The sequence below is a fragment of the Cherax quadricarinatus genome, chromosome 35 (genome assembly GCF_038502225.1).
Source record: "Cherax quadricarinatus isolate ZL_2023a chromosome 35, ASM3850222v1, whole genome shotgun sequence".
Lineage (NCBI taxonomy): Eukaryota > Metazoa > Arthropoda > Malacostraca > Decapoda > Parastacidae > Cherax > Cherax quadricarinatus.
In genome coordinates this window covers 9,417,033-9,561,211 of record NC_091326.1, presented here as the reverse complement: position 1 = coordinate 9,561,211, position 144,179 = coordinate 9,417,033, and the positions used below count along the sequence as shown (strand labels likewise).

Here is a 144,179-nt window from a genome sequence, read left to right as displayed (position 1 = left end):
GGATTTGGAAGGATAAAACCATTGATTAAACCTTTCTGGTCTACCAGAATGGAAAGGAGTTAGAAGTTAATTGGTGAAGCCAGACTGTGAAGTGAGGTGGGTAGGGGAGTGTGTAATAAGGGGTTAACTGTAAGGGTTTTGTGAAGTTTAGGGAAAAGTGAGCAGTGAAGAGGGTTTTGAAGAGGAAATTTTACTAGTAATTCAGTGTGATTGCTAAAGCAGATACTAAGTGTACTAGGGGACTTGAAAAGAGAAATAAATATTATTGTATATGAGTAAAAGAGCGAAGAGTGAAAATGGCAGGCATTAGAGGGGTACAGGCTGCCATAATTATATTTATATTTCTTCTTCAATTCCATGAAGAAAGAAATCGGTCATGGGGGTTGGAAAAGGTGAATGGAGTAACAGCGCCCTGGACAGTAAAAGCCCAACAGTTGCCATCCTACCAGAAAAGTAAACCTCACTATCGCCGCAAGGTATGGCAACACCGCATACCCAAACAAAAGCAGTGGCACACAGCTTTTATTGTAGCGCTCTTAAGTGGTGTTATCCAAATTAATCCAGGACCTCAAACTATTGTGCAGAGGCAAAACAGACAGATAAATGACGGCGAAAATGACGGTCTAGTAGCTAGGAATGATAACCTTAACTCCATATGTAATGCATACATAGGTCAATGTGAGACAATACAGCCATTATTATCTCAATCACTACCAAACAGATGCATACACTGTACTAAAGTACGCATGAAAAACAGAAAAGGCACCTTATGTGCAGAGGCAAAACAGACAGATAAATGACGGCGATAATGACGGTCTAGTGCTAGGAATGATACAATCCATATGTAATGCATACATAGGTCAATGTGAGACAATACAGCCATTATCTCAATCACTACCAAACAGATGCATACACTGTACTAAAGTACGCATAAAAACAGAAAAGGCACCTTATGCATGATGGATGTATGTACAATTATAGCAACGGTGCCAAATTCATTTTGTGTGTAACAAATGCACTTTGGCACAGTTACCCTTTAGCAGTGATGACATTGATTTACTTAATTTTAATACAAATGACCCATTGCCATATATTGATGATTATGATTGTTTTATGAAAAGAGGCCTTCACTTTATTGGCAGAGATTAGGATTCTAGCTAACAAAATTAGGGCGGCAGTTATAACCATCTCTGAATCTTGGTTGGATGATACGGTGACTGACGACGAGGTCAAAATAGATGGTTACAATATAAAACGCTTAGATAGGAACAGAAAGGGTGGTGGAGTATGTGCCTACATTAGAAATGACTTAGCTTACAACCCAAGACCTGATTTAAATAACAATAAACTGGAGATTCTATGGTTTGAAGTGCTGCTTCCCAAGACCAAACCCATCTTAGTAGGAACTAGTTACCGCCCTCCTACCCAGGACCAGTTCTTAGAAGACTTTTCCAGAGTCTTGTCCGGAGTTGAAAACAATTGCGAGACAATAATACTGGGCGACTTCAATATCTGTTTTCAGCAGCAAAATAACGGGCTATGCAAAAGGTATAAGCAAATTCTAGGATTAAATAGCTACACCCAACTAATTAATACACCAACATGCTAGAACATATATACACTGCAATAGAGAAAAAAGAAGTCCCACTGGGGATCTTCATTGACTTACGTAAAGCTTTTGATACAGTTGACCATGACTTGCTCCACGTAAAATTGTCACACTATGGTATAAGAGGGCACTCCCTCAACTACCTCAAGTCATACCTCAGCAACAGAAGCCAATATGTGTGCGCAATATGTGTCAGCAAACAAAGGGGGACAGCAGAGGGCAGCAAGGGACTAGCTCCCTTAAGGTTTACTATATTAATAGCAGGAGTGTAAGGAATAAGATAGATGAGCTAATATTAATTGCAAGTGCAGGTAACATAGATATTATTGCTATAACAGAGACCTGGCTCAATCTGAAAGATAGAGAGATGCCCTCTGAATGTCACATACAAGGCTATAAATTATTCCACACTGACAGGGTCAACAGGAAAGGTGGTGGAGTAGCGATGTATGTCAGAGACAATTTAAATTGTTGTGTTAGACAAGATATTAAATTAGAAGCGTCAGCCACTGAATCTGTTTGGTTACAGCTTCTCGAGGGCCGAGAAAAACTAATTTTGGGTGTGATTTACAGGGCCCCAAATCTTGATAGGGAGTGCAGTAAACTTCTATGGGACGAAATTCGTAAGGCATCTACATACGAAAATGTTGTGCTAATGGGAGATTTCAACTATAGACAGATTGACTGGAGCAATTTGACAGGAAATTTAGAGTCAGGTGACTTTCTTGATACGATCCAGGATTGTTTTTTAAAACAGTTTGTGACAGAGCCAACTAGGAGAAATAACCTCCTTGACTTGGTTCTTGCCAGTAGGGAAACACTAATTAATAATCTTGAGGTTAATGATGAGCTTGGGGAAAGTGATCACAAATCACTCAGTTTTAATATATCATGGAATTCCCCTAATAATGGCAATCAAGTCTCCGTCCCTGACTTTCGCTTGGCTGATTTCATAGGACTGAAAAATTACTTAGGTGGGCTGAACTGGAATGACCTGACTAAGGGTCAGGTAGGTGGTGATGGTTGCCGATATGATGCTTTCCAGGGCATAGTTCTAGCTGCTCAGTCAAATTATGTTCCAAATAGGGAAATCAGATCAAACAAAAATGATCCTAAATGGATGAACAATAGATTAAAATATCTGATTGGTCAAAAGAGAGGCATATATAGGCAAATCAAAAGAGGAGAGGAGCAATTGAGAAATCGATATATTCAGTTAAAGAGAGAAATAAAAAAGGGAATTAGAAAAGCAAAAAGAGATTATGAGGTTAAAGTTGCAAGAGAATCGAAGACTAACCCAAAAGGATTCTTTCAGGTATACAGAAGTAAGATCAGGGACAAGATAGGCCCACTCAAAAGTTCCTCGGGTCAGCTCACTGACAGTGATAAGGAAATGTGTAGAATTTTTAACAAATACTTCCTCTCAGTTTTTACACAGGAGGATACCAGCGATATTCCAGTAATGATAAATTATGTAGAACAGGACGATAATAAACTGTGCACTATTAGGGTCACAAGTGACATGGTCCTTAGGCAAATAGATAAATTAAAACCTAACAAATCCCCAGGCCCTGATGAACTGTATGCAAGGGTTCTAAAGGAATGTAAAGAGGAGCTTAGCACACCTTTGGCTAATCTTTTCAACATATCACTACAAACTGTCATGGTGCCAGATAAGTGGAAAATGGCAAATGTGATACCTATTTTCAAAACAGGTGATAGGTCCTTAGCTTCGAACTATAGACCAATAAGCCTAACCTCCATAGTGGGAAAATTTATGGAATCAATAATTGCCGAGGCAGTTCGTAGCCACCTTGAAAAGCATAAATTAATCAACGAATCTCAGCATGGTTTTACAAAGGGGCGTTCCTGCCTTACGAATTTATTAACTTTTTTCACTAAGGTATTTGAGGAGGTAGATCATGGTAATGAATATGATATTGTGTATATGGACTTCAGTAAGGCTTTTGACAGGGTCCCACATCAGAGACTATTGAGGAAAATTAAAGCACATGGAATAGGAGGAGAAATTTTTTCCTGGATAGAGGCATGGTTGACAAATAGGCAGCAGAGAGTTTGCATAAATGGGGAGAAATCAGAGTGGGGAAGCGTCACGAGCGGTGTTCCACAGGGGTCAGTGTTGGGCCCCCTGCTGTTCACAATCTACATAAACGACATAGATGAGGGCATAAAGAGCGACATCGGCAAGTTTGCCGATGACACCAAAATAGGCCGTCGAATTCATTCTGACGAGGACATTCGAGCACTCCAGGAAGATTTGAATAGACTGATGCAGTGGTCGGAGAAGTGGCAGATGCAGTTTAATATAGACAAATGCAAAGTTCTAAATGTTGGACAGGACAATAACCATGCCACATATAAACTAAATAATGTAGATCTTAATATTACGGATTGCGAAAAAGATTTAGGAGTTCTGGTTAGCAGTAATCTGAAACCAAGACAACAGTGCATAAGTGTTCGCAATAAAGCTAATAGAATCCTTGGCTTCATATCAAGAAGCATAAATAATAGGAGTCCTCAGGTTGTTCTTCAACTCTATACATCCTTGGTTAGGCCTCATTTAGATTATGCTGCACAGTTTTGGTCACCGTATTACAGAATGGATATAAATTCTCTGGAAAATGTACAAAGGAGGATGACAAAGTTGATCCCATGTATCAGAAACCTTCCCTATGAGGATAGACTAGGGGCCCTGAAACTGCACTCTCTAGAAAGACGTAGAATTAGGGGGGATATGATTGAGGTGTATAAATGGATGTAAATAGTGTGCTGAAAATATCTAGCCTAGACAGGACTCGCAGCAATGGTTTTAAGTTGGAAAAATTCAGATTCAGGAAGGATATAGGAAAGTACTGGTTTGGTAATAGAGTTGTGGATGAGTGGAACAAACTCCCGAGTACAGTTATAGAGGCCAGAACGTTGTGTAGCTTTAAAAATAGGTTGGATAAATACATGAGTAGATGTGGGTGGGTGTGAGTTAGACCTGATAGCTTGTGCTACCAGGTCGGTTGCCGTGTTCCTCCCTTAAGTCAATGTGACCTGACCTGACTAGGTTGGGTGCATTGGCTTAAGCCGGTAGGAGACTTGGACCTGCCTCGCATGGGCCAGTAGGCCTTCTGCAGTGTTCCTTCGTTCTTATGTTCTTATGTTCTTAAATGGGGCAAACTCTTCTGCGCAACCAATTACAGTTGGTGTCCCACAGGGAAGTGTCCTTGGCCCTCTTCTCTTTCTCCTATACATAAATGACCTTCCAAATGCTTCGCAATTACTCAAACCCACACTATTTGCAGATGACACTACATACGTCTTCTCTCACCCGAGCCCAGTCACGCTAGCCAATACTGTAAATACCGAATTACAGAAAATATCTACCTGGATGAGGACTTACAAACTTACACTAAACATTGACAAAACCTACTTCATTCAGTTTGGTAACAGAGCTACAGATGTCCCTCTTAACATAATGATAAACGGATCACCTATCACAAAGCTAACAGAGGGAAAATTCTTAGGAATCCACCTTGATAATAGACTCAAATTTCATACACATATACAACAAATTTCTAAGAAAATTTCCAAGACTGTAGGCATACCATCGAAGATACGGTACTATGTTCCACAGTCAGCCCTCCTGGCCCTATATCACTCTTATTTACCCCTATCTCACCTATGGAATTTGTGCATGGGGCTCAACAACAACTAACCATCTCAGACCACTAATTACCCAACAAAAGGCTGCAGTTAGAATGATAACAAATTCTCACTACAGGCAGCACACTCCACCAATATTCAATACACTAAACCACTCATCATACAAAACATCCATACTTATTACTGCACCTATTACATACATAGAACACTTAACTCTGATATTAACCCTCCCCTCAAACATCTCCTTGCCAACCTCAACAGAACACATGACCATAACACAAGGCACAGATCACTCTTTGATGTTCCTCGTGTCCATCTCACACTATGCAAAAACTCAATGCACATAAAAGGCCCTAAAATCTGGAATTCATTACCTGTAAATATAAAAGAAACACTACCTGTTTATAAATTCAAGTCTCTTCTCAAAGATCACTTACTCACCCAAAACCAAATAAATACTGAATAACTGAACCTTATAAATTGTATATCTTAAATGTTTCTCACAATTATATCACATAAATGTTAAACCTAAAACCCAATCTAACTTTATTATTTTTTAAATACACTACCTAACAAAATACTCCATACGACTGAATGTACAACAATGCATGCAACCATATGACCTGTCTTTGTAATACTCATTTGTGCTTTATAGTTATCTGTTTACAATAATGTATTATCACTAATTTCATCATTGCTTAGTTAATTTTAAGCCAGCCCGAAATGCTATGCATAGTATAAGTGGCTTTGGCATGCTGCTCTTATCTGTATTTTTTGTACCTCTGTATGTATGCTCAAATTGTAAATAAATAAATAAATAAATAAATAAATAAATAAAGAAACCCGGATCACACAGTTCTCAGCCACCCTAATTGACCACATACTTTGTAACCGCGCTGAGAACATTAGTCAGTCAGGCGTCATTACCACAGGTCTTAGTGATCATTTCATCATTTACTGCACCAGGAAAATCACTAGGGATAGGATAGGCCTACACAGGACAATAAAAATGAGGTCAACTAGAAACTACAGTAAAGAAACACTGGTAAATAGGCTACACAATTGTGACTGGACAGAGATAACAAGTTGCACGGACGTAAACGGTGCCTGGGAAAAATTCAAAACAATGTTCACTACCATTCTTAATAATATTGCACCAGTTAAAGAGGTTAGGATTAAACGAAGAACTGAACCCTGGATGACTACTGAGATATTAGATAATATGAAATTCAGAGACCAGCTGCTAAAAAGATTTAAAGCAAACAGACAGGATATTGCAGCACTAAATGAATTCCAAAGGATGAGGAACAGAGTGCAGAGGCTTATAAAAGAAGCAAAGGCAAAGCGCTATTGCTCAAAAATTGAAGAGTATAAGCATAACCCCAGAAAGCTCTGGCAACAACTAAAACAGTTGGGGTATAGCCATAAGCCAGTAGATAGGTCTAACATAGTACTCACTATCGATAATGAGGTATGCCACGAAACATCTAAGGTGGCAAATTGCTTTAATTCCTACTACACATCTGTTGCATCAACACTAGTAAGTAAACTACCAGCTGCATCAAATACCTTTAACACAGACTCTGATAAGTTTCAAACATACTATACCAATAAAGGGGTAACCCCAAACAGTTGTTAACTAGTAAGTGTATCTCATGACTTCATTCAAAAAGAACTAAGCAGGTTAAACCCAACTAAGAGCACAGGCCCTGATAACATCCCGTCTAAGTTCCTAAAAGATGGTGCTTCTGAACTGTCAATTCCTATTGCTCACATAATAAATCTATCAATCACCACTAATACCGTACCGGAGGGGTTCAAGGAGGCCAGAGTTACTCCTATCTTCAAGAAAAATAATAGGTCTGATGTAAGCAACTATAGACCTGTTAGTATACTCAGTATAATATCTAAAATTCTGGAGAGGGCGGTGTATTCTCAAGTAGTTAAGTACCTTAATTAATGACAACAGCATTCTCCATAGCTATCAATCGGGCTTTAGAAGATCCTACTCAACCGATACCTCCCTTATTAATCTGATGGATTACCTGAGAACTGAAATGTCAAAAGGGAACCTCATAGGTATGGTAACCTTAGACCTGCAAAAGGCCTTCGATACTGTCAACCACAATATATTATGTAAGAAACTTCAAGCTATCGGTATAGGTTCTGTAGACTGGTTTAAGTCCTACCTTAGCAACAGGAGACAAATAGTCAAAATCAACAAAACGGAATCAGAACCCCTGCCGATAACATGTGGAGTTCCCCAAGGTAGTATTCTGGGTCCCTTACTATTCTTATGTTATGTCAATGATATGCCTATCAGTGTCAAGTGCAAACTCCTACTGTATGCAGATGACAGTGCTCTGTTAGTGACAGGTAAAGACCCACAAGATATTGCTAATGTTTTAACACTGGAACTGGAGTCCTGCAGCAAATGGTTAGTAGACAACAAACTATCATTACACCTAGGGAAAACTGAAGCCATTCTCTTTGGAACGAAACATAAACTGAGAAGGGTAAATAATTTTAATGTTCAGTGTAATGGGGAGTCCATCACTTTGGTTTCATCAGTAAAATATCTGGGAATCCCCTTTGACCCATGCATGTCAGGAGAATTGATAGGGAACAGTGTAGTAAAGAAAGCGAATGCCAGACTGAAGTTCCTGTATAGACAAGCACAGTGTCTACCTACTGAGGCTCGCAGGACCCTATGTCTAGCCCTTATACAATGCCATATGGATTACGCTTGCTCTTCATGGTACTCTGCCTTGACAAAAAAAACTGAAAGATAGACTGCAAATCACCCAGAACAAAATCGTAAGATTCATCCTGGGGCTGGGACCAAGAGAACATGTAGGCCAGGATGAATTACAGCAGTTGGATATGCTGAATGTTGAAGACAGAGTAAAACAACTGAAGCTAAATCATGTTTATAAAATTGCTCACGAACAGTGTCCAGAATATCTTGCTGTCAATTTTGTCAAGGTTGGGAACCAAAGCAATCATAGTACTAGGGGGAGAGAGCACAACTTTGTAGTACCCACAGTCAGTGGCCAGGCGTCAAACACCTTTTATTGTACAGCAATAAAGGAATGGAACAGACTACCCGCACATGCCAAAGCCAGTGATAGCATGAACCAGTTCAAGAAGACTGCCAAAAAGTGTCTGATGAATGAAGCTACAGAAAGGGAGGGGAATGATTTTCTATTTTTTAGCTAAAATACGTGTAAATTTTACCTTATCTCTAGTAATGACCCTCGTATTGTAGATAGTCTTAATGACCCTCGTGTAGTAGATAGTCTTTTTAGTATGATAATAAGATGTTATCTTCATTGTAGAATAATAAGAAAATATTATAACCTTTATAGTATAATAATAAGGTAAAAGGACCCCAATGGAAATAAGTCACTCTGTCTGACTTTTTTGGGTTATCCTAGGTTCTCTACACATATGCTGCTATGTATGATAATTCTATGTAACTGTATTTGTGTATACCTGAATAAATTTACTTACTTACTTACTTGGACTTCCAGCAAGCGTGCGTGAGCGTGTTAGACAGGAGTGAATGGAGACAAGTGGCTTTTAATACTTGACGTGCTGTTGGAGTGTAAGCAAGGTAACATTTATGAAGGGGTTCAGGTAAACCGGCAGGCCGGACTTGAGTCCTGGAGATGGGAAGTATAGAGTCTGCACTCTGAAGGAGGGGTGTTAATGTTGCAGTTTTATAACTTTTTTTATTATTCGCCGGTATTCTCCCGGCCCGGGCCTTTTCCAAGAGTGGTGACCCGGCCTTAGCTCCCTATCTGAGGAGTGTCTCGAGACCTAAGTCTCCCATGGGAGGAGGTACAAGTACCACCTCATCTTTGGGACCAAGTGTCCCCAGGCCTAGCCACAGTCCCCGCCCTCACGGGGCTCGTAGGGAGAAGCTAGGCCTCTCTGGTGTGCCATCTGCCCCGCCCCAAAGGAGCTCGTGGGGATGGCAGTGTTGTGGGCTGCAGGAGGTAGTAAGCTCAGGTTATACTCTTATGTTTTATATCTGTAGTGTAGGCGTCCCCCTGGCAAGACAGTGATGGAGTGAATGATGAAAGTTTTTCTTTTTCAGGTGAAGTCAATAGTCCTTGAAACTAGGGCTCAGGTGAAGTTAATAGTCCTTGAAACTATGAATCAGGTGAAGTCAATAGTCCTTGAAAATATTAATCAGGTGAAGTCAATAGTCCTTGAAACTAGGACTCAGGTGAAGTTAATAGTCCTTGAAACTATGAATCAGGTGAATTTAATAGTCCTTGAAACTATGAATCAGGTGAAGTCAATAGTCCTTGAAAATATTAATCAGGTGAAGTCAATAGTCCTTGAAACTAGGACTCAGGTGAAGTTAATAGTCCTTGAAACTATGAATCAGGTGAATTTAATAGTCCTTGAAACTATGAATCAGGTGAAGTCAATAGTCCTTGAAAATATTAATCAGGTGAAGTCAATAGTCCTTGAAACTAGGGCTCAGGTGAAGTTAATAGTCCTTGAAACTATGAATCAGAACCCCTCAAGGAAGGTTCCTTGATGTTGGTGAGGGGCTCTTGATTTAGGGAATTGGATCTGTGCTCCAGTTCCCCGAATTAAGCCTGAATGCCTTCCACATCCCCCCACCCAGGCGCTGTATAATCCTCCGGGTTTAGCGCTTCCCCTTGATTATAATAATAATAATATGAATCAGGTGAAGTCAATAGTCCTTGAAAATATTAATCAGGTGAAGTCAATAGTCCTTGAAACTAGGACTCAGGTGAAGTTAATAGTCCTTGAAACTATGAATCAGGTGAAGTCAATAGTCCTTGAAAATATTAATCAGGTGAAGTCAATAGCCCTTGAAACTAGGACTCAGGTGAAGTTAATAGTCCTTGAAACTATGAATCAGGTGAAGTCAATAGTCCTTGAAAATATTAATCAGGTGAAGTCAATAGTCCTTGAAACTAGGACTCAGGTGAAGTTAATAGTCCTTGAAACTATGAATCAGGTGAAGTCAATAGTCCTTGAAAATATTAATCAGGTGAAGTCAATAGTCCTTGAAACTAGGACTCAGGTGAAGTCAATAGGATTTAAACCACGATTCATGTAAAGTTAATAGTCCTTAAACGATGACACAAGTTGAATGACCTTAAACTTTAGAAACTAAAACTAGAAATAGTCAATATATTAACAGTTTGATTCTGATATCAAAATTTAAAAACAAATAAATGTGATTTTTACAAATGTCATTGTGGAGTGAATAAATGTTTTTTATCAATGTTGTTGTCAGTGTTGATGTGTAAGCGACTAGATCTTTCTTCATCGTCACACGGATTTGACTCACCTTTTTAGTGCCACATAAATTACCTGCGAGTTCTTTTTGACCATTAAGTACCATTTTTTAATTATTCGTTTATGTAGCAAGAGGCCTACGTGATTATATAACGTAAAGTGGTTGTTTTATATATTTTTTTTCTGATTTTACGAAGGTATTCGACTGGCGTGATGTCAAGTCGTATGTGAATAGTTAAAATATAGTTCACAATGGGAAATGTTTCAGAAATATATTGTTACTTTAAGAGTGTGTGAAGAAAGGGTTTAATTAACGTACCGAGGATGGTGTGCAGAAAGTAAAATATAGTTATGGGGGTTGTGCGTTGGGGGGCCTCCTTATTAACTAATTTTTTTTTTTTGCCTGTGACATATATACAGCTTTGTATGAGAGATTTTGTTAAAATTATAATAAATCAGCATTAATAGTATAGACTAAGGGCACCAGTGTCAAGTTATGCTTATATTAGGTTAATTTGTTAAATTTATAATATTGCGTTTTTTTTTTCCTTGTACTATAATGTTCTGTGACTAATTTGCAGTTTGCAGATTTAGAAAACTGTATAAATATAAACTGTAAACACAATAAGAGGAGGAAAAGGGTATGTTTATATTAGAATACAGTAATTCTGAACTATGTTAAGTTACTCTTAATGTTGGTAGCTGTCAGGAAATGATGACTGCCACTTGATATCCTCTCATTTTGATAGCTGTCATTGGCAGTTCTCATTTTGGTAGCTGTCCGTATATATTTTCTGATTTGATAGCTGTCAATATATATTATCTCATTTTGATAGCTTTTATGGGTTTATGCTTTCCTTCTGGTAGCTCTCATAAATATTTTCTCATTTAATAGGTACAAGGGGTATAAGTTTTTCATTTTGGTAGATAAATGAGAAGATATGTTGCTATCCCAGTATATCTCAATGAGTATGTGCCAAAATGTCAGTGTTGCTTGGTGCTGGCTTATTCTGATAATAATAATAATGGTAATATAATATCTTTATTTCTACAAGTACATGTACAAGGTATACAGGTCTAGCTGACATCAGTGACATACTACAGTACTACATAGAAAGCCGCTTGTTATGCAGAGCATTTCAGGCAAATTAGGTCAATTTTGTCCCAGGATGCAACCCACACTAGTCGACTAACATCCAGGTGCCCATTTATATAGGACCTCAATGGAAATAAGTCACTCTGACTTTTTTGGGTTATCCTAGGTTCTCTACACATATGCTGCTGTGTATGATAATCTATGTAACTGTATACCTGAATAAACTTGCTTACATTTTACTGATAGGGAACATAGACAACTGGTGTAAAGAAACATGCCCAATGTTACCCTCGCCGGGAATCGAACCTGGACCCTCACCGTGTGAAGCAAGAACTTTAGCCACCAGGCCATGGGGCAAAAATTTAGTATCATCTCATCCCTAATCTCAAAAACTTTTTCAAGAAAATAATTTGTGTTTAGAGTATAAATTTTAAAACTTGTACATATTAGAATTTTATTAAAAATTAAACACTTTTAATAAATATTTGTGTTTGTAAACCAATGTCTTCTATTTAAGAAACAAACTACATATTATTGTTGTATAAATTACTTGAAAAAATTATTGTAGGTTCATGAATTTCCTACTTGCAGGTCTTAGTGAGCAGTCATGAATCGTCTTTTTGGTCGTGGTAAACCCAAGGAACCCCCTCCAAATCTTCAGGATTGCATTGGAAATGTCGACAGTAGGGCAGACTCTATTGAAAAGAAAATTTCTAGATTGGATGCTGAACTCGTGAAGTACAAAGACCAGATGAAAAAGGTAATAGTGCAGTGTTTAACATTAATAATTTTTCTGCCCTAGGCAGCAATGCAAAGATCTGTCTGAACTGTATATTTTTTTAAATTCCTTAATGAATGTGCATGCTGTACTATATAATATTTGGAAAACATTACTTCCAGTTGTTAATTTGGGAAACTAATTTTAATTTTCTGCCTTTAAAAAATGGGGATGGGAGGTTATATATACGTATTTAGTTTTGACCAAATGTAGATCTGTGTTCTCTCACCCAGCTCTCCAAATATTAAAAAAAAAAAAAAAAAAAAAAATTTAATAAAGAGGACATTTTTTTACATAATGTTAAAAAAAAAAAATTTAGAACCAGTACTTACTGAGATATGAGACTGCAAAGTTGGCACTGGATGCTCACTTGATGGCAACATCAAGTCCTGCCGCTTGCCTGCACTCTAAAGGAGGGGTTCGGGATATTAGCAGTTTGGAGGGATATGTTGTGTATCTTTATACATATATGCTTCTAAACTGTTGTGTTCTGAGCACCTCTGCAAAAACGGTGATTATGTGTGAGTGAGGTGAAAGTGTTGAGTGATGAAAGTATTTTCTTTTTGGGGATTTTCTTTCTTTTTGGGTCCCCTGCCTCGGTGGGAGACGGCCTACTTGTTGAAAAAAAAAAAAAATAATTTTTATGTTCTTATAATTACAATTTATAATAGTTCTTGTGATTTCATAGCCAATATTTGTTCTGACATTAATATTAGGTACTGAAATAGTACATACTCAAACAGTCACAATCACACCGACAGGTGAACATTTTCATCTGCCCTGGTCATTTACTATTGTCTAGAAATATATACAAAGTATTTATAGGTCTCAGCAATGTTTTAAACATGCTGGAGTATATGTGAAACTTCTTGAAGCATGGTGTTTGGGACGAGTGTCACTAAACTGCTGACAGGGTAAGCAGTGGAGTGACACTTGATGATGACTGTTACACACAAACATTTATGTCTGTCTGTCTATGTCTGTATCTGTCTAGCCCTGCTTATCTGTCTGTCTGCCTGCCTGTGTGTGTATCTTACCGTCTGCTTGTCTTAGTCTTAGAGAGTGGCTCGTAAACCAACAGGCATTACACACGATGCAGTACTCTGATTCCTGATGAAGTGAAAATGCATATTACAAGCACTGTACAGCACTTTGCCTGGAATTTTTGGGTTATCCTAGGCAATTTACACTATGTATAATAACTGTACATTGGTACCTTGAATTTCGAACAGTTCCCAACTCGAACGGTTATGTAAGTGTATTTTTGTAAGTGTATATTTGGGGGTCTGAAACGGACTAATCTAATTTACATTATTCCTTAGGGGAACAAATTTGTTCGGTAATGGCACCCGAACAGCCTTCTGGGACAAATTAAGCCCGAAATTTGAGGTACCACTGTACTTATGTGTACATGTGAGAGAGACAGATATATAGACTGACAGAGATATAGACTGACAGAGATATAGACCAATGGAGATATAGACCAATGGAGATATAGACCAACGGAGATGTAGACCAACAGATACAGACAGAGAGACAGCATTGGTATTAAAAATGAAAGGATGTTGCACAAATGTTACACATGGGTTATTATCAAGGTTTTTCATATTTCTTCAACCACTTGTGGTCACATCCATCACTCCTCTTAAAAGGAAAGTGTTAATGTATACCTTACCTTTGGTATACTTTTGAAGAGTTTTGAGAGTTTATCTACTCTTTGAGCCCGGCCATGGGCCAGGCTCGTCTGGTGCTTGCCTGGTCAACCAGGCTGTTGCTTGCCTGGTCAACCAGGCTGTTGCTGCTGGAGGCCTGCTGCCCCACATATCCATCACAGCCTGGTTGATCTGACAACTGGTGAAGATACTTGTCCAGTTTCCTCTTGAAGGCTTCTACACTTGTTCCAGCAGTGTTTCTGATATCTTCTGGTAAGATGTTGAAAAGTCTGGGACCCTGGATGTTAATACAGTGTTCCCTTATTGTCCCCACTGCACCCCTGCTCCTCACTGGGTTTATTTTACACTTCCTCCCATATCTCACTCCAGTATGTTGTTATGGCAGTGTGCAGATTTGGGACCAAGCCCTCTAGTACCTTCCAGGTATATATTATCATGTACCTCTCTCTCCTCTGCTCCAATGAGTACATGTTCAAGACTTGCAGGTGTTCCCAGTAGTTTCGGTGCTTTACTGGCTCAATGTGAGCCATAAACGATCTCTGTATTTGTTCCAGCTCCGATATTTCTCCTGCCTTGAACGGGGCCGTCAGCACTGAGCAATATTCCAAGTGAGGGAGCACTAGCGATTTGAAGAGTGTCACCATCGGCATTATTTCCCTTGTTTTGAAAGTTCTCAATACCCACCCTGTCATCTTCCTGGCTGTCGTGATCTTTGTCTTGACGACATGACATTAGTGAATCCCTGGTGTTTGCCACGCTATTTGCTGTACCTGGCACTCAATTGAAATGGTGCTCCCACAAGGTAGTAAGTGGTCCCAGATTTTTTTAATACTGCACATACCGAGTGTTAATACCCATTCTATGCTGACCAGGCATCTCAGGCCAATCGTGCCAAATTTGGAGACGGGAAAAGTAAAATGTAGATCTACGTTTGGAGCATTAGCGGTAAGAACATAGATCTACGTTTGGACAGTTAAGGGGTTTAAATAACAGGAAATGTGACTGTTTTGCACATGCCTTGAGTCAGTATGATGTGCTGCATTATTCTGGTTGTGTTAGCACCTCAAGATTGTTTTCGTTTTACATTAATATAATCTGTAATTTTAAGATTTTGTCGAATTCTTGTATGTATTTTATTTTCCATGGGATATCTATTACCTGTAAGTCTGTAAATTATAACCCATTGCAAGAGCATTGTGAATTTTGTAGGTTTATGACTTATCCAGAGACAAGAAGCCTAAAAAGAAAAAAAGTCTGAATATACAAAACATAAAGAAGCAGTACAGCATTTTCACTTTAATCATAGTTCTCTTTCATATACTTTATATACATTCTTTGTATATGCAATACATTATGTGCATTTTGAATTATGAGGTCTGAACATTTCTGGCAGGACAGGGGTTGAATGAATGATGGTGAATGTTTCTTCTCTTTTTTGGGTTATCCTCCCTTGGTGGAAGATGGCCAGTGTTCTTAAAAAAAAAAAAAGATGCATGATTTAAATGCCATTTGGGATGGAATAGATGGAACTAAATTATCTATAATGTATTGATGGAAGCACTAAACTCAGAGGAGTCATAAAGTGCCTGTGAATGAGAAGTAGTCAGGAATGATCCAAGGAAAGGGAGGGCAGCTCCAGAGAAAGAGCTTTTCACCAGGATTAAAACACCCCTCCCATGAAGAGGATGGAATTGGAATAAATATTGAGTCTACAGTGACTGGAATATAAGTATCTTAAAGATACAAGTTTTAACCAGAAAAGTACCACAACTTCTTTTAACTCATCCACTCATTAATTGGTATACAGTATTTCAGGGGTGTGATATTCAGTTCTTTGTGAGAAAGGCATATCTTCCATGCAGCAATTGCTAAACTATTCATACAAAATATTACCATTTGGGTTAATAAAAACAGTTAATGCACTTGCAGAGTAACACTTGTTAATTTTGTCTGTGCTCAACTCGTACACATTTGTTTTTTCCAGTATTGAACTCTATCATGCACTGCATGATTTAATAATTCTATCTTGTAAGTAATTTTTATTAGTATTTGTCCTGCATTTCACTGAACCACAAGGTCTGCATCTCTAGGTCTGTTACTAAGTGGGCTTAATATTGTACCTCTTTGACAATTTAGTTATATCCTGCTTGTTCACCAGTATCCTCAACATGTGGATGTGTACAGTTTTCGGTAGTCATTTCACTGTAGCACAGTAAGTTGAAAACTTACATAAGCGCATGTCATTCAGAAGTGAAGCTCTCTCTCTCTGCTACTGCTTATAACAACAAAAGGCTTTAAAGTTCGTTATAATTTAATTTAGCTAAAATACAGGGTATCAGGGATTTCCAAGTTTATACACTAGAAGGATAAGAAGAAAGAATAGAGGTGCAATATGTCATTTTTCAAATATTGAATGTTTTTTATTTATTTATTTTTTTTTTTTTTTTTTTTTTTCAACAAGTCGGTCGTCTCCCACCGAGGCAGGGTGACCCCAAAAAAAGAAAGAAAATCCCCAAAAAGAAAATACTTTCATCATCATTCAACACTTTCACCACACACACACATTATCACTGCTTTTGCAGAGGTGCTCAGAATACAACAGTTTAGAAGCATATACGTATAGAGATACACAACATATCCCTCCAAACTGCCAATATCCCAAACCCTTCCTTTAAAGTGCAGGCATTGTACTTCCCATTTCCAGGACTCAAGTCCAACTATATGAAAATAACCGGTTTCCCTGAATCCCTTCACTAAATATTACCCTGCTCACACTCCAACAGATCGTCAGGTCCCAAGTATCATTCGTCTCCATTCACTCATATCTAACACGCTCATGCACGCTTGCTGGAAGTCCAAGCCCCTACCCACAAAACCTCCTTTACCCCCTCTTTCCAATCCTTTCGAGGACGACCCCTACCCCGCCTTCCTTCCCCTATAGATTTATATGCTTTCCATGTCATTCTACTTTGATCCATTCTCTCTAAATGACCAAACCACCTCAACAACCCCTCTTCTGCCCTCTGACTAATGCTTTTATTAACTCCACACCTTCTCCTAATTTCCACACTCCGAATTTTCTGCATAATATTTACACCACACATTGCCCTTAGACAGGACATCTCCACTACCTCCAACCGTCTCCTCGCTGCTGCATTTACCACCCAAGCTTCACATCCATATAAGAGTGTTAGTACTACCATACTTTCATACATTCCCTTCTTTGCCTCCATAGATAACGTTTTTTGACTCCACATATACCTCAACGCACCACTCACCTTTTTTCCCTCATCAATTCTATGATTAACCTCATCCTTCATAAATCCATCCGCCGACACGTCAACTCCCAAGTATCTGAAAACATTCACTTCTTCCATACTCCTCCTCCCCAATTTGATATCCAATTTTTCTTTATCTAAATCATTTGATACCCTCATCACCTTACTCTTTTCTATGTTCACTTTCAACTTTCTACCTTTACACACATTCTCAAACTCATCCACTAACCTTTGCAATTTTTCTTTAGAATCTCCCATAAGCACAGTATCATCAGCAAAAAGTAACTGTGTCAATTCCCATTTTGAATTTGATTCCCCATAATTTAATCCCACCCCTCTCCCGAACACCCTAGCATTTACTTCTTTTACAACCCCATCTATAAATATATTAAACAACCATGGTGACATTACACATCCCTGTCTAAGACCTACTTTTACCGGGAAGTATTCTCCCTCTCTTCTACACACCCTAACCTGAGCCTCACTATCCTCATAAAAGCTCTTTACAGCATTTAGTAACTTACCACCTATTCCATATACTTGCAACATCTGCCACATTGCTCCTCTATCCACTCTATCATATGCCTTTTCTAAATCCATAAATGCAATAAAAACTTCCCTACCTTTATCTAAATACTGTTCACATATATGCTTCAATGTAAACACTTGATCTACACATCCCCTACCCACTCTGAAGCCTCCTTGCTCGTCCGCAATTCTACATTCTGTCTTACCTCTAATTCTTTCAATTATAACCCTACCGTATACTTTTCCTGGTATACTCAGTAAACTTATTCCTCTATAATTTTTACAATCTCTTTTGTCCCCTTTCCCTTTATATAAAGGGACTATACATGCTCTCCGCCAATCCCTAGGTACCTTCCCCTGTTTCATACATTTATTAAACAAAAGTACCAACCACTCCAACACTATATCCCCCCCTGCTTTTAACATTTCTGTCATGATCCCATCAGTTCCAGCTGCTTTACCCCCTTTCATTCTACGTAATGCCTCACGTACCTCCACCACACTTACATTCTGCTCTTCTTCACTCCTAAAAGATGGTATACCTCCCTGGCCAGTGCATGAAATTACCGCCTCCCTTTCTTCCTTAACATTTAAAAGTTCCTCAAAATATTCTTGCCATCTACCTAATACCTCCCTCTCCCCATCTACTAACTCCCCTACTCTGTTTTTAACTGACAAATCCATACTTTCCCTAGGCTTTCTTAAGTTGTTTAACTCACTCCAAAATTTTTTCTTATTTTCATTAAAATTTCTTGACAGTGCCTCTCCCACTCTTTCATCTGCTCTCCTTTTGCACTCTCTCACCACTCTCTTCACCTTTCTTTTACTCTCCATATACTCTGCTCTTCTTATAACACTTCTGCTTCGTAAAAACCTCTCGTAAGCTACCTTTTTCTCTTTTATCACACCCTTTACTTCATCATTCCACCAATCACTCCTCTTTCCTCCTGCCCCCACCCTCCTATAACCACAAACTTCTGCCCCACATTCTAATACTGCATTTTTAAAACTATTCCAACCCTCTTCAACCCCCCCACTACTCATCTTTGCACTAGCCCACCTTTCTGCCAATAGTCGCTTATATCTCGCCCGAACTTCCTCCTCCCTTAGTTTATACACTTTCACCTCCCTCTTACTTGTTGTTGCCACCTTCCTCTTTTCCCATCTACCTCTTACTCTAACTGTAGCTACAACTAAATAATGATCCGATATATCAGTTGCCCCTCTATAAACATGTACATCCTGGAGCCTACCCATCAACCTTTTATCCACCAATACATAATCTAACAAACTACTTTCATTACATGCTACATCATACCTTGTATATTTATTTATCCTCTTTTTCATAAAATATGTATTACTTATTACCAAATTTCTTTCTACACATAATTGTGGTAGGGGACCTGAATGCTAAAGTAGGAGAAACTTTTAGAGAGGGTGTGGTAGATAAGTTTGGGGTGCCAGGTGTAAATGATAATGGGAGCCCTTTGATTGAACTTTGTATAGAAAGGGGTTTAGTTATAGGTAATACATATTTTAAGAAAAAGAGGATAAATAAGTATACACGATATGATGTAGGGCGAAATGACAGTAGTTTGTTGGATTATGTATTAGTAGATAAAAGACTGTTGAGTAGACTTCAGGATGTACATGTTTATCGAGGGGCCACAGATATATCAGATCACTTTCTAGTTGTAGCTACACTGAGAGTAAAAGGTAGATGGGATACAAGGAGAATAGAAGCATCAGGGAAGAGAGAGGTGAAGGTTTATAAACTAAAAGAGGAGGCAGTTAGGGTAAGATATAAACAGCTATTGGAGGATAGATGGGCTAATGAGAGCATAGGCAATGGGGTCGAAGAGGAATGGGGTAGGTTTAAAAATGTAGTGTTAGAGTGTTCAGCAGAAGTTTGTGGTTACAGGAAAGTGGGTGCAGGAGGGAAGAGGAGCGATTGGTGGAATGATGATGTAAAGAGAGTAGTAAGGGAGAAAAAGTTAGCATATGAGAAGTTTTTACAAAGTAGAAGTGATGCAAGGAGGGAAGAGTATATGGAGAAAAAGAGAGAGGTTAAGAGAGTGGTGAAGCAATGTAAAAAGAGAGCAAATGAGAGAGTGGGTGAGCTGTTATCAACAAATTTTGTTGAAAATAAGAAAAAGTTTTGGAGTGAGATTAACAAGTTAAGGAAGCCTAGAGAACAAATGGATTTGTCAGTTAAAAATAGGAGAGGAGAGTTATTAAATGGAGAGTTAGAGGTATTGGGAAGATGGAGGGAATATTTTGAGGAATTGTTAAATGTTGATGAAGATAGGGAAGCTGTGATTTCGTGTATAGGGCAAGGAGGAATAACATCTTGTAGGAGTGAGGAAGAGCCAGTTGTGAGTGTGGGGGAAGTTCGTGAGGCAGTAGGTAAAATGAAAGGGGGTAAGGCAGCCGGGATTGATGGGATAAAGATAGAAATGTTAAAAGCAGGTGGGGATATAGTTTTGGAGTGGTTGGTGCAATTATTTAATAAATGTATGGAAGAGGGTAAGGTACCTAGGGATTGGCAGAGAGCATGCATAGTTCCTTTGTATAAAGGCAAAGGGGATAAAAGAGAGTGCAAAAATTATAGGGGGATAAGTCTGTTGAGTGTACCTGGTAAAGTGTATGGTAGAGTTATAATTGAAAGAATTAAGAGTAAGACGGAGAATAGGATAGCAGATGAACAAGGAGGCTTTAGGAAAGGTAGGGGGTGTGTGGACCAGGTGTTTACAGTGAAACATATAAGTGAACAGTATTTAGATAAGGCTAAAGAGGTCTTTGTGGCATTTATGGATTTGGAAAAGGCGTATGACAGGGTGGATAGGGGGGCAATGTGGCAGATGTTGCAAGTGTATGGTGTAGGAGGTAGGTTACTGAAAGCAGTGAAGAGTTTTTACGAGGATAGTGAGGCTCAAGTTAGAGTATGTAGAAAAGAGGGAAATTTTTTCCCAGTAAAAGTAGGCCTTAGACAAGGATGTGTGATGTCACCGTGGTTGTTTAATATATTTATAGATGGGGTTGTAAGAGAAGTAAATGCGAGGGTCTTGGCAAGAGGCGTGGAGTTAAAAGATAAAGAATCACACACAGGGTGGGAGTTGTCACAGCTGCTCTTTGCTGATGACACTGTGCTCTTGGGAGATTCTGAAGAGAAGCTGCAGAGATTGGTGGATGAATTTGGTAGGGTGTGCAAAAGAAGAAAATTAAAGGTGAATACAGGAAAGAGTAAGGTTATGAGGATAACAAAAAGATTAGGTGATGAAAGATTGAATATCAGATTGGAGGGAGAGAGTATGGAGGAGGTGAACGTATTCAGATATTTGGGAGTGGACGTGTCAGCGGATGGGTCTATGAAAGATGAGGTGAATCATAGAATTGATGAGGGAAAAAGAGTGAGTGGTGCACTTAGGAGTCTGTGGAGACAGAGAACTTTGTCCTTGGAGGCAAAGAGGGGAATGTATGAGAGTATAGTTTTACCAACGCTCTTATATGGGTGTGAAGCATGGGTGATGAATGTTGCAGCGAGGAGAAGGCTGGAGGCAGTGGAGATGTCATGTCTGAGGGCAATGTGTGGTGTGAATATAATGCAGAGAATTCGTAGTTTGGAAGTTAGGAGGAGGTGCGGGATTACCAAAACTGTTGTCCAGAGGGCTGAGGAAGGGTTGTTGAGGTGGTTCGGACATGTAGAGAGAATGGAGCGAAACAGAATAACTTCAAGAGTGTATCAGTCTGTAGTGGAAGGAAGGCGGGGTAGGGGTCGGCCTAGGAAGGGTTGGAGGGAGGGGGTAAAGGAGGTTTTGTGTGCGAGGGGCTTGGACTTCCAGCAGGCATGCGTGAGCGTGTTTGATAGGAGTGAATGGAGACAAATGGTTTTTAATACTTGACGTGCTGTTGGAGTGTGAGCAAAGTAACATTTATGAAGGGATTCAGGGAAACCGGCAGGCCGGACTTGAGTCCTGGAGATGGGAAGTACAGTGCCTGCACTCTGAAGGAGGGGTGTTAATGTTGCAGTTTAAAAACTGTAGTGTAAAGCACCCTTCTGGCAAGACAGTGATGGAGTGAATGATGGTGAAAGTTTTTCTTTTTCGGGCCACCCTGCCTTGGTGGGAATCGGCCAGTGTGATAATAAAAAAAAAAAAAAAAAATATAGCTCAATTAAAGGTTCCCCATTTACATTTACCCCTGGCACCCCAAATTTACCTACTACTCCCTCCATAACATTTTTACCCACTTTAGCATTGAAATCCCCAACCACCATTACTCTCACACTTGATTCAAAACTCCCCACGCATTCACTCAACATTTCCCAGAATCTCTCTCTCTCCTCTACACTTCTCTCTTCTCCAGGTGCATACACGCTTACTATAACCCACTTTTCACTTCCAATCTTTATTTTACTCCACATAATCCTTGAATTTATACATTTGTAGTCCCTCTTTTCCTGCCATAGCTTATCCTTCAACATTATTGCTACTCCTTCTTTAGCTCTAACTCTATTTGAAACCCCTGACCTAATCCCATTTATTCCTCTCCATTGAAACTCTCCCACCCCCTTCAGCTTTGTTTCACTTAAAGCCAGGACATCCAGTTTCTTCTCATTTTTATATTTACTCAAAACAGATGCGAGAGGGTCCTGCTAAAAATGCAGTGAAACAAAAAGCATTACGTGTCTTAAAACAGAAGAAAATGTATGAACAGCAGGCATCAAATTTGCGAAACCAGAGCTTCAATATGGAGCAAGCCAATTACGCTACACAGACTCTTAAGGATACTAAAACAACTGTCAATGCCATGAAACTTGGAGTAAAGGAAATGAAAAAAGAATTTAAGAAGATTGATATTGATGAAATTGAAGATATTCAGGTAAGAAACATTATTTTTTATAGCTTTGTTTATGTATTGGAATATGTGATAGTTATAGCATATGTTGAAGAGATTTTTGGCTTGTAGTGAAAAATGTAAGAAAAATGTCATTAAAAATTGGAGAACATTATACTGTATGTTGATTAAATTTGTTTGTAGCTGATCAATTTCATTAGAGAATACTAAAGTGAAAATATTAGAGAACAAGCTTGTAAACACTAACCAAGATAGATATACTGTATTTTGATAAAAATAGATTATTTTCCTATGTTATAATTGCCTTCAGATGTATGATTGAATGGATTATGGTTATTCTCTGAATCCTTTTTAAGTTTGATGTTTTTTCCTTCTGGAAATTCATTCCTGAAAGGAGTGCCTAATTTAGAATCTTTCCCCGATTTTTTGTCTTCCTCAAAATGAAAATGTTTCAAGGAGCATTTAAGGTATTTACTGAATACAATAGCCGTTTCTGTTGGTTTGGTTTTCATAGAAAAGAAACTGTGTTTCTTCAACAAGAATGCACAAATGGTTCAATAAGAAAAACTAGAAAAGATACAGACATAGGTTGTAAAACAGAGAATGATATCAGAGTACTGTATTGAAAGATACAGTAGGATGAAGGTGTAGAAAATGTAGTTTTGATGATTGTTTTAATTTTTTTTTTTTTTAACACATTTGCTGTCTCCAACCAAGGTAGGGGTGACCCAAAAAAAAGAAGGAAACACTTCTGCTATTATTCATCACTTTCTTCAACATTCACACAATATCACTGTCTTTGCAGAGGTGCCCATATATGACAGTTTAGATGTTACTTTTTCCTCCCATGATAATGCTAACCTGGAAAGTCTTGGCCAGCTGGTCTACTTGCAGTGTTTTTATTGCTTTCATGTACATCATTCTTCTTTCTTTCAACACACCAGCCGTATCCCACCGAGGCGGGGTGGCCCAAAAGGAAAAACGAAAGTTTCTCCTTTTCTTTCTTTCTTTCTTTCAACACACCGGCCGTATCCCACCGAGGCGGGGTGGCCCAAAAGGAAAAAACGAAAGTTTACCCTTTTACATTTAGTAATATATACAGGAGAAGGGGTTACTAGCCCCTTGCTCCTGGCATTTTTAGTCGCCTCTTACAACACGCATGGCTTACGGAGGAAGAATTCTGTTCCACTTCCCCATGGAGATAAGAGGAAATAAACAAGAATAAGAACTAGAAAGAAAATAGAAGAAAACCCAGAGGGGTGTGTGTATATATATGCTTGTACACGGGGCCGGATTACCGCATAGGCAAACTAGGCATTTGCCTAGGGCCCCGCGCATTTGGGGGCCCCACGGTCCAAGGGGTTCAGGGGCTCATCCAAGACTGCGCACATGGTGCAAGTGCAGAGGGGTCCCTACCTAAAAAGTTCAAGTGTTTGGATTTTTAAAAATTAATCAGAACAAAAATAAATAATGAAATAAAATAAAATAAAAATAAATATACCAGTATACTGAGTATACCAGGAAAAGTATACGGTAGGGTTATAATTGAAAGAATTAGAGGTAAGACAGAATGTAGAATTGCGGACGAGCAAGGAGGTTTCAGAGTGGGTAGGGGATGTGTAGATCAAGTGTTTACATTGAAGCATATATGTGAACAGTATTTAGATAAAGGTAGGGAAGTTTTTATTGCATTTATGGATTTAGAAAAGGCATATGATAGAGTGGATAGAGGAGCAATGTGGCAGATGTTGCAAGTATATGGAATAGGTGGTAAGTTACTAAATGCTGTAAAGAGCTTTTATGAGGATAGTGAGGCTCAGGTTAGGGTGTGTAGAAGAGAGGGAGAATACTTCCCGGTAAAAGTAGGTCTTAGACAGGGATGTGTAATGTCACCATGGTTGTTTAATATATTTATAGATGGGGTTGTAAAAGAAGTAAATGCTAGGGTGTTCGGGAGAGGGGTGGGATTAAATTATGGGGAATCAAATTCAAAATGGGAATTGACACAGTTACTTTTTGCTGATGATACTGTGCTTATGGGAGATTCTAAAGAAAAATTGCAAAGGTTAGTGGATGAGTTTGAGAATGTGTGTAAAGGTAGAAAGTTGAAAGTGAACATAGAAAAGAGTAAGGTGATGAGGGTATCAAATGATTTAGATAAAGAAAAATTGGATATCAAATTGGGGAGGAGGAGTATGGAAGAAGTGAATGTTTTCAGATACTTGGGAGTTGACGTGTCGGCGGATGGATTTATGAAGGATGAGGTTAATCATAGAATTGATGAGGGAAAAAAGGTGAGTGGTGCGTTGAGGTATATGTGGAGTCAAAAAACGTTATCTATGGAGGCAAAGAAGGGAATGTATGAAAGTATAGTAGTACCAACACTCTTATATGGATGTGAAGCTTGGGTGGTAAATGCAGCAGCGAGGAGACGGTTGGAGGCAGTGGAGATGTCCTGTCTAAGGGCAATGTGTGGTGTAAATATTATGCAGAAAATTCGGAGTGTGGAAATTAGGAGAAGGTGTGGAGTTAATAAAAGCATTAGTCAGAGGGTAGAAGAGGGGTTGTTGAGGTGGTTTGGTCATTTAGAGAGAATGGATCAAAGTAGAATGACATGGAAAGCATATAAATCTATAGGGGAAGGAAAGAGGGGTAGGGGTCGTCCTCGAAAGGGTTGGAAAGAGAGGGTAAAGGAGGTTTTGTGGGTGAGGGGCTTGGACTTCCAGCAAGCGTGCATGAGCGTGTTAGATAGGAGTGAATGGAGACGAATGGTACTTGGGACCTGACGATCTGTTGGAGTGTGAGCAGGGTAATATTTAGTGAAGGGATTCAGGGAAACCGGTTATTTTCATATAGTCGGACTTGAGTCCTGGAAATGGGAAGTACAATGCCTGCACTTTAAAGGAGGGGTTTGGGATATTGGCAGTTTGGAGGGATATGTTGTGTATCTCTATACATATATGCTTCTAAACTGTTATATTCTGAGCACCTCTGCAAAAGCAGTGATAATGTGTGAGTGTGGTGAAAGTGTTGAATGATGATGAAAGTATTTTCTTTTTGGGGATTTTCTTTCTTTTTTTTTTTTTTTGGGTCACCCTGCCTCGGTGGGAGACGACCGACTTGTTGAAAAAAAAAAAAAAAAAAAAAAAATAAACCTAACCATAGATGTCACTACTTTAATAGCCTAATCTAGTAATACTATGCTGTCTTGAGTTTATTCTCTTTAAAATGCATGATTTAACAAGATAGTTATAATGGCTGTTGGTAAATGGTTTTGGTTGTCTTGATGTACTTTCCCTATTAAATTTAATCTAAATAGCCAGAATGTATTTAATTAGACCTTAAACAGGCTCACACCAACCCCCCACCCCCCCACCCCTAAGCTGGAAGGGGTCGCTTCGCTTACGCGTAACTCAAAGGGGCCCCGCCAATCTGAATAGCCTAGGGCCCAGAGACTTCTTAATCTGGCCCTGCTTGTACATGTATGTGTAGTGTGACCTAAGTGTAAGTAGAAGTAGCAAGACGTACCTGAAATCTTGCATGTTCACGAGACAGAAAAAAGGACACCGGCAATCCTACCATCGTGTAAAACAATTACAGGCTTTCGTTTTACACTCACTTGGCAGGACGGTAGTACCTCCCTGGGCAGTTGCTGTCTACCAACCTACTACCTAGGTTTCGTGTATATATTTTGGGTATAATTCATGCATTTTTTTGTATTATCATTTTATATTGTATACCACCCCTACAATACAGTTAACCCACAACCAAACCTAACTTTGCTATGCAGCTCAACACCATCTCGTCCATCTAAACCAATCCTACCACATCTAATAGACCAACTCATTGCAAAACCAAACTTGTGAATCTCTTTCAAAATAAATTAATTGTTCAATTTTACCAACAGGATGACATGGCAGATATGCTGGAACAGGCAGATGAAGTACAGGATGCTCTAGGTCGCAGCTATGGCATGCCTGATATTGATGAAGATGATCTGGCAGCAGAGTTGGATGCACTTGGTGATGAGGTTCTCCTGGATGAAGATTCATCATACTTAGACGATGCTATTAATATCCCGAATGCTCCAGAAAAAGAACCAGGAGCAGAAACTGTGAAAGATGGCATGCCAGTAGATGAATTTGGCCTACCACAAATGACCTCTTAGGACCAGCAAGAAAAAAATGCATAGAAGAATGTAATAGAAAAAATACACTGAAGAAAATGAAAGGTCAACAAATTATTTGTGATTAGCAATACATGGGGGGAAAACAAAATTCTGAATTTATAAAAGCTGGACAGTGAAAGTTATGTCATACAGTATATGATTTAATTATCGAAGCTGAGTGGCTAACCATTGCAAATTATTGTATACTCTGTGGACTTAATGTAAATGAAAAGCATTATTTTAAGTTACAGTTGCTAATGGTCAGCTTTTTGCATGGCAAGATTTGTATCAAATAGCTTTTATGCCAATTTAAATGCATCATATATGGGTTGAGCATTTAGTAATTTCAAAAGAGACCCTGAGTCTTTCCTCACCAAAGTAGAAGCCACCGTCATATTGCATGAATGGTATATAATGTTAACTACATTGTGATTGTTCCAGTTAATCTTTTTGAAACAACTGACAGTCTAAATTTGAAGTGTTTTGAGCAAATATAGGGAAACTCTTTTCAGAAAAACTACTGCAAATTACAAATTTAACAGTTGTATAATGTAATTAAAGCTCAGTTGAACTAGTTAATTGTCAGTACAACTAACTATTCTCTACGGTGTTGGTTAATTCCCATTAAATATAGTATAATTGCCTTGGTATTGCTGTGCTGCATTTATAGAAAATCTGCTCTTCTTTTTTCATTGATTTTAGGATGTATATATAGAAGGTTTTGGAATACACAGGAATATCTGGAGTAATATACATATACTTAATATTGGTGTATAATGTGGGAAGTCAACACCGTCTAAAGTTCTTCTACCAGAACTTATCAGAAAACAGTGATGTATTGAGAAATGTTGTATGTTCATTGTTTATAATGGTATGATACATTTTGATGGGAGCAAGGGGCTAGTAACCCCTTCTCCTGCTTACATTACTGAAGTTAAAAAGAGAAACTTTTGTTTTTCTTTTTGGGCCGCCCTGCCTCAGTGGGGTACAGCCGGTTTGCTGAAAGAAGACACATTTTTATTATTACAAGCACTTGTAATTACCTATTTGTTTTAATGTTTTTCTATGTTTATTTTGGGTATACTTGAATACTGTATTTTCTTTCTTGGAAGTACTTTGTCAAGTTAGCAGTTCCTATTTGAATTTTAGAGTTTATTCACACTACTCATATTTACAAATCTTTATTAAATACACTATATTAAATATAAAAATACATGTATCATAAATTGTTTATTATAATATTTTGTTCCTGTACCCAGAATGTAACTGGATTTATGGAACATTTCTTTTTATAAACATTCTGTAAACAAGGTTTTCTTAATTACTGGCCTAGTACACTAATCTGCAGTAGCAATTATAGTATATAATGCCCAGTAAGGTCTTTTTTTTAAGCTCGAGAGTGGCAATGGTGTTGTAAGAACAAATTTCTCACTACACTAGATTTCACTTTGCTCAGTCATGGCTTCAGACACATTTTTTAACATGCTTCACTTGATACTGAGAAATTTGCTATATGTAATAATAATTTGGTGATAAGCAAAAGTTACTTTGAATTTTTTGAAAGTGCAAAAGGGCAAGAGGTTTTGCTGGGCTTTCATTTATTGGCAGACAAATGGTGTTGATGCTGTTCCATGTATGAAAATAAATAATGCCTTATGACTTATCTGTATTACTTAGGTACATGTAGGTCTATATTGTATATGTTATATTTTTAAGGAAAATGTGTGTTTTATTTGTACTTGTGATATCTTAATGAATATGAATACTGTAATTTATGTGAATTATTAGATACAGAAGCCTGTATTATGAAGGTGGGTGGGGCATGGCAGTTCAGTGCATCATTGTTGGATTGTGATGTTACTGACCTGAAAAGACAGCTAGGTAGTGAGTGATGGTGAACATTTTATTTGTTTTCTTTAGGTCACTCTGCCTTGGTGAGGTACTTACATATGTACATACATACATATGTACATACATACATATTGTACACTGCTATTGTATGCTGTACCTTATAATAAAAGTAAGATTGAAATGTAAAGTGTATGCTACAAACATGGATACAAATATGAAAATGGTAGACAGTACTGACAGGTTGATAAGTAAGACATGTGCAACAGTTGGGTATTTGTATTCTTAAATGTTTTGTTTATACAGTAGGCTTCTTCAGTTGAGTACAGAAGAGTTAGCAGTAGAGTGGTGGAGACAGTGGGTGATGGACTGATTACATCATCACATCTTGACTGCTGCTAACTCCTCTGTACTAGACTGAAGAAACCTACTGTGTAGGTGAAACATTTTGGAATAAAGATACTTAACTGTTGCACATATCTTGCTTATCAAACATGGATATAAATGGTTCCCAGACCCCCACTGTAACTGCTACACAACAAATGGGTAAAAGTCCTGCAAGTTTGTCGCTGAACTTAAAAAAATCACGAATCAGTGGTTATGATAGGTTGGACCATGCTAGAAGTGCTTGAGTGCTAGGGGGCATAATATAAAACGTAAATTGGAATTGTAATGATCCACAACTCTGATGGAATGCGTTTATTGTTTAAAATCTCTTATTTGGTTATGGCACAGTGGTTAGCATACATGCATGGAAACCAGTAATGTGCTCAGAACTGTTAGTTCAGCTATTATGTGAAGAATACAGTTAGAATTTTGTGAAAAAAAAAAATTGAAATAGGAAAAGAACTTTGTGGACACCGTCTTCGTGTAACACAGTAAGATTATTGTACTGTTGACAAAGCACTAACCCGTAGAGTCAGACAGCACCTGGGAAATGGTAGGTAATCATATTTGATCCAAAAAAGGGGAGGGTAGCTGCAATTTCTAGGATCAAGAGCCCTTCACCAGCATCAAGGCAACCCCTTTCAATCATCCTTAGGTGAGAATATGTTTGGAAAAACCAGTTGCAGAAGACAGACCAGTCATTATTATTGCTATAAATGGCATATGTGAACTTGTTAGATCAGTAGGTACAAGTGATTTTAATTAAGATGTGTTGTAGTGTGAACAAGGCATCATATTTATAAAGGAAGGCATGAAAATGATTAGTCAGATTTAAGATGAAAAATGCAGAGCCTGGACTGAAGAAGTGATGTTGCAGCTGGAAGGGTCATTTGATTTTTGATGTATGTACATAGTTCTGGCAAGGCAGTTATTGAATGAATGATTGTAATAAAGTTAGTAGAATTGCCGACAATATGCAAAGTAAAAGGACACAAGTGCAACTAATGTGACATTTTATTGTGGCAACATTTTACTCTCCAGGATCTTTGTCAAGCCGTTACGGCTTGACAAAGCTGGAGAGCGAAACGTTGCCACAATAAAATGTCACATTAGTTGCACTTGTGTCCTTTTACTTTGAATGAATGATAGTGAATGTTTCTTATTTTGGCTTGCCCAACCTTGTGAAATGGCTGGAGGTAAAAAGAAAAAAAAACAGATACTAAATAATAAACAAAAAGTAAATACAGTAATACTTAACTACTTTTATGCATCATCACAAAGCCATTTCATTTGGAAATGAATGAGGCGAGAGAAGTCCCCAAGATGCTTTGTGACCTGATTTTCCTTTGGGTTGTGGAAATTTATGTTGACTTGGGTAGAGGTGATCTTAATTTTCTTTCCTAACCTATTGAAGTGAGGATCTGTTGTGATAAAAGCTCAGTTCTATAATTCAATTTTTCATGAAACTGTGCATAAATATGTGATTTGAAGATGGAACTGCAGTTATCAGTCCTTGCACATTGTTTATAAATACATTTATTTTCAGGGTTCCTCAGCTTCATCTATATAAAGTATCTACTCACTGCATAGGCAGATCTACACCCCCTTTCTCAGGTTGTCCTTGGACTGTTGTAACTCTTGATCTTTAATTATGATCTTTAATTATGCCCACTTGATAAGCTTTCAATTACAGTGGTACCTCGAATTTTGACCTTAATTCGTTCCAGAAGTGCCATTACTAAATGAATTTGTTCCCATAAGGAATAATGTAAGTTAGATTAGCCTGTTTCAGACCCCCAAAAATACACTTACCAAAGTACTTACAAAAATACACTTAAATAATTGTTCGAGTTGGGAGCTGTTCGAAATTCGAGGTACCACTGTACTTTATTTCTATGCTTATTACTAGATATGGCATTTAGATTGCATACAAAGATTTTCTAGCCCAAAAATAGTACTTTCAAACTCAATCTAAATGGTTATTGTAGCACAAAGTCTTTAAAATATTATAATACAGTACAGTACACATTTTGTGGTATTTCACCATATACAGTATATGTCTTGAATGACACTGCAGTACAGGATATGCTTTCAGAAGCATATATAGATACCAAGAACTTTTATCTGTTGGTCATGACTGCAGAAGCAGTTTATGTACTTGGGTATGTCTTTTTGTGCTCTTTTTATGATATTGCTAATCTGGTTTTCTAGAATGACAAAGAATGGAAGTAACCACCCAGAGAGGTACTTACACTTGGGTCACACTACTCTGGGTTTTCTTCTATTTTCTTATTAGTCCTTGTTCTTGTTTATTTCTGCTTATCTCCATTGGGAAGTGGAACAGAATTTTTCCTCCGTAAGCCATGCGTGTCATAAGAAGCGACTAAAATGCCGGGAGCAAGGGCTAGTAGCCCCTTCTCCTGTATACTACATTACTGTACTAAATTTAAAAAGAGAAAATTTTGTTTTTCTTTTTGGGCCACCCTTCCTCGATGAGATACGGCCAGTGCGTTGAAAGAAAGATGATTTTCTTTTTAGTCCCACCTTTGATGCAAACTCCCTCTGACTCTTTGACAACAACAGATTTATTACACAAACTGTGATGGTACTTCCTTTAGAATTCCTCACAGCCATATTTAACTCTACCTCTGTTATACTCTCCACCCTCACTAGTCTCTAATCAAGCAAATACACCCTGACCTGTAGTGCTGTATGACCCCTTGTGGGTTTAGCTCTAGGTTTTGATTATAGTAACTAATTTTTATTGTTTATTATTATTGGGATACATTAAATCCATAGGGGCATACAGCTCCTGGAGATGAGAGGCAATCAGGTTATGTCCAAGAAAAGGGAAGATAAGTCCAACTCTTTGGATTAAGAGCTCCTTGTCAGTATCAAGGATCCTTTGAGAAGTAGGCCACTCTAAAATGATAAGTCATTTCCTTATCTGTACCAAATTTGAACCAGAAGAGCTACTACAAAGATTAGTAATAATTTAATCCTTAAATATTCTACAAATAAATTTGAAAAAAAAATGGGGATAGTGGGTTTGTCATTGTTATTAAACTTTTTTTATCTCGATGCATACTATCCGGTTAGCCGGACTTGAGTCCTGGAAATGGGAAGTGCAATGCCTGCACTTTAAAGGAGGGGTTTGGGACTTTGGCAGTTTGGAGGGACTTCTAAACTGTTGTACCTGAGCGCCTCTGCAAAGACAGTGATTATGTATGAGTGAGGTGAAAGTGTTGAATGATGAAAGTATTTTGATTTTTGGGGATTTTCTTTCTTTTTGGGTCACCCTGCCTCGGTGGGAGACAACCGACGTGATAAAAAAAAAATACTATCACTGAAGAAAAGTTATTATCTGTATCTCTGGTTTGTCTTTTATGCTGTAAACTGTGTTTGTACTGTACATAACGGGCTCTTCATTCAAGGAATCAAACGTGACCTTCCATTCCTTGAATCAAATCTGATTGCTTCCCACTCCTCAAGTGCTGAATGACCCATAATAGTTTAGCACTCCCCCATGAATGTAATAATAATGCACCAAAACTAACTTAGCCCATAGTTTGGCACCATTGGTTTTGCTTTTAAGATATGTTTTAGTGAATCATCTTTGCTTGCACAACACAATAATGCTTTTTTCTGGTATGCCTGAAATTTTGTACTGTGTATGAACTGTCATTCTTCAGAAAAAGTAAAAATAAAGTATTTTGTACTGTGTATGAACTGTCATTCTTCAGAAAAAGTAAAAATAAAGTATGTAGATGAATAATTGTTCCTCATTCTTTAGATAGTTTAAGGTCCACTGTAGCACACCCTGTGCTCTGCATCCTATTGTAAAGTTGTTCTCAGTCTAACATTTTTATACCTGGAGGGTATTCTGAGTGTCCATGCCCCCACAGCCTGGTCCATGACCAGGCTTCACAGTGGATCAGGGCCTGATCAATCAGGCTGTTACCTCTGGCTGCATGCAATCCTACATACAACCCACAGTCCAGCTGGTCAGGTGCTGACTTCAGGTGTTTGTCCAACTCCTTCCTGAAGACAGCCAGGGGTCTGTTGGTGATCCACCTTATGTATGCTGGGAGGCAGTTGGGCCCTTGGCACTAACTGTGTTTTCTCTTAGCATACTCAAGGCACTCCCTGCTTTTCATTGGAGGGTTGTTGCACTGCCTGACAATTCTTTTGCTTTTGTAGAAAGTGATTTCCTTGTGCAGATTTAGGACTAGTTCCACTAGAATTTTCCAAGTATATAATATGGGGAAGTGGAACAGAATTATTTCCCTGTAAGTCATGCGTGTCATAAGAGGTGACTAAAATGCTGGGAGCAAGGGGTTAGTAACCCCTTTGCCTGTAAATATTACTAAATTTAGAAGGAGAAACTAACGTTTTTCTTTTTGGACCACCCTGCCTCGGTGGGATACAGCTGGTTTGTTGAAACAAGATCTTTCTTGCCTGTGTTCCAAGGAGTACAGGTCAAGGGATTTAACTGTTCCCAGTAATTTAGGTGCTTTATCATGCTTATACATTCTGTGAAAGTTCTCTGTACATTCTCCAGGTTTGCAATTTCACCTACCTTGAAAGGGGCTGTTAGTGTACAGCAATATTCCAGCCTAGAGAGATCAAGCGATTTGCATAGAATCATCATGGGCTTGGCATTCCTTGTTTTGAAGGTTCTCATTTTCCATCCTGTCATTATCCTAGCAGCTGTGGTAGACACATTGTTCTGATCATTTAAAGTGAGATCCTTTGACAATATCACTCCTAGATCCTTCACATTAGTTTTACGCTCTGTTGTGTGTTAGGAATTTGTTTTATACTCCGATTCAGTTTTAATTTTCTCGAGTTTTCTGTATCGGAGTAATTGAAATTTCTCTTCATTGAATTTCATATTGTTTTCAGTGGCCCATTTAAAGATTTGGTTGATGTCCATTTGGAGACTTGCAGTGTCTTCGATGGATGCCAGTGTCATGCAGATTTGAGTATCATCAGCAAAGGAAAACATTGTTGTGGCTTACATCTCTGTCTATGTCAGATATGACGATGAGGAACAGGAGGGGAGCAAGTACTGTGAGCTGTGGAACAGAGCTTTTCTCGTATACATTTTTTTTTTTTTTTTATCACACCGGCCGATTCCCACAAAGGCAGGGTGGCCCAAAAAAGAAAAACTTTCACCATCATTCACTCCATCACTGTCTTGCCAGAAGGGTGCTTTACACTACAGTTTTTAAACTGCAACATTAACACCCCTCCTTCAGAGTGCAGGCACTGTACTTCCCATCTCCAGAACTCAAGTCCGGCCTGCCGGTTTCCCTGAACCCCTTCATAAATGTTACTTTGCTCACACTCCAACAGCACATCAAGTATTAAAAACCATTTGTCTCCATTCACTCCTATCAAACACGCTCACGCATGCCTGCTGGAAGTCCAAGCCCCTTGCACACAAAACCTCCTTTACCCCCTCCCTCCAACCTTTCCTAGGCCGACCCCTACCCCGCCTTCCTTCCACTACAGACTGATACACTCTTGAAGTTATTCTGTTTTGCTCCATTCTCTCCACATGTCCGAATCACCTCAACAACCCTTCCTCAGCCCTCTGGACAAAAGTTTTGGTAATCCCGCACCTCCTTCTAACTTCCAAACTACGAATTCTCTGCATTACATTCACACCACACATTGCTCTCAGACATGACATCTCCACTGCCTCCAGCCTTCTCCTCACTGCAACATTCATCACCCATGCCACCCATGCTTCACACCCATATAAGAGCGTTGGTAAAACTATACTCTCATACATTCCTCTCTATATACATATACATATACAGTATATATATATATATATATATATATATATATATATATATATATATATATATATATATATATTTATATATATATATATATATATATATATATATATATTTTCATATAGTCGGACTTGAGTCCTGGAAATGGGAAGTACAATGCCTGCACTTTAAAGGAGGGGTTTGGGATATTGGCAGTTTGGAGGGATATGTTGTGTATCTCTATACGTATATGCTTCTAAACTGTTGTATTCTGAGCACCTCTGCAAAAGCAGTGATAATGTGTGAGTGTGGTGAAAGTGTTGAATGATGATGAAAGTATTTTCTTTTTGGGGATTTTCTTTCTTTTTTTTGGGTCACCCTGCCTCGGTGGGAGACCGCCGACTTGTTGAAAAAAAAAAAAAATTATATATATATATATATATATATATATATATATATATATATATATATATATATATATATATATATATATATATATATATATATATATATATATATATATATATATATATATATATATGTTGTGAGTGTGGGGGAAGTTCGTGAGGCAGTAGGTAAAATGAAAGGGGGTAAGGCAGCCGGGATTGATGGGACAAAGATAGAAATGTTAAAAGCAGGTGGGGATATAGTTTTGGAGTGGTTGGTGCAATTATTTAATAAATGTATGGAAGAGGGTAAGGTACCTAGGGATTGGCAGAGAGCATGCATAGTTCCTTTGTATAAAGGCAAAGGGGATAAAAGAGTATTTAGATGAGGCTAAAGAGGTCTTTGTGGCATTTATGGATTTGGAAAAGGCGTATGACAGGGTGGATAGGGGGGCAATGTGGCAGATGTTGCAAGTGTATGGTGTAGGAGGTAGGTTACTGAAAGCAGTGAAGAGTTTTTACGAGGATAGTGAGGCTCAAGTTAGAGTATGTAGGAAAGAGGGAAATTATTTCCCAGTAAAAGTAGGCCTTAGACAAGGATGTGTGATGTCACCGTGGTTCTTTAATATATTTATAGATGGGGTTGTAAGAGAAGTAAATGCGAGGGTCTTGGCAAGAGGCGTGGAGTTAAAAGATAAAGAATCACACACAAAGTGGGATTTGTCACAGCTGCTCTTTGCTGATGACACTGTGCTCTTGGGAGATTCTGAAGAGAAGTTGCAGAGATTGGTGGATGAATTTGGTAGGGTGTGCAAAAGAAGAAAATTAAAGGTGAATACAGGAAAGAGTAAGGTTATAAGGATAACAAAAAGATTAGGTGATGAAAGATTGAATATCAGATTGGAGGGAGAGAGTATGGAGGAGGTGAATGTATTCAGATATTTGGGAGTGGACGTGTCAGCGGATGGGTCTATGAAAGATGAGGTGAATCATAGAATTGATGAGGGGAAAAGAGTGAGTGGTGCACTTAGGAGTCTGTGGAGACAAAGAACTTTGTCCTTGGAGGCAAAGAGGGGAATGTATGAGAGTATAGTTTTACCAATGCTCTTATATGGGTGTGAAGCATGGGTGATGAATGTTGCAGCGAGAAGGCTGGAGGCAGTGGAGATGTCATGTCTGAGGGCAATGTGTGGTGTGAATATAATGCAGAGAATTCGTAGTTTGGAAGTTAGGAGGAGGTGCGGGATTACCAAAACTGTTGTCCAGAGGGCTGAGGAAGGGTTGTTGAGGTGGTTCGGACATGTAGAGAGAATGGAGCGAAACAGAATGACTTCAAGAGTGTATCAGTCTGTAGTGGAAGGAAGGCGGGGTAGGGGTCGGCCTAGGAAAGGTTGGAGAGAGGGGGTAAAGGAGGTTTTGTGTGCGAGGGGCTTGGACTTCCAGCAGGCATGCGTGAGCGTGTTTGATAGGAGTGAATGGAGACAAATGGTTTTTAATACTTGACGTGCTGTTGGAGTGTGAGCAAAGTAACATTTATGAAGGGGTTCAGGGAAACCGGCAGGCCGGACTTAAGTCCTGGAGATGGGAAGTACAGTGCCTGCACTCTGAAGGAGGGGTGTTAATGTTGCAGTTTAAAAACTGTAGTGTAAAGCACCCTTCTGGCAAGACAGTGATGGAGTGAATGATGGTGAAAGTTTTTCTTTTTCGGGCCACCCTGCCTTGGTGGGAATCGGCCAGTGTGATAATAAAATAAAATAAATATATACGTCGTGCCAAATATGTAAAACTGGTCAATTAGCAAGAACTCATTTAAAATTAAGTCCTTTCTGAAATTTTCTCTTATACGTTTAAATATATATTTTTTTCATTAATGTTAATGTAAAAAAATTTAATTTTGCACCAAAAGTATCTTAGAAAACTTACCTAACCTTATTATAACAAGTGCAAATTATTTTAGCCTAATCCAACTAAATATATTTTCGATTTGTTTACAGTAATTTAATACTACTAAACAAACTCAGTGAAATGTATTTTTTTCGTTAGGTTCAGAATTATTTGGGCGAAATTATTGCATACACAAATTTTCGCTTGTCTTATATGGCAAGATGAGCGTTGCTATTTAAGCCAAGATGGCAAGTTCTGCCTATTCGGCACGACATATATATATATATATATATATATATATATATATATATATATATATATATATATATATATATATATATATATATATATATATATATATATATATATATATATATATATATATATATATATATATATATATATATATATATATATATATATATATATATTATTATTATTATTATTATTATTATGAACACAATGGCCGATTCCCACCAAGGCAGGGTGGCCCAAAATTCCATCACTGTCTTGCCAGAAGGGTGCTTTACACTATAGTTTTTAAACTGCAACATTAACAACATTTATATATATATATATATATATATATATATATATATATATATATATATATATATATATATATATATATATATATATATATATATATATATATATATATATATATTTTCAACAAGTTGGCCGTCTCCCACCGAGGCAGGGTGACCCAAAAAAGAAAGAAAATCCCCAAAAAGAAAATACTTTCATCATCATTCAACACTTTCACCACACTCACACATTATCACTGCTTTTGCAGAGGTGCTCAGAACACAACAGTTTAGAAGCATATACGTATAAAGATACACAACATATCCCTCCAAACTGCCAATATCCCAAACCCCTCCTTTAAAGTGCAGGCATTGTGCTTCCCATTTCCAGGACTCAAGTCCGACTATAAGAAAATAACCGGTTTCCCTGAATCCCTTCACTAAATATTACCCTGCTCACACTCCAACAGATCGTCAGGTCCCAAGTACCATTCGTCTCCATTCACTCCTATCTAACACGCTCACGCACGCTTGCTGGAAGTCCAAGCCCCTCGCCCACAAAACCTCCTTTACCCCCTCTTTCCAACCCTTTCGAGGAAAACCCCTACCCCTCTTTCCTTCCCCTATAGATTTATATGCTTTCCATGTCATTCTACTTTGATCCATTCTCTCTAAATGACCAAACCACCTCAAGAACCCCTCTTCTGCCCTCTGACTAATGCTTTTATTAACTCCACACCTTCTCCTAATTTCCACACTCCGAATTTTCTGCATAATATTTACACCACACATTGCCCTTAGACAGGACATCTCCACTGCCTCCAACCGTCTCCTCGCTGCTGCATTTACCACCCAACCTTCACATCCATATAAGAGTGTTGGTACTACTATACTTTCATACATTCCCTTCTTTGCCTCCATAGATAACGTTTTTTGACTCCACATATACCTCAACGCACCACTCACCTTTTTTCCCTCATCAATTCTATGATTAACCTCATCCTTCATAAATCCATCTGCCGACACGTCAACTCCCAAGTATCTGAAAACATTCACTTCTTCCATACTCCTCCTCCCCAATTTGATATCCAATTTTTCTTTATCTAAATCATTTGATACCCTCATCACCTTACTCTTTTCTATGTTCACTTTCAACTTTCTACCTTTACACACATTCTCAAACTCATCCACTAACCTTTGCAATTTTTCTTTAGAATCTCCCATAAGCACAGTATCATCAGCAAAAAGTGTCAATTCCCATTTTAAATTTGATTCCCCATAATTTAATCCCACCCCTCTCCCGAACACCCTAGCATTTACTTCTTTTACAACCCCATCTATAAATATATTAAACAACCATGGTGACATTACACATCCCTGTCTAAGACCTACTTTTACCGGGAAGTAGTCTCCCTCTCTTCTACACACCCTAACCTGAGCCTCACTATCCTCATAAAAGCTCTTTACAGCATTTAGTAACTTACCACCTATTCCATAAACTTGCAACATCTGCCACATTGCTCCTCTATCCACTCTATCATATGCCTTTTCTAAATCCATAAATGCAATAAAAACTTCCCTACCTTTATCTAAATACTGTTCACATATATGCTTCAATGTAAACACTTGATCTACACATCCCCTACCCACTCTGAAGCCTCCTTGCTCATCCGCAATTCTACATTCTGTCTTACCTCTAATTCTTTCAATTATAACTCTACCGTATACTTTTCCTGGTATACTCAGTAAACTTATTCCTCTATAATTTTTACAATCTCTTTTGTCCCCCTTTCCCTTTATATAAAGGAACTATACACGCTCTCCGCCAATCCCTAGGTACCTTCCCCTCTTTCATACATTTATTAAACAAAAGTACCAACCACTCCAACACTATATCTCCCCCTGCTTTTAACATTTCTGTCATGATCCCATCAGTTCCAGCTGCTTTACCACCTTTCATTCTACGTAATGCCTCACGTACCTCCCCCACACTTACATTCTGCTCTTCTTCACTCCTAAAAGATGGTATACCTCCCTGGCCAGTGCATGAAATTACCGCCTCCCTTTCTTCCTCAACATTTAAAAGTTCCTCAAAATATTCTCGCCATCTACCTAATACCTCCCTCTCCCCATCTACTAACTCCCCTACTCTGTTTTTAACTGACAAATCCATACTTTCCCTAGGCTTTCTTAACTTGTTTAACTCACTCCAAAATTTTTTCTTATTTTCATTAAAATTTCTTGACAGTGCCTCTCCCACTCTTTCATCTGCTCTCCTTTTGCACTCTCTCACCACTCTCTTCACCTTTCTTTTACTCTCCATATACTCTGCTCTTCTTATAACACTTCTGCTTTGTAAAAACCTCTCGTAAGCTACCTTTTTCTCTTTTATCACACCCTTTACTTCATCATTCCACCAATCACTCCTCTTTCCTCCTGCCCCCACCCTCCTATAACCACAAACTTCTGCCCCACATTCTAATACTGCATTTTTAAAACTATTCCAACCCTCTTCAACCCCCCCACTACTCATCTTTGCACTAGCCCACCTTTCTGCCAATAGTCGCTTATATCTCGCCCGAACTTCCTCCTCCCTTAGTTTATACACTTTCACCTCCCTCTTACTTGTTGTTGCCACCTTCCTCTTTTCCCATCTACCTCTTACTCTAACTGTAGCTACAACTAAATAATGATCTGATATATCAGTTGCCCCTCTATAAACATGTACATCCTGGAGCCTACCCATCAACCTTTTATCCACCAATACATAATCTAACAAACTACTTTCATTACGTGCTACATCATACCTTGTATATTTATTTATCCTCTTTTTCATAAAATATGTATTACTTATTACCAAATTTCTTTCTACACATAGCTCAATTATAGGCACCCCAAATTTACCTACTACTCCCTCCATAACATTTTTACCCATTTTAGCATTGAAATCCCCAACCACCATTACTCTCACACTTGATTCAAAACTCCCCACGCATTCACTCAACATTTCCCAGAATCTCTCTCTCTCCTCTACACTTCTCTCTTCTCCAGGTGCATACACGCTTTCTATAACCCACTTTTCACATCCAATCTTTATTTTACTCCACATAATCCTTGAATTTATACATTTGTAGTCCCTCTTTTCGTGCCATAGCTTATCCTTCAACATTATTGCTACTCCTTCTTTAGCTCTAACTCTCTCTCTCTCTCTCTCTCTCTCTCTCTCTCTCTCTCTCTCTCTCTATATATATATATATATATATATATATATATATATATATATATATATATATATATATATATATTTATATATATATATATATATATATATATATATATATATATATATATATATATATATATATATATATATATATATATATATAAGGTACCACCTCTATAACTGGACTGGGGACCCTCATCCTCAGAGAAGACACTAAACGTATCTCAGGGAAAACTCAAGGTTCTCCCCAGAGCTGTTTGAATATTTTCTTCTCCTACCACCCCCAATAATTCATATTCAATGGGAAAATTTATTAATAGAATACATTTACAGGAAACACAAACATGAATACAATGGTACAATATGAAGATTATGGATTTCCTCCAGCTCCTCCAAGCCGGACGCGAGCCAAGTATGCAGCAAGCATTTCCCCTCTGGATGGCCACGCTGAGGCGCTGGAACATGAAAATGGCTGCCCTTGGGTCCCTGGTGGTGTCGATGAGTCTGGAACCCAATTCTTTGAGGAAACGTGTGGCATTTTTTCCCCTTGATCCCAAGGTCTCTGATCCCACTGGGACAAACTGATACTGTTGGCTTATGTCCCTGTACTTGCTGATCTTGTACTTCTCCCTGTGGTCGGCAGCTCCTCCTTGTCGCCCAACACTGTGACGGATATAGGTGTCAGTCACTGTGGACACACAGGTATAATCCCATGCTAAGAGCTTACCATTCTTCCAAGGATAGATGGTGATCCTGTTGGGGCAGTTTGCTGGGTTGTGGGTATTGTTGGCTGCTAGTGATTGGGCTCCCTCTCGACTGGGCATCCAGTTGTAGCAAGGGTTCTCTTTATAATGTCATTGACCTCATTGTGTCTTGCATGCCAGCCCTTTGTTTTGGAACAGTTGAGACCATGTAGACCATATTGGTCAGCTTGCACTTCGCCGCAGTTGCACGTATATTCCGTGTGAATTGGGGCAGTAAGGTGCAGAGGCGCGTTCCCATTGCCGATATGGGAACTGGAAGAAGTCCCTTGAGTGATGTGCACTCACAGCCTGGAGATGGGCAGTCTCCCTGTCTGATGTTACTGCCCTGAGCATGTTGGCAAGCACCTTTTTAGCATTCGGGCCATCCCAGCTTGACTGTGAGCCAGTGCTGCACTAGGGTTTGGTGCTGGAGCAGCAAGAGTCTCTCATTCAGCGATGGCACTGGCATATATATATATATATATATATATATATATATATATATATATATATATATATATATATATATATATATATATATATATATATATATATATATATATATATATATATATATATAACAACCGTATGACGGTGGGTAGGAGTTAAGTACCCTGCGACCCTTTATATTCATATTCCCCCAAAACTCTCGGTGTCAGAATTAGTTTGCAGCAGTGTCTTGTACAGAGAAGGCATCAGTTTGGCAGACGTAGATATCACTACTTAATAAACCGCTACCAGAGCAATAAAGACGTCTGTTATTCGGAAATTTCAATCCCCATTTACTATTCAGATCACTCTGTCTCTCCTGACTTAGTTCAGTATGAATGTGCTCTACGAGGATGACCTTACCAGGTGGGAACCTTAAGGCTAGTGAAGGACCTTGATGCAAGGAATTTGAACTATTTACTTGGATCCAAAATTGATTACCAATTCCCCAGATGTTACATTACATTACCCTATGGATATTATCTCCCTAATACTATTTTTTTTTTAATTTTGCTTACAAATAATTTATTTCCCCTTTATTAAGAGGAGTGAAGTGCCTAGATCCAAGAAAATTTGAGCTAGCTTCTTGGATTAAACTTGATTGCCTACCATTCCGTAGGCACTGCATGACCCCCTACATATTCAATAAATAATAATAATAATAATAATAATAATAATAATAATAATAATAATAATAATAATAATATTTCTACAAGTACATGTACAAGATATTCAGGCCTAGCTGACATGAGTGACACTATGTACTATATAGAAAGCTCCTTGTTATGCAGAGCATTTCTGGCAAATTAGATCAAATTTGTCCCCAGGATGCGACCCACACCAGTCGACTAACAGGGTCAGCAAGTGGAAGGAAACATGCTCAACGTTTCCACCCATGCCGGGGACAAAACCACGGACACTCAAGTGTGTGAAGCGAGTGTTGTGGATCAATGTAGCCACATCGCGGCAGAACAAATTCAACATACAAAAAATCGTACTCTAGGACCGTGATAAACACCCCAGGGAGGTGACATTAAATTAGGGTTCGTGTCGACTACACCTGCAACCCAACACTGCTCAAGGAAGGTTCCTTGATGCCGGTGAGGCTCTGGATGCAGAGTTAGACTTGTCCTCTCCCATGGACTGAACATGATTGATTCTCATTACCAATGCGCTGTGTGGGCCCTACGTGTTTAGCGTTTCCATAGATTTAAAGATGTAGACAAATAAATGAATTTGCGCAAAATAACCACTGAGGGAGTTGAATGATAGCTCTAGGCCTTTTGTGTTGAAATCAACATACTATCAGGAGCTTGCAATGTTTCAGAAATATAGTAAGAAATCCAGCCAGATTCGTTCAAAGGAATATATATATATATATATATATATATATATATATATATATATATATATATATATATATATATATATATATATATATATATATATATATATATATATATATATATATATATATATATATATATATATATATATATATATATATATGTATATATATATATATATATATATATATATATATATATATATATATATATATATATATATATATATACATATATATATATATATATATATATATATACATATATATATATATATATATATATATATATATATATATATATATATATATATATATATATATATATATATATATATATATATATATATATATATATATATATATATATATATATATATATATATATATGTTAAAGGTAGTAGGTTGGTACTACCGTCCTGCCAAGTGAGTGTAAAACGAAAGCCTGTAATTGTTTTACATGATGGTAGGATTGCTGGTGTCTTTTGTCTGTCTCATAAATATGCAAGATTTCAGGTACGTCTTGCTACTTCTACTTACACTTAGGTCACACTACACATACATGTATAAGCATATATATACACACCCCTCTGGGTTTTCTTCTATTTTCTTTCTAGTTCTTGTTCTTGTTTATTTCCTCTTATCTCCTGGAGTTTACCTGGAGTTTACCTGGAGAGAGTTCCGGGGGCCAACGCCCCCGCGGCCCGGTCTGTGACCAGGCCTCCTGGTGGATCAGAGCCTGATCAACCAGGCTGTTACTGCTGGCTGTACGCAAACCAACGTACGAGCCACAGCCCGGCTGGTCAGGAACCTACTTTAGGTGCTTGTCCAGTGCCAGCTTGAAGACTGCCAGGGGTCTGTTGGTAATCCCCCTTAAGTATGCTGGGAGGCAGTTGAACAGTCTCGGGCCCCTGACACTTATTGTATGGTCTCTTAACGTGCTAGTGACACCCCTGCTTTTCATTGGGGGGATGTTGCATCGTCTGCCAAGTCTTTTGCTTTCGTAGTGAGTGATTTTCGTGTGCAAGTTCGGTACTAGTCCCTCTAGGATTTTCCAGGTGTATATAATCATGTATCTCTTCCGCCTGCGTTCCAGGGAATACAGGTTCAGGAACCTCAAGCGCTCCCAGTAATTGAGGTGTTTTATCTCCGTTATGTGCGCCTTGAAGGTTCTCTGTACATTTTCTAGGTCAGCAATTTCACCTGCCTTGAAAGGTGCTGTTAGTGTGCAGCAATATTCCAGCCTAGATAGAACAAGCGACCTGAAGAGTGTCATCATGGGCTTGGCCTCCCTAGTTTTGAAGGTTCTCATTATCCATCCTGTCATTTTTCTAGCAGATGCGATTGATACGATGTTATGGTCCTTGAAGGTGAGATCCTCCGACATGATCACTCCCAGGTCTTTGACGTTGGTGTTTCGCTCTATTTTGTGGCCAGAATTTGTTTTGTACTCTGATGAAGATTTAATTTCCTCGTGTTTACCATATCTGAGTAATTGAAATTTCTCATCGTTGAACTTCATATTGATTCTGCAGCCCACTGAAAGATTTGGTTGATGTCCGCCTGGAGCCTTGCAGCGTCTGCAATGGAAGACACTGTCATGCAGATTCGGGTGTCATCTGCAAAGGAAGACACGGTGCTGTGGCTGACATCCTTGTCTATGTCAGTTATGAGGATGAGGAACAAGATGGGAGCGAGTACTGTGCCTTGTGGAACAGAGCTTTTCACCGTAGCTGCCTCGGACTGTACTCTGTTGACTACTACTCTCTGTGTTCTGTTAGTGAGGAAATTATAGATCCATCGACCGACTTTTCCTGTTATTCCTTTAGCTCGCATTTTGTGCGCTATTACGCCATGGTCACACTTGTCGAAGGCTTTTGCAAAGTCTGTATATATTACATCTGCATTCTTTTTGTCTTCTAGTGCATCTAGGACCTTGTCGAAGTGATCCAATAGTTGAGACAGACAGGAGCGACCTGTTCTAAACCCATGTTGCCCTGGATTGTGTAACTGATGGGTTTCTAGATGGGTGGTGATCTTGCTTCTTAGGACCCTTTCAAAGATTTTTATGATATGGGATGTTAGTGCTATCGGTCTGTAGTTCTTTGCTGTTGCTTTACTGCCCCCTTTGTGGAGTGGGGCTATGTCTGTTGTTTTTAGTAACTGTGGGACGACCCCCGTGTCCATGCTCCCTCTCCATAGGATGGTAAAGGCTCGTGATAGGGGCTTTTTGCAGTTCTTGATGAACACGGAGTTCCATGAGTCTGGCCCTGGGGCAGAGTGCATGGGCATGTCATTTATCGCCTGTTCGAAGTCATTTGGCGTCAGGATAACATCAGATAGGCTTGTGTTAACCAAATTCTGTGGCTCTCTCATAAAAAATTCATTTTGATCTTCGACTCTCAGTCTGGTTAGCGGCTTGCTAAAAACTGAGTCATATTGGGACTTGAGTAGCTCACTCATTTCCTTGCTGTCATCTGTGTAGGACCCATCTTGGACGTTGTTCTCGACTTTGATTTGGCATAGGAGAAGAAATACTTTGGGTTTCTTTCGATTTCATTTATGGCTTTTAGTTCTTCCCGCGATTCCTGACTCCTATAAGATTCCTTTAGCTTAAGTTCGATGTTTGCTATTTCTCTGACCAGTGTCTCCCTACGCATTTCAGATATATTGACCTCTTTTAGCCGCTCTGTTATTCTTTTCCGTCGCCTGTAAAGGGAGCGCCTGTCTCTTTCTGTTTTACATCTACTCCTCCTTTTTCTTAGAGGAATAAGCCTTGTGCATACATCGAGTGCCACCAAGTTAATCTGTTCTAGGCATAAGTTGGGGTCTGTGTTGCTTAGTATACCTTCCCAGCTTATATATATATATATATATATATATATATATATATATATATATATATATATATATATATATATATATATATATATATATATATATATATATATATATATATATATAATGTCGTGCCGAAGAACAACAATTAAGACACATTTATAACACTGATATATTTGATGAAATTAAGACACATGTGCAACATCTGGGTATCTTTATTGTAGACGTTTCGCCATCCAGTGGCTTTATCAATGCAAATTCTAGGACATAAATTGAAGACAGTAGGACTATGTACAGAAGATGAGGTAATCAGTCCCTCAACCTAGGAGTAGGTGCGAAGAGCACCATAGTCGTGGAGATTTTGAAGCAGAAGAAAGGAGCCTGGCGCTTATATAGTAACGTCAGGTGCAGCAGACGAGGGCATAGTCACTGGTAGGCGGGATTCCCCAGTGGAAGTAGGTCCTTCCCAAAGAGATGGGTTAGTTGTAGTAGTAGTTGTCGTAGCCGTGAAGGTTATGTACATGTCCCAGGCTCCTTTCTTCTGCTTCAAAATCTCCACGACTATGGTGCTTTCGCACCTACTCCTAGGTTGAGGGACTGATTACCTCATCTTCTGTACATAGTGCTACTGTCTTCAAGTTATGTCCTAGAATTTGTATTGATAAAGCCACTGGATGGCGAAACGTCTACAATAAAGATACCCAGATGTTGCACATGTGTCTTAATTTCATCTTGTCGGTATTATATACCATTCTTACACAACTGATATATTTAGTGCCACAAAGCTTCATTCAGTATTCCAGGCCCTGGTGAACTGGAACTGTATGCAAGGATTCTAAAGGAATGTAAAGAAGAGCTTAGCAAACCTTCGGTTAATCTTTTCAACATATCACTACAAACTGGCATGGTGCCAGATAAGTGGAAAATGGCAAATGTGATACCTATTTTCAAAGCAGGTGACAGGTCCTTAGCTTCGAACTATAGACCAATAAGTCTAACCTCCAGAGTGGGAAAATTTATGGAATCAATAATTGCTGAGGCATTTCGTAATCATCTTGAGAAGCATAAATTAATCAACGAATCTCAACACGGTTTTACGAAAGGGCATTCCTGCCTTACGAATTTATTAATTTTTTTCACTAAGGTATTTGAGGAGGTAGACCATGGTAATGAATATGATGTTGTGTATATAGACTTCAATAAGCTTTTGATGGAGTCCCACATCAGAGACTACTGAGGAAAATTAAGGCACACGGAATAGATTTTTTTTCCTGGATAGAGGCATGATTGACAAATAGGCAGCAGAGAGCTGGCACAAATAGAGAGAAATCAGTGGGGAAGCGTTACGAGCGGTGTTCCGCAGGGGTCAGTGTTGGGCCCCTTGTTCATAATCTACATAAACGACATAGATGAGGGAATAAATAGCGACATAAGCAAGTTTGCCGATGACACCAACATAGACTGTCTAATTCATTCTGACGAGGACATTAGAGCACTCTAGGAAGATTTGAATAGACTGATGCAGTGGTCGGAGAAGTGGCAGATGCAGTTAATATAGACAAATGCAAAGTTCTAAACAGTGGACAGGAAAATAACCATGCCACATATAAACTAAATAATGTAGATCTTAATATTACTGATTGCGAAAAGGATTTGGGAATTCTGGTTAGCAGTAATCTAAAGCCAAGACAACAGTGCATAAGTGTTCGCAATAAAGCGAACACTTCATATCAAGAAGCATATATAATAGGAGTTCTCAGATTGTTCTTCAACTCTGTATATCCTTGGTTAGGCCTCATCTAGATTATGCTGCACAGTTTTGGTCACCGTATTACAGAATGGATATAAATGTACTGGAAACGTACAGAAGAGGATGACAAAGTTGATACCATGTATTAGAAATCTTCCCTATGAGGATAGACTGAGGGCCCTGAATCTGCACTCTCTAGAAAGGCGTAGAATTAGGGGAGGATATGATTGAGGTGTATAAATGGAAGACAGGAATAAATAAAGGGGATGTAAATAGCGTGCTAAAAATATCTAGCCTAGACAGGACTCGCAGCAATAGTTTTAAGTTGGAAAAATAGAGTTGTTGATGGGTGGAACAAACTCCCGAGTACAGTTATAGAGGCTAAAACGTTGTGTAGTTTTAAAAATAGGTTAGATAAATACCTGAGTGGGTGCGGGTGGGTGTGAGCTAGACCTGACTAGCTTGTGCTACTAGGTCAGTTGCCGTGCTCCTTCCTTAAGTGAATATGACCTGACCTGACTAGGTTGGGGCATTGGCTTAAACCGGTAGGAGACTTGGACCTGCCTCGCATGGGCCAGTAGGCCTGTTGCAGTGTTCTTTCTTATGTTCTTATTCAGCTACATTCGACTGAATAAGTCTGCTGTTCAGGCGAAACGTTCAGTGTTGCCAGTGTTTTATTCAACTCTTGTGTACGTTGACCCGTCCAGCAGTGCTGTTGTTGTTGTTGTCGTTGCTCTGGTAACAGTGATATATGGAATGGTACTTCGCATTTATTATTCACCAGGAATTTAAGGAAACAATACCTAAAAAAAAACAGTCAATAAACATCAGACTTTAATATTTCTGCAGATTAGGATCTGAAATTTGTTCTTATAGGTTAAGTTTCATTTTACTTTTAGTTTTTAAGTTGGATAACTTTAGGACTTACTGACTGCAAGACTTATTACCGAGGTTAATAAACCCGTATGTTGTTGCTGGTGCAGTGCTTGTAGTTGTTGTTGTAGTGGTTGTTGGTTGTTGTTGTGGTTGTTGTTGTTGCAGTGGTTGTTGTTGTTGTTGCAGTGGTTGTTGGTTGTTGTAGTGGTTGTTGTTGTTGCAGTGGTTGTTGGTTGTTGTAGTGGTTGTTGTTGTTGTTGCAGTGGTTGTTGGTTGTTGTAGTGGTTGTTGTTGTTGTTGCAGTGGTTGTTGGTTGTTGTAGTGGTTGTTGCTTGTTGCAGTGGTTGTTGTTGTTGTTGCAGTGGTTGTTGGTTGTTGTAGTGGTTGTTGGTTGTTGTAGTGGTTGTTGTTGTTGTTGCAGTGGTTGTTGGTTGTTGTAGTGGTTGTTGTTGTTGCTGCAGTGATTGTTGTTGTTGCAGTGATTGTTGTTGTAGTGGTTGTTGTTGTTGCAGTGATTGTTGTTGTTGTTGTTGTTGCAGTGATTGTTGTTGTTGTTGCAGTGATTGTTGTTGTAGTGATTGTTGTTGTTGTAGTGGTTGTTGTTATTGTTGCTGCAGTGGTTGTTGGTTGTTGTAGTGGTTGTTGGTTGTTGTTGCAGAGGTTGTTGGCTGTTGTTGTAGCGGTTGTTGGTTGTTGTTGCAGTGATTGTTGGTTCTTGTTGCAATGGTTGTTGTTGTTGCAGTAGTTGTTGGTTGTTGTTGTAGTGGTTGTTGGTTGTTGTTGTTGCAGTGGTTGTTGGTTGTTGTAGTGGTTGTTGTTGTTGTTGTTGCTGCAGTGATTGTTGTTGCTGGTGCAGTGTTTGTAGTTGTTGTTGCAGTGGTTGATGGTTGTTGTAGTGGTTGTTGGTTGTTGTTGCAGTGGTTGTTGGCTGTTGTTGTAGTGGTTGTTGGTTGTTGTTGCAGTGGTTGTTGGTTGTTGTAGTGGTTGTTGGTTGTTGTTGCAGTGGTTGTTGGCTGTTGTTGTAGTGGTTGTTGGTTGTTGTTGCAGTGGTTCTTGGCTGTTGTTGTAGTGGTTGTTGGCTGTTGTTGTAGTGGTTTTTGGTTGTTGTTGCAGTGGTTGTTGGTTGTTGTTGTAGTGGTTGTTGGTTGTTGTTGCAGTGGTTGTTGGCTGTTGTTGTAGTGGTTGTTGGTTGTTGTTGTAGTGGTTGTTGGTTATTGTTGCAGCGGTTGTTGTTGTAGTGGTTGTTGGTTGTTGTTGCAGTGATTGTTGTTGTTGTAGTGGTTGTTGGTTGTTGTTGCAGTGATTGTTGTTGTTGCAGTGGTTGTTGGCTGTTGTTGTAGTGGTTGTTGGTTGTTGTTGCAGTGGTTGTTGGCTGTTGTTGCAGTGGTTGTTGGCTGTTGTTGTAGTGGTTGTTGGTTGTTGTTGTAGTGGTTGTTGGTTGTTGTTGCAGTGGTTGTTGGTTGTTGTTGCAGTGGTTGTTGGCTGTTGTTGTAGTGGTTGTGGGTTGTTGTTGCAGTGTTGTTGTTGTTGTTGTAGTGGTTGTTGGCTGTTGTTGCAGTGGTTGTTGGCTGTTGTTGCAGTGGTTGTTGGTTGTTGTTGCAGTGGTTGTTGGCTGTTGTTGCAGTGGTTGTTGGCTGTTGTTGTAGTGGTTGTTGGCTGTTGTTGTAGTGGTTGTTGGTTGTTGTTGCAGTGTTGTTGTTGTTGTTGTTGCAGTGGTTGTTGGCTGTTGTTGCAGTGGTTGTTGGCTGTTGTTGCAGCGGTTGTTGGCTGTTGTTGCAGTGTTGTTGTTGTTGTTGCAGTGGTTGTTGGCTGTTGTTGTAGTGGTTGTTGGTTGTTGTTGCAGTGGTTGTTGGCTGTTGTTGTAGTGGTTGTTGGTTGCTGTTGCAGTGGTTGTTGGCTGTTGTTGTAGTGGTTGTTGGCTGTTGTTGTTGCAGTGGTTGTTGGTTGTTGTTGCAGTGGTTGTTGGCTGTTGTTGCAGTGTTGTTGTTGTTGTTGCAGTGGTTGTTGGTTGTTGTTGCAGTGGTTGTTGGTTGTTGTTGTAGTGGTTGTTGGTTGTTGTTGCAGTGGTTGTTGGCTGTTGTTGCAGTAGTTGTTCGTTGTTGTTGTAGTGGTTGTTGGTTGTTGTTGCAGTGGTTGTTGGTTGTTGTTGTAGTGGTTGTTGGTTGTTGTTGCAGTGGTTGTTGGCTGTTGTTGCAGTGTTGTTGTTGTTGTTGCAGTGGTTGTTGGTTGTTGTTGCAGTGGTTGTTGGTTGTTGTTGTAGTGGTTGTTGGTTGTTGTTGCAGTGGTTGTTGGCTGTTGTTGTAGTGGTTGTTGGTTGTTGTTGCAGTGGTTGTTGGTTGTTGTTGTAGTGGTTGTTGGTTGTTGTTGTAGTGGTTGTTGGCTGTTGTTGTAGTGGTTGTTGCAGTGGTTGTTCGTTGTTGTTGCAGTAGTTGTTGGTTGTTGTAGTGGTTGTTGGTTGTTGTTGCAGTGGTTGTTGGTTGTTGGTGCAGTGGTTGTTGGTTGTTGTTGCAGTGGTTGTTGGCTGTTGTTACAGTGGTTGTTGGCTGTTGTTACAGTGGTTGTTGGTTGTTGTTGCAGTGGTTGTTGGCTGTTGTTACAGTGGTTGTTGGTTGTTGATGCAGTGGTTGTTGACTGTTGTTACAGTGGTTGTTGGCTGTTGTTACAGTGGTTGTTGGTTGTTGTTGCAGTGGTTGTTGGCTGTTGTTACAGTGGTTGTTGGTTGTTGTTGCAGTGGTTGTTGGTTGTTGTCGTAGTGGTTGTTGGTTGTTGTTGTAGTGGTTGTTGGTTGTTGTTGCAGTGGTTGTTGGTTGTTGTTGCAGTGGTTGTTGGTTGTTGTTGTAGTGATTGTTGGTTGTTGTTGCAGTGGTTGTTGGTTGTTGTTGCAGTGGTTGTTGGTTGTTGTTGTAGTGGTTGTTGGTTGTTGTTGCAGTGGTTGTTGGTTGTTGTTGCAGTGGTTGTTGGTTGTTGTTGTAGTGGTTGTTGGTTGTTGTTGCAGTGGTTGTTGGTTGTTGTTGTAGTGGTTGTTGGTTGTTGTTGCAGTGGTTGTTGGTTGTTGTTGCAGTGGTTGTTGGTTGTTGTTGTAGTGGTTGTTGGTTGTTGTTGCAGTGGTTGTTCGTTGTTGTTGTAGTGGTTGTTGGTTGTTGTTGCAGTGGTTGTTGGTTGTTGTTGTAGTGGTTGTTGGTTGTTGTTGTAGTGGTTGTTGGTTGTTGTTACAGTGGTTGTTGACTGTTGTTGTAGTGGTTGTTGGTTGTTGTTGTAGTGGTTGTTGGTTGTTGTTGCAGTGGTTGTTGGTTGTTGTTTGTTGTTACAGTGGTTGTTGGTTGTTGTTGTAGTGGTTGTTGGTTGTTGTTCGTTGTTGCAGTGGTTGTTGGTTGTTGTTGTAGTGGTTGTTGTTGCAGTGGTTATTGGTTGTTGTTTTAGGGGTTGTTGTTGCTGTAGTTGTTGGTTGTTGTTGTTATTGCTTGAGTTGTAGGTTGTGGTTGTTGATGCTGTGGTGGCACAGTACATGGGTATAGTACGACAGTACAGGGGTACAGTGCCACAGTACAAAGGTACAGTGCCACAGTACATGGGTACAGTACCATAGTACATGGGTACAGTACCACAGTACATGGGTACAGTACCACAGTACATGGGTACAGTACCACAGTACATGGGTACAGTGCCACAGTACAGGGGTACGGTGCCACAGTACATGGGTACAATACCACAGTACAGGGGTACAGTGCCACAGTACATGGATTCAGTACCACAGTACAGGGGTACAGTACCACAGTACATGGGCACAGTACCACAGAACATGGGCACAGTACCACAGTACATCGGCACTACCACAGTGCATGGGTACAGTACCACAGTACATGGGTACAGTACCCCAGTACATGGGTACAGTACCACAGTTCATGGGCACTACCACAGTACATGGGTATAGCACTACAGTACATGGGCACAGTACCACAGTACATGGGTACAGTACCACAGTACATGGGTACAGTACCACAGTACATGGGCACTACCACAGTTTATGGGTATAGCACCACAGTACATGGGTACAGTACCACAGTACATGGGTACAGTACCACAGTACATGGGTACAGTACCACAGTACATGGGTACAGTGCCACAGTACATGGGTACAGTACATGGGTACAGTACCACACTACATGGATACAGTACCACAGTACATGGGTACAGTACCACAGTACATGGTACAGTACCACAGTACATGGGTTCAGTACCACAGTACATGGGTACAGTACCACAGTACATGGGCACAGTACCACAGTACTTGGGTACTGTATATAAAGTCACCGTGTGGAAGATGAGGCTGCAAGAACCACACGTCCTCCTCCAAGAGAGAGGAAGATGAGGCTGCAAGAACCACACGTCCTTCTCCCAGAGAGAGGAAGATGAGGCTGCAAGAACCACACGTCCTCCTCCAAGAGAGAGGAAGATGAGGCTGCAAGAACCACACGTCCTCCTCCAAGAGAGAGGAAGATGAGGCTGCAAGAACCACACGTCCTCCTCCCAGAGAGAGGAAGATGAGGCTGCAAGAACCACACGTCCTCCTCCCAGAGAGAGGAAGATGAGGCTGCAAGAACCACACGTCCTCCTCCAAGAGAAAGGAAGATGAGGCTGCAAGAACCACACGTCCTCCTCCCAGAGAGAGGAAGATGAGGCTGCAAGAACCACACGTCCTCCTCCAAGAGAGAGGAAGATGAGGCTGCAAGAACCACACGTCCTCCTCCCATAGAGAGGAAGATGAGGCTGCAAGAACCACACGTCCTCCTCCCAGAGAGAGGAAGATGAGGCTGCAAGAACCACACGTCCTCCTCCCAGAGAGAGGAGACACATTATCAACACCAAGCACAAGGAATAAAAAGCTGCTTAACACAAAAAAAAGAAAATTGAATCAAGGTGAGCGAGGAGGTGGGGGGGGGGAAGCATCGGTATTGACCGTGATACCTAGACACCAGAACCTCCACGGGTCACCGCATTGACCAGCGGCAAAAAAAAAAAAAAAATCTCCATGGTTTCCAGGTCAACAGTATTTGATATATTACACCAGCTTGTATTTATTTACTATATACTTAATACTCTGCTGTACTAACAAAGGTCCCTCACACACGGGAACAGGAGCTGAGACTCGACCCTTGCAAGCAGAAGTAGGTGAGTACACACACACACACAAATATATATGTATATATATATATATATATATATATATATATATATATATATATATATATATATATATATATATATATATATATATATATATATATATATATATATATATATATATATATATATATATCAGTCCTTAAGATTTATATGCTTTATCCAAATCTATACATCAATATATATTTAACCTCAATAAACCTTACTGTATTTATCAGAATATTTTTCACTACTGAAAGGTATAAATTGTTCCCAGTACGTCTGAAACCATACAAAAAAATATTATACTGAACACTACACATTTTTATGTATTCTGAGGGATGTTTTTCCGGACGTAAATACACTGAGAGCAGCAGTGTACATACACTGTCAAGGAACCAGGAGCTGTCAAGGGCCAGGAGCTTGGTCTCGACCCCTGCAACCTCAACTAGGTGAGTACACAGAGAGGTGTACATACCTAGAACATACCTGGAGTATATTTCGGGGGTCAACGCCCCTGCGACCCGGTCCATGACCGAGCCTCAATATATGAGAACACGTACTAATCGGATTTTGATTCTTATTTTAAAGATTAATATGCAAAAAAAATCGAAGAAGCAATACAGAATACAAAATAACCACCGGGGGGGGGGGTTGAATGATAGCACTTGGCCTCTCGTGTTGCAGATCAACACATCATTGCAAGCTCTTTCAAGATTAAATTATCCTTGACTGGTTGAAATGCAGTTATAATGACCCTCGTGCAGTCGATAGGCTTTAAATCTAACGGACATGTGCTAGAAACACTGTACGTCCACGTACACTCCATTCTTCACAACCAGACCTTGAATATAAACCATGATGATGAGTAATGAGCCAGTAAATATGTCAGATAAGTGGCTCATTGTTTTCCCGCTCCGTGAACTGCAAACTACTTTCTTAAGTAAGTAGGATAGGCGGTCAGTCAGTAAGAAAGTAAGCGAGTACGAAAGTAAGTGAGTAAGAAAGTAAGAAAATAAGCAAGTAAGCGAGTAAAAAAGTAAGCGAGTAAGACAGTAAGCGAGTAAGAAAGTAAGAAACTAAGAAAGTAAGCGAGTAAGAAAGTAAGCGAGTAAGAAAGTAAGTGAGTAAGAGAGTAAGCGAGTAAGAAAGTAAGCGAGTAAGAAAGTAAGCGAGTAATACAGTAAGCGAGTAAGAAAGTAAGCGAGTAAGAAAGTAAGCGAGTAAGAAAGTAAGACAGTAAGTGAGTAAGAAAGTAAGCGAGTAAGAAAGTAAGCGAGTAAGAAAATGAGCGAGTAAGAAAGTAAGCAAGTAAGAAAGTAAGACAGTAAGTGAGTAAGAAAGTAAGTGAGTAAGAAAGTAAGCAAGTAAGAAAGCAAGTGAGTAAGAAAGTAAGCAAGTAAGAAAGTAAGCGAGTAAGAAAATGAGCGAGTAAGAAAGTAAGCGAGTAAGAAAGTAAACAAGTAAGTAAGTAAGCGAGTAAGTAACAGAATAAAGTAAGCGAGTAAGAAAGAGAATAAAGTAAGCGAGTAAAAAATTAAGCGAATAAGAAAGCAAGCAAGTAAGAAAGTAAACAAATAAGAATGTAAGCGATTAAGAAAGTAAAGTAACTAAGAAAGTAGGTGAATTAGGAAGCAAGCAAATAAAAAGGTAAGTGAATAAGAAAGTAAACAAATAAGAAAGTAAGCAAGAAGAGCACCGGTCACTGACCTACCACACTTTTCTTAATATTTCTACCGATGATAAATGTTAAATGAGAGATTAATTTTAGTTATTTTTTAATGACTGACTCTTTATCATGGCAGCAACCTTGAAGGGTGCCATGATGGTGGCACCCTTCATCATGGCAGCAACCTTGAAGGGTGCCATGATGGTGGCACCCTTCATCATGGCAGCAACCTTGAAGGGTGCCATGATGGTGGCACCCTTCATCATGGCAGCAACCTTGAAGGGTGCCATGATGATGGCACCCTTCATCATGGCAGCAACCTTGAAGTGTGCCATGATGGTGGCACCCTTTATCATGGCAGCAACCTTGAAGGGTGCCATGATGGTGGCACCCTTCTATTTGATTTGCCGGAATGGATCCCGGTCCGGGTCTCTTCCAATTTGGTGACCCGGCATTGGCTCTCCGGGTAGGGAAGTGTCGGTTATCATTTCTCGTACATGCGTGGCAGTCCTTCGGTGGGAAGGTGGGCTCCTCTCCAGTTCTATGGACAAATGTCCCATAAGTTAGTTTGCTTTTAACGGCGGAACGGGGCGCAACGGAGGACCAAAGCAGGCCCTCACAGTGACTTCAGCGGGGGGGGGGGATGACGTGTAATGACTGGGAGTAAGGTTTCCAAGTCTCTGATGGCTAAGTACACAAGATGTGCCGCCTCATCCTCCCGGGCCTGCCCCACTGGGGTTATAGGGAAGTGTCTACGGCGAAGGGGCATCGTAGCTGGGCAGTCTAACAGGTAGTGCACCAGGGGTTTCGGAACCATCAGGTCACAATGGGCACAGAGCTCGTCTCGTGCCCGTTCAACAATCCGCACAGTGGTGGGATACCCTGCCTAAGCGAAGGCGGTGGATATGCACCCTCAGTTCTCTGGTCTGCATCCGACCCTGTGGGTCGCCCTGTCATACCAGCGGCGGCTCCGTGAATCCCCAGGGTCAGGGAGTGGGCGCCTGGCTGCATTGGCAGCCCATAGCATAATCTGGCTGTGGCTGATGGAGATTGCAGCACGCGGCTGTGCCTCGAGTGTTGCGGTCTTCGCAGCCTCATCTGCGGCATCATTGCCAGGGATACCCACATGGCTCGGGATCCAGTTGATGGTGGCTTTGCTACACTGGGCCATGAGCGTCTGCAGGTCGCCCCGGATGGATATGATTAAGTGTATGTTGTCCCTTGGCTCTCCTTGCATAATTGCCTGGATCGCTGCCTTGGAATCAACGTGGATGACTGGGGGATGCTGATGGTCTGCAATTGCATGCTGCAGAGCTTGTTGGATGGCAAAGAGTTCAGCCTGGAGTATGGTGCAATGGTCCGGGAGGCGCCAACCTACTATCAGATTGCTGTGGAACATCCCAGCAGCTGAGCGGCCTGCCACTGGGTCTCTGGAGCCATTGGTGTAATACGGCACACACCCAGGGCCTTCCGCACCCGCAATGCTAGCCGAGGCAAGTCGTTGCAGAATGTGCTGGGGGCAATGCCTCTTGCTGCTTGGTAGGGTTGTCCAGTCAGTGCACCGCCAACAGCTCTTTTTTTTATTATTATTATTCGCCGGTACTCTCCGGCCCGGGTCTTTGGTGCCCAAGGGGTCGGTACCGTGTAGTTCGCTGCCGGTCTGTCACAGCCTCCTGCCTGGAGCAATGTCATGGGCAGGAGCTTCCTTGTGGCATCTGCAACTGACCACATCCATCGGTGGCAGGGGTGCATTGGAATGACATGTCCCTGGCGGACCCTTAAATCCCTCATCAGCTTGTCAGTCCCTGGGAGTCGGAGGTACTTTGCTATCCTCTTGGCAGCTACAAGTTGGATCCTGCCCTCAAGGGGCTGCAACTGCACCTCAAAGTTCAGAGCCACCACACTAGCCCACCTAGGCTCCCCCAGCATGGCCCGTACATAGGATCATCAAGCTATCAGTCATGTTATTCTAGGATCACCAAGCTATCAGTCATGTTATTCTAGGATCACCAAGCTATCAGTCATTTTATTCTAGGATCACCAAGCTATCAGTCATGTTATTCTAGGATCACCAAGCTATCAGTCATGTTATTCTAGGATCACCAAGCTATCAGTCATGTTATTCTAGGATCACCAAGCTATCAGTCATGTTATTCTAGGATCACCAAGCTATCAGTCATGTTATTCTAGGATCACCAAGCTCAATCATGTTATTCTAGCACTATGATATTATTTATGTTAATCTAGCATTATCATATCACTCATGTTATTCTAACATTATGTTATATTAATCATGCTATTTTACATCATGTTATTCTAGCATCCTCAGTTAATCATGTTATTCTATCAACATGTCATTAATCATGAAATTTTAGCTTCATGTTATTAATAATGTTTTCCTAGCAGCAATGTTATTAATCATGCTATTCTAACATCAGGATATTAATCATAAGAATATAGCATCATATTATTCTTAGATAATCATGCAGCATATATGTGAACATTGTTATTTAAGGGAGGAAGGAAGGATTTCCTGGACAAAAAAAAATCGGAAAAAATGTTTTCTTACACAAAAATAGAGCATAATTCTGGCGACATGTTGATATAATCAGCCTGTCATATTATTTCTATAAGGATTCTTGATCCAAAAATATTACTACAAACTATTAATGACGAAGAAATTTATGAACGATTATTATTATTATTAAAGATTAGCCGGTAACCTCCCGGCCCGGGCCTTTTCCAAGTGGTGGCCCGGCCTTGTCTCCCTCAGGGAGTGTCTGAGACCTAAGTCTCCCATGGGAGGAGGCACAAGTACCTCCTCATCTTTGGGACCAACTGTCCCCAGGCCTAGCCACAAGCTAGGCCTCTCTGGTCTGCCATCCCCGCCCCAAGGGAGCAAATGGGAATGACAGTCTTATGAGCTAAAGGCTCGGGCTCAGGCACCTAACCTACCCTAGAAGGGTTAGGCATGTTGTCGATGTTATGAACGAAAAATAAAGTTTTACATATATAATAATTAATAAAGTATATCTAAAAATCTTAAGATATTATGTAAGCTCTTTTATTTGGTCAAAAACTTTAAAATTTATGAAAGGTATGTTTTAAGAAGTATAGTTTTTCAATTAAATTTAACATCAAGAAATAAAATATATTTCCAATAGTATCAAAAATAAAATGCTGTCATCAAGAGGACATGATGCCAATTCATTTTTGTTTTTTTTACTCTAAAAAATCACGATTTTTATGTTTTGTTTTTATGATTGGTGCCCCGTGACCTGGTGACAAAAGCTCTCGCTTCACACAATGAGTATCCGGGTTCGATTCCCTGCGAAGGGGTAGAAACATTGAACGTGTTTCCTTAGACCAGTTGTCCATGTTCATCCATCAGTAAAATGGGTACCTGAGTGTTAGTGGATTGGTGTGGGTCGCATCCTGGGATAAAACTGACCTAATTTGCCCAAAATCCTCAACATAACAAGGGGCTTTCTATATAGTAGTATGTCATTGATGTCAGCTAGACCTGTATACCTTGTACATGTACTTGTTGTAAATAAAGATATTATTATAACTGATGTTATAAATACACAACATAGCATCTCTGTCGACTCTATATTAGTGCTCAGCATGAGAGAGCTGCTCAGTCGCCTGCGGGCTGCCAACAAGGATGGAGGGGTGTAGTGCGCCGACCTTTGGTGCGTCGTGACCGTAGTTTTACAGAAAATATAATTTCTCATTTATTCAGGAATAAGTTATTGACCTTTCGATACTCGTTTTGCGAAAACTAGTTGTAGGAGTAATAACTATTTGAATAGTTGATAAGCTCCTAACTCATTTAACTAAGAAATTGTAAACTACTCTGACTTCATTAATGAGGTGAGCTTAAAGATGTCGTCAGGAGACTGGAGGATCATTAACACGTACAGCACAGCACGGCAGTTTTCAGAAGCTGCAATTGTGTGAATGTTTTCTAGTATTTATGGGTGAACTATAATGTTTTCCATTATTTCCAGGTGTTAATTTATTAATTTCCATCGATGAATCATCAAACTACCTAATTTGACGTGTTTGCTGGAGGCTGCAGGTTTTTAACACATCACTTATGAACAATAGGTAAGCTGAACTTCCCTGACAACACCCTGCTGCCTGCTAAGTGTGCATGACTAATGGAAGTTGTAAAGAAGCATCCTAACTCAAGGATCTAATTTAGGAAAAACACACACAACTTTGTGTTTGTGGAACAGAATGAAGAACTGATCAATGATCTACTTAGTACACCTTATGGGGGTATTAAGCTGCTCCGACCTCCATCAGACAAATCGAGAACAACGTCCAGTATTGGGCCCCTACTTAAACAAGATGGGTCCTACATAGATGACAACAAGGAAATGAGTGAGCTACTCAAGTCCCAATATGACTCAGTTTTTAGCAAGCCGCTAACCAGACTGAGAGTCGAAGATCAAAATGAATTTTTTATGAGAGAGCCACAAAATTTGATTAACACAAGCCTATCCGATGTTATCCTCACGCCAAATGACTTCGAACAGGCGATAAATGACATGCCCATGCACTCTGCCCCAGGGCCAGACTCATGGAACTCTGTGTTCATCAAGAACTGCAAGAAGCCCCTATCACGAGCCTTTTCCATCCTATGGAGAGGGAGCATGGACACGGGGGTCGTCCCACAGTTACTAAAAACAACAGACATAGCCCCACTCCACAAAGGGGGCAGTAAAGCAACAGCAAAGAACTACAGACCAATAGCACTAACATCCCATATCATAAAAATCTTTGAAAGGGTCCTAAGAAGCAAGATCACCACGCATCTAGAAACCCATCAGTTACACAACCCAGGGCAACATGGGTTTAGAACAGGTCGCTCCTGTCTGTCTCAACTATTGGACCACTACGACAAGGTCCTAAATGCACTAGAAGACAAAAAGAATGCAGATGTAATATATACAGACTTTGCAAAAGCCTTCGACAAGTGTGACCATGGCGTAATAGCGCACAAAATGCGTGCTAAAGGAATAACAGGAAAAGTCGGTCGATGGATCTATAATTTCCTCACAAACAGAACACAGAGAGTAGTCGTCAACAGAGTAAAGTCCGAGGCAGCTACGGTGAAAAGCTCTGTTCCACAAGGCACAGTACTCGCTCCCATCTTGTTCCTCATCCTTATATCCGACATAGACAAGGATGTCAGCCACAGCACCGTGTCTTCCTTTGCAGATGACACCCGAATCTGCATGACAGTGTCTTCCATTGCAGACGCTGCAAAGCTCCAGGCAGACATCAACCAAATCTTTCAGTGGGCTGCAGAAAACAATATGAAGTTCAACGATGAGAAATTTCAATTACTCAGATATGGTAAACATGAGGAAATTAAATCTTCATCAGAGTACAAAACAAATTCTGGCCACAAAATAGAGCGAAACACCAACGTCAAAGACCTGGGAGTGATCATGTCGGAGGATCTCACCTTCAAGGACCATAACATCGTATCAATCGCATCTGCTAGAAAAATGACAGGATGGATAATGAGAACCTTCAAAACTAGGGAGGCCAAGCCCATGATGACACTCTTCAGGTCACTTGTTCTATCTAGGCTGGAATATTGCTGCACACTAACAGCACCTTTCAAGGCAGGTGAAATTGCCGACCTAGAAAATGTACAGAGAACTTTCACGGCGCGCATAACGGAGATAAAACACCTCAATTATTGGGAGCGCTTGAGGTTCCTAAACCTGTATTCCCTGGAACGCAGGAGGGAGAGATACATGATTATATACACCTGGAAAATCCTAGAGGGACTAGTACCGAACTTGCACACGAAAATCACCCACTACGAAAGCAAAAGACTTGGCAGACGATGCACCATCCCCCCAATGAAAAGCAGGGGTGTCACTAGCACGTTAAGAGACCATACAATAAGTGTCAGGGGCCCGAGACTGTTCAACTGCCTCCCAGCACACATAAGGGGGATTACCAACAGACCCCTGGGAGTCTTCAAGCTGGCACTGGACAAGCACCTAAAGTCAGTTCCGGATCAGCCGGGCTGTGGCTCGTATGTTGGTTTGCGTGCAGCCAGCAGCAACAGCCTGGTTGATCAGGCTCTGATCCACCAGGAGGCCTGGTCTCAGACCGGGCCGCGGGGGCGTTGACCCCCGGAACTCTCTCCAGGTAAACTCCAGACACTCACCACTTTAAAAAATGGGTCAGTATCATAATCTTTGGATACCCTTTCTACATGGACCCATCCCATCTGAGCATATCATCAAGCCTAAAAGACTTAAAGGAAAATCCCAAATTATTGCCAGTTGGGTGGGTCTTGTGCCCCTCCCCCGAAATATCTGGGTGCATGGTTTACGTTTCCTAAACATCGAAGTGTACCTACCCCCTAAACGTAGGTGTTACAAATGCCAGCACTATGGCCATGTTGCAGTAGACTGTGGAATACTACATTCTTGGTGTGGTAAGTGTGCTGGGAAACATTCCACTAGAGAATGCACAGTAGGCCTTGACAGCCAAAAATTTAAGTGTATTAACTGTAAAGAAGTTGGGGTTACAGTTTCCCACAAGGACTGCAGTCAGAACCCAAACAACCTTCGATGTAAACCTGATAACAGTCCTTTAATGGTAACTGAGGATGAGGCCATCCAGTCTACCACAGCCAGATCTGAGACTGAACCTCTGCAAAGTGTGCAAGAACCCCACCTCACTGCAAAGGATTCTGGTGATACCAGAATGCCATCACACACACCAGCTGTGGAGGAGTTAGCCATCCCTGCTAGCACATGTGGAACTACTGGTCTGCCACTACTGATGCCTATGGCTACACCTGAATATGGGGATGAGTTTGTCATTTTTCCCAATACACACAACTACAACAGTCAGACGGACACCACACAGGTAACCCCCCTGGAAACTGGAGACGAGTCAAATGCACAGGACCTACTTGCAATGAATGATGAAACAGACTTGCCACAGGCACCATCAGGGAACACTAATGTAACCATGGTACCTGTTAATAAGGTGATAGGTGTTAAAGAAAGCACTAACTCAGAAGTGCCATCATCCGGAGAGGCATTGGATTCGCCTGACCTTCCTCATATTATAACAAATTTCCAGAAAAAAATTGAGCATCTTGAACAGATCCTGACAAGTTTAATAAATATATATAATCAGGATGATGCTCTTGAGCATGGTGATGATGCCAAAAGTGCAGCAATCTCCGTTCAGCTTCCAGCAATTTGTAAGAAAGAAGCCCATGACTCTTGCCTTCAAAACTTGCCTTTTAACTGGCTGCCAAGATGCCGAAAAATTATTAAAAAATAAAGGTCCTGAAGATAAAGACGTACAAACTATGCTATTTGCTCTTAAGTGTCTGCACACTGTAGTCAAAGCATAATAGTTTTACCATCTTATGAGCAAGAGATTGTAATAACTCACTACAATGGATACATTACAAATCTTTTCATGGAACATTACTTCCATCAGGAAGCGGTTGCCTGACTTACATCATATTAGTGCAACCAAGAATATTGATGTCATCTGTTTGCAGGAATGTAGATTGAAAGATTGAGCACCTCCACCAAACTTGCCTGGATATGCAGCTTATAACCTAAGGTCAACCAACTGTTGTGTGATGTATGTCAGAAAGAACTTGCCACATTCACTCCTTTCCTTGCAGAGTCGAGTTAACATGCAGTATCATGGTGTCAAAGTATATGCAGGAGATTTTTCCATAAACATTTTTAATCTCTATGCCCCAGCGAACCAGCTTTGACCTGATGCTCTACCAGATCGCATCAACAGTGAACCTACCATCATTCTTGGAGATTTTAATGCCAGACGTAAGTATATTGGTGGGTCTATAACAAACACAAATGGAACTAAACTAGTGAAATTGCTAAATGAGCATGATAATGTTCGAATTGTGGGCACTACTGAGCCTACTCACATATATGGTGGCATACTAGATCTGTGTCTTGGATTTAATACATCATATACGATGCATGACTCTGTCATAGTTGATGATCTTCTATCTGATCACTTACCAAGACTAACAACTGTCAATCTTGATCACGTCTCCAGCAATCAAGGAGCTAAATACAGAAGGAGGAAACTTATTCTCAAACCAGAACACAGAGACAACTTTATTAGCCATTTGGATCAATGGTATAAGAATTACGAGCCCATTGGCACACAAAAATTTAATGATGATTTAATTACCACTATTGAGAGTGTTCTCACAGATCAAGTGGGCAGGAATAGGAAATAAAGACCCTCCACTATAAATAACAATAAAAACCAATGTAAATACTATAATGATCCACAGCTACGCAATCTAACACATGCAGCTAGGAGGATTGGTAAAGCATACCGTGAATGTAGAACCCCAGACCTGCTCAGAACGTTCCAAGCTGCACTAACAAATGCAAGGAATAGAAAGCAAGAACTTAGGCAACAGGAATGGGAATAGTTTGTTAGTGGATTAAATAGGTCCACCCCTCTAAGTTTGGCTTGGAAAGGTATAAATAAAATAACCAGGAAAAAGAGTGGCAATGTTGCTCATCCCTTTCCTCTTGAAAAAGCAAATGACCTCATAAATGACTGGTCCAAAACATCCAGGCATGAAAACCTTCCATCTCATATTAGAAAAAATTTAGAGAGTACTTCTGAAGAAATGTTGAAACTGATTAATTTTATGAGCCAAAATATTGATGAGAGTGATTGCCTCTTTACCGAGTATGAATTAGATAATGCATTAACTAAAGGTCGATCAATTGCTCCTGGAGAGGATGGTATAACCTATGATATTCTCAGAACTCTAAGGCACGTGCCTGATAACCCTTTGTTGGCACTGTATAATCTCAGTTACATTGAGGGCGTTCTTCCTACTTCCTGGACCAATAGTCTCATTGTGCCTATCCCTAAGCCCCAACAGCCTGATACATTTAGGCCAATCTCCTTAACTAGTTGTCTTTGTAAAACTTTTGAAAGAATGATACTTAACAGACTGTACTACAGAATCAGACACCAACTTTCCCCCTACCTCTATGGGTTCATGAAAGGTAAAAGTGTGCAGAACTGTATTTCCACCTTTCTCACTGCACACACCTCTACTAGTTTTACCACTTTTCTTGATCTAAAATCTGCATTTGATATTGCGAACAGAACCGTTATACTACATGAACTAGCCAAAATGAATATTGGTGGTAGCTTACTCTGCTGGATAATAGGATACCTGTCAAATAGAGTATCCTCTGTCCTTTACCAAGGCTTCAGAAGTGATCCTAAAGAAATGTCTTTAGGTACACCGCAGGGAGGAGTTTTTAGTCCCATGCTATTTAATATTCTGATTAATGCTCTCCTAAATACTCTACCTGCCTCACCTAAACATATAGCTATAAGCTATGCTGATGATATGATCCATACAACAGGGCATAAGAAGATGAATACCATTCTTAATGAAGTTCAAGCAATTTGTAATCGACTAGGCCTCATAATATCTTCCTCTAAAACAAAGATATTAACAAGCAAACGACATCCCCCACCCATCTATTTGCAGGGTGAAATCATTAGCTACGTTAAAACTTACAGATATCTTGGTGTAGATGTACCCTTTAACAAATCCACTATACCACAACTAAACAAGAAATGCAAAGCTAGGCTAAATGCTCTCAAAGCTGTTGCTGGCTACAACCCCAACTATGGTGCTAATGTGAGAATCGTGAGAATGATGTACATAGCCTATGTTAGGTCCTTAATTGATTATGCTGCTCCCATGTTGATATTAGCTAGAGAAAGTTCTCTCCGACCCTTGGAGTTAATGCAAAATGAAGCTCTCAGGATTATTCTTGGCTGTCCCAGATCTACAAAAGTTCTTAACATGAGGAAGGAGCTTGGTATTTCTAGTATCAGTGATAGGATTGTTGAGATTAAAACTGTACTCGGTATTAGAATGTTGAGAAACGAACCAGACACTGTCACAGTGAATCTTACCAAGTGTCTAGAGGTAAATACACACAGATCTAAATGGATTGTGAAAACGTGCAATTGCATTAAGTTTTATAACCTACATGAACTGTATCACTGTAGGCAACAAGAGCATTTCACCCCTCCGTGAAAGATGTGTTCATTTAATATCACATACCTGCAAGTCCCTCCCAAGAAGCTCATTGCTAGTAATCCCTTCCTTAAATCTCTTGTTAGAGCAACTGCTCAAGAAGAAATTCTCACCTAGCTGGTAGTAATAAGTTACCACAAGTTATATACACTGATGGATCTAAACAGGAGTCTTCTGGCAGGGCTGCATCTGCTCTTGTTGTCACCTCCCTAGTTAAGAACGATAATAAATTTGTTGAGTTAGGCATAAGAATTAACAACTGGGCGTCTACACTGCAAACTGAATTGTTTGCAATCCTAATGGCGCTAAAGCTAACCTATGACACTGAGCTTGACTCTATCATCATTACTGATTCTATGTCATCATTGAAGGCTCTTGACTCATATAATGACTCCAACAACATGCTCATTGGAGAAGCCAGGTATAGATACTCAAAAATTAGGGACAAAGGAATTAATGTACAATTGCTATGGATCCCATCACACATTGGATTACTCCTTCATGATAAAGTTGATATGTTAGCCAAGAAGAGTATCGAGAAGGAGAATGTAGAATATAACTTTGGTATAACTGTGTCTAGCATTAGGAATAATATTAGGAGAGAAGTAAATAATGAAAATGATTGTTATAGGAATGCAGTTAGAAGCCTGAGTAGATCTATAACCCACTATGATAACATGAACGTAGGTAAGTATGTTCATGGAGCAACGTGCAATGTGAACAGACTGACTGATGTTGTAGTGGCCAGGCTTAGGCTTGGTTACAAGTACTTCTGGCAGTTTGGGAGAAACACAGATGATGATCAAACTAATAAATTATGTGATCAGGCATATGGTCACTGTCTTGAACACTATGTGCTTAATTGTCCACTTATTGAGGAATACAGAGACAGACAGTATAATAACCTATGTGACATGTCAAGATATCTTATTAACGAAAATAAGATACCAGATATACTAAGCAAATTTCCTAAATTTGCTTGTAACAGATAAGTGAACTATAGATATGTAGATATAAATCCATATGCATTCCTGTTAACCATTTGGGGCCTAGTTCCTAGGCCTTTTGTGTATCCACATGCTCTCGCGCTACTGTCCACAGGATGGATATGGGGTGCACAATAAACTAGCCACTTCGGTGGCAAAATCTCTAAAAAAATCTCGGGATCAAACCTGAGTCTCTTGGTTGTGAGCCAAAGGTTCAGCTACTTGAAACATGAACCGCTTGTTTATAAATCCTTGTATGAATTTTGCTTCCAGTGCCATTATTCAGGTCATTCTATTTCTCTTCCACCTTTAATGATGAATATATATATATATATACCTGAATGTTTGAATGTTTAAGGTCCAGTTATGCTCATGTTCTTACTTTATTACTAGTAAATAAACTATCTTTGTCTGCCTTATTTATGCCCTATTTATTTTTCCAGAGATAGAAATCCTAGTTGTTGCTGTTTGATAGGTTTGTTCTTCACCTCCATAACTCTATAATCTAAAGATTACAAAGACACATAATGGATCCAGAGACTAAACTTCAATGTTTTTTGTTAGATAAGTAAATTGCAGTAGCTTTCACATTTTTTTATATCTCATTCCTCTCCACTAAGATTTTAAACTGAAGTCATTTCTTTGAACTCTTTCGATTTTCGTCTTTACCTCATTTATGTGGCCTTAAGTGGGTCACATAAATGAGGTAAAGAGTGTCTTAAACGTGTCTTTGTCAATATTTCTAAATGTCACTTTTGCTCACCCTATGTTATTGATGTTATTTCGTTATGTGTTCTTCAGGGAATAATAGGTCTGAGGTATTAGTTGTCGTCAGTGTTTTTCTCTAAATACTTTTGTTTTTGTGAGTGAGAGGCTGCGTATCATCGCTGGTAATATAATTAGCCTGTTAATATGATAGTATTTCCACCGCTGATAAAGTAGTAATTAAGCTTGTGTTTGTGTTAACAGGTTCCCATCATCGCGAGCGATGTGTGTGAGTCAGTGTATGAGGACTACTATATTACTTCTAACATGTTCTGTGCTGGGTACCGTAAGGGTCGCATTGACTCCTGTGCAGGGGACTCTGGGGGTCCTCTCCTGTGTCACCGCTACGGCAAATGGTGAGAAAATTTTACCTTACCCCTCCCGCTAAGTTGTTCTCAGTACTGTGTATATGTCCTCGCTAAATCTGGCTGGTTTGTACCCAAGGGTAACAAGAATAATGAAAAAACCAGGACGAGCCCATGGTTCACCCAAAGGTGCAGGGAGGCAAAAACCAAGTGTGCTAGGGAATGGAAGAAATATAGAAGGCAAAGGACCCAGGAGAATAAAGAGAGCAGTCGTAGAGTCAGAAATGAATATGCACAGATAAGAAGGGAGGCCCAACGACAATATGAAAACGACATAGCAGCGAAAGCCAAATCTGACCCGAAACTGTTATACAGCCACATCAGGAGGAAAACAACAGTCAAGGACCAGGTAATCAGGCTAAGGAAGGAAGGAAGGAAGGAGGAGAGACAACAAGAAATGACCGTAAAGTATGTGAGGAACTCGACAAGAGATTCAAAGAAGTGTTCACAGAGGAGACAGAAGGGGCTCCAGAAAGACGGAGAGGTGGGGTACACCACCAAGTGCTGGACACAGTACACACAACCGAGGAAGAAGTGAAGAGGTTTCTGAGTGAGCTAGATACCTCAAAGGCAATGGGGCCGGATAACATCTCTCCATGGGTCCTGAGAGAGGGAGCAGAGATGCTGTGTGTACCCCTAACAACAATATTCAATACATCTATCGAAACAGTGAGATTGCCTGAGGCATGGAAGACAGCAAATGTAGTCCCAATCTTTAAAAAAGGAGACAGACATGAAACACTAAACTACAGACCAGTGTCACTGACATGTATAGTATGCAAAGTCATGGAGAAGATTATCAGGAGAAGAATGGTGGAACACCTAGAAAGGAATGATCTCATCAACAGCAGCCAACATGGTTTCAGGGACGGGAAATCCTGTGTCACAAACCTACTGGAGTTCTATGACATGGTGACAGCAGTAAGACAAGAGAGAGAGGGGTGTGTGGATTGCATTTTCTTGGACTGCAAGAAGGCGTTTGACACAGTTCCACACAAGAGATTAGTGCAAAAACTGGAGGACCAAGCAGGGATAACAGGAAGGCAGTACAATGAATGCTTGTCAGGAAGACAGCAGCGAGTCATGGTACGTGGCGAGGTGTCACAGTGGGCACCTGTGACCAGCAGGGTCCCACAGGGGTCAGTCCTAGGACCAGTGCTGTTTCTGGTATTTGTGAACGACATGACGGAAGGAATAGACTCCGAAGTGTCCCTGTTTGCAGTTTAGTTAGTTTAATATGTTTATTATGCACCCCATACCCATCCTGTGGGCGGTAGTCAAAAGATTACAGAGGTACATAATGGGTCCAGGGACTGGGCCTCAAAGTTTTGATGGCTGAGCAAGTTACAGAGGTAATGAATTCACAATTTACAAAGGTAATGAACTCACAATTTACAAAGGTAATGAACTCCAGGTAGGTCTAGTCACAATCATGACAAGTTACAAAGGTATTAACAGATTATAGAGGTACACAATGGGTCCAGGGACTGGGCTCCCAAAGTTTTGATGGCTGAACTAGGTACAAGGTAATGAACTCACAAGTTACAAAGGTAATGAATTCTGTAAGAATGGTTACTTGCGTTTATACATGGCTACAATCATGAACAAATTTTAGAGTAATGAGCAATTCACACTTCTACACCCAGTCACAACTGTAGTGAGTTATTGGTGCAAATATCTGTTTGCAGATGACGTGAAATTGATGAGAAGAATTCATTCGATCGAAGACCAGGCAGAACTACAAAGGGATCTGGACAGGCTGCAGACCTGGTCCAGCAATTGGCTCCTGGAGTTCAACCCCACCAAGTGCAAAGTCATGAAAATTGGGGAAGGGCAAAGAAGACCGCAGACGGAGTACAGTCTATGGGGCCAGAGACTACAAACCTCACTCAAGGAAAAAGATCTTGGGGTGAGTATAACACCAGGCACATCTCCTGAAGCGCACATCAACCAAATAACTGCTGCAGCATATGGGCGCCTAGCAAACCTCAGAACAGCATTCCGATATCTCAATAAGGAATCGTTGAGGACCCTGTACACCGTGTACGTTAGGCCCATATTGGAGTATGCAGCACCAGTTTGGAACCCACACCTAGCCAAGCACGTAAAGAAACTAGAGAAAGTGCAAAGGTTTGCAACAAGACTAGTCCCAGAGCTAAGAGGTATGTCCTACGAGGAGAGGTTAAGGGAAATCAACCTGACGACACTGGAGGACAGGAGAGATAGGGGGGACATGATAACGACATACAAAATACTGAGAGGAATTGACAAGGTGGACAAAGACAGGATGTTCCAGAGATTGGACACAGCAACAAGGGGACACAGTTGGAAGTTGAAGACACAGATGAATCACAGGGAAGTATTTCTTCAGCCACAGAGTAGTCAGTAAGTGGAATAGTTTGGGAAGCGATGTAGTGGAGGCAGGATCCATACATAGCTTTAAGCAGAGGTATGATAAAGCTCAAGGTTCAGGGAGAGTGACCTAGTAGCGACCAGTGAAGAGGCGGGGCCAGGAGCTTGGACTCGGCCCCTGCAACCTCAACTAGGTGAGTAGGTGAGTACACACACACACACGAGCATACAAACACGTACACACACACAAGCACACACACAAACACACACGGGGCTAAGAGCTGATCTCGATCCCTGCAACCACAAATAAGCGAGTACAAGCACACACACACACAGAGGTACGATAAAGCTCATGGTTCAGGGAGAGTGACCTAGTAGCGACCAGTGAAGAGGCGGGGGCCAGGAGCTTGGACTCGACCCCTGCAACCTCAACTAGGTGAGTACAACTAGGTGAGTACACACACACACACACACATATATGTGGTAATGCTTTATTTAAAGTGAGCAAAGTCAGGGTATTTTTCCAGAATGGTTTGTCTGCCACTGTGGATAAAATACTTTGCCATTTCTTGAACATTTCTGAAAGGGATCTCCAACTACCGTTTCTGGGTGCAGAACGTCATCTCGTCTCCTTTCCCTTGAATGTTGCCCACACCCTCCGATGGTGTCCTGAAATTTGAGCACTTCCTTAACCTTTAAACGTCGCTCCTATACTGGAACACTGCCCCTGATTTTTGAGCATTGCCCCTGATACTGGAGCACTGTTCCTCATCCTTCTACACTGCTCTTGATTTGTAAATGTCACCCCTTGACAGTGAGTCTCAATCTTGAGATGCAGGTCAGGTCTTGAGAAGCTGGATGATGAGGATTAGTTGCTGAGCTCAGTAAGGGGCTGGTAGAGCAACACGAGACTGGAGCTTCAGGTGAAGGGCTAGACTGACTCAGCTGAGGGCATCTACCCTGCCAGTCCAGCATGGGATATATTTATTCAAGAAGCACAAGTCAACAGCAGTGAAGACAGAAGAAAGAGGAAGATGAACGACACCCCCAACCCGGGGGCCACCGCCGGGTCACCATCTGGAGAAGACCCGGGCCGGAAGTACCGGCAAATCCCTAATGAATGAATAATGAATGTCAACAGCAGGCTGAATCACATCGTGTACTCAGTAACATGGATGCGGACTTCTGCTGAGAAGAAGTTGTGAATTAGATCCGTTGAAGTTGTTTAGTCAGCCAGCTGAGACAATCTCCCACTGGGATCCTTATATTTATACTGGGCCCTTATATTTCCATTGGGGTCATAGTAAACGAAGCAATGACTGCAGTGTTTGACACATTGTGAGTGTAACCAGTGTGCGAAGTTTTACTTTTGAGCAGTCTGGGGGTGAGCAAGTCTGTGTTGAATTACGCTACTGACGACCTGGAGTTTACCTGGAAAGAGTTCCGGAGGTCAACGCCCCCGCGGCCCGGTCTGTGACCAGGCCTCCTGGTGGATCAGAGCCTGATCAACCAGGCTGTTACTGCTGGCTGCACGCAAACCAACGTACGAGCCACAGCCCGGCTGGTCAGGAACCGACTTTAGGTGCTTGTCCAGTGCCAGCTTGAAGACTGCCAGGGGTCTGTTGGTAATCCCCCTTATGTATGCTGGGAGGCAGATGAACAGTCTCGGGCCCCTGACACTTATTGTATGGTCTCTTAACGTGCTAGTGGCACCCCTGCTTTTCATTGGGGGGATGTTGCATCATCTGCCAAGTCTTTTGCTTTCGTAGTTACGAGGAAGAGGAAGAGGAAAATAATAATAAAAGGAGGACGAAGAGGAACAGGAGAAAGAGGAGGAGGAGGAGGAGGAGGTGAAGGTGGAGGTGGTGAATCAAGATAGTTAAGAGTCTGGAGAAAGGGAGAGAGGGAACAAACCCACCACGTGGAAAGTAAATTTCTCTTTCTCCCCCAACACATCACAGCCCACCTTCCAGATCCACCCCCCCCCCTCCCCACACACACAGACCCACGGTTCCGTCACAGCTGGTGGCTGAACTTACAAATGTTGTTTTTACGCAAAGAGTCTAGGTTCACTCACCCCAGTAGCACTGATATATGTTGACGCAAGTTATTATTAACTCAATGTAATGACAGCAGGATTCACATAGGTTCTGGTAGTTTTGCACTGGATATTTGATGTGATTCATTACAGAGAAAGACGCACTATAGGCCATTTTATTTATTTTAATTCGAAATAAAATTATTATGAAACACATTTAACTATGACAAGTTTTAAACTTATTAACACCAACTAATGAATAGATGAATTCCGCATAGACGGATAATGAAACACAGAATAGGAAGGATCTGCACGTTTCGATCTCAGAGACCCTTTTTTCATCTGCTGAAGAGGGTCTCTGTGGCCGAAATATACAGATCCTTTTTACCGTGTTTTATTCTTCGACCAACGGGTGATCATCTGATTAAAACCCGTGTCAGAAGGCACTATTGTTTCATGTCGAATAAACCACTATCACCACCATATAGGATATCAGGTTAGACACTAGGCTGAGTTCTTACAAAGGTGTGAAGCTGAGATAGCCTGAGATCTGAATGTTTTTAATTTGATATTTGGGAGGTAACAAAAATTTCATAGGTATATAATGGGTCTAGAAACTTGGTCCCAACTTTCGCATTGGCTCAGCAAGTTACAGCAGTAATGAAACATTTATAGTGCGTATTGGAATTTAGAATAATAAAAATTAATTTACCCAGTCGTGAATTTATTCACAAAAGATTACAATGTAGATTTGTAGTATAGTTATGAGTTATTTACAACAAGCAACGTTGAAGTATTTTCTAGGATGGCTAGAAAAAGAAATTAGAGTTAAGATTTTGTGAATTCCCTCTAGCATAAACTGCCAGGAACGTAATGAAGTAGATGATTTGGAAAAACTAACATTAAATAAACAGAATGTCGAATATTATTTAGTTTCTCAAACATAAGTTTAAAACAACGTTGTTAGAAAAAACAGCAAATGAATTTGAAGAAAGTAGAACAGTGCAATAGGAACTTATAGATACATTGCCCATCAGAATGAAATGTGTCACGTGAAACATATCATTGGAGAAAGTAACAAGATCAGCAGACTACAAGACGTTGTTACTGGTGGACTAAGGTTAGACTATAAGTATCTCTTGCAAAACAAATTATATGGAGACGCCAAACATGAAATGTAAACAGTATAGTAGGTGGGAGAGACGGGTTACACGCTTTAATTTACATCTTAAGACTTTCCAAATATCCAGCCATTTAGACACGTCTAAAGAAATTCTACAGGAATAGCAAATCACTTCGTTATTGGTAAAATATCAGAAAACTTGAGATTGTATCCACATTTACACCGGCTAGATAAATGAGCTGTTATTTGATGAGATTGTAACCTAATAATGACCTGTGCTTTTAGTGGTAATGATAACATATTTGAATTCTCTTGAGACTGTATGTACATTTTATATTATGTAGATTAGCTATATAAAGAAATCGTTATATATGAAATGACTGTAACTATGACCAATGGGGTCTGACAAAGACTCAATGTTATCTCTGTAATCCTTTTCGTTTGCTCCATCGTTCACATGATGAGCATTGGATCACAATAAACTAATCATTCACGAGGCATAAAGTAGCAAAGTAAGCACCCGTGGAAATAAGTCACTTTGCCTGACTTTTTGGGATTATCTTAGGCAATTTACACATACATTAAACTACGTATGATAATTGTACTTATTTGTGCTTGTACGTAAATAAACTTACTTATATGTACTGCAGCACATCAGGTATGATGACAGCAGTCAAGAATTCGAGGTACTAAGGTGATTAATAGACATAGGTGACTCACACAAAGCACTATATCACACCTGGGAAGTGTTCGCTGGTAGCACCCTCCATCAAATCACGACATTAACCTTAAAAGAGGTGCACACTTGTGTGAGCACTCGACGCACAGTCGCTAGGTCCCAGGTTAGACTCCCTGGAATGGAGACAGCTAAGGGCCGGTGTCCGTATACCCCTGCTGCGATGTTGCCCATGCTAGCCTGACAGTTAGTAGATGGTTTTGGGTCCCATGCAAGGTAAAAAGTGTTAGAAAACTACATTTGTTCTGGAATGTCATGGGGGTGTTAATGGCTTGGTGGGGTGCTCGCGACTTGATTGATAGCATCCTTAACTCACATACTGAAGGTCTGCGATCAATCCCCGGCACGGGTGAAACGTTGGGCTTGTTTCCTTACACCTGCTACCCCTGTTCACCTACCAGCAAGTAGATATGTGGGTGTTAGCCGACTTGTGGGTCGCATCATGGAGGAAAAGATTATCCTAAGTTGCCCGAAATGCTCTGCATAACTAAGGGTTTTATATAGAGTATGTTAATGATGTCATCTAGGTCTGTAATAGTTACATCATGTATTCGTAGAAAAAAAATATATATTAAAAAAAGAATGTACTCCAGTTGTGTGTACGAAAACTCCAGTACCTGCTGAAAATTACTAGGAAAAATGTGCATGTGTATATATTGGCGTTCATTAAAATGAAAAAAAAATAAACTCAAACTCCATCATACCACACCATTAGCTCCAAACTCACAACTCCCTGGGTGTTCCCAAATCAATATCCTGCCCTCCAAGTTTCAGCGTGCCGACAAGAGCTTGGTTTTCCACCCCTACCCTATGGTTCACTGCGGCAACTTTTGATTAATTTTAATAGGAAAGCATTAAGCCTATAACAGTTATGTAGTGTCTGGTGAACTGGAGATATTCAGATTATCCAAGGAACGGAAAGGTAGCTCCAGTTATATAGATCAGGAGCCCTTCATTAACATAAAGACACCCCTCTTGAAGAGATGTTTTTATTCATTTTATATGTGCTGGTACAGATATGGTAAAATAAAGCAGTCTGAAACTCACTGTGCCCTTCAATTTTCTCCACCTCATAGCTTCACTCTGTCTAATGTTTATTCTGTCCCATCTTACTCATGACCTGTATATTCTACTCTATCTTAAAGTTGCACCCCTTCGAATTTTTATTGCTCCGTTTCGGCCATAGCCTACCTATTCCGCCCTTTCTCAGTAATATCCTTAATATTCTGCCGTCTCAAAACTGTACCATATTTATCCTGCTTAATAGCATAGCTACACCCAATTCTTCAACCATAAGAACACTGAAATTCTATGACAACGTAACGATTGTAAAAAGGCATAAAAAACTAATCTATAAACTAGAAGTTCAGGCAGGAATAAAAGAAAAGTCACCGCCGTGTATAAGGAATAACTAACAGTGATTCTGTTAGGTATTCAGTAGAGACTGTGGCGACAGACGCTGCAAACCTTACACATGGAGAAGAGCCTACAGTACCTACCTGGAGTCTACCTGGAGGATGTTCCGGGGGTCACCGCCCCAGCAACCCAGTCCTTGACAAGGCCTCCCATATAAATATAATATTAAATATAATACTAAACATGCTACTGGCGATAATCATCAACCTTGGCGACGTATGTTCGCCTAGTGAACCTAAGAACAGCATTCAGAACTCTCAACAAAGAATTATTCAGGATCCAATACGACTTGTTCAGAAGCTAAAGAAAGTGCAGCAGTTTGCTGTGAGAATAGTTTCAGAGCTCAAGGATATGGCCCATTAGAAGATAAAAGGACATGATCAAAAACTTTGATAAGGCAAACCAGGACGAGAACTATGGGAAAGAAGCTTTACATTAACATTAAAGATTCAAATAAGCTAGAGGGAAGCCAGGAAAACTTCTGCAGCCTAGGGTACCTGGAGTATACCTGGAGGGGGTTTCGGGGGTCAACGCCCCCGCCGCCCGGTCCGTGACCAGGCCTCGTGGTCGATCAGGGCCTGATCAACCAGATTTACTGATGGCAACATGTAAACTGACTGACGTACCAGCCACAGCTCGGCTTGTCAGGAACTTACTTTAGGTGCCTGTCCAGTGCCTTCTTGAAGACAGCCAGGGGTCTATTGGTAATCCTCCCTTTATGTATGTTGGGAGGCAGCTGAACAGTCTTGGGGCTCCTGACACTTGTATTGTCTCTTACCGTACTCGTGGCGCCCCTGCTTTTCACTGGGAAAATGTTGCATCTCCTTCCAAGTCTTGCTTTCGTAAAGAGTGATTTTCGTGTGCAGATTTAAGATTAATCCCTTTAGGGTGGTTAGAAATTGGAATGACCTAAATGAGAAAGAGGTAGAGGCAGACTCTGCACACAGCTTTAAGACGTATGATAGAGCTTACGACGGCCCTGGGGCTCACAATTAATGAGTCCTGAGTCGTATATCCAGCTAATATATGGCACCAGGAACTGGGAAACGACTCCTTTAACCAAATGTATCCCTGTCCATTTCAGTCGCGTATCTCCATTTTATGGCCGAACTGACAAAAATAAATTACAAAAAATGTAATAGTTACCATGGCAATATGCTATACTGGTGCCATATTATACTGATCTGTACCTGGACACATGGATATAAACAATTATAGTAAGGAAAGTTGATGCAGTAGTCTCCAGGGAGTATTAAGCAGAGATCCAGGTGTTGATTTCACACCACTCTTTCTAGATTGGAAAGGAAGTATTATAAGCACAGGAACTATTAAGAAGCACACAGGAAACCAGTGTATGTTCATAAGGCAATAAGAAAAAGATCAGCAATCCTGCCAGAGTGTAAGAAATTGACCAAGCTTCTATCTCACACTCCTTTGACAAGATGGTAGTTCCTGTCTGGATGGTAGTTGTGTACCAGCCCATTAGTCTCAACAAAATTTACTGGCCCTGAAATGATGACATTTAATAATATTATTTCTTTATTATTATTATTATTATTATTACAGGGAAGCTCAAAACCCGAAGGGGTCATACAAAGCCTGGTAATGGTAGGTGACCAGGTCTGCTCCAAAGTGCAGGGCAGCTCCAATTCCCGGACCAAGAGCACTTCTCTAAGAGAGGCACCCCCTTGAAGGGGGTATTGTAGAGTGAGTGGAGGAGGGGGTGAAGAGGAGCTGCAGCAGGAACCTGGAGGGAGAGTTAGATCAGTTGCTGATGGCGCGTGTCAGGGCGCAGACCATCATCCTGCGAGGTAGCTTATTGTTTACTAATATATACATAACCTTCACACACCCACCTTCCCTCCACCACCATGGCCAATTTTGAAGGTGTGGAGAAGCATCTTCATGCACTTAAAATTAACATGGACCTTATAAGAAGCTACGTAATGTGAGTATATCTTACAAATATTATTGAGTGGCGGTAAGCTACAGTTCATGCTTAAATTTAACCATATATGACATTATATTTTGTATATAATTTAAATGTTAACAATACATTGTTGTTTATATATAGTATATAGCTTAAAATAAATAAAAAAAATTACATGTCAAAAGATTTTAGTAGAGTGGTACGCTTCTTATGTTTATTGTAGGGTCAAAAACTAGCGTCATCTGTAAATATATATACATAGTTTTTGTTAATATATGCAGGAAACTATCGCTCTCACCATAAAGGAAATAGCAATCACGAAGGAAGTAGTACATGATTTAAAGAGAATAAGATACGCATGACGGCTGTGGTCTGTTTGAAGACAATGTATTATGACCCTTACTGCTGTTGCTGCTGATAATGTATCATATGTGGCGTGTATGTCTCCACGATAAGACGATAACCCAAGATTACCGCCGAATTAAGCCATGATACGCCGGTTAAACCCCTAGTAAGGTGTGACAGTGCCTTGTGATGGCGTGGAAGAGTGCCACTTAGGCACTACTGCAAGTTTAATATTTGACTAAGTCACTGCTGCAGCAGACGACCATTACCACCACAACTTACAAACCCAGGAAATTGACCATCATCTACACTATGGGCATTATAGGCGGTGTTAGGTAACTTCTCGTTTTGTTATTTAAATTATTAGTGCTGCAGGTAGAAAGGGATGGTTTTATTTTACGACTGTCATGGTGTGTTGTGGTCTGATAGGCTTATCACCATGTATAGGCTTATCACCATGTATAGATAATGTTAACAGCCAGGGTATATCGTATACTTGTTAACAGATGTATTATATGGTTAATAAATATGCACTACAGGTTAACCAGAGGTTGATTTGTGGTTAATACCTGTACATCATAGGCTCCTCAAGGAAGGTTCCTTGATGTTGGTGAGGGGCTCTTGATTTAGGGAACTGGATCTGTGCTCCAGTTCCCTGAATTAAGCCTGAATACCTTCCATTCCCCCCCCCCCGGCGCTGTGTAATCCTACGGGTTTAGCTCTTCCTCCTGATTATTATAATAATGTACATCATAGGTTAACTTGTGGTGTAGTGTATTTGTTTACTAGGTAAAACACATGACAGAAGATTTTTTTTTTTTATACTTGATTAACTCAAGAGGGTTATTAACCCAGGAAAGCCCAAGAAAGATAGTGTGGCTTATTTTCATTGTTGTCCTTTGGTGTTACCTCCCACCCCCAGGATGCTACCCACATCTGGCTAGTAAGTTTGTTTAGGTACAGGTACACATAGGTAGAATTATCGTACATATTGTAAATTACCTAGGATAACCCAGAACAAGTCAGTGACTTGTTTCTATTGGGGTCCTGGTATATAATAACATCCAGGTACTAGATGAGGAGCAAGACGTGTAACTGTTACATGTTGTCTCGTTCATCTACTTGGCAGTATTGTATAGCATTATAATGTAATGATACCTAGGTACTAAATTAATGCTAGGTAAACAGAGGAAGCAGGTGTAAGGAAACTTGCCTGATACTTCCATTCTTGCCAGAATTAAACTGACAAGAGCGGCTTTCATCTGTGATTATCACTCGAGCCACAAGTCTTGCATTGTTAATTTTGTTAACGGTAGACTGTAACTGATGGCATGTGTATTTGCCTAAAATTGTAAATTAATAGGATCTCCAAAGGAAATTTCACATTGTTTGACTTGAAGATCTCTTACATTAAATATGTTTAATGTACTTATGTGCTCATAACATGTGTGTATAAAGTCACAGCTGGTGAAGTGGTTAGTGCACTGGCTTGTGTGTTTTAGGACTCTCCTGCCATGAGCTTGAGTCCCACTCATTCTATGATTTATTTGCAATCATGTTAATATAATTTTGTGAATCTGTGTACCTCAAAATCACTATAAAAAATTATGTATGTATTCAAAGCCTAAATAAAAACTTTTCATTTTAATACACTACCCATCTTCCACTGAGAAGAGTGACCCAAAATAAAAAGAGAAACTTTCACCATCATCATTCACTCCGTCTTGCCAGAGGCATGCTGACATTACACGTCAAACTCCAATATGCCCATCCCTCCAGAGTGCAGGCACTCTACTTCCCACTTATTCCAGGATGCTAGTCCAGCTAACTGAGTTTCCCAGAATCCCTTTATAAATGTTAGCTTTCTCACACTCCAACATGTCATAAAATCACTTGCCTCCCCTCACTCACACATGCCTGTTGGATGTTCAAGGTTAAAAACTGAAAATTAATGGGGTAAATCATAATGTGCTTATTACCAGGCAGACTGCAGAGTAATTGGGTAATACAGTTCACTTTGAGTTGTCCTAGGAAGAATTGGAAGGGATTAAAGAAGGTTTTAAGGCATAAGAACATAACATAAGAAAGAAGGAACACTGCAACAGGCCTACTAACCCATGTGGAGGAGGTCCATGTCCGCCCCCCCGGATTAGACCAATGACCCCCCCTGGATTAGCCCAGTGACCCACCTAGTCTGATCATCTCCACTCAAGGATGGAGCACTGCACCAGACCCAGCAGCACAAGCTAGTCAGGTCCAACTCACACCCACCCACACCCACTTATGTATTTATCTAACCTATTTTTAAAACTACACAACGTTTTAGCCTGAATAACTGTACTCGGGAGTTTGTTCCACTCATCCACAACTCAATTACCAAACCAGTGCTTTCCTATATCCTTTCTAAATCTGAATTTTTCCAACTTGAAACCATTGCTGCAAGTCCTGTCTTGGCTGGAAATTTTCAGCACACTATTTACATCCCCTTTATTTATTCCTGTTTTCCATTTATACACCTCGATCATATCCCCCCTAATTCTACGCCTTTCGAGAGTGCAGATTCAGGGCCCTCAGTCTATTCTCATAGGGAAGATTTCTGATACATGGGATCATCTTTGTCATCCTCCTCTGTACGTTTTCCAGAGCATTTATATCCATTCTGTAATACGGTGACTAGAACTGAGCAGCATAGTCTAAATGAGGCCTAACCAAGGATATATAGAGTTGAAGAACAACCTGAGGACTTCTATTATTTATACTTCTAGATATGAAGCCAAGAATTATGTTAGCTTTATTGCGAACACTAATGCACTGTTGTCTTGGTTTTAGGTTACTGCTAACCAGAACTCCTAAATCCTTTTCACAATCGGTAGTATTAAGATCTACATTATTTAGTTTATATGTGGCATGGTTATTTACCTGTCCAACATTTAGAACTTTGCATTTGTCAGTATTAAACTGCATCTGCCACTTCTCCAACCATTGCATCAGTCTATTCAAATCATCCTGGAGTGCTCTAGTGTCCTCGTTAGAATGAATTGGACGGCCTGTTTTGGTGTCCTCAGCAGATTTGCTTATGCCGCTATTTATTCCCTCATCTATGTCGTTTATGTAAATTGTGAACAACAACGGGCCCAACACTGACCCCTGAGGAACACCGCTTGTGACATGCCCCCATTCTGATTTTCTTTCTTTCATACAAACTCTCTGCTGTCTATTTGTCAGCCAGGCCTCTACCCAGGAAAAAAATTTCTCCTCCTATTCCGTGTGCCTTAAGTTTCCTCAATAGCCTCTGGTGTGGAACTCTATCGAAAGCCTTACTGAAGTCCATATACACAATATCATATTCATTACCATGATCTACCTCCTCAAACACCTTAGTGAAAAAAGTTAGTAAATTCGTAAGACAGGAACGCCCCTTTGTAAAACCATGTTGAGATTCATTAATCAATCTGTGCCTGTCAAGATGGCTACGAATTGCTTCGGCAATTATTGATTCCATAAATTTTCCCACTATGGAGGTAAGGCTTATTGGTCTATAGTTTGAAGCCAAGGACCTGTCACCTGCCTTGTAAATAGGTATTACATTTTCCATTTTCCACTTATCAGGCACTATGCCAGTTTGTAGTGATATGTTTAAATGATTAGCCAAAGGTATGCTAAGTTCCTCTTTACCTTCCTTTAACACCCTTGCAAACAGTTCATCAGGGCCTGGGGATTTGTTAGGTTTTAGTTTCTCTATTTGTCTGAGGACCCTGTCACTAGTTACCGCAATCGTACATAGTTTATTATCATCCTGTTCTACATAATCTATTATTTCAGGAATATCGCTAGTATTTTCCTGGGTGAAAACTGAGAGGAAGTAGGTATTTAGAATTTCACACATATCCTTATCACTGTCAGTGATCTGACCAGAGTTACTCTTAAGTGGGCCAATCTTGTCCCTAATCTTACTTCTGTATACCTGAAAGAATCCTTTAGGGTTAATCTTTGAATCCCTTGGAGGTGGGTAAGAGTGTTAGGTTGCAGCAAGTGGAGACAAATGGTTTTTAGGATTTGATGTGCTGTTGGAATGTGGGCTGGGTAACATTCATGAGATTCATTGAAACCATTAGCTGGACTGAGTCCTGGATGTGGGAAGAACAGTGTCTGCTCTTTGGAGGAGTGGAATGTTAATTTGAAGTAACATTTGAATTGCAATGTGTGTGTGTGTGTGCTTATGGCAAGACAGCAATATAATAAATTAATCAGTGTGATTTCTCTCATTAGATATTCCCTACCATGGTGGGAGATGGCTGATTTATTAAAAAAAAAAAATGGTTGTAGTAAACCCATAGGCATACACAGGTTTTAATGAAGAATTAGACACTTACAACATCTGGGTATTTTCATTTGTAGACATTTTGCCCTCCAGTGGATTTATCAGTGCAATAAAAGAACATAATGTGGAGTTGGTAAAGAATACCATTGTCTTGAAGAATCTGAAGCACAGGCAGGAAGATTGGCATTAGATGAGAGCCATGCAGCAAATGAAGGTATCATCACTGGCAGGTGGGATTCCCCAGTGGAAGTAGGGGATGGGCCAGGAGTCAGCAAGAAGGTTGTGGAGATGTCCTTTGTACCAAGATGTTAATACTTGGAATAGTCCAAAAAAAAGTCTGACCATTATTTATTTCCATTGCACCCTATTAATATAATTTCCTATCAACAGATATGCCCTGGGATCTGTGATGATGATTGGTGTTGCCCCAGAATATCTTGGTGTGTGGTTAGCATGGCGGGGCATAACACTAGTACTTCCTAACTGGGTATACCAATGGGGGGATGACAAATTGTATTCTCTTTACCAACGTCTTGTGCTTTTCTTCTTTGAAACTTGTACTAGAACAGAGGTAAGTTGATGTTTTGTTAAGTAAAGTTATAAGCAAACTAAGAATATGATTAAAGTTTTAATCATATTCTTAGATATTTTTGGTACATTATTTTGTTATGAAAACTAAAGTCTAGAATAGGTTAAACTGAAGTTATTTTTGGTACAGAATTATAAACTCTTGTGGTAAACTGTAAATTTTTATAACTTCAACCCATGTGGTTTTAGTGCATAGTTATAATTATAATAATAATAATACAACTTCAGCTACCCATTTTTTAAACTTTCCTAAAATTCAGAACAGAGACATCATAATGTGTAAGGAAGTCATCATGTGGGCTCAGACCCTGGTCAGCCAGATGGCATTCTCTCACCTACACGTGTTTATATACGGTGGACCCTCGGTACTCGAACAACTCAGTATTCGAATGCTTTTTTCGGTAAAAAATTGCCTGGTAGTCAACTGTTTGCTTGGCACTCGACCAAACAAACACAGCCTGCCAGAACTTCGCTGTAAACTATTTTGTGTTTATTTGCATTTTTGGGTGTTTTTTTTATATTGTATAAATAAGTCACCATGGGGCTTAAGAAGATTATTGATAACAGCCAACCGAAAACAAAATTGGTTGGGAAAAATTCGTTCAGTGCTCAAGCAGATCAGCACTCGAACAGACTTCTGGAATGACTTAAGTTTGAGTACTGAGGATCCACTGTACTTCGCCTATACTACACTGTATATTTAATAGTGGTATTGCTACTGACAAGTAGGTAAGACACGTGTAACAGTTAGGTATCTATTTAACTTGCATATATGTACATGTGTACCCAGGAGCTCGTGTGTATATATACAGCCTCTCCAATCAAGACTACGTTAGTAAACGAATTCATTGCTAAGCAAGGAGCATACTGTAATGGTAGTGGGTTTGTGTCATCCATCTTTGATATTATTTAATATCACCTTTGCACAGTTTATAACTTTTAGTAAATTTTTAAATGTTTATACAGTAGTGTATTGTATATTGTAATAAACAGAATAGAGGAAACCAGCTCTAATATACATTACTTAGGTATGCATACTGGTCAGAGAGCCCGTCGTAAGTCAGTCGTCAGTAAACAAGTACATCACTAAGTGAGGAGAGACTATACTGTATCTGCATATATATCTCCTACATATTATAGCTTGCCTAATTACCTTGCACTACAATTGCACCAACACAATCACATATTGTATAGCATGTATAGTGTTGTTGTATTTTCAGAACTGATGACCTGCAACTATGTATGTATACTTTATTACATTTTGAATAAAAATTGTGAAAAAATGCACCAAGTTATGTAGTAAAGATTAAATAATTTATTATTTATGATAAGCAATGAAGAAATCTTGATTCAGGCTATTTTGCTTAAGTATAGACATTACCCTTTGTAACTTTGTTATTTTGCAGTAAACGGCAGTTTTTAGTTTTCCTAATTTTGTCTTAACACTATAAAACTTTAAAATAGCATGAGGGTTGATCCCCCCCCCCCCCAAAAAAAAATAAGGAAAATCAATAATTTTTACAGCAATGACAGTTTTCAGTAATGATGTATAACCCAATGAAAAATGCTACACAGTTCCCATATTTTTGGTTGTAAAGGTATATTTTTCATCAAATTATACATCAGTGTGGAAAATTTCTCTAGCATTTGCTGCACTTGCATTATAGTGTGGAAACAGAATTCACAAGTGCACTGGTCTGTAATATGAACCACTACAGGGTATCTGGAAAATTAATTAGGAAGATATTCTTGATATTCTTGCTGCTTCTTCACTGTAAATGACTTTACTATACATGCAGGCTAAAGCATTAAGATTGTTTTTTTCATTACTAGAAAATGGAGTTATTACAAATTACAGCTTATTTGCAAATTACATCAATGGGCCATAGTAATTTGCTTTACTTGATATTAGATTTTGTGACTTGTTCAATAACTTCTCCCTGTCATAACATGTTTTTTGCAGGTGGTGGTTTATGGAGATGCAGATGATGCACTGAAGAAGAGAGAGAGTGTTTTGTATCTAGCCAACCATCAGTCCACAGGCAAGTAATGTATTATTGCAAGTGTAAGAGAGGTTACCTCAAATAAGGGGAAAATTTAAGGACTAAAAGTGGAAAAATATGGACAATGTTGGAATACCTCACCATTTTGTAGAATACTAATAAAGATTACATTGTTTTATAGCTGTTAATTTAATGAAAAATGTCTTTCCAAATGCTTAAGGTTCTCATGCAAATTTAATTCAGACTGAAGTAACTGGGGATAGAAGAATAAGTTTAAATATTGTGGCTGGCTGTTGCAGTTAGCAAATAACCTGCTCTTAGAGAGAATTTTAGTTTTGGTCCCTTCTTGGATCATAGCTCAAGCCACAACTGAGCAAGGAAACACATAGGACCAGAAGATAGTTGGGGAAAAGGGAATTGAAAGAGGGTAGTGGCAGCAGCAGTATTTGTGGTAATATATTTAACCCCTTGACTGTCGCAACCCCAAATCCTGAGGTGTCTCCTGGTGTTGCAAAATTTAAAAAAAAAAAAAAAATTATTTTTTCTTATGAAATGATAGAGAATCTTTTCCCGATTGTAATGACACCAAAAGAATGAAATTTGATGGAAAACCAACGGAATTACGCTCACGAAATTAGCAACTTCGACAATATTTACGAATCGGCGGTTTCGCCCACTTTGAGCCTATTTTCAGCTAATTCCATTGTTCCAATCGACCAAACTCATAGCTATTTCTTTAGAACTCCATTTTTTCTATCGATTGAGTACAAGAAACTGCCCATTTACCGATTTCAACTACCCAATGACGTGGTCAGAAATTTGCAGTTTGGCCAATTTCACGAAAATTAAAAAATATGACAACTTCAAAATAGGGTCCAGAATGAACAAAGCAGACATTCCTGGCTCTAAAAGAACATTTTCTTTGTTCATCAGTCATGTCTCCAGGCCCCTCTGATATTACTCTTGCTTTCTATTTTGAATTTTTATTCAAACAAAAAATAGAAGATATACTATTATGCAGACTACTGCAATATTGTAATAATTGTATAAATAATGTCAACCCATTCATGACTGCATATTAGAATGGCTACTTGGACATTTATTGGAAAATGACGTCATTTGTTTACTTTTGAACATCAGCAAAAATCAAACATTTCCCCTACTTTGAGCTCCATTTCAAGGTTCTTTTCATAGTAAAACCAATCAAAATCATCTCTATTTCTATAATATGTTTTCCATTCTATCAAGTGAGACCAAGAAAACGAGAATACAACAATAAATACCATATGAAAATAGACCACAAATTCAGCATTTTAATTAAAAAAAAGCCAGAGTTTTTTTTCTCATTATGCACTGCGTGCTGCAGGATTTTTTTATATGGTGCACAGTGACCACACACACCCATTCTCTCACATGTGGGCCTACCAGCTTTCTCCTGCTTGATTTGAAGCCGCTAGAATTTGAGTATATACATGTCAAAAATGGTGGCTCGTAAGACGTATATGTACAACCAAAACAGTCAAAGGGTTAATAGTATACCCTTAGTTTAATGGACTATGGTAAGAGGGGTAGCAGGTGGCCAGTATTGACAATTATGGTAGATAAGGATGAGATTGAAAAATTGACACTTATGCAACATATGGAAATCTTTATTGAAGAAACATTTTGCCAAACATTGGCTTCATCAGTCCTATATAAAGCAGGAAGGTAAAAGGAGAGGAGTAGTTTGAGATAATCAGTCCCTCAGCCTTGAGTCAATGTGTTCAGGCCATCAATCTTGTAGAAAGTACAGCAAAGGGCCGTAGCAGTGGCTTATATACTGTAGTCAGGCGAGGCGAAGCAGGAGCTGGGGTCATAGTGGAACCATCACTAGTCTAAGTAGGTCTTCGCCCAAATGTTGGACAAGTTTTGAAGAATTTTTTGTATCAAGATCCCATGATGATGCAGTGTCTGACAGATGTGATGAATGGTTTTGAACACATCAACTCAAGGCTGAGGGACTGATTACCTCAAACTCCTCCTCTCCTTGTACCTTCCTGCTTTGTACAAGACTGATCAAGCCACTGTGTGGCGAAACATTTCTTCAATAAAGATTCCCATATGTTGCATAAGTGTCTCAATTCTTCTACTTGTCAGTTTTCAAAACCATTCATCACAAGGATGAGATTGTTTTGCTGTGATTGTAATACTACTGGACAATTCTGTAACCATTTAACTGTGTTTCTGAATTGACCTGTCCAATTTTGTCCCACATTTCTGAATGTTGAATTGATGGGGTGGGGAGTAAGTTACTTTTTTTTTTTTTTTTTTCAACAAGTCGGCAGTCTCCCACCGAGGCAGGGTGACCCAAAAAAGAAGAAAATACTTTCATCATCACTCAACACTTTCACCACACTCACACATTATCACTGTTTTTGCAGAGGTGCTCAGAATACAACAGTTTAGAAGCATATACATAAGATACACAACATATCCCTCCAAACTGCCAATATCCCAAACCCCTCCTTTAAAGTGCAGGCATTGTACTTCCCATTTCCAGGACTCAAGTCCGACTATATGAAAATAACCGGTTTCCCTGAATCCCTTCACTAAATATTACCCTGCTCACACTCCAACATATCGTCAGGTCCCAAGTACCATTCGTCTCCATTCACTCATATCTAACACGCTCACGCACGCTTGCTGGAAGTCCAAGCCACTCGCCCACAAAACCACCTTTACCCCCTCTCTCCAACCCTTTCGAGGACGACCCCTACCCCGCCTTCCTTCCCCTATAGATTTATATGCTTTCCATGTCATTCTACTTTGATCCATTCTCTCTAAATGACCAAACCACCTCAACAACCCCTCTTCTGCCCTCGTACTAATTCTTTTATTAACTCCACACCTTTTCCTAATTTCCATACTCCGAATTTTCTGCATAATATTTACACTACACATTGCCCTTAAACAGGACATCTCCACTGCCTCCAACCGTCTCCTCGCTGCTGCATTTACCACCCAAGCTTCACACCCATATAAGAGTGTTGGTACTACTATACTTTCATACATTCCCTTCTTTGCCTCCATAGATAATGTTTTTTGACTCCACATATACCTCAACGCACCACTCGCCTTTTTTTCCTCGTCAATTCTATGATTAACCTCATCCTTCATAAATCCATCCGCCGACACATCAACTCCCAAGTATCTGAAAACATTCACTTCTTCCATACTCCTCCTCCCCAATTTGATATCCAATTTTTCTTTATCAAAATCATTTGATACCCTCATCACCTTACTCTTTTCTATGTTCACTTTCAACTTTCTACCTTTACACACATTCCCAAACTCATCCACTAACCTTTGCAGTTTTTCTTTAGAATCTTCCATAAGCACAGTATCATCAGCAAAAAGTAACTGTGTCAATTCCCATTTTGAATTTGATTCCCCAAAATTTAATCCCACCCCTCTCCCGAACACCCTAGCATTTACTTCCTTTACAACCCCATCTATAAATATATTAAACAACCATGGTGACATTACACATCCCTGTCTAAGACCTACTTTTACCGGGAAGTAGTCTCCCTGTCTTCTACTCGCCCTAACCTGAGCCTCACTATCCTCATAAAAGCTCTTTACAGCATTTAATAACTTACCACCTATTCCATATACTTGCAACATCTGCCACATTGCTCCTCTATCCACTCTATCATATGCCTTTTCTAAATCCATAAATGCAATAAAAATTTCCCTACTTTTATCTAAATACTGTTCACATATATGCTTCAATGTAAACACTTGATCTACACATCCCCTACCCACTCTGAAACCTCCTTGCTCATCCGCAATCCTACATTCTGTTTTGCCTCTAATTCTTTCAATTATAACCCTACCGTACACTTTTCCTGGTATACTCAGTAAACTTATTCCTCTGTAATTTTTACAATCTCTTTTGTCCCCTTTCCCTTTATATAAAGGGACTATACACGCTCTCTGCCAATCCCTAGGTACCTTCCCCTCTTTCATACATTTATTAAACAAAAGTACCAACCACTCCAACACTATATCCCCCCCTGCTTTTAACATTTGTCATGATCCCATCAGTTCCAGCTGCTTTACCCCCTTTCATTCTATGTAATGCCTCACGTACCTCCCCCACACTTACATTCTGCTCTTCTTCACTCCTAACAGATGGTATACCTCCTGACCAGTGCATGAAATTACCGCCTCTCTTTCTTCCTCAACATTTAAAAGTTCCTCAAAATATTCTCGCCATCTACCTAATACCTCTCTCTCCCCATCTACTAACTCCCCTACTCTGTTTTTAACTGACAAATCCATACTTTCCCTAGGCTTTCTTAACTTGTTTAATTCACTCCAAAATTTTTTCTTATTTTCATTAAAATTTCGTGACAGTGCTTTTCCCACTCTATCATCTGCTCTCCTTTTGCACTCTCTCACCACTCTCTTCACCTTTCTTTTACTTTCCATATACTCTGCTCTTCTTATAACACTTCTGCTTTGTAAAAACCTCTCATAAGCTACCTTTTTCTCTTTTGTCACACCCTTTACTTCATCATTCCACCAATCACTCCTCTTTCCTCCTGCCCCCACCCTCCTATAACCACAAACTTCTGCCCCACATTCTAATACTGCATTTTTAAAACTATTCCAACCCTCTTCAACCCCCCCCCCCACTACTCATCTTTGCACTAGCCCACCTTTCTGCCAATAGTCGCTTATATCTCAACCGAACTTCCTCCTCCCTTAGTTTATACACTTTCACCTCCCTCTTACTTGTTGTTGCCACCTTCTTCTTTTCCCATCTACCTCTTACTCTAACTGCAGCTACAACTAAATAATGATCCAATATATCAGTTGCCCCTCTATAAACATGTACATCCTGGAGCCTACCCATCAACCTTTTATCCACCAATACATAATCTGATAAACTACTTTCATTATATATTTCATTGTATATTTATTTATCCTCTTTTTCATAAAATATGTATTACTTATTACCAAATCTTTCTACACATAGCTCAAATAAAGGCTCCCCATTTACATTAAGTTACATCACGGGTAAATCCACACTCGACAAATGAACACCAAGAAATACTGCGTATGCCGTAAGGGGTAGCATGGAATGAGACGAGGTTAGTCTATAGTAATACCAAATGTTTGAGAACAGAAGGTACCTTGGAAGGAGAAAAAAATGCCATAATCTGCGCAGACTGAGATAAGACAAGACATCGGTACTGCTACTAACACTTTTCCCATCCCTCTTCCCACTTTGTCATTCTATCTTCTCTGCATTTTTGCACTCGTGTAACTTCAGTGTGGTCCATGAAGAACCAAAACATTGTCAAGTTTTCCCTCTAAGTGGGTTATTTGTGAAGATAGGGATGCATTGCAGTGCTGAGTTCCATATTTTTTTCCTTGTCTACTAGTTTGTATTTAAGGCAAAAATTTGATTCATACATCACTTTTCCTTTCTAAATACCTTATGTTCTTATTCATAATTTCTGTCTTTCTAATCCTAATTTACCTGTGAAATTTTTGTCTTGCACTCTCTGGTATACTCAGCAGACTTCTTATTTTAGAATTCTTATATTATACTCTTTCATTTACTTTTTCTTTATACAGTGGACCCTTGGTTTTTGCAAGTCTAGGATATCGTGAGTTTTGGTTATTGGCAACTTTTTTCGTCAAAATGTAGGCTTGGTCTTCATGATTTTCCTTGGATTTCGGCAGTGGTATGGTACATGTCCCAGTGGCCCCGTGCACACAAAGCCTGCCACAGACGCACTCAGTGCCCGTCTAGCATTGTTCATCAGCGAGTGAGCATCACACTCAGCATTCATAGGAAACATCTCTTTGAGATGTTTCCTATGAATCTCCACGACTATGGTGCTCTTCGCACCTACTCCTAGGTTGAGGGACTGATTACCTCATCTTCTGTACATAGTTCTACTGTCTTCAAGTTATGTCCTAGAATTTGTATTGATAAAGCCACTGGATGGCGAAACGTCTACAATAAAGATACCCAGATGTTGCACATGTGTCTTAATCTCAGTATATATCATGTTTCTTTCTTTCTTTCAATGCACCGGCCGTATCCCACCGAGGCAGGGTGGCCCAAAAAGAAAAACGAAAGTTTCTCTTTTTAAATTTAGTAATTTATACGGGAGAAGGGGTTACTAGCCCTTTCCTCCTGGCATTTTAGTTGCCTCTGACAACACGCATGGCTTACGGAGGAAGAATTCTGTTCCACTTCCCCATGGAGATAACAGGAAATAAACAAGAACAAGAACTAGTAAGAAAATAGAAGAAAACCCAGAGGGGTATGTACACCTACCATCCGACTTACGACCGAGTTCGGTTCCGAGAAACCGGTCGTAAGTCGAAATGGTCGTAAGTCGAACTTTACTACTGAATATCAACAAAACATTTTTGTAATGACTGTTTTATTGTTTTATTTTGGTATTTCATGTTTTACTTTACTTTTTATGCTGTTAGTACTGTATTTTATACTGTAAGGTTTAGGATAAACACTGTACAACACAAATAGTTGTTTATTTCCCAGAAATTTGGCATAAAAAACATGGTCTTAAGTCGAGTGGTCGTAAGTCGAGCAGGTCGTAAGTCGGATGGTAGGTGTATATGTATATATGCTTGTACATGTATGTGCAGTGTGACCTAAGTGTAAGAGGATGTAGCAAGACATGCCTGAAATCTTGCATGTCTATGAGACAGAAAAAAGATACCAGCAGTCCTACCATCATGTAAAACAATTACAGGTTTCCATTTTACACTCACTTGGCAGGACAGTAGTACCTTCCTGGGCAGTTGCTGTCTACCAACCTACTACCTAGGATATCATGTTTCTGTGTTATTAATATTGTTTATTATGTCACATTAGATGAAATGTGGTAGATAAATAAGCCATAGAGTTGATATTAGCATCATATTCAAGCATTTTGTCCTAAAAAAAAATTATTTTTTGTTAATGTGTACTTTTGAGTTTCTGGAACGGATTAATTGGATTTACGTTATTTCTTATGGAGAAAATGGTTTTGGGTTTCGGCAGACTCTCTGGAATGGATTAATCATGAAAACCAAGCGTTCACTGTATAGAGAAATCCCAAGCGTTTAAGGTGACGCATCAGGCAGTTATTTATGACTTAACTAATTTTTCACTCCTCTTAATGATATAATTTAATATAAAATCCATTATAATTTTCCTCAGTGGATTGGCTGGTAGCTGATATGGTGTCCATCAGAGGAGGTTCCCTGGGCCATCTCCGCTATGTGATGAAGGACACACTTCAGCTCATCCCACTGTATGGGCATTATTTTTATGCACACGGGTGCATCTATGTTAAACGTGGAAAATTCAACCAACAAAAAATGATTCGTGCTTTGGACTGTCTCAGGGATCCAAGGATACCAGTTAGTATTTTTTTCTGTTTCTTCATAATAAACCTATATTATTTTTAAAATACTTTTTAACACAAGCTTAAGAATACATTGTGTACATTATTATATTTGCTTGTAATTGCATGTGATTTTTTAATTGATAATACACTGTTACTGTATGATAAATAGTGACTAGCTTAAATTTGTGTTTTCATTAGTAAGAGTGACTGTAAAATAAAAATGAATTCATAATTACTGTTTTTTTTACCATAAGGTTATAGTAGTATTTTTACACTTTGCCATGTGAGGTATTTTATTTAATTTGTAATAAAATTTTATAATGAAATAATAAGTTTCAGAATAATGTGTTTGCTTTTTAAGAGGTAAATCTTTTGCTTACAGACTTGGCTGATCATTTTTCCAGAAGGCACACGTTACTACCCTGCTACACCCAGTGTTATTGAGAAGTCTGAACAGTTTGCAAGGGATAACAACTTAAAGGTGTGTGAACCTGTCTTAATGTTTATCTTTTGTCTTCAAAAGTGAAGTAAGATGTGTTTCTGACATCTTTCCAAGCTGGCATGAAGATGTGCATGAACATAATGTCATGCTCAGTGAAAATTTGATCAGTGTCAGGTGACAGTTTTGTCTTGTGTAATGCCCAGCATATCTGCCTTAAATGCTGCTATTCTCTGCAAAGCTGTAGTGTCTTTTAGCTCATTTTTTATTTTTCATTAAATCTTGATTCAAGTTGCTAGTAATTCAGTGTAGGGGATCTAATTAACACTACAGTTATGTATATGCATCTGCAGGGTAGCAGATGAACAAGGAGGCTTTAGGAAAGGTAGGGGGTGTGTAGACCAAGTGTTTACAGTGAAACAGATAGGTGAACAGTATTTAGATAAGGGTAAAGAGTTTTTTTTTTTGACATTTATTTATTTGGAAAAGGCATATGACAGGGTGGATAAGGGGGCAATGTGGCAGATGTTGCAGGTGTATGGTATAGGAGGTAGGTTACTGAAAGCAGTGAAGAGTTTTTAAGAGGATAGTGAGGCTCAGGTTAGAGTATGTAGGAGAGAGGGAGATTATTTCCCAGTAAAAGTAGGCCTTAGGCAAGGATGTGATGTCACCGTGGTTGTTCAATATATTGATAGGGTTGTAAGAGAAGTGAATGCTAGGGTCTTGGCAAGAGGTGTGACATTGAAAGATAGTCAAGCGCAAAGTGGGAGTTGTCACAGTCACTTTTTGCTGATGACACTGTGCTTTTGGGAAATTCTGAAGAGAAGTTGCAGAGGTTGGTGGATGAATTTGGTAGGGTATGTAAAAGAAGAAAATTAAAGGTGAATATTGGAAAGAGTAAGGTTATGAGGATAACAAAAAGATTAGGTGACGAAAGATTGGATATCAGATTGGAGGGAGAGAGTATGGAGGAGGTGAATGTATTCACATATTTAGGAACGGACATGTCAGCAGATGGGTCTGTGAAGGATGAGGCGAGTCATAGAATTGATGAGGGGGAAAAGGGTGAGTGGTGCACTTAGGAGTCTGTGGAGACAAAGAACTTTGTCTGTGGAAGCAAAGAGGGGAATGTATGAGAGTATAGTTGTACCAACACTCTTGTATGGGTGTGAAGCATGGGTGATGAATGTTGCAACAAGGAGAAGGCTAAAGGCAGTGGAGATGTCATGTCTGAGGGCAATGTGTGGTGTGAATATAATGCAGAGAATTCGTAGTTTGGAAATTGAGAGAAGGTGTGGGATTGCCAAAACTGTTATCCAGAGGGCTGAGGAAGGGATGTTGAGGTGGTTCAGACATGTAGAGAGAATGGAACAAAACAGAATGACTTCGAGAGTGTATAAATCTGTAGTGGAGGAAAGGCGGGGTAAGGGTCGGCCTAGGAAGGGTTGGAGGGTGGGGGTAAAGGAGGTTTTGTGTGCGAGGGGCTTGGACTTCCAGCAAGCGTGCATGAGCGTATTTGATAGGAGTGAATGGAGACAAATGGTTTTTAATACTTGTCGTTCTGTTGGAATGTGAGCAAAGTAACATTTATGAAGGGATTCAGGGAAACCAGCAGGCTGGACTTGAGTTCTGGAGATGGGATGTACAGTGTCTGCACTCTGAAGGAGGGGTGTAAATGTTGCAGTTTTATAACTGTAGTGTAAAGGACCCCTCTGGCAAGACAGTGTTGGAATGAATGATGATGAAAGTTTTTCTTTTTCGGGCCACCCTGCCTTGGTGGGAATCGGCCAATGTGTAAATAAAAAAAATGGTATTGAGGAGAAAACATAAAAGAAGCTTTACAGGTATTGATGTACAGTAGTATGTTTAATGATTGCTGTCCCTTAAGTTTTTGCCACCTGTTGTTGAATAATTATAGCCTTGGCAGATTGCTCAAAATCTGTTTAACCCTTTGACTGTTTCGGCCATATATATACGTCTTATGAGCCAGTGTTTCGGACGTATATATACTAAAGAATTCTAGCGGCTTCAAATCAAACAGGAGAAAGCTGGTAGGCCCACATGTGAGAGAATGGGGTCTGATGGGTAGGGTATGGCACGGGTTCCATGCTGCATCTGCGCTACTTGTGGTGCTGAGGTCCTCTTGGGCGTGGAGGGAGATTTCTGGCCCTTTCATTCCTCCTAGGAACTATCCCTCCCCAGTCCCCCTTTTTTTTATTCTTTTTTTTATTTTTATTTTCTTTTCTTTTTTTTCTTAAAAACAAAAAGAAAGAAGTAACCTAACCATGGCAGCCCTAGTCCATGAACCTGCTACCCCCGGGCCCCTTCTTGATACCGCACCCCGTTCTGACCCCGCCTCGTCTGTGGACCACTCTTCGGACACTCCTCATGCCTCTGTACCTCTTGCCAGTGCTGTTTCCTCACCCGCTTCAGGTACTGAGGCCTCGACTGACTCCTTCAATTTATCTGACCTTCGCTCTCCTCTGACTATGCTTCCGGCCTCTCCCTCTACGGTGCGGCAATTTTCGAATCGCCGACCCATTCCACGTCGGACCAACTCTGGTCCCATGCCTAAACGCCAACGACAATTACCTGCTGATGATACTTCTCCACCTTCTCGTTCTTCTCAGAAAAGATCGACACGTCCTTCACTATATTTCCACGCTCGGTTTCAGACTGCACAATGGACTAAATTCTTCACTTTACGACAGACTTCCTCTACTGCCTATCTTTCTGACCACAGTATTGGCAAGGCACTCCTACGCCATGTTGGTAAAGATATTTCTTTTCATGCTCTTAAGAGCGGTACGCTCATCATCACCGTACAGAATGCTACCCAGGCTCATGAGCTTTCTCGTCTTTCCCATATCGATACTGTTCCTGTCACTATTGAAAAGCATCATTCCCTCAATTCTTGTAGTGGTACCGTCACTCTGCCCCATACCATAGTTCAACAAAATTTCCAGACATGTGGCACTGACATTCTTGAACAGCTGGAACTCCAAGATCTCCCAATCCTCAAGGTAGACACTTACGTTCTTCCTGCCCGCAGGCGGAGACGATACCCTAGCAATGTGGCTCGTTTAACTTTTGACAGCCGTGAACTCCCATCCTCAGTTTATGTAGCAGGACATCGGTTACAAGTTCGAAAGGTGATCCCTACACCGCAACAGTGTAGAAATTGCTGGCGATTTGGCCATCCAGCGAAATATTGCAGATCTATCGCCGAATGCTCAGTCTGTGGTGCCGATGACCATTCTAATACGTCTTGCAATCGACCTCCCTCTTGCCTTAATTGTCATGAGGCTCACCCTTTGTACTCTCGCCGTTGTCAAGTCGACTTAAACGAGTGGGAAATCCGTTACCTCAAAGAGGCAGAAGGTCTCCCTTATGCCATGGCAGTTTCTCATCTCCGCCTCCAAGGGAGACTACCTTGTGTTTCTTATTCCCGTGTTTCAAAACGTCCCCCCACTTCTGGTATCCCATCTTCTGCACCCACCTCTGTGGTTACCTCTCCCATAGTTACTCCTGTAGCTAATTCTTTTGCTGTCCTCAGCTCAGACGTCCCTACTTCAACGTCTCAGTCTGATCTCGCTTCTTCGTGTTCTCTCTCACAAGCCTCAGTAGCGATGAGATCTCGTATAACACCTCCTCCCAATCATCCCTCTACTTCTCAAAAGTCAAAAAAAGGTCCGTTAACACCTCCTACCCATCTTCCACCTCCTCATTTTCCCTTCCCTGTCTCTGTACCTGGTTCTCCCCCTCACTGGCTCTGTTACAAGTGTAGACGTTCACCCTCCTCCTCGTATTGTACCTTCCTCCCCTGTTCCCTCCCAAGTTTCTTCCTCTTCTGCCACCTCCCAGGTTTCTGCCTCTTCTGTCCCCTTCCACGCTTCTCCAGTTCCCTCCACCCTTTCGCCCCCCCTACCTTGGTACAGTCCATTACAGTTCCAATCTTTACTCATCCTCCCCCTACGATTTCCAATATTGTCTCCCATACGACGTCTCTGAATTCTGAAACACTTGAAGCAAAGCAGAGACCAAACCATCAATGGACACTGATCCACCCTCCGCTCCTTCTCTCTCCTCTACTCCATCTTCGCAACTCCTTTCTTCACAGCGCACCGTTCCTTCGCTGCTTGAACGTTTTCCGCTGCCTCCGCATGTGGACTTTTTTAACCCCTCTAGTCCGTAGGAACCCTTACCTGCGGATTTCAGGTATCTTTATCATTGCCAATCATGGCCTATTTACAGTGGAATATACGCGGCCTCAGGGGTAATCGGGGTGAGGTTCAGATGTTACTCTCCCAGTTTTACCCTGTTGGTGTTTGCTTACAGGAACCAAAATTACACTCTGCTGTTATCTCTCCCATCTCAGGCTATAATTTATTGTATTCTTCAGATCCTTTTCCTGATGGGACCTTTAATGAAAGTGCCCGTCTTCTACGCACTGATATTCCGTACCATCAGCTATTTGTTCGTACTTCGCTGCATTACACAGCAGCCCATATCCACTTGCATAGGTGGTATACGCTCTGTTCTTTATATCTCTCTCCTTCTCGGGCATTATCTATTCCGGATATTGCCTTTCTTGTTTCGTCATTACCACCACCGATTCTGTTACTTGGTGATTTTAATGCCCACCATTTCCTCTGGGGGGGGGTCTCACTGTGATTCCCGTGGCATTCAGTGAGAGGCTTTTCTTGCCACCCACCCCCTCCATGTTTTAAATACAGGTACTCGCACCCATTTTGATCCTCGGACTCACGCTCTCTTGCATCGATCTCTGTCTGCTCTTCCTCCGCCGCATTAGACTTCACTTGGTCTGTTCTTCCGGACTTACATGACAGCGATCATTTCCCAATCATTCTTACTTCCCCTTCATATTCACCACCTCTTCGCATCCCATGCTGGCAATTTGATCAGGCAAATTGGAACCTTTGCTCACACCTAACTGTTTTTAGAGAGGTTCCTTCTTCGTCTTCCATTGATGAGCTTTTACACCTCTTCTCGTCCTCCGTTTTAACCGCAGCTTCTCATTCTATACTCCAAACTTCGGGCAGGCATTCTCAGAAATGCATGCCTTGGTGGTCTCCTGCTTGTGCTCGTGCAGTACGTTTGAAACGCGCTGCATGGGGCAGGTACCGGTACAATAGAACCACAGAGAGACTTCTTGATTTTAAGCAGAAGCGTGCAATCGCTCGCTGTGTCATCCGTGACGCTAAACGCACTTGCTGGCGAGATTGTCTCCACCATCACCTCTGCTTCCTCTATGAGTGCAGTCTGGAAAAAAGTACGAAAACTGAGTGGTAAATATTCTCCTGACCCGGCTCCTGTTCTGCGGGTTGCCGGTGTTGATATAGCAAACCCACTAGATGTTGCCAATGAAATTGGCAATCATCTGGTCCGTATTTCTCAGGGACTCCATCTATGCCCCTCATTTCTTTCCTCAAAGTCTGCCAGAGAGTTAGCACCCTTGGACTTTTCTTCTCTCAGAGAAGAACAGTATAATGTGCCTTTTACACTTCAAGAACTGGAGGCAACACTCTCAGCTTGCCGATCATCGGCAGCTGGGCCCGACGACATTCATATTCGTATGCTACAACATTTACATCAGTCAGCCCTTGCAGTCCTATTACGCCTTTACAATCTTATTTGGTCACAAGGAGTTCTTCCCCAGCTGTGGAAATCCGCCATTGTTCTCCCTTTCCGCAAACCAGGCACTACGGGACATGAAACCTCCCACTATCGTCCCATTGCTCTTACCAGTGCAGTTTGCAAAGTGATAGAACGCCTAGTAAATAGACGTTTATTGTGGTATTTAGAGACGCACAACAGTCTCTCCACTCGTCAATATGGCTTTCGTAAGGGACGTTCTACCATAGACCCCTTACTACGCTTGGATACGTATGTTCGTAATGCCTTTGCGAATAACCACTCAGTTATTGCCATATTTTTTGACCTTGAGAAGACATATGACACAACTTGGAGGTATAATATTTTAGCCCAAGCCCACTCCTTAGGCCTTTGAGGCAATCTACCATCCTTCCTTAAGAACTTTTTAACTGACAGGCATTTCCGTGTTCGGGTTAATAATGTGCTCTCCCCGGACTTTATCCAAGCTGAAGGTGTCCCCCAGGGATGTGTTCTGAGCACAACACTTTTTCTCCTTGCTATTAATGATTTGGCCTCTAGTCTTCCATCAAATATTTGGTCATCACTCTATGTTGATGACTTCGCTATTGCCTGTGCAGGCGCTGACTGTCACCTTATTACAGTTTCTCTCCAGCATGTAGTCGACCGTGTTTCCAATTGGGCCACCACACGTGGGTTTAAATTTTCCAGCACTAAAACCCACCAAATTACTTTCACTAGACACTCTGTCATCTCCGATCATCCCTTGTACCTCTATGGCTCCCGTATCCCTGAACGTGATAGTCAAGTTTCTGGGTCTCCTCTTTGATCGTAGGTTATCCTGGAAACCTCGCATTACCTCTCTGAAGGCAACTTGTCACAGCCAGCTGAACCTTCTTAAAACCCTTGCTCATCTTTCATGGGGAGCTGATCGTCGAACCCTACTTCGCCTACATTCCACCCTTATTTTATCGAAACTTGATTATGGTGACCAGATCTATTCAGCGGCATCTCCTGCTACTCTCTCTAGCCTTAACCCCATTCATCACCAAGGGTTACGATTATGCCTTGGTGCTTTTCGCTCTTCCCCTGTCGAGAGCCTCTATGCAGAAGCGAACGTTCCATCCTTATCCGATCGCCGTGATACCCATTGCCTTCGCTACTATGTACGCTCTTTTGATCTCCGCAATCCTTCCATTTATAGAATGGTCACTGATATTAGTAGACATTCTTTATTTGTTCGCCGCCCCTGTTTACTCCGTCCCTTCTCTCTTTGCCTTCATTCGCTCTTGTCTTCTCTTCAATTACCACCTTTCTATGTACATGTAGCATCTCACTTTTCCCTACCCCCCTGGGAAGTTCCAGCTGTTCGAGTCTGTTCTTTCTCTCTCCCTTGCTCGAAAGCCCAACTGTCTACGGTCGCTTCCCGCTCTCTTTTTCTTGGCCACTTTCACTCTCATTCTCGTGCCATTGCTGTGTACACAGATGGCTCTAAGTCTTCTGACGGCGTAGGATTCGCAGCAGTGTTTCCGGACAGCGTCGTACAAGGGCATTTACTATCTTCAGCTAGTATTTTTACTGCTGAATTGTATGCCATCCTTGCAGCACTTATCCGTATTGCATCTATGCCTGTGTCATCATTTGTGGTTGTCTCAGACTCCCTTAGTGCTTTACAGGCTATACAGAAATTTGATACACCTCACCCCTTAGTCCTCCGTATCCAACTTTGGCTACGCCGCATCTTTACCAAGCATAAAGATATTGTTTTTTTGTTGGGTCCCTGGTCATGTTGACGTACAGGGCAATGAACAGGCAGACACTGCTGCGCGGTCAGCAGTACATGACCTACCAGTTTCATGTAGAGGTATTCCATTTACGGACTATTTTGCTGCAATATCTTCCCACCTTCACACCCGTTGGCAACAACGTTGGTCTACTGTGCTCGGCAACAAACTTCAATCTATTAAACCGAGTATAGGTTACTGGCCGTCTTCTTATCACCAGTGTCAAGGTTGGGAGACTACTCTCTCCCGTCTTTGCATTGGCCATACTCGTCTTACTCGTGGATATCTCATGGAGAGGCGCCCTGCTCCTCTCTGTGAGAATTGCCAAGTTCCATTATCAGTCAGCCACATTCTGTTGGACTGCCCACTTTATCAACGAGCATGCAGAATTTACCTCCGTCGTCGTCTTCGCTCCGCTGCTCTCTCTTTACCTTCCCTTCTTGCTGATGGACCCACCTTTCATCCAGACTCTCTCATTGACTTTTTGACAACAACTGACTTACTTCACAAATTCTGATACCTTCAGCCCTTTCTACTTCAATCTCTTGCTACCCGCTACCCCCATACTATCCCCTGCCCCGCTGTTTTCTGTAAACTACTGATCATCCCTCCTCCCTTCTGCCATCCAATACCCTCGCTTCCTTCCTTACCCTGCAGCGCTGTATAGCCCTTGTGGCTTAGCGCTTCTTTTTGATTATAATAATAATAATATGGTACTACATTTTTTTTTTTTTTTTTTCAACAAGTCGGCCGTCTCCCACCGAGGCAGGGTGACCCAAAAAAGAAAGAAAATCCCCAAAAAGAAAATACTTTCATCATCATTCAACACTTTCACCACACTCGCACATTATCACTGTTTTTGCAGAGGTGCTCAGAATACAACAGTCTAGAAGCATAAACATATAAAGATACACAACATATCCCTCCAAACTGCCAATATCCCAAACCCCTCCTTTAAAGTGCAGGCATTGTACTTCCCATTTCCAGGACTCAAGTCCGACTATATGAAAATAACCGGTTTCCCTGAATCCCTTCACTAAATATTACCCTGCTCACACTCCAACAGATCGTCAGGTCCCAAGTACCATTCGTCTCCATTCACTCCTATCTAACACGCTCACGCACGCTTGCTGGAAGTCCAAGCCCCTTACCCACAAAACCTCCTTTACCCCCTCTCTCCAACCCTTTCGAGGACGACCCCTACCCCGCCTTCCTTCCCCTATAGATTTATATGCTTTCCATGTCATTCTACTGTGATCCATTCTCTCTAAATGACCAAACCACCTCAACAACCCCTCTTCTGCCCTCTGACTAATACTTTTATTAACTCCACACCTTCTCCTAATTTCCACACTCCGAATTTTCTGCATAATATTTACACCACACATTGCCCTTAAACAGGACATCTCCGCTGCCTCCAACCGTCTCCTCGCTGCTGCATTTACCACCCAAGCTTCACACCCATATAAGAGTGTTGGTACTACTATACTTTCATACATTCCCTTCTTTGCCTCCATAGATAACGTTTTTTGACTCCACATATACCTCAACGCACCACTCACCTTTTTTCCCTCATCAATTCTATGATTAACCTCATCCTTCATAAATCCATCCGCCGACACGTCAACTCCCAAGTATCTGAAAACATTCACTTCTTCCATACTCCTCCTCCCCAATTTGATATCCAATTTTTCTTTATCTAAATCATTTGACACCCTCATCACCTTACTCTTTTCTATGTTCACTTTCAACTTTCTACCTTTACACACATTCCCAAACTCATCCACTAACCTTTGCAATTTTTCTTTAGAATCTCCCATAAGCACAGTATCATCAGCAAAAAGTAACTGTGTCAATTCCCATTTTGAATTTGATTCCCCATAATTTAATCCCACCCCTCTCCCAAACACCCTAGCATTTACTTCCTTTACAACCCCATCTATAAATATATTAAACAACCATGGTGACATTACACATCCCTGTCTAAGACCTACTTTTACCGGGAAGTAGTCTCCCTCTCTTCTACACACCCTAACCTGAGCCTCACTATCCTCATAAAAACTCTTTACAGCATTTAATAACTTACCACCTATTCCATATACTTGCAACATCTGCCACATTGCTCCTCTATCCACTCTATCATATGCCTTTTCTAAATCCATAAATGCAATAAAAACTTCCCTATCTTTATCTAAATACTGTTCACATATATGCTTCAATGTAAACACCTGATCTACACATCCCCTACCCACTCTAAAACCTCCTTGCTCATCCGCAATCCTACATTCTGTCTTGCCTCTAATTCTTTCAATTATAACCCTACCGTACACTTTTCCTGGTATACTCAGTAAGCTTATTCCTCTATAATTTTTACAGTCTCTTTTGTCCCCTTTCCCTTTATATAAAGGGACTATACATGCTCTCTGCCAATCCCTAGGTACCTTCCCCTCTTTCATACATTTATTAAACAAAAGTACCAACCACTCCAACACTATATCCCCCCCTGCTTTTAACATTTCTGTCATGATCCCATCAGTTCCAGCTGCTTTACCCCCTTTCATTTTACGTAATGCCTCACGTACCTCCCCCACACTTACATTCTGCTCTTCTTCACTCCTAAAAGATGGTATACCTCCCTGACCAGTGCATGAAATTACTGCCTCTGTTTCTTCCTTAACATTTAAAAGTTCCTCAAAATATTCTCGCCATCTACCCAATACCTCCATCTCCCCATCTACTAACTCCCCTACTCTGTTTTTAACTGACAAATCCATATTTTCCCTAGGCTTTCTTAACTTGTTTAACTCACTCCAAAATTTTTTCTTATTTTCATTAAAATTTCTTGACAGTGCCTCTCCCACTCTATCATCTGCTCTCCTTTTGCACTCTCTCACCACTCTCTTTACCTTTCTTTTACTCTCCATATACTCTGCTCTTCTTATAACACTTCTGCTTTGTAAAAACCTCTCATAAGCTACCTTTTTCTCTTTTATCACACCCTTTACTTCATCATTCCACCAATCACTCCTCTTTCCTCCTGCCCCCACCCTCCTATAACCACAAACTTCTGCCCCACATTCTAATACTGCATTTTTAAAACTATTCCAACCCTCTTCAACCCCCCCACTACTCATCTTTGCACTAGCCCACCTTTCTGCCAATAGTCGCTTATATCTCACCCGAACTTCCTCCTCCCTTAGTTTATACACTTTCACTTCCCTCTTACTTGTTGTTGCCACCTTCCTCTTTTCCCATCTACCTCTTACTCTAACTGTAGCTACAACTAAATAATGATCCGATATATCAGTTGCCCCTCTATAAACATGTACATCCTGGAGCCTACCCATCAACCTTTTATCCACCAATACATAATCTAATAAACTACTTTCATTACGTGCTACATCATACCTTGTATATTTATTTATCCTCTTTTTCATAAAATATGTATTACTTATTACCAAATTTCTTTCTACACATAGCTCAATTAAAGGCTCCCCATTTACATTTACCCCTGGCACCCCAAATTTACCTACTACTCCCTCCATAACATTTTTACCCACTTTAGCATTAAAATCCCCAACCACCATTACTCTCACACTTGATTCAAAACTCCCCACGCATTCACTCAACATTTCCCAAAATCTCTCTCTCTCCTCTACACTTCTCTCTTCTCCAGGTGCATACACGCTTATTATAACCCACTTTTCACATCCAATCTTTATTTTACTCCACATAATCCTTGAATTAATACATTTATAGTCCCTCTTTTCCTGCCATAGCTTATCCTTCAACATTATTGCTACTCCTTCTTTAGCTCTAACTCTATTTGAAACCCCTGACCTAATCCCATTTATTCCTCTCCACTGAAACTCTCCCACCCCCTTCAGCTTTGTTTCACTTAAAGCCAGGACATCCAGCTTCTTCTCATTCATAACATCCACAATCATCTCTTTCTTATCATCTGCACAACATCCACGCACATTCAGACTTCCCACTTTGACAATTTTCTTCTTCTTATTCTTTTTAGTAATCTTTACAGGAAAAGGGGTTACTAGCCCATTGTTCCCGGCATTTTAGTTGACTTTTACAACACGCATGGCTTACGGAGGAAAGATTCTTATTCCACTTCCCCATGGATATAAAAGGAAAATTAATAAGACCAAGAACTATTAAGATAAAATCAAAGAAAACTCAGATGAGTGTGTATAAATAAATGTGTACATGTATGTGTAGTGTGACCTAAGTGTAAGTAGAAGTAGCAAGACATGCCTGTAATCTTGCATATTTATGAGACAGACAAAAGACATCAGCAATCCTACCATCATGTAAAACAATCACAGGCTTCGTTTTACACTCACTTGGCAGGACGGTAGTACCTCCCTGGGTGGTTGCTGTCTACCAACCTACTACCTATGATATTGTGATATTGACTTGATATTGTGATATAAAAAATAGTGTGTGTGAGTCTGTCTCTCTCAGAATACCACTATGTTTTAGTTTTTATACACTGAACACGGTTTAATTTATTAAATTTTTTTTAAGTGCCAAAGAATATTTATTTTGTAGAGATCCTCAGTTGACGCAGCTGTGAAGAATGGTCATGATGTCTCTGGTATTAAGAAAGAAAATGAACTAGTAAGAACCATTATATTTTATTGCTTGTAACAAAGGGATAGACTGTTGGTAGATGGGATATTGGTATCTTCAAGTTCTTTTTCTTCACTTGTGCCCAAAGGAAGTCCTTAAATGTTAAGATGTGATTTAATTTTTATTTGTGAGAGTTTTGTTACACGACATTACTTTCGTGTGTTGTATGCGGTTTATTTTATGATAGTCTTCATTTAATATAAAGATTATAAATTTTTATTCAAAGACTAACTGTAATGACTGTTAGTTGAAGTGATACTTGATAATGATTGTTTTAAAGCATTTATGTAACACAGTTCTCACATTTATTACTAAAGTAAGTTACTTTGCAAATAAAACTAAAAATTCTGGAATGATTTGTGAGCTTATTCTTGGTATAAATTTTCTTGTTTGGTAGGTCTTTGCACAATTCTGGGATCCCTATAGTAACTACTCTACCTTTCTTCATCTGTCCAGTCTACCATATGTATGTTTCAGTTGAGTATATATTATAATTAGTCTAGAGTGTTTTGATTAAATCTCGGCATGTAAATATAGGTTATGTTAAGTAAAAGTTGACAAGTGCAGTATTAATACAGCATAGGTTATGATGAACTTTGGAGGCTTTATCCACTGTAAGATTAAAAGGGTAATGTTATAACAAGGCCTCTTATGGATTAGCCATTTGAAATAGCACAGGTTATGATGGGTAATTTACAGCGAGACTTTGCCTTACGTTATTGAGTCCTGAAAATTTTACTTCTTTCTTCTCTCCTTTTCCTCTCTCCTCATATTTCCTTTATCTTCTCTTCCTCTTGTACTCTTTTTTCCTCTTTCCCTCTCTCCTCCTGTTTCATACACACTGTTATCCTCATTCTTCATAAACTTCTTCATCAGTAGCTCCTTTGAGGTATTTGTGCTTGCCTTCCCGTGGAAAATTGTGCTTTAATCTCTTCTTTCTCATATATTTTTAATTAAAAAATTAATGGGGTATGTATATTACCATAGAGGTGCAATGCCAAAGTGATGCTCCTTACTCCCACATTGATATCAGTGTTTCTACTATTTCTCTTATTTCCAATTATTTGGTACAACAATCCATATCATTAAAGATTACTAAATGTAATTTCTTTATTATTGCTTTTTTTGTGTATGGTAAACTTATCAAAAATAAGTCTTCCTGTACCCTCTAGGATATGCACAATAAGCTAATTTATCAGCAGTTGCTTAATTTACCCTTCCTATCCTTGCCCTGGTACAAAAAGTCTTCACTTAATATTGTTGATAGGTTCTTGGAAACTGTGACTTTAAGCGAAATGACATATAACGATACCAATTTTACCATAGGCTGATTGATGTAAACATCACAGGTGCATTGTGAACCGTTAGCACTCATTGCAACAGGGTTAACTCGAGGAATAAATGTTTGTAAAGCAAAAATTGTAAGGAACACGAACTACCACCACACAATACAAAAATGAACGTGCAAACTTGACAGACATTGGCCCTGGCCAGGAATCGATTTTTTTTTTCCCATCGTTACAGTGAAACAATGTTAAGTGAAGACTTACCGTACAAAGATATTGTTATTATTGTTTTGCCTTGTGTGGTATTTAACTTGGTTTAAACAAATGTGAATACTCAAAACCCTTTTATAATGTGACTTTACTTTGAGCTGTTTTCCTACATTGCTATTAAAAATGCAATCAAAAAATTCTGTACCTCATAAAGAATCTGCTAATGTGTTTAATTTTGGTAATCGCTGTTCATAAGATGGAGGCTGCTTGTACTTTCATTGTAAGCAAATTAACCATTTGTAAAATTGTAAACAGGGAAGAGAATGAGAACTTGTGCTATTAGTAATACTGATTGTAAATTGCATAAAGACTGTCAGAAGTCAGTATAGCTAAATAGGATAAAAAAGTTATTGAATGAGTGGATTAAGGAGAAAACATGTAAGGGGGTGCTGCTTGGTGCTCAGATAATTGGGCACAAAGCTATTTCATATTATAATGCTTGATAATTTAAGCTTTCAAGAGCAATCAGCTTTATAACAGTTTAGTAGTGAGGGTATGTCAGCTGAACACACAGCTGACCTTGCAGAAATTATTACTGAGAATAGGGATGGTCTCAAGCAAGTGATCTTTGCTGATGAAACAGAGCTGTCCTGGAAGGGTATGCTATCAAAACTTGCATTAGCAAGCAACAAAAATTTGCACCTGGTTTCATGTTGGCTAAGGATATCTTTGCTTGCTTCTGCGCATAAATACTGTCTTGTGTTTACAGGTATAAGCCTGTGCTTGTCTATTGTGCATAGACTTCCTGCACATTATTAAATAAAGACTAACTACTTGATTCTGCAGTGCAGGTGATGTACCTTGCTAGATGACACAGCTAGCATGTTCTTAAATGAGTTTTGGAACAGCTGATGCCTTATTGTTAGCTCTCTAAATTACTGCAGAGTAAAACAGATCAGAGAGGCATTACAGAGTACATAAACACGGCAATACAACCATCATCTCTGTATCCACACCAAGACGTGTGTGCAGCATCTGGGTATCTTTATTGTAGATGTTTTGCCATCCAGTGGCTTTATCAATACAAATTCTAGGACATAATTTGAAGACAGTAGAACTATATACAAAAGATGAGGTAATCAGTCCCTCAGCCTTGGAGTTGGTATGAAGAGCACCATAGTCGTGAAGATTCTGGAGCACAGGCAAGGAGGCTGGCACTTGTATACTAACATCAGGTGGAAAGGGACGGGTAGCAGATGAGAGCATAGTCACTGGTAGGCGGGATTTCCCAGTGGAAGTAGGTCATACCCAAAGGGATGAGTTAGTTGTAGTATCCGTGAAGGTTATGTAGATGTCCTCTGAACCAAGATTCCATGATGTTGTAGTGTCTGACAAGTTGTACATGAATGGTATACAATACCAACAAGGCTGAGGGACTGATTACCTCATCTTTTGTATATAGTTCTACTGTCTTCAAATTATGTCCTAGAATTTGTATTGATGAAGCCACTGGATGGTGAAACGTCTACACTAAAGATACCCAGATGTTGCACGTGTGTCTTAACTGTCATCTTCTCGGTATTGTATACCATTCTTGAACATCCACACCAACACAAGAACCACAGCCATCCACCTTAACAAAGTTATATACCAATGTTGCATTATGAGAGGGTCTACTGTATATTGTCATTCAATCAATATGTCTACTACCTTAACATTACAGCTTTGTCACTCTTGTGAACCTATCCTGTTGTATATGTTAGCATTAAGTTTTTAATAAATATATAAATGCACTTACTTAAAAGCTGTGTGTAGTGTTTAATACTGTATGTGTTTTTTGTAATTGGATTAGTATTGGTTTTATAGTACAGTACATGGCTGGCAATTTACAGTGTCAGATGCCAAAGACTACCCTGTATTATTATTTTTTATGAAATGTGCAACAAAAATGAAAATTAATGCTGGTTTCTACTTGTAATGCAGTGGTATACCCTGGCCAGTACAATTGTTACTAGAGAACAAGGTACTAAAGCAGCAGTGTTTTTGCAGAAATAACATGCCAGTAGTTTGCTTTGTTTACATTGGACAAGGCATAGATGGTAGTAACACCACTTTCAAGTCAGGGTCCTCTTATACATGTTATTTTAAATTGATAGAATTTAAGACAACCCATGTATGCCAGTGAGGGTTCTGCTGGTTTTCATGCATTACTAATACATATTATATTCATTGCATGTTTTGCATGTTTTTTTTTTTTTAACAAGTCAGCCGTCTCCCACCGAGACAGGGTGACCCAAAAAGAAAGAAAATCCCCAAAAGAAAATACTTTCACCTCACTCACACATAATCACTGTTTTTGCAGAGGTGCTCAGAACACAACAGTTTAGAAGCACATACGTATAAAGATACGCAACATGTCCCTCCAAACTGCCAATATCCCAAACCCCTCCTTTAAAGTGCAGGCATTGTACTTCCCATTTCCAGGACTCAAGTCTGGCTATATAAAAATAACCGGTTTCCCTGAATCCCTTCACTAAATATTACCCTGCTCACACTCCAACAAATTGTCAGGTCCCAAATACCATTTGTCTCCATTCACTCCTATCAAACACGCTCATGCACGCCTGCTGGAAGTCCAAGCCCCTCGCCCACAAAACCTCCCTTACCCCTTCCTTCCAACCTTTTCGAGGACAACCCCTACCCCGCCTTTTTTCCCTTACAGATTTAAATGCTCTCCATGTCATTCTACTTTGATCCATTCTCTCTAAATGACCAAACCACCTCAACAGCCCCTCTTCAGCCCTCTGACTAATACTTTTATTAACTCCACACCTTCTCCTAATTTCCACACTCCGAATTTTCTGCATAATATTTACACCACACATTGCCCTTAGACAGGACATTCCACTGCCTCCAACCGTCTCCTCGCTGCTGCATTCACAACCCAAGCTTCACACCCATGTAAGAGTGTTGGTACTACTATACTTTCATGCATTCCCTTCTTTACCTCCATTGATAATGTTTTTTTGTCTCCACATGTTATATTCATTGTATTAAATTTAATTTTAAATGAAATCTAAAAATATTTAGCAAAATAGTAAAATCACGAGCAGCTAAACAAAACTTGTAAAGGTTACATTCTTCTGAATAATTGTCAGAAGTATGGAAATTAGATCACACACAGATTTTCACTTTATTTTGATTAAACAACATAAATTTTATAAACCCCTAACCCTTTCACTGCATGCTCTGTATATTTATTACGTATTACAGTACGGTGGTACCTCAGGATACAAATTTTTTTCGTTTCAGAAGGCTGTTAGAATGCCGATATCAAACGAATTTATTCCCATAAGGAATAACGTAAATCAGATTAATCCGTTTCAGACCCCCAAAAATACACTTACAAAAGCACTTGCATAAATGCACTTACATAAATGCACTTACATGAATGTTCAAGTTTTGAGCTGTTCGTATCCCGAGGTACCACTGTGTGTGTGTGTGTGTGTGTGTGTGTGTGTGTGTGTGTGTGTGTGTGTGTGTTTTTTTTTTTTTTTTTTTTTTTTTTTTTTTTTCTTCTCTCAACAAGTTGGCTGTCTCCCACTGAGGCAGGGTGACCCAAAAAAGAAAGAAAATCCCCAAAAAGAAAATACTTTCATCATCATTCAACACTTTCAACACACTCGCACATTATCACTGTTTTTGCAGAGGTGCTCAGAATACAACAGTTTAGAAGCATACACATATAAAGATACACAGCATATCCCTCCAAACTGCCAATATCCCAAACCCCTCCTTTAACCCTTTCAGGGTCCGTCCTGTAGATCTACGGCTTTACGTTCAGGGTCCAAACCGTAGATCTACGCCATGAGCTCAGCTCACTCTGATAAACTGTGAGTGGTACATTTGGGCCTAGATATGAGAGAATACATCTATGTGGTATGTGTGCACCACATAAAACAGATCCTGCAGCACACTGTGTATAATGAGAGAAAAAAAATGAAATCATGATTTTTCGATTAAAACAGCAACTTTGCAGTGTTTTTTTGTATGTTTTTTATAGTTGTATTTGCGATTTCTTGGTCTCATTTGATAGAATGGAAGACATACTACAGAAATAGAGATGATTTTGATTGGTTTTAGCACTGGAAATGGCTTGAAACTGAGCTCAAAGTAGCGGAAATGTTAAATTTTTGCCGATATTCAAGAGTAAACAAACGACCTCACACGTCTAATACACACCAGCTGGTGGGTCTAATATACATTCACAAATATGGTGATGATATTTATACAATTATTACACTATTGCATAACAGTAAATCTTCTATTTTTTGGTGTGAATAAAAATTCATTATGTGAATAAAAAATCAAAATGGAATTTATTTGTAAAGCCTCAAAACATAACTAATGAACAGAGGAAATGTTAGTTTAGTGCCAGGAATGCCTACATTGTTCATTCTGGACCCTATTTTGAAATTGGAATATTTTGAACTTTGTGTTAAATTGGCCAAATTAACAATTTCCGATCACTTTATTTTGTAGTTGAAACAGTTGACTTGGCGATTTCTTGTGCTCAATCGATAGAATAGAAGTAGTACTAGTGAAATAGCTAAGAATTTGGTTGATTGGAATAATGTAATTGGCCTAAAATGGGAGTCAAAGTCGGCAAAATCACCGATTCGTAAATATCGCTGACACATCAAAATTCGCGAGAGCATAATTTCGTCAATTTTTCACCAAATTTCGTACTTTTTGTTTTATTACCTTCACAAAAAGATTCTCTACGATTTCATAAGAAAAAATAACAAATTTTTTTTTTGAAAATTCTTGGACACTGGTGCGTGACTCCAGATTTGGGCCTTGGACCCTGAAAGGGTTAAAGTGCAGGCATTGTACTTCCCATTTCCAGGACTCAAGTCCGACTATATGAAAATAACCGGTTTCCCTGAATCCCTTCACTAAATATTACCCTGCTCACACTCCAACAGATCGTCAGGTCCCAAGTACCATTCGTCTCCATTCACTCCTATCTAACACGCTCACGCACGCTTGCTGGAAGTCCAAGCCCCTAGCCCACAAAACCTCCTTTACCCCCTCTCTCCAACCCTTTCGAGGACGACCCCTACCCCGCCTTCCTTCCTCTATAGATTTATATGCTTTCTGTCATTCTACTTTGATCCATTCTCTCTAAATGACCAAACCACCTCAACAACCCCTCTTCTGCCCTCTGACTAATACTTTTATTAACTCCACACCTTTTCCTAATTTCCACACTCCGAATTTTCTGCATAATATTTACACCACACATTGCCCTTAAACAGGACATCTCCACTGCCTCCAACCGTCTCCTCGCTGCTGCATTTACCACCCAAGCTTCACATCCATATAAGAGTGTTGGTACTACTATACTTTCATACATTCCCTTCTTTGCCTCCATAGATAACGTTTTTTGACTCCACATATACCTCAACGCACCACTCACCTTTTTTCCCCTCATCAATTCTATGATTAACCTCATCCTTCATAAATCCATACGCCGACACGTCAACTCTCAAGTATCTGAAAACATTCACTTCTTCCATACTCCTCCTCCCCAATTTGATATCCAATTTTTCTTTATCTAAATCATTTGATACCCTCATCACCTTTATATATATATATATATATATATATATATATATATGTTTACATATATATATATATATACATATATTATTTTTTTTTTTATTATCACACCGGCCGATTCCCACCAAGGCAGGGTGGCCCGAAAAAGAAAAACTTTCACCATCATTCACTCCATCACTGTCTTGCCAGAAGGGTGCTTTACACTACAGTTTTTAAACTGCAACATTAACACCCCTCCTTCAGAGTGCAGGCACTGTACTTCCCATCTCCAGGACTCAAGTCCGGCCTGCCGGTTTCCCTGAATCCCTTCATAAATGTTACTTTGCTCACACTCCAACAGCACGTCAAGTATTAAAAACCATTTGTCTCCATTCACTCCTATCAAACACGCTCACGCATGCCTGCTGGAAGTCCAAGCCCCTCGCACACAAAACCTCCTTTACCCCCTCCCTCCAACCCTTCCTAGGCCGACCCCTACCCCGCCTTCCTTCCACTACAGACTGATACACTCTTGAAGTCATTCTGTTTCGCTCCATTCTCTCTACATGTCCGAACCACCTCAACAACCCTTCCTCAGCCCTCTGGACAACAGTTTTGGTAATCCCGCACCTCCTCCTAACTTCCAAACTACGAATTCTCTGCATTATATTCACACCACACATTGCCCTCAGACATGACATCTCCACTGCCTCCAGCCTTCTCCTCGCTGCAACATTCATCACCCACGCTTCACACCCATATAAGAGCGTTGGTAAAACTATACTCTCATACATTCCCCTCTTTGCCTCCAAGGACAAAGTTCTTTGTCTCCACAGACTCCTAAGTGCACCACTCACTCTTTTTCCCTCATCATTCATATATATATATATATATATATATATATATATATATATATATATATATATATATATATATATATATATATATATATATAAATATATAAAAATGTGTGTGTATATATATGTCTGGGATTTTCTATTTTTGTTTACAAAACTATTGTGACCCATGACTCCCAAATTATGCACAATATACATATGACTAGCCATTGTATACAACACAGTTCCCATTAAAAAGTGTCAGCAGCATATTGTTTACAAAAAAATATACACAGCAGTGTAAGCATGCACCCATCCAGTTGCTTCACTTTTCTACAGTTCTAGCATATGTATACATATACAGTAGGGCCCCATTTATATGGCAGGTTATTTTCCAGGCTACTGCCAGAAAGTAGAATGCCATTTTTTCCACTTATCTGGCATTTATACACATTTATAACAAGTTTACACTACCATATATTAAGTTAGCAATAGAACTAGGCATTAAAACAATAAAAAGTAAAATACACACACACACACACACACACACACACACACACACACACACACACACACACACACAGTACACCCATTACTTGCCTTAAAATATTTGTAGTCTTAACCCTTTCAGGGTTTCTGACGTACTAGTACGGTTTACGCACCAGGGTTTTTGACGTACTAGTACGCGTAAATTCTAGCTCCCTCAAATCTAATGAGAGAAAGCTGGTAGGCCTACATATGAAAGAATGGGTCTGTGGTCAGTGTGCGCAGTACAAAAAAAATCCTGCAGCACACAGTACGTAGTGAGAAAAAAAAAACTTTGACAGTGTTTTTGGTTTAAAACAGCGACTTTGCACTGTATTTTGGTATGGTATTTATGATGGTATTCTAGTTTTCCTGGTCTCATTTTATAGAATGGAAGACATATTACAGAAATTGAGACTATTTTGATTGGTTTTACAATGAAAAGTAGCTTGAAATTGAGCTCAAATTAGCAGAAATCTTCAATTTTTGCCAAAGTTCAAAAGTAAACAAATCATGCTACGCGTCCAATGCACGTCAACTGGTGCATCTAATATTCTTTCACAAGTGCGCTGATATTATTTATACCATTTCTACACTAATGCAGTAGTCTGCATAACAGTAAATCTTCTATTTTTTGTGAGAATAAAAATTCAAAGTGGAAAGCAAAAGAATGTAAGAGGGGCATGGGGATGTGACTAATGGACAGAGGAAATGTTGTTTTAGTGCCAGGAATGTCTTCCTTGTTTATTCTGGACCGTATTTGGAAATTGGCATCTTTTGCTAAATTCTGACCACTTTATTGGATAGTTGAAATCAGTAAATGGGTGGTTTCTTGTACTCATTCGATAGAAAAAATGGAGTTCTAGCGAAATAGTTATGATTTTTGTTGACTAGTACACTGGAATTGGCCGAAAATAGGGCTCAAAGTGGGCAAAATCGCTGATGCGTAAACATCGTCGAGACTGCCAACTTTGCGAGAGCATAAGTCCGTAAATTTTTCCATCAAATTTCATACTTTTGGTGTCATTATGATTGGGAAAAGATTCTCTCTTTTCATAAGAATTTTTTTTTTTTTTTTTTTAAATTTGGCGACCCTGAGAATAAGTCTGGGAGAGGGCCTGTCGACCCTGAAAGGGTTAATGTAGGGTGAGAGGTGAGGTTTATTTGTAGGATGTCAGGTTTGGGAATTATGGTAGCTAGCCAGGGCAGCCTTCCCCGCCCCTCCTCACCCACACCTAATGTAAACAAACCAGGTGAACACATCTGGTTTTTGTTCATACAGGTTTGTATTATACCATAATACAGATGTATAGCCCTTGTGGCTTACCGCTTCTTTTTGATTATAATAATAATAATATACCATAATACAAACACTTTACATTGTGTACGAGTTGTGTCCACGTTGATACAGTAGAATAAATAGAGAAACACTCCCATTCTCATGTAACACCATTTTTAAAAGAAATGATGCTCGAAGTGAAGGCATACGAAAGGAAGAATTTTCTAGTTACCCCCAGTAATATTATAGTGACACATTTTGTCTGATGTTGGATTACAAATCACCTGGCTGCCACAGGTCCTAAAAGTCGTACAGGTCGCCTGGCTACCATGTCTCATATTTATGTTAATTTATTCTACAGTGGGGTGTATTTATCATGTTTGTTATGCAGCGTTTTTATTACGTACATAATTTTGAAAAAAAATGTCATAAATGGATCAATGGAAATGTCTATATTAACGTAATATACAACATTTACTGCGCCCAAGAAATTACGTATGATTATTAATATGGCATCAAGATGGAGAGAGACTTAGTGATTTTAATGTGTATCTGCACACTAGCACAGTGTGTAAGTACATTTAGGTACAGGTACACAAGTACACTGGACCCTCAACCAACGGCTTTAATCCATTCCAGAGCACTAGCTTTTAGTTGAATTAGCCATTAGTCAAATTAATTTTCCCCATAAGAAATAATGGAAATCCAATTAATCCGTTTCAGACAGCCAAAAGTATTAAAAAATATTTTTTTTAAAGATTAAATATAAATATACATACAGAAAACAATGACAAATAAATATAAAGCACTAATAAAATGGATAAATGAACATTTAACATCACACTTACCTTTATTGACTTGACTTGTTGGTGTATGATAGACATGTAGGAGGCAAGAGGAAGGCAAGTTTATTATGCTTCAATACGACGCTAATATCATCTCTACGGCTTATTTATCTATCACAATTCATCTAATATGACATTATAAACAATATTAATAACATAGAAACATGATATATACTCTAGAATGAATAAAATGTCATAATGGATGAGAGAAGTAAATGGTGTAAGTGTTATTGTTGGGTTTAAGGGCCGCCATGTTGGAGGTGGTGGAGGATTTTGCCAGCACCACCACCATCACACTTAAACAATGTATGTAATTTATAAATAAGAAATATTTACATTTTAATTTATAAATAAGTTTATTCAGGTACTGTATACACAAATACAGTTACATAGATTATCATACATAGCAGCATATGTGTAAAGTACCTAGGATAACCCAAAAAAGGCAGTGACTTCGTATTTCCATGGGGTCCTTTTATATTTACACTTAATATATTTACTTGGAGAGAGGGGGTAAAGGAGGTTTTGTGGGCAAGGGGCTTGGACTTCCAGCAAGCGTGCGTGAGCGTGTTAGATAGGAGTGAATGGAGACGAATGGTACTTGGGACCTGACGATCTGTTGGAGTGTGAGCAGGGTAATATTTAGTGAAGGGATTCAGGGAAACCGGTTATTTTCATATAGTCGGACTTGAGTCCTGGAAATGGGAAGTACAATGCCTGCACTTTAAAGGAGGGGTTTGGGATATTGGCAGTTTGGAGGGATATGTTGTGTATCTATATATGTGTATGCTTCTAGACTGTTGTATTCTGAGCACCTCTGCAAAAACAGTGATAATGTGCGAGTGTGGTGAAAGTGTTGAATGATGATGAAAGTATTTTCTTTTTGGGGATTTTCTTTCTTTTTTGGGTCACCCTGCCTCGGTGGGAGACGGCCGACTTGTTAAAAAAAAAAAAAAAAAAATTTACTTTTCCTCCATGGGGAAGTGGAACAGAATTCTTCCTCCGTAAGCCATGTGTGTTGTAAGAGGCGACTAAAATGCCAGGAGCAAGGGGCTAGTAACCCCTTCTCCTGTATATATTGCTAAATGTAAAAGGAGAAACTTTCGTTTTTCCTCTTGGGCCACCCCGCCTCGGTGGGATACGGCCAGTGTGTTGAAAGAAAGAAATATTTACTTTTATGCTTACACTTTTATATTTACAATTACCTTGGAGGAGATGTTAATTTAATTAGTTAGTTTGATGGAGGAGATGCTGGCAGAGGTTTAGGGTAGTGGAAGATAGCAGGCCGGAGTATGTTCAGCGGATATACACACATCCAGCAACATTGGAGAGTTATTCTTATGTCTTTCTCTATTGCTTACTCACTTAACTTACTTGCTACACTGTTAATTCTACACTTAATCGCTGGCTGGCACTATAGCCTTTATCAATACCTGCTGCTTTAGTATCATACATATCGTAGAATCACTGAATCTCTGCAGAAGGCACATTCTCCCCTCTCTCTTCCTCCTCCACTTTGGTACTTTGCTACGAGTTTTTTCTTGAATTTTATTGTTTCTTTCCTTCTTTATCACAGGGTTGGCACTAGAAACTTTCTTTGGGCCCATGGTGGCTTATTTAGCAGTTACAAGCACTATAAAATCAATGGAATAATGCAAAATATATCGCATGTATACATGGAATCGACTGCAACAGCTTGTAAACAATGGCACACTGGCTATACATGGAGTCTTGGAGTGGCTGGGCCCACTCAGGGCGCATGGACACGTTCGGGATGAAAGCCTTTAGACGAGTTTTTCGGCGTTGGTAGAGCCAATATTTTGACGCCAAAGAGAGCCGTTAGTCGATTTTGGCGTTAGACGATGCCGCCGTTAGTTGAGGGTCCACTCTATATTTATCAGAGTACATACATTAAAATATGCAATAACTTTAAAACACTTGAAATTTTGGAAAGTTTCCAGACATAATAGGAAGGTGTGCTCACAGAGAATGTAAACAAACTGGGTGGGGCACACCGTGTTAGAAAGACTGGGAGCCATTTAACAAGTTTTGGTCATAATTTGAAATCACAGTATTAGCGGAATGCCATAAGGCCAAATGCCGTAAAGCGGGGCCCTGCTGTATACAGGCACTAGTTATGCTCCTAGAATTGCTGTAGTCTGTGGAAGTCCCTGAAACATGGCTCCATACACAGCAGTGTTTTACATTCCTACACATAAAATAAACATCCCTGCACTGTACTGGGTGCCTTGTCTTGTGTACACAGGTAGAACATATTTTCTGAGTCCATTCTTTTCTTGTCTGTAGCAGGACATTTAGTTGGGAAATGATCACCATAATTAAAATGAGAGGATATTTGATTTATATGTATTCAGCATTGCAGTGTCAACAAGATGGAAGGAAAGTTTCATATACCACTTGTAACTTTTGGACACGATCAACAAACCCAATCTGCACGTCACATTTGTCCACCAAATGCATATTGGCCATGCAATCCATAACAGCAGCTGATCTCAGATTGGGTTCATTATTTTCTATAGTCACCTTTCCTTTGTCTTTAATTTGTGCATGTGCATGAATGTCAACAATGTCTTACCACATTTGTGATTCCACTGAAATGTCACGGTGTCATTGGCATGAAACCCCTGCACCTCACCAGTACTAGTTCCTGCATTAAACTTGGGCATGTTTACATGTTCTGCACATTGTACCACACGTCTGTCATGTTCACCTACAGGAAATCGTAGAATAAAGGGCATGTTTTCTTATTATCAGTGTATTATGCATGGCCCTTACCAAGATATGATTCATCATTTTTCTCACCACATTACTGGAGATACACAATAACTTCATGGTATCTTCCAGTGTTTTGCTTCCTTTGTATATGGTGAGATTCAGTACCGAGCTATTTTCAAAATTGCACAACACATGGCTTGATACCAAAGTGTTTCCTCTGAAATTTATTCTTGTATGAATATAAAATTAAGGTAAGTCAAACTTGCCATATGTCTAGAAACTTAGACCTGTCAATTGGCCAGTGTGTACTGTACTGTACTTTTGTTTCTTATTGAAATTTATCCAAGCATTTGTGAAGGGTTATGTTTAATCTCTTAATATACATATTTTTAAATGCTCTTAAGGCATTACAGAAAAATGTAGAACCTTGTTCAGTAGATGGCTTGTTCATTTATACATGTAAAGAAAATTACTCATCAATGCACCAGTAGTTTTTCCAACAACCTAACAAGATGTTGAGAAGTCTAACAAGCATTTCCTTCTATCAGTAAGCTGTTTTATATCCCCTAGGAACAAATTGTAATTAAATATGAAGGTCACAGATATTGTATGAGAATGTTGCACAAGTTCTTTGCAGTTAAAAAGCTTTGTTAATCTTTTAGCATACACATTCAATAATTTTCACTTGTTGGCAGGTTTTGAAGCACCACCTCATCCCTAAGGTTAAAGGCACATGGCTTGTAGCTGAGCATCTGCATGATAAGTTTGATGCTCTTTACGATGTCTCCGTATTCTATGAAGGCTGTGTAAGCCAGGATGGTGTTAGAGGAAATGCACCGCAGTTAATAGGTAAAGTTTTATTTTGGTAGATGAAAGAGGGTGTGTATATAGGCAGGCTCATTCATGTGATTATACATGATATATTCACTGTATTTTTGTGGTGTCAAGATAATTTGTGGTAAATCATCTTGGTTTACAGTACAAGATAATTAACATTTTGTTTCTTAATTCTTAAAAAGTGATTTTGCTGTGTCCTCAATGGAAAAGTCCTGGTAATTGGTAGCATAGATTTTAATATTTATTAGTAAAAGATTATTTTTTATTTTTAACACACTGGCTATCTCCCACCGAGGTAGGATGACCCCAAAAAAGAAGAAACACTTTCACCATCATTCACTCAGTCTTGCCAGAGGCATGTCAGTACTACAGTTCAGATGCCCCTCCAAACTGCAAATATCCCTACCTCTTCTTCAGAGTGCAGGCATTGCACTTCTACCTCCATGACTTGAGTTCGGCTAACTGGTTGACTTGAATCCCATCACAAAATGTTACCGTGCTTACACTCCAATAGCTCTTCATTGGCCTGCACTCTCAATGTACTTGCACCTGCAGAATGTCCAGGACCCTCCCACTCCTTTACTCCCTCCCTTCAACCTTTCCTAGGCTGACTGTTACCCTGTCTTCCCTCTTACAGATTTATACACCTCTCCTATTTTGGTCCATCCTCTCTAATGTCCACACCATCTCACCAACCCCTCCTCAGCCCTGTGAATAATACTTTTAGTAACCCCATACCACCACCTAATCTCCAAGCTACAAATTCTGTGCATAATGTGCATGTCACACATTGTCCTCAAACATGACATCTCTACTGTCTCCAGCCTCCTCACTGCAACATTCACAGCCCATGCTTCACACCTGTACAAGAGTGTTAGTACCACAATACATACTCTCATACATTCTTGCTTTTGTCTCCATGAATAATGTTCTTTGTCTCCAGATGCCGCAATGCACCACCCACCTTTTTCCCTTCAATTTTGTGGGTTGCCTAGTCTTTCATAGACCCATCCACTGACAAGTCTACTCCCAAATATCGGAACACATTCACATCCTCCATACTCCCTCCTTCAGTCTGATGTGTTTTCATTAATACTCATTCAAATATTTGTAGAATATAGGAAAATTTATTAAACTTCCATTTTTTGGCTGCTGTGTCTTGAAATTTTAATATTTCTTAGCAAAGTTATTGTGATTTATTAATTTATAGTTATGTAGTTTTCCAACAAACCAGCTGTATCCCACCGAGGCAGGGTAGCCCAAAAAGAAAAACGAAAGGTTTTTTTTAAATTTAGTAATTTATACAGGAGAAGGGGTTACTAGCCCCTTGCTCCTGACATTTTAATAGCTTCTTACAACACGCATGGCTTACGGAGGAAGAATTCTGTTTCACTTCCTCATGGAGATGAGAGGAAATAAACGAGAAAAAGAACTAGAAAGAAAATAAGAGAAAACCCAGAGGAGTGTGTGTATATATGTGCTTGTACATGTATGTGTAGTGTGACCTAAGTGTAAGTAGAAGTAGCAAGACGTACCTGAAATCTTCCATGTTTGAGACAGAAAAAAGGACACCAGCAATCCTACCATCATGTAAAACAATTACAGGCTTTCGTTTTACACTCGCTTGGCAGGATGGTAGTACCTCCCTGGGTGGTTGTTGTCTACCAACCTACTACCTAGAAGTTTTGTAATTATAATTAACTTATTATTTAATTAAATCATTGGACTTGATGGGTCATGTAGTGAATTTTTTTTGTTCTTTTACCACAAGGGCTGTGACCTGCCAAGGTAGGGTGAGCCAGAGAAGAAAGTACATTTACCATTATTCATTCTCTCGTTCCAGAAGTATGATGACATTACAATTCAGATTACCCTTGTGACTGCAGTATCGCCACACCACCTTCAGAATGCAGGCACTATCCCCACATATATTATTTTATTTTTTATTATCACACTGGCCGATTCCCACCAAGGCAGGGTGGCCCGAAAAAGAAAAACTTTACCATCATTCACTCCATCACTGTCTTGCCAGAAGGGTGCTTTACACTACAGTTTTTAAACTGCAACATTAACACCCCTCCTTCAGAGTGCAGGCACTGTACTTCCCATCTTCAGGACTCAAGTCCGGCCTGCCGGTTTCCCTGAACCCCTTCATAAATGTTACTTTGCTCACACTCCAACAGCACGTCAAGTATTAAAAACCATTTGTCTCCATTCACTCCTATCAAACACGCTCACGCATGCCTGCTGGAAGTCCAAGCCCCTCGCACACAAAACCTCCTTTACCCCCTCTCTCCAACCTTTCCTAGGCCGACCCCTACCCCGCCTTCCTTCCACTACAGACTGATACACTCTTGAAGTCATTCTGTTTCGCTCCATTCTCTCTACATGTCCGAACCACCTCAACAACCCTTCCTCAGCCCTCTGGACAACAGTTTTGGTAATCCCGCACCTCCTCCTAACTTCCAAACTACGAATTCTCTGCATTATATTCACACCACACATTGCTCTCAGACATGACATCTCCACTGCCTCCAGCCTTCTCCTCGCTGCAACATTCATCACCCATGCTTCACACCCATATAAGAGCGTTGGTAAAACTATACTCTCATACATTTCCCTCTTTGCCTCCAAGGACAAAGTTCTTTGTCTCCACAGACTCCTAAGTGCACCACTCACTCTTTTCCCCTCATCAATTCTATGATTCACCTCATCTTTCATAGACCCATCCGCTGACACGTCCACTCCCAAATATCTGAATACATTCACCTCCTCCATACTCTCCCTCCAATCTGATATTCAATCTTTCATCACCTAATCTTTTTGTTATCCTCATAACCTTACTCTTTCCTGTATTCACCTTTGTCATCAGTGTCATCAGCAAAGAGCAGCTGTGACAACTCCCACTTTGTGTGTGATTCTTTATCTTTTAACTCCACGCCTCTTGCCAAGACCCTCGCATTTACTTCTCTTACAACCCCATCTATAAATATATTAAAAAACCACGGTGACATCACACATCCTTGTCTAAGGCCTACTTTTACTGGGAAATAATTTCCCTCTTTCCTACATACTCTGACTTGAGCCTCACTATCCTCGTAAAAACTCTTCACTGCTTTCAGTAACCTACCTCCTACACCATACACTTGCAACATCTGCCACATTGCCTCCCTATCCACCCTGTCATACGCCTTTTCCAAATCCATAAATGCCACAAAGACCTCTTTAGCCTTATCTAAATACTGTTCACTTATATGTTTCACTGTAAACACCTGGTCCACACACCCCCTACCTTTCCTAAAGCCTCCTTGTTCATCTGCTATCCTATTCTCCGTCTTACTCTTAATTCTTTCAATAATAACTCTACCATACACTTTACCAGGTATACTCAGCAGACTTATCCCCTATAATTTTTGCACTCTCTTTTATCCCCTTTGCCTTTATACAAAGGAACTATGCATGCTCTCTGCCAATCCCTAGGTACCTTACCCTCTTCCATACATTTATTAAATAATTGCACCAACCACTCCAAAACTATATCCCCACCTGCTTTTAACATTTCTATCTTTATCCCATCAATTCTGGCTGCCTTACCCCCTTTCATTTTACGTACTGCCTCACGAACTTCCCCCACACTCACAACTGGCTCTTCCTCACTCCTACAAGATGTTTTTCCTCCTTGTCCTATACACGAAATCACAGCTTCCCTATCTTCATCAACATTTAACAATTCCTCAAAATATTCCCTCCATCTTCCCAATACCTCTAACTCTCCATTTAATAACTCTCCTCTCCTATTTTTAACTGACAAATCCATTTGTTCTCTAGGCTTTCTTAACTTGTTAATCTCACTCCAAAACTTTTTCTTATTTTCAACAAAATTTGTTGATAACATCTCACCCACTCTCTCATTTGCTCTCTTTTTACATTGCTTCACCACTCTCTTAACCTCTCTCTTTTTCTCCATATACTCTTCCCTCCTTGCATCACTTCTACTTTGTAAAAACTTCTCAAATGCTAACTTTTTCTCCCTTACTACTCTCTTTACATCATCATTCCACCAATCGCTCCTCTTCCCTCCCGCACCCACTTTCCTGTAACCACAAACTTCTGCTGAACACTCTAACACTACATTTTTAAACCTACCCCATACCTCTTCGACCCCATTGCCTATGCTCTCATTAGCCCATCTATCCTCCAATAGCTGTTTATATCTTACCCTAACTGCCTTCTCTTTTAGTTTATAAACCTTCACCTCTCTCTTCCCTGATGCTTCTATTCTCCTTGTATCCCATCTACCTTTTACTCTCAGTGTAGCTACAACTAGAAAGTGATCTGATATATCTGTGGCCCCTCTATAAACATGTACATCCTGAAGTCTACTCTACAGTCTTTTATCTACCAATACATAATCCAACAAACTACTGTCATTTCGCCCTACATCATATCTTGTATACTTGTTTATCCTCTTTTTCTTAAAATATGTATTACCTATAACTAAACCCCTTTCTATACAAAGTTCAATCAAAGGACTCCCATTATCATTTACACCTGGCACCCCAAACTTACCTACCACACCCTCTCTAAAAGTTTCTCCTACTTTAGCATTCAGGTCCTCTACCACAATTACTCTCTCACTTGGTTCAAAAATCTCTCTCTCTCCTCTACATTCCTCTCTTCTCCAGGTGCATACACGCTTATTATGACCCACTTTTCGCATCCAACCTTTACTTTAATCCACATAATTCTTGAATTTACACATTCATATTCTCTTTTCTCCTTCCATAACTGATCATTTAACATTACTGCTACCCCTTCCTTTGCTCTAACTCTCTCAGATACTCCAGATTTAATCCCATTTATTTCCCCCCACTGAAACTCCCCTACCCCCTTCAGCTTTGTTTCGCTTAGGGCCAGGACATCCAACTTCTTTTCATTCATAACATCAGCAATCATCTGTTTCTTGTCATCCGCACTACATCCACGCACATTTAAGCATCCCAGTTTTATAAAGTTTTTCTTCTTCTTTTTTAGTAAATGTCTACAGGAGAAGGGGTTACTAGCCCATTGCTCCTGGCATTGCTCCATCTTTTGTTTGTTTGTTTCTTTTTTTTTCCTCTTCCCCCTTCCCTTTGTGTTTCATCTGCCCATAACTCCTGCTGTAGCTATCACTAAAATATTTTCAAATATATCTGTTGCTCTTCTAAAAACATGATCTCTATCCCATGGGGATAGTGGGCTAGAATTCGTTTCAGGTAATTCATGTACTGTAAAAGGTCTACCTGGAGGGCATTCCGGGGATCAGCGCCCCCACAGCCCAGTCAACGACCAGGCCTCCCAGTGGATTAGAGCCTGATCAACCAGGCTGTTACTGCTGGCTGCACATGGTCCAATGTACAAATCACAGCCTGGGTGATCTGGCAGTGACTTTAAGTATGTGTCCAGCTCTCTCTTGAAGGTAGCCAGGGGCCTATTGGTAATTCCCCTTATGCATGGTGGGAGGCTGTTGAACAGTCTTGGGCCCCAGGCACTTATGGTGTTTTCTCTTAGTGTACCAGTGGGGGTACTTTGCACTGCCTGCCCAGTCGTTTACTTTCATAGGGAGTGATTTCTGCGTGCAGATTCGGGACCATTCCTTTTAGGATTTTCGAAGTGTAGATCATGATATAACACTCTCACCTGCATTCCAACGAGTACGAGTCAAGTACTTCCAAGCGTTCCCAGTAGTTGAAGTGTTTGATAGAACTTATATGTGCAATTAAGGTTCTCTGTATACCCTCTAGATCTGCAATTTCACCTGCTTTGAACAGGTGTGTTAATGTACAGCAATATTCCAGCCTATAGAGAAAAAGTGATTTGGAAAGGATCATCTTTGGCTTGGCCTCTCTTGTTTTGAATGTTCTCATTATCCATCCAATCATTTTCTTTTCAGTTGTGATCGTGGCACTGTTGTGATCCTTGAAAGTGAGATCCTCAGACATTACCACTCCCAGAGTTTGTAGTATACTCAATTCTACTTATTATCTCCTCCAGTTTTCCATAACGGAGTACAGTGGTATCCCAAGTTTCATACAGCTCCCAACTCGAACAGATCTGTAAATGTATTATTGCAAGTGCTTTTGTAAGTGTATTTTTGGGGGTCTGAAATGGACTAATCTAATGTACATTTTTCCTTATGGGAACAGTGGTACCTCGGGATATGAGCTTAATTCGTTCCAGAAGGCCTTTCAAGTGCCGATACCGAACGAATTTGTTCCCATAAGGAATAATGTAAATTAGATTAATCCGTTTCAGACCCTCAAAAATACACTTACAAATGCACTTACATAATTGTTCAAGTTTTGAGCTGTTCGTATCCCGAGGTACCACTGTATGGCCGAAACTTAGGGTACCACTGTAGTTGGGCTTTGTCTTCTTTGAACACCATATTGCTTTTCGTTGCCCACTGGAAAACTTGGTTTATATCTTCATGTATTCTTCTTTTCTATTCAGTTACTAATAATATTAAAGAAATTCTTGAAACTTGGGTGCTTGAATGTTCATTGGTGTAGTATTGATAAAGAATTGCTAATGTTATGAATAAAAAACTGGCTGTCATAGCACTAAATGAAACTAAGCTAAAAGGGGTGGAAGAATTTCAACAGGAAGGGATTACTGGGATTAGGTCAGGTGTATCTATGAGAATTGGATCAAGGAAAGAATAATGATATTAAATGACGAAATAGGGAAAGGAAAAAATGTGTCAACAAGAATTATGTGGGTTGGAATAAATGTGGAAATGTGAGAGGTAGATTATAGTAGTTGTATATACACCTGAGGGGTGAGAGGTGTGTAGAAGAGGGAGATTTTAAGAGATGTTTAGTGAATGTAGGGAGTTTTAGAGCCAAGTGAGAAAATTATTTTTCAGGGATGCCTAAATGCTACAATAAATGAAATGATCATAGGTGGTGTAGTAGGTAAGGTTGGAGTGCCAAAGTAAATAAAAATTGGGGGTAGTTAATTAATTTGTGTAGAAAAGGGTTTGGCATTAGATAATATTTAGACCCTGTATTAGTAGACATAAGGTTAATAAACTTAGGGATGTGCATGTTTTAGAGTTAAATATAATTGCTATTTTTTCTGATCTCTTATTTGTACCTGTAATTTAACTATTTTATTGGTTCCTGACATCTTCAGCCTATTGTGAATTATTTCATTTTCACTCCACATAAAGTCCCAGAAATTAATTATCATCAAACATGTTTTTTTTTTTATGTTGGTATTGTACAGTACAAGTGGCATTGCATGTAAAAGCATTATTTAACGTGTTTAAATATAAAAATCTAATATTGATCATATGTGACTAAGATGTTTCATCTATTAAAAAAAATTTTTTTTTTTAGAGCATCCATTTAAGTTTTTTTTTTTTTCCTTTCAGAATTTCTGATGGGAAAGTGTAAAAAGGTTCACATTCATATTCGACGAATCCCTATGACAGAGGTGCCACATGAGGAGATGGCACTCAAGTCCTGGCTTCAGAATCTTTATATAGAAAAGGATGAGTAAGTATAAATGCCTCAATGTATATATATACTCAGGACTTGGGAGAAAAATTAGCTGTAAAATATATTAAGGAGCACTTCTGAAACATCTGATCTCCAACCTTGTAAGAAATGTGAAGAGCAAGTGTACACACGTACACACACATACACACACACACACACATACACACACACATACATACACATACATACACATACATACACATACACATACACACACACACACATACACACATACACACATACACACATACACACATACACACATACACACACACACACACACACACAAAACTCGCTGAGACAATAACAGACACAATCTTCCCAACAGGATATCAGATCCTGAGGAAAGATAGAAGGAGTAGAGGGGGAGGAGGGGTTGCACTGCTCATAAAACACCAATGGGGATTTGAGGAAATGGAAGGCATGGACATGATTGGAGAAAGAGACTACATTGTAGGTACAATTCAGTCCGGAGAACATAAAGTAGTCATTGGAGTAATGTATAACCCACCACAGAACTGCAGGAGGCCAAGAGAGGAGTACGAAGAAAACAACAGGGTGATGGTGGACACACTGGCTGAGGTGGCAAGAAGAGCTCACTCGAGCAGAGCAAAGTTACTGGTAATGGGCGATTTCAACCACAGGGAGATCGACTGGGAAAACCTGGAGCCACATGGGGGTCCCGAAACATGGAGAGCCAAGATGATGGATGTGGTACTTGAAAACCTCATGCATCAACATGTCAGGGACACAACCAGAGAGAGAGGGGAGGATGAGCCAGCAAGACTGGATCTTGTGTTCACCCTGAGCAGTTCAGACATCGAGGACATCACTTACGAGAGGCCCCTTGGAGCTAGCGATCATGTGGTTCTGAGTTTTGACTATATAGTAGAGTTACAAGTGGAGAAGGTAACAGGAACTGAAGGGGACAGGCCAAACTATAAAAGGGGGGACTACACAGGTATGAGAAACTTCCTGCAGGAGGTTCAGTGGGACAGAGAAACGGTAGGAAAATCAGTAAACGAAATGATGGAATATGTGACAACAAAGTGCAAGGAGGCAGAGGAAAGTTTTGTTCCCAAGGGAAACAGAAATAATAGGAAGACCAAAACGAGTCCTTGGTTTACCCGAAGGTGTAGGGAGGCAAAAACTAAGTGCAACAGGGAATGGAAAAGGTACAGGAGGCATAGGACCCAGGAAAACAAGGAGATTAGTAGAAGAGCCAGAAACGAGTATGCGCAGATAAGGAGGGAGGCCCAGCGACAGTATGAAAACAACATAGCATCGAAAGTCAAATCTGACCCGAAACTGCTGTATAGCCACATTAGGAGGAAGACAACAGTCAAGGACCAGGTGATAAGGCTGAGGAAAGAAGGTGGAGAACTCACAAGAAACGATCAAGAGGTATGTGAGGAGCTCAACACGAGATTTAAGGAAGTATTTACAGTAGAGACAGGAAGGACTCTGGGGGGACAGACCAGATGGGGACACCAACAAGGAATACACCAACAAGTGTTGGACGACATACATACAGATGAGGAGGAGGTGAAGAAACTGCTAAGGGACATCGATACCTCAAAGGCAATGGGACCGGACAACATCTCTCCATGGGTCCTTAGAGAGGGAGCAGATATGTTGTGCGTACCACTTACCACAATCTTCAACACATCCCTGGAAACTGGGCAACTACCTGAGGTATGGAAGACGGCAAATGTAGTTCCCATTTTCAAAAAAGGAGACAGAAAAGAGGCACTAAACTATAGACCTGTGTCATTGACGTGTATAGTATGCAAAATTATGGAGAAGATTATCAGGAGGAGAGTGGTGGAGCACCTGGAACGGAACAGGAGTATAAATGCCAACCAGCACGGATTCACGGAAGGCAAATCCTGTGTCACAAACCTTCTGGAGTTTTATGATAAAATAACAGAAGTAAGACAAGAGAGAGAGGGGTGGGTTGATTGCATATTCTTGGACTGCAAGAAGGCCTTTGACACAGTTCCTCACAAGAGATTAGTGCAGAAGCTAGAGCATCAGGCGCATATAACAGGAAGGGCACTGCAATGGATCAGAGAATAACTGACAGGGAGGCAACAACGAGTCATGGTACGTAATGATGTATCACAGTGGGCACCTGTGACGAGCGGGGTCCCACAGGGGTCGGTCCTAGGACCAGTGCTATTTTTGGTATATGTGAACGACATGACGGAAGGGTTAGACTCAGAAGTGTCCCTGTTTGCAGATGATGTGAAGTTAATGAGGAGAATTAAATCTGATGAGGACCAGGCAGGACTTCAAAGAGACCTGGACAGACTGGACACCTGGTCCAGCAAATGGCTTCTCGAATTTAATCCTGCCAAATGCAAAGTCATGAAGATAGGGGAAGGGCACAGAAGACCACAGACAGAGTATAGGCTAGGTGGCCAAAGACTGCAAACCTCACTCAAGGAGAAAGATCTTGGGGTGAGTATAACACCGAGCATGTCTCCGGAAGCACACATCAATCGGATAACTGCTGCAGCATATGGGCGCCTGGCAAACCTGAGAACAGCATTCCGACACCTTAGTAAGGAATCATTCAAGACACTGTACACCGTGTATGTCAGGCCCATACTGGAGTATGCAGCACCTGTTTGGAACCCGCACTTGATAAAGCACGTCAAGAAACTAGAGAAAGTACAAAGGTTTGCAACAAGGTTAGTTCCAGAGCTAAGGGGAATGTCCTATGAAGAAAGATAAGGGAAATCGGCCTGACGACACTGGAGGACAGGAGGGTCAGGGGAGACATGATAACGACATATAAAATACTGCGTGGAATAGACAAGGTGGACAAGGACAGGATGTTCCAGGGAGGGGACACAGAAACAAGAGGCCACAATTGGAAGTTGAAGACACAAATGAGTCAGAGAGATAGTAGGAAGTATTTCTTCAGTCATAGAGTTGTAAGGCAGTGGAATAGCCTAGGAAATGACGTAGTGGAGGCAGGAACCATACACAGTTTTAAGACGAGGTTTGATAAAGCTCATGGAGCGGGGGGAGAGAGGGTCTAGTAGCAACCGGTGAAGAGGCGGGGCCAGGAGCTAGGACTCGACCCCTGCAACCACAAATAGGTGAGTACACACACACACACACACACACACACACACACACACACACACACACACACACACACACACACACACACACACACACACACACACACACACACACACACACATATACACACATACACACATACACACATACACACATACACACATACACACATACACACATACACATACACATACACATACACACACACACACACACACACACACACACACACACACACACACACACACACACACACACACACACACACACACACTGCATTTTCTTGGACTGCAAGAAGGCCTTTGACACAGTTCCTTACAAGAGGCTAACACAAAAGCTAGAGGATCAGGCATGCATAACAGGAAAGGCACTGCAATGAATCAGAGAATATCTGACAGGGAGTCAACAGTGAGTCATGATAGGTGACGAGGTGTCAGAGTGGGTGCCTGTGATGAGTGGGGTTCCATAGGGGTCAGTTCTAGGACCTGTGCTGATGTTGGTATATATGAATAACATAACAGAAGGGATAGACTCAGAAGTATCCCTGTTTACAAATGATGTGAAGTTAATGAGGAAAATTAAATTGGTTGAGGATTTGGCAGGACTACAAGGAAACCTGGACAGGCTACAAGCCTTGTTCAGCAACTGGCTCCTTGAATTCAAACCCGCCAAATGCAAAGTCATAAAGATCGGGGAAGGGCAAAGAAGACCGTAGACAGAGTAGTCTAGGTGGTCAAAGACTGCAAGCCTCACTCAAGGAAAATGGTCTTGGCGAGTATAATACCGAGCACATCTCCTGAGGCACACATCAGTCAGATAACTGCTACATCATATGGGTGTCTGACAAACCTAAGAATAGCGTTCTGATACCTCGGTAAGGAATCGTTCAAGACTCTGTACACCATATACATCAGGCTCATATTGGAATCCACTCCTGGTCAAGCACGTCAAGAAATTACAGTGCAAAGGTTTGCAACAAGACTAGTCCCAGAGCTAAGGGGATTGTCCTACAAAGAAAGGTTCAGGGAAATCGGCCTGACAACACTGGAGGACAGGAGGGTCAGGGGTGACATGACAACGACATATACTGTGAGGAATAGACAAGGTGGACAAAGACAGGATGTTTCAGAGAGAGAACACAGAAACAAGGGGTCACAAATGGAAGCTGAAGACTCAGACGAGTCAAAGGGATGTTAGAAAGTATTTCTTCAGTCATAGAGTTGTCAGGAAGTGGAATAGCCTAGAAAGTGACATAGTGGAGGCAGAAACCATACATAGTTTTAAAACGAGGTTTGATAAAGCTCGTGGAGCAGGGAGAGAATGGACCTAGTAGCAATCAGTGAAGAGGTGGAGCCAGGAGCTATGACTTGACCCCTGCAATAACAAATAGGTGAGTACACACACACACACACACACACAAAAGCAGACAGAAAAGAGGCACTAAACTATAGACCAGTGTCACTGACGTGTATAGTATGCAAAGTCATGGAGAAGATTATCAGGAGGAGAGTGGTGGAGCACCTGGAATGGAACAAGAGTATAAACACCAACCAGCACGAATTTATGGAAGGCAAATCCTGTGTCGCAAACCTTCTGGAGTTTTATGATAAAGTAACAGAAGTAAGACACGGGAGAGAGGGGTGGGTTGATTGAATCTTCTTGGACTGCAAGAAGGCCTTTGACACAGTTCCTCACAAGAGATTAGTGCAGAAGCTAGAGGATCAGGCAAGTATAACAGGAATGGCACTGCAGTGGATCAGAAAATACCTGACAGGGAGGCAACAATGAGTCATAGTACATGATGAGGTATCACAGTGGGTACCTGTGATGAGCGGGGTCCCACAGGGGTCAGTCCTAGGACCAGTGCTATTTTTGGTGTATGTGAATGACATGATGGAAGGGTTAGTCAGAAGTGTCCCTGTTCACAGATGATGTGAAGTTAATGAGGAGAATTAAATCAGATGAGTATTAGGCAGGACTTCAAAGAGACCTACACAGGCTGGACACCTGGTCCAGAAACAGACTTCTCAAATTTAACCCCGCCAAGTGCAAAGTCATGAAGATCGGGGAAGGGCAAAGAAAACCGCAGACGGAGTATAGCCTACGTGGCCAAAGACTGCAAACCTCGCTCAAGGAGAAAGATCTTGGGGTGAGTATAACACCGAGCATGTCTCCGGAAGCACACCATCCAGATAACTGTTGCAGCATATGGGCGCCTGGCAAACCTGAGAACAGCATTCTGATACCTTAGTAAGGAATCGTTCAAGACAATGTACACCGTGTACTTCAAGCCCATACTGGAGTATGCAGCACCTGTTTGGAACCCACACTTGATCAAGCACATCAAGAAATTAGAGAAAGTGCAAAGGTTTGCAATAAGTTTAGTTTCAGAGCTGAGGGGAATGTCCTATGAAGAAAGGTTAAGGGAAATCAGCCTAATGACACTGGAGGACAGGAGGGCTAGGAGACATAACATACAAAATACTGCACGGAATAGACAAGGTGGACAGAGGCAGGATGTTCCAGGGAGTGGACACAGAAACAAGGGGCCACAATTGGAAGTTGAAGACCCAGATGAGTCAAAGGGATGTTAGGAAGTGTTTCTTCAGTCATAGAGTAATCATGAAGTAGAATATCCTAACAGGTGAGGTAATGGAGGTAGGAACCATACATAGCTTTAAGATGAGGTATGATAAAGCTCATGGAGCAGGGAGAGAGAGGACCTAGTAGCACTCGATGAAGAGGTGGGGCCAGGAGCTGAGTCTTGACCCCTGCAACCACAATTAGGTGAGTACACTCTCTCACACACACACACTCACACTGTCACTGTTTCTGTCTCACACACATGCACGCATAGCCAGGAGTTGACTCAACCCCTACAACCTCATATAGGTGAGTACATATAAATATGATGTGCTTTCATAAAACCTTCACTAGGGCATAAGAATTTTTTAGTTCCCTGAACTGTTATTTACTTTTGTATTTCACTTGAAGCCGTTTATACAATTTAAAATGTTTTCCTCATGCATTAGACATTTTAGAATATTTCATTTATATTACTATATGTATATAAAATATAAGAAGAGCAGAGTATATGGAGAGTAAAAGAAAGGTGAAGAGAATGGTGAGAGAGTGCAAAAGGAGAGCAGATGATAGTGGGAGAGGCACTGTCAAGAAATTTTAATGAAAATAAGAAAAAATTTTGGAGTGTTAAACAAGTTAAGAAAACCTAGGGAAAGTATGGATTTATCAGTTAAAAACAGAGTAGGGGAGTTAGTAGATGGGGAGATGGAGATATTAGGTAGATGGAGAGAATATTTTGAGGAACTTTTAAATGTTGAGGAAGAAAGGGAGGTGGCAATTTCATGCACTGGCCAGGGAGGTATACCATCTTTCAGGAGTAAAGAAGAGCAGAATGTAAGTGTGGGGGAGGTACGTGAGGCATTACGTAGAATGAAAGGGGGTAAAGCAGCTGGAACTGATGGGATCATGACAGAAATGTTAAAAGCAGGGGGGGATATAGTGTTGGAGTGGTTGGTACTTTTGTTTAATAAATGTATGAAAGAGGGGAAGGTACCTAGGGATTGGCGGAGAGCATGTATAGTCCCTTTATATAAGGAGAAAGGGGACAAAAGAGATTGTAAAAATTATAGAGGAATAAGTTTACTGAGTATACCAGGAAAAGTGTACGGTAGGGTTATAATTGAAAGAATTAGAGGTAAGACAGAATGTAGGATTGCGGATGAGCAAGGAGGTTTCAGAGTGGGTAGGGGATGTGTAGATCAAGTGTTTACATTGAAGCACATTTGTGAACAGTATTTAGATAAAGGTAGGGAGGTTTTTATTGCATTCATGGATTTAGAAAAGGCATATGATAGAGTGGATAGAGGAGCAATGTGGCAGATGTTGCAAGTATATGGAATAGGTGGTAAGTTACTAAATGCTGTAAAGAGTTTTTATGAGGATAGTGAGGCTCAGGTTAGGGTGTGTAGAAGAGAGGGAGACTACTTCCCGGTAAAAGTAGGTCTTAGACAGGGATGTGTAATGTCACCATGGTTGTTTAATATATTTATAGATGGGGTTGTAAAAGAAGTAAATGCTAGGGTGTTCGGGAGAGGGGTGGGATTAAATTATGGGGAATCAAATTCAAAATGGGAATTGACAGTTACTTTTTGCTGATGATACTGTGCTTATGGGAGATTCTAAAGAAAAATTGCAAAGGTTAGTGGATGAGTTTGGGAATGTGTGTAAAGGTAGAAAGTTGAAAGTGAACATAGAAAAGAGTAAGGTGATGAGGGTATCAAATGATTTAGATAAAGAAAAATTGGATATCAAATTGGGGAGGAGGAGTATGGAAGAAGTGAATGTTTTCAGATACTTGGGAGTTGACGTGTCGGCGGATGGATTTATGAAGGATGAGGTTAATCATAGAATTGATGAGGGAAAAAAAGGTGAGTGATGCGTTGAGGTATATGTGGAGTCAAAAAACGTTATCTATGGAGGCAAAGAAGGGAATGTATGAAAGTATAGTAGTACCAACACTCTTATATGGATGTGAAGCTTGAGTGGTAAATGCAGCAGCGAGGAGACTGTTGGAGGCAGTGGAGATGTCCTGTCTAAGGGCAATGTGTGGTGTAAATATTATGCAGAAAATTCGGAGTGTGGAAATTAGGAAAAGGTGTGGAGTTAATAAAAGTATTAGTCAGAGAGCAGAAGAGGGGTTGTTGAGGTGGTTTGGTCATTTAGAGAGAATGGATCAAAGTAGAATGACATGGAAAGCATATAAATCTATAGGGGAAGGAAGGCGGGGTAGGGGTCATCCTCGAAAGGGTTGGAGAGAGGGGGTAAAGGAGGTTTTGTGGGCAAGGGGCTTGGACTTCCAGCAAGCGTGCGCGAGTGTGTTACATAGGAGTGAATGGAGACGAATGGTACTTGGGACCTGACGATCTGTCAGGGTATGAGCAGGGTAATATTTAGTGAAGGGATTCAGGGAAACCGGTTATTTTCATATAGTCGGACTTGAGTCCTGGAAATGGGAAGTACAATGCCTGCACTTTTAAGGAGGGATTTGGGATATTGGCAGTTTGGAGGGATATGTTGTGTATCTTTATACACAACTGTTGTATTCTGAGCGCCTCTGCAAAAACAGTGATAATGTGCGAGTGTGGTAAAAGTGTTGAATGATGATGAAAGTATTTTCTTTTTGGGGATTTTCTTTGTTTTTTGGGTCACCCTGCCTAGGTGGGAGATGGCCGACTTGTTAAAAAAAAAAAAATTACTTATTACCAAACCTCTTTCTACACATAGCTCAATTAACCCTTTGACTGTCGAAGGGCCAAATCCTGAAGTTGCTTCTGGTGTCGCAAAATATTCGAAAAAAAAAAAAAAATTATTTTTTCTTATGAAATGATAGAGAATCTTTTCCCGATTGTAAAGATACCAAAAAAACGAAATTTGATGGAAAACTGACGGAATTACGCTCTCGCGAAGTTAGCGACTTCGGCGATATTTAAAAATCGGCAATTTCGCCCACTTTGAGCCCTATTTTCGGCTAATTCCGTTATTCCAGTCAACCAAACTCTATTTTTTCTATCGATTGAGTACAAGAAACTGCCCATTTACCGATTTCAACTACCCAATAACATGGTCAGAAATTTGCAATTTGGCCAATTTCACGAAAATTAAAAAATACGACAATTTCAAAATAAGGTCCAGAATGAACAATGCAGACATTCCTGGCTCTAAAATAACATTTTCTTTGTTCATCAGTCATGTCTCCAGGTCCCCGTGATATTACTCTTGCTTTTTATTTTGAAATTTTATTCAAACAAAAAAATAGAAGATTTACTGTTATGCAGACTACTGCAATACTGTAATAATTGTAAAAATTACATCAACCCATTCATGACTGCGTATTAGAATGGCTATTTGGACATTTATTGGACAATGACATCATTTGTTCACTTTTGAACATCGGCAAAAATCAAACATTTCCTGTACTTTGTGCTCCATTTCCAGGTTCTTTTTATAGTAAAATTAATCAAAATCACCTCCATTTCTATAATATAGTTTCCATTCTATCAAATGAGACCAAGAAAACGAGAATACAACCACAAATACTATATGAAAATAGACCACAAAGTCGGGATTTTAATTAAAAAAAACGGTCGGAGTTTTTTTTTTCTCATTATGCACTGCGTGCTCCAGGATTTTTTTTATGTGGTGCACACTGACCACACAGACCCATTCTCTCACATGTGGGCCTACTAGCTTTCTCCTGCCTGATTTGAAGCCGCTAGAATTTATGAGTATATATACGTCAAACACGGTACCTCGCAAACGTATATATACGGCCGCGACAGTCAAAGGGTTAAAGGCTCCCCATTTTCATTTACCCCTGGCACCCCAGATTTACCTACTACTCTCTCCACAACATTTTTACCCACTTTAGGATTGAAATCCCCAACCACAAGTACTCTCACACTTGGTTCGAAACTCCCCATGCACTCGCTCAACATTTCCCAAAATCTCACTCTCTCCTCTACACTTCTCTCTTCTCCATGTGCATAAATGCTTACTATAACCCGCTTTTCACATCCAACCCTTATTTTACTCCACATAATCCTTGAATTAATACATTTATATTCCCTCTTTTCCTGCCATAACTTATCCTTCAACATTATTGCTGCTCCTTCTTTAGCTCTAACTCTATTTGAAACCCCTAACCTAATCCCAATTATTTCTCCCCACTGACACTCTCCCACCCCCTTCAGCTTTGTTTCACTTAAAGCCAGGACATCCAGCTTCTTCTCATTATAACATCCACAATTATCTCTTTCTTATCATTCGCACAACATCCGCGCACATTCAAACCTCCCACTTTGACAGTTTTCTTCTTTCTTTTTAGTAAGCTATACGGGAAAAGGGGGCATTGACCCCCGAAACTCTCTCCAGGTAAACTCCAGGTATTCCGAAATTGGCATCTTTTGAAATTTGTGTGAAATTGGCAAAATTGCTAAATTCTGACCACTGTACTGGATAGTTGAATTTCATAAATGAGTGGTTTCTTGCATCCATTCGATAGAAAAAATGGAGTTCTAGCGAAATATTCATGTTTTTTGTCGACTAGTACAGTGAAATTGGCCGAAAATGGGGCTCAAAGTGGGCAAAATCGCCGATGCGTAAACATCGCCGAGACCGCTAACTTTGCGAGAGCATAATTCCGTAAGTTTTCTATCAAATTTCAAACTTTTGGTGTCTTTATGATCGGGAAAAGATTCTCTATCTTTTCATAAGAGAAAATAATTTTTTTTTTTTTTAAATTTGGCCGACCCTGAGAACGAGTTTCGGAGAGGGCCTGTCGACCCTCAAAGGGTTAAATATAAAAGGTAAAAACTTTCTTCTTTCAACACCGGCCGTATCCCACCAAGGCGGGGTGGCCCAAAAGGAGAAACGAAAGTTTCTCCTTTTACATTTAGTAATATATACAGGAGAAGGGGTCACTAGCCCCTTGCTCCCGGCATTTTAGTCGCCTCTTAAGACACGCATGGCTTACCGAGGAAGAATTCTGTTCCACTTCCCCATGGAGAAAAACATTATGATCAAATGTTATTCTTTTTTCTGTAGCACTTGCTAAATTAACATTAATATTAATTATTTTTCCTTTCAACAGATTGGCAGAAAACTTTTTTACCAAGGATAATGAGAAAAGGGCAACTGTGCAGAAAAGGTTAGGTGGTCATGTTTCTCGTCTTAGTATTTGGTCAACTTTGTCCTCATTTCTTTTCTTCACTGTCCTTACTGTGCCCTTTATCTGCACCAAAATTGGTCGTCAGCTCTACCTACAGCTGATAGTGTATGGTACTCTTGGATCCTACGGCTGGCTAGCTGTTCGATCTGTTTGTTAACTTTTTGCAGACAAATTAAAATGTTTTCCAATAAACTAAGAGTATTACACAATATTGTGAATGCAAGCCTTTGCATACTCATAAGAAAAGCAACAATGAGCAGTAACAAATTGTTAGTACTGTAAATGACCAAGGATTTATGATAACTGAAAATATGTACCTAGAAAAGGGATAATTAAAGTATTTTGGTAATAAATCATGATTTATCTACCAAAAATTTTCTCATTCAGAGCTTCTTAAGAAAACATTTTGTAATCACAAAGATAAATTTAGAGTACGTATGATCATACATGTATATGAATTTAAATTGTGGCATAATTAGTTTGCTATTAAAGTGCTAAAAGACCACTTATATGTGCAGTAGTAAGCCATTAGTTGTATGTATTTAAAAAGCAAAGGACCATATATGTCAGACCCGAGTACATTACTGCCTGTTATATCCTCTAGGATGACCACCGTTTAAATATAAAAGCTAAAAACATTATGATCAAATGTGTTATTCTTTTTTCTGTTCAAACAGTATCATATGAAGATGAGAGGTAAACATGATAAGTTGTATTTCATTCTGTTCTAATATTATGCAAGATGTTACTTTAGTTAAATCAAACCCTTGTTATAAAGGTTAATTTTCTATGTGATTTTTGTTTTTCCTTAGGTAAGAAAGGCTTTGCACAAGATAATAGTGCAGAAAATTACAAAATACAGTGGAGCATCTACTGTCTGTTATCAGTCCTTAAATATCTTCAATATTTCCGTTAGGGACCAGTTGCATCAGTCAACACTAAGCGCTTTACCCACAAGGGTCATATCAGTTGCATCATAGATGGGTGAGTGTAAGTTTGGGATTGTTACCAGCAGAGTTGACATTGTTGATAACACACTTTGTCATTTAACATTCAACAAGATTACTTTGATACTGGTGAATGGCTCTCAATCCAAGGAATTGGCAGCACCTTTCTTTAGATCAAACCTGATTGCTTCATTCTCCAGATGCTGTATGAGCCTCCATGAATTTAGCATTTCCAAAAGATTGTAACATAGAGCATGGGCAAAAAGTTAGCACATTATTATATACAGTAATTATAAAAATCCTGTTATCCTATACCTAAAGGGTGATTTTGGCTGAAGGGTAATTTAGCTTTATCCTCCTCCTATTTCTTCTACTTTATTTACTAAAGTTCTTAAAAATCAGACAAGCTTAAGTGTAATGTTAACCTTGAAAGAAAAAGTAAAACCAGTGGTGGTAATGGGGAATGTGGTGTCAGTCTCCAGTACCCACCTGATCCCTCCAGCCTTGCTAGTGGAGTATTTTCATTATTTTTTTTTTATTTTTTAACATCAGTTATCTCCTGCCAAGGCAAGCTCATTAAACATTGTTGGTCAGTTAATAGGTGTGTCTTGTTTCTCTTGAACTGTATATAATAAAAAATGGTTCTGTACAAACAAATTTCACATAGTTTTTAATTGATATGTAATGTTTAATACATTAGATTAATACTGGCCCGAAATATGACTGGAAGGTGGAGAGTCATTGTGACTGTGTTGGAGATTGGCCAGTGTGAGGAATTGACCTCTTCATCTGAAGACTAAGGAATTATGAATCCTGTTGGACAGTGCATGACTTGTAGAGGGGTATTAGCTTCATCTGGCAAAGAATCTGAAAGAAAATGGCTTCTGTTAGATGTTGGCATGACATGTAGAATGACCAGCAGAGAAATATTTATCTATAGCTCAAGATTTCTTTTTCAAAAGTCATTGTTGTAATTCTGCTTTCTAGAGCTATGAAATTTATTTGGATCCCATTCTGTAGAGAGCTGAGTTGTTTCAAGCTTAACTCACTTTAACAACTCCAGCATAATGAATTTATAAGGGCTTTGATTAGTTTCTACATCAACCAAATAAGGCTGATTTAGACACTACTGTACATTACTATAATATACATATTTTGCACTAGGGTCTCTCAGCTATCTTTTATAATATACTAATTAATCATTTTGGGGCTAGACATAAACATTGTAGATAGTAGATGTTCCACTTGAGTATTTCTTGGTGTTACTATTTAACCATGAGCATTACTTTTAAATGTAATGTTAGATTGGATTACATAACATCGGTATTAAAGATCTTAGGTTGAGAAATTTGATTTTAGATACAGTACAGTAATTTATATTTATTTTAATTTATTTAATTTAAATTTTGTTTATGGAGGTAACACCCAGCCTATAGCACAGCCTTTTGCCTTCACTTTTTACACTTAAGACTTGTAGAAAAGAATAGTTTGCACAAATTAAACTTTCAAAGTTTAAAGTAAGAATTCTAACACTAGAATATATTTTCTTCTAAAATATGGCAGGGAATGCAGAATGTTCTGCAGTATCTACCTTCAAAAGCTACAAATCCAAAGAATTGGAGCTACCCCTCCCCAGCTTTGGATTAAATCTAGTTTCTGCTCATTTCCCAAGTGCTGTATAACCCCTATGGGTTTAGTTCTGTCCCATATTATACTACTATTACTCTGCAAGACTTGGAAATCTCTGGCTATCTTTTCCTGACAACGGAAATAAGATGGTTTTCATGTATAATATGTACATTAGGACTCCTTAGAATCTGGAAACATATAATTTTCATAATAAGCAGTTAACTATACTTTACAGCCAAGAAATGGAGAGTATTAATTTTAGCATTTTCATGCATTAATAAAAAAAAGTGTATTTCATGTAATCCTGATTGTGTTCAATATACAATAGTACTGATTTTCTTTCCATGTGGTTATTTCCATTTATCCATATTGTATTTTCATATTTGTCTGGTACTCAGTCAGGTTTTTCTTTTCCTCATCATTGTACTTATTTGTATAAATTCATGATTAATTTACTTGAAGTAATATAAGGGTTGAAGAGGCAGGTTCGGTGGGGTTGATAATATACTAGGCTTTCTAATTCCACTTAGTGATAAGATCTAGTATTGTACTTAAGAATTTCAGACTTTAATTTTTCCTGCATAACTGATCAAGCAATTATGGGCAGATGTAAACGAGATGTAATGACAGTTCTCAATGTGTACACCCAGCCAAGTGTTGTTGGTTTGAATGTGGGTAATAGTCAAAATTACAAGATAGCCTAAGCCTGCAGAAATGAATGTGGAAAATAATCACAGTATTATATAAAAATAGTTATGATGAATAGGTGAGAATAGTTAAGTGTAACAATGCATTAAGTGATGTACAGACATGAATTTTGTATTTTTTTTTTTTATTGACCTTGGTGCATTACTAGCTTCATAAAAGAAAATAGATATTTTCATACAAATGAAACTGAGGAGCAAATATTTTTCTTATTCTACATATGTCATGCAGATTCTGGAATTATCTATTGTATATTCTCCAGATATAAGGATTTTGTATAGGGGGTATAATAATTAATATATTAAGTATATCTATATACACACTAGTACTCAGCATGACTTAAGGGTAGTGTGGTGGAGAGTAACTGCAGTACTGTAGTACCAGAGGGTCTGTGGGTCAAGAGGTGTGACAATGGCAGAGATGGGAACTGCAGTGTCTTTCTCGTGAGGAGCACTTGAAAGCTGAGTGGTACTTGCCTGTTCACATTTTGCAGCTTTTAACATAGGAACAACAATTTTTATGAACAGTGGGGCCATTTCTATTGAACTGTTTTGTAGGCCTTCATTGAGGCTGTTCTAGGTACTAGGAAAGAGTTTAGGGAGAAACCTAGATTCTCCTTGCTTTTTTATTTTTCCAGATGTTCTCTAGCAGAGATTGTTAAACCTACCAAAGTGCCAAAGAACTAGATATTGACCTCACTACAAACATTGACTTTTTTAATAATTAGAATAAAGAGAGGCAAAAGGATCACCAATTTTGGAAGACCATAAAATAAATTTCATGTAGGTTATAGAAATTGAGACGCCATTATAGGAAAATAACAGTTAACAGCTTTTCTTAATAGATTGAAGGTTTTTCTACAATTCTACTTAAAAAATCAGGGTTTTTTTCTTTAAGTAGCCTTGAGAACATCAAATCCCAACATGGAAACATTAACCAAGTAATATTAGCAAACTGCATAATCTAGACAGGAATTTTCTGCAGTGTCTTCAAGGGGCGAGTTAAGTATTTGATGTGCCAAGGTATTACCTTTTTAAATTGCTGTGCCTGTTGATCCAGTTGGAAAAAATGACAGCTTTGTACACATGATTTGTGGACTATTGTTGATTTTATTTTAGTATCATTTACAACTCTTAAGTATTTATCTGAAATAGACACTGATAGCAGGAAAACTTTTATTAGCATTTCGCCGAAGGCTAGGCTTTATCGAATGAAACATTAATAACAGGTTTCTCTGCTGTTTGTATCTTTATTTCCACTTTCTGATTTATTCTATTATTTATCCAAGTGTTTAGCTTGTAAAGCTCAAGACTGTGATGGGATGTGTGGAAACAGTGTTATCCTCATTTGTAATCATTTGGTTGCTCCAAGACATGAGGCTGTCACTGAAAAATTCATTTGTGGAAATTCAGACATTAGGTAGAGTTGCCTGTGCTGGGAAAAGGGGTTAGTGGTTGGGGTATGTGTATATAGTACAACATATACAGTATTACAGAGTGTTTTGGTAACCACGTTGCCTCTTTCCCATTGAGGCTTATAACCCAGTGAACAGTGCATAATTTTCTTTTCTTTTTGGCAGTTAAACAGAAAAAGGTATAGAAAGCACTTTAATGGAAAAATTACAGGTATATCGGCTAATAAGGAACGCATAGGAAAGTAAATGTGTACAGTGGAACCTCGGTATGCGAGCTTGATTCATTCCATAAGGCTGTTCGAGTGCCACTTTGTTTGAGTATCGAACAAGTTCTTCCCAACCAATTTTCTGTTTGGGTGGCTGTTATCACTAATCTTCGTAGGCCCCATGGTTACTTACATATACAAATAATACAAAAAAACACCAAAAAATGCGAAGAAACACAAAATAGTTTACAACGAAGTTCTGGCAGGTCGTATTTGTTTGGTAGTGCTGAACTTTGTTCGAGTAGGGAGCTGGTTGTATACCGAGGTTCCACTGTATATAGATTACACAAGTTTGTAACATTTATTTATTATATTGCGTGTTTTTGACAAAGAAAAGATCAGTAAGCCTACTGGTATGCAAAACATTTAACAGGCTTTGTCTCGCACTTGTATGACAAAATGAATTAGATTTCTGTCTAGCAGCCTTGGGAATATGAAAAGGTTACAGTAGTGGTAAAAATTAGTTCAGGGAAATAAGGCAATCAGCATTGCAAACAGCACTTACTAGATGAACTCCATAAAAAAAAAATCAATCCTACCATCACTAAATAATAGGTAATACAAGTTCAAGTGATTGCTTCTGTATTGAAAAACCAGCATGAGCATGATTCTTGCACTTATTGAATTTTTAGCCAGCCATTAAAAACTATTTGCAAAATATAAATTGTTTTGAATGTTTAAAAACCCCCATTTTAGAAATGTGCCATTGTGTACATGACCCATGTTTTGAGCCATCTTTATTTTTTTTAGTTATAGTTAGTTTTAGTACAATACATATTATATAAGCATCTAATTTTAGTATTTTTATGCATACTATATCACTTTGCTACACTTGATCAATATTTTAATGGGAAATTATGTACAGTATTATCTTTAATTGTAAATTATGTTTTGCATAAGGATGATGACTAATGAATGTTAAAGTAACAAGTACATTATTGTAATTTTTTGTCACTTTTTTTTTTTTTGTCAACTAATGGCTTCACAATTTATCAGTCTTATCAGTGTTAAGTTATAGTGGATAGTTCAAGTTATTTTAACCTCTTCAAGGAAGATGTTGATACTGAAGGGTTCTTGTTCCAAGGAATTGGAGGTACCCTCCCTTGTCTCTCATTTCCTAGGTGTTGTATGACCCCAGTGGGTTTAGCACTTCCCCATGCCTATAGTTTTACTATAATTAAGTATTTTTTTATTAGGAGTCCTTTATCCATAACTTGTAAACAAGTGACTAGTATACATTTTAATATTCACACATTATAATTTTATTCATCTAGGGTAAACAAATGAGATTACAAATGGATTGCATCCTACCAGGGGATTTCCTTGATAGTAGTGAAGTGCTCTTGATCTAAAGAATTTGGGTTATCCTCTTCTTTCTCGGATCAGGCCTAATTACTTCCCATTCTCTAGGCGCTGTATGACCTAATGGGTTTAGCGCTTCCCCACAATTGCAATAATAATAATAATATAAACATTTGTCATAATTTTAAGGAGTGCGTGGCTCAACTCTTATAACTGGTGCTTTAAGATTATTAGTTATGAATACACTTTGTCTTGTGATATTAACAAATATAGAAGACCAATGGATTGTTAGGTTTGTTACAGTTATGGAACTTGTTCCAGAAGGAAATGTGAAGTAAAAAAGTTATAGAATAAGTTATTCAAAGAAAAATAGTGCTCAAACTGCTTGCTTCAGGATTTTTCCTATTATATCTCCAGGTTGTAAATATTGTAAGCCATTTACTATTAATCTTAGAATATATTTCCCAATCAATATTGGATG

At 39.8% G+C, this 144,179-nt stretch overlaps 2 protein-coding genes across 9 annotated transcripts; both read left to right on the top strand.

The window, feature by feature from the left end:
• The first annotated feature begins 10,550 nt into the window (after window positions 1-10,550).
• On the top strand, window positions 10,551-28,980 carry Vps60 (vacuolar protein sorting 60). 4 transcript variants are annotated; one of them, XM_053785608.1, is made up of 4 exons: window positions 10,551-10,665; window positions 12,258-12,426; window positions 22,562-22,804; window positions 26,688-28,980. In XM_053785608.1, the coding sequence occupies exons 2-4, from the start codon at window positions 12,274-12,276 to the stop codon at window positions 26,946-26,948; spliced, it is 657 nt and encodes a 218-aa protein (XP_053641583.1). In that variant the 5' UTR covers window positions 10,551-10,665; window positions 12,258-12,273; the 3' UTR covers window positions 26,949-28,980. The 4 variants fall into 4 exon arrangements, with proteins under 4 accessions (XP_053641583.1, XP_053641586.1, XP_053641584.1 ...); XM_053785611.2 differs by having other exon boundaries at window positions 10,555-10,647; XM_053785609.2 differs by having other exon boundaries at window positions 10,570-10,669.
• A 44,548-nt stretch (window positions 28,981-73,528) lies between these two features.
• LOC128695150 (1-acyl-sn-glycerol-3-phosphate acyltransferase epsilon) lies at window positions 73,529-138,225 on the top strand. 5 transcript variants are annotated; one of them, XM_070091368.1, is made up of 9 exons: window positions 73,529-73,620; window positions 82,762-82,942; window positions 84,923-85,001; window positions 92,194-92,396; window positions 92,766-92,864; window positions 104,807-104,875; window positions 118,904-119,057; window positions 126,463-126,586; window positions 137,358-138,225. In XM_070091368.1, the coding sequence occupies exons 1-9, from the start codon at window positions 73,544-73,546 to the stop codon at window positions 137,590-137,592; spliced, it is 1,221 nt and encodes a 406-aa protein (XP_069947469.1). In that variant the 5' UTR covers window positions 73,529-73,543; the 3' UTR covers window positions 137,593-138,225. The 5 variants fall into 5 exon arrangements, with proteins under 5 accessions (XP_069947469.1, XP_069947468.1, XP_069947471.1 ...); XM_070091367.1 differs by lacking the exon at window positions 73,529-73,620 and adding an exon at window positions 77,502-77,723; XM_070091371.1 differs by lacking the exon at window positions 73,529-73,620 and adding an exon at window positions 77,568-77,586.
• Window positions 138,226-144,179: the final 5,954 nt, after the last annotated feature.

What these genes read in the sequence shown, in the direction of transcription:
- Vps60 (XM_053785608.1), top strand. Translation starts at nt 12,274, where the DNA reads ATGAATCGTCTTTTTGGTCGTGGTAAACCCAAGGAACCCCCTCCAAAT. An exon ending in ACAAAGACCAGATGAAAAAG is followed by an intron (nt 12,427 to 22,561) that starts GTAATAGTGCAG and finishes TACTCAAAACAG; the next exon opens with ATGCGAGAGGGTCCTGCTAA. An exon ending in ATGAAATTGAAGATATTCAG is followed by an intron (nt 22,805 to 26,687) that starts GTAAGAAACATT and finishes TTTTACCAACAG; the next exon opens with GATGACATGGCAGATATGCT.
- LOC128695150 (XM_070091368.1), top strand. Translation starts at nt 73,544, where the DNA reads ATGTGTCACGTGAAACATATCATTGGAGAAAGTAACAAGATCAGCAGA. An exon ending in AGCCAACCATCAGTCCACAG is followed by an intron (nt 85,002 to 92,193) that starts GCAAGTAATGTA and finishes AATTTTCCTCAG; the next exon opens with TGGATTGGCTGGTAGCTGAT. An exon ending in AAATGCACCGCAGTTAATAG is followed by an intron (nt 119,058 to 126,462) that starts GTAAAGTTTTAT and finishes TTTTCCTTTCAG; the next exon opens with AATTTCTGATGGGAAAGTGT.